This window comes from Cyphomyrmex costatus, unplaced genomic scaffold (genome assembly GCF_001594065.2).
Source record: "Cyphomyrmex costatus isolate MS0001 unplaced genomic scaffold, Ccosl1.0 scaffold69, whole genome shotgun sequence".
Taxonomy (NCBI): Eukaryota; Metazoa; Arthropoda; class Insecta; order Hymenoptera; family Formicidae; genus Cyphomyrmex; species Cyphomyrmex costatus.
This window is the reverse complement of record NW_017280255.1, coordinates 919,134-1,063,312: the sequence shown is the minus strand read 5'-3', so window position 1 is coordinate 1,063,312 and position 144,179 is coordinate 919,134. Positions and strand designations below refer to the sequence as shown.

General features: G+C 36.2%; 3 protein-coding genes across 3 annotated transcripts in view; 2 read left to right on the top strand and 1 right to left on the bottom strand.

Moving 5' to 3' along the window:
* The first annotated feature begins 60,967 nt into the window (after positions 1-60,967).
* On the top strand, positions 60,968-111,851 carry LOC108780290 (TWiK family of potassium channels protein 7). Its single transcript, XM_018547941.1, has 5 exons — positions 60,968-61,330; positions 62,455-62,740; positions 110,370-110,575; positions 110,992-111,280; positions 111,571-111,851. The coding sequence occupies exons 1-5, from the start codon at positions 60,968-60,970 to the stop codon at positions 111,849-111,851; spliced, it is 1,425 nt and encodes a 474-aa protein (XP_018403443.1).
* Positions 111,852-121,654: 9,803 nt separating this feature from the next.
* Ube2g1 (ubiquitin-conjugating enzyme E2G 1) lies at positions 121,655-125,312 on the top strand. Its single transcript, XM_018547885.1, has 4 exons — positions 121,655-121,799; positions 123,715-124,094; positions 124,182-124,304; positions 124,624-125,312. Exons 1-3 carry the CDS (start codon positions 121,754-121,756, stop codon positions 124,260-124,262), a joined length of 507 nt encoding a protein of 168 aa, XP_018403387.1. The 5' UTR covers positions 121,655-121,753; the 3' UTR covers positions 124,263-124,304; positions 124,624-125,312.
* Positions 125,313-132,610: 7,298 nt separating this feature from the next.
* cut (homeobox protein, cut) overlaps positions 132,611-144,179 on the bottom strand; it is a 127,503-nt gene continuing 115,934 nt past the window's right edge. The window contains exons 5-8 of the mRNA XM_018547997.1: positions 137,015-137,360; positions 135,934-136,570; positions 135,587-135,845; positions 132,611-135,256 (exon numbers count right to left, since the gene is read on the bottom strand). Coding sequence (XP_018403499.1) covers positions 133,566-135,256; positions 135,587-135,845; positions 135,934-136,570; positions 137,015-137,360 — 2,933 coding nt within the window. The 3' untranslated portion in view covers positions 132,611-133,565. The remainder of the gene's footprint in view (positions 135,257-135,586; positions 135,846-135,933; positions 136,571-137,014; positions 137,361-144,179) is intronic.

The window sequence follows — 144,179 nt, the reverse complement described above, 5'->3', positions numbered from 1 at the left end:
ATTAGATAAAACATAAAATATATTATTAACTTGTATACACGTTTACTGCCCACACATTCTTTGCATGTGGCATAACTCCAATACTCGTCATTGTAAATACATATATTCATACATATATTAAATATCCGTAGTGAGACGAGAGGTCGGTAAACAAAATAAGGATATTATAACATTGAAATACACGTTAGCGGTAATTTCGTGAATAATACCTAAAATATAGCGAGAGAGATTACGAATATATACATTATTTCTACTTTCTACCGCCCTCTACGTGTTCAAAGTTTTCATCAAAATTATTTCTCTATCGTTCTTCATTTATAATATATCAAAATCAAATAATGAGACCTTGATATAAAAATAGTTTTGCTGCTCTAAGAATAAATCAAATATAACTAAAATATAAGTAAAAGGCTTACATGAGTTACAGTATAAGGCGATAAGATATAAATTCACAAATAATTGAAATGTGCTTATCAATGAAGTTGTAAATATTTTGACTCTAAATTTGAGGCTTTCTTAGTACGGAAGTCAAGTGCAAATTGCAATGAAAGTGCAAGAGACACCGAATGTACACTGTTAAAAATAAAATGTTAATTTTGTTTTAAAGATAGAATAGATTTTCTGAAATCATTATAATTTTTGTGTTAATTTTAACATTTTTGCATATCTCAGAAAATCCACTATACGTCTTTTTAAGTTAAAATTAATATTTTATTTTTAACAGTGTACCGAAAGAAAAGATTAAGTACTGCAGCAGCCAATTTTTAGTTGCTTTAGTCTATCTGTAATATCAATACAGGTAGTATTAAAAGCTAATAAAAAATTAGCTGTTAACCGATTAAAAATTCAGCCAATTTTTTCTTTCAATGTGTACCTATATGTGTCCCCTTCCTTCCCGCGATCATAGATACACTCGTCACACGGACTAGATAAAAAAGATAGATGAAGAGAGAGAAGGAAAGGAAGGGAAGAAGGAATTCATATCAAAATGATGAATAAGATGAATTAGAACTTGTTGCAATCACAGTTACGGAGAACGCAGCTCTTCGACTTGCTCACATGGATTAAATTGTTGCTTGTTATCGCGGATGAATACACGGTTGACGAGGCATGTATTGAAGGAGATCATTTTTGAATCGCATTTACCACGACTCGTTCTTAATTCCGACTGTAAATGAGGCCTTTGGCCTCACGGGTATGCGCGAGAAAAAGAAGTTAAAAGATTAGCGCGAACGACAAGGAAAAACGCTGAGGGTGAAGGAAGTGGCTCAAACAAACGACGTTTCTGTGCCGCTGAGCGGCGCGGCGGCGTATACCGTCGCCTAGGGAGGATAGCCCGTGAGACTAATCAGGTCAGGCGAAGATCGCTCTCTCTCTCTCTCTCTCTCGTTTTTCGCTCCCGCGTAAACGCCTCATCCAGCATTCCAAGCATTAATTACTCTTACGTTCTCTTTACTCGACCCATCGCCGTTACTACCACTTGCTGCTGAGAAGCAGTCTTTCATCTGCACCCTCATCTCTCGTCTTGATTGGCACGACATAGTCTACGCCGCGTGCTGTAGTCTTGTGAATATTTCAGAAAATACACGTGCATGTTTAATACGACGCCGGAATTCGCGCGGAATTGATTACTTCAGACGCCTCAGCCACGATTTATTCGGGCGTGGCTATGCCCACTTCTCTTTGTGTCAGATTATTAGAACTTTATTAGTAACTCCTGGAATTCCTCTCTTTACTTCTATTCGTAACTTGGAGTATTACAAGAACAGTTTGTTTCGAATAACACGAAAGTTTTTTAACTGTGGCGGTCGGAGGAGCAAGCTTGAGGGAATTTTTGTTCTGTTATCTGATCGACCGAAATGTTGAACTGAAAAATATTCATCTAATGCGAGAGCAGAGGCGAAAGAGGAATCGCAGAAAATACATTCGGACAATTATTGATTTATTTATCAAATTTATACACTTTTCGCCATTGTAGATTCATTATTCCATGACTGAATGCGTATGTCATTTCGTTTGTATTCGCTGACAAATAGACGGGTTTTTACGGACAATAAATAAGCTACCTGACTGGCCACATTAATTCGGATGATAGTAGATGTTTATATGGTTGAAATAACATTATGTTGCGAAAATAACGCCTTTTATTTTATTCGTGTACATCACTATATTTTGTTATACGTGGACGTGCTTATAAACAGCACATAATTTTAATAGCGTTATTTTTTTTTACTGTGTTTTATATTTGCTGCAATTATGTAACCATCGTAAATAAGTAAATAAACGTAGAGATGCGTTTGTAGATATCTATCAATATATATGTGTGCGTGTGTGTAAAGAATTTAAGATATATTTTGTTAAAGAAGAACTTACTGAGATAAGAAAAAATCTTGTTTTTTTTTTTTATAAGAGAAAATGCATCTTAACTTACATTCTAGGAAATTCCGCAATGAAGACAGAAGCGACTCTCGTACTGCCAGTCTTCATCATTCTCTTCTTTCTACTTCCGTCTCTTCTTCTACTTCCGTTTACATTTTCCTCCCTTCTGCCCATTTTCCTCCTACAAGCACAAATGCTATCCTGCAGGGGCGTTGCAGCAGAAAGTTTTGCTGGCGCAGCCGGAACGGTTACCCGGGCGTTTATTTTTGGATCCGGCGTCCTTACCCTCTCTAACCCCATGCCCCGTCCTACCGTTTGCTAAATCCGTAATAACGATGCGCCCCGTTAGAAGTACTTACCATAGCCTATCCCAAATGGAACCATGGCGCAGTCGTGCTTGCCTGCCTCGCAGAAAAGGCGAATAAGGTTTCTTTGCAAACTTTCCAACTAACTTCTCGAAAAACACATTTATAAACTCGTGCCGACTCTACGGTCTGGTCACTGTTTTATCGTTTCGCCGCTACTGTTTCGACGTGATGTACGTCAAAACATTTACGGGTGAGAACGACTTTTGCGTATCACCTTCTATTATTCATTTTCATTCACGAATTGCTTTTCACGTCAATCTCCTTTTTTTATCAAGTTCGATTGTTTGCTTGAATTTTTGACGTCTGATTTTTGTATGCCATTTCTTTTGAAATTTTTTTATAAAAAAACTTGTGTGTGTGTGTGTGTGTGTGTGTGTGTGTGTGTGTGTGTGAGATACAAAAATTTTAATCATGAACGTGATAATATAATTTTGACAATACACAATTATTAATTTTTACATTCTAGGTGTATAAAAATTAATATTTTTTAAACGTGAATTTTAAGATTATTAATTAATTATTATTGCAACATGCTCGAACGTCTGTAATTATAGACTGTAATTATAATTGTCCGGAAGACTTAATTTTAGTCACTAAAATTTTTTAGCGTGAGAGTAAAATCATTGAAAACTAAATGCATGTAAATGTAGGACAAATGATGCGATCTCGTATTTAGGAAAACACGATGTCGTAGCGCGTAACGACCTGACGTGAACGAACGCCAGCGGATAGAGCACGAATTCCGCGGCTGATTAAAGGAATTATGCGGTGGCCCGGTCGGTTCTCCTCGTCCATTTAACCAGCCCGTGGCTGGAGATTCTGTCGCGTTGCTATTCATCGCCCCGATGGCCGAAGCTCCCGAGCTATTCCGGAAGCGACAGGTGCCGGTTGTTGGGTAAGCTTCGGAGACGGAACGGACCATAATTCTCGTGAGAGGGATGTTATCCCCTGGAATCCTTGCGCACTTCTGAGTCTCCTTTTGAGATATTCTCGAGAGTTTATCAGAGGCGCTGAACGTACAATCAGGACTTTATGATGAGTACGTGTCGATGCCATAAGATCATCGTATTCGGCATGGCGTGACATTATCTTATTCGGAGTCGCGACTACCGAACTATTTGGCGCATTCGAATGTAAAACCGGAATTACAGTTTCTGAGCGTCATCGTTGCAAAACGTTTTAAAGAGGTAACTTCCAACGTCTCTTTCACGATAGCCGTTGAATACGTTATTTGTCGAGCTTGGTCCTCCTTTCTCCCCTACCGTCGTGAATGCAGTTTGTAACGTGGTAGCTTGGGTTTCGCTTCGCTGGTTTAACTTGCTTTCGCGGTTCCAATGGTTGCACGAAATTAAATTGTTTACTCCGTGGTATTCTTAACATGATAACGTTGTAAACACGATATTATAAATTAAAAAGTGGAAGTATATATATATAATATTCGAAACAATAAACATAAATTCTTCGGCAGTCTTGTTCTAAATGCTATTAAAGATAACATTTTTACGTACTGATCACATTTTTAATCTAAAGTTTCTCCCTATAAATATTTGTTTAAAAATTATTAAGAAAAGAGTTCTCCTATCTAAGCAATATTAGAGGAATTAATATTTGATATTATAGCAATTTGTTTATGTGATTAATTTAGTATTCGCGTTTTATTTTAAAGAATCCTGTTGATTCGAATATTATTTTATGAACATAAATAAGCGAAGAAGACTATATTCCATCAAAATGGATGTTGGTACCTAATAATATTTTTGCATGAACCTTACAATTTCCAGTTCGAATAAACTACGCGATTGTTTTATAAAGCAGAAAATAAGATTGCATGTTTGTATTGAGTATTATATATACGTTTGTCCGAATTATTACATAATTTCTCTCAGATTCTTCTGATCTCTTTCAATAGCTGCAAAATAAGAATAGTAATCGTGTTTATAAACGAACAGTCTAAGCTTCAATCAACATTATCCAGACTTTGGCCTGGGCTCAACATCGCGCTTGTGATGAGAACGGTGCGGCGTCGTTTTGATCGTCTCTCCAACGTGTAACTTTTACCCTCCAGCGCTTACATCCGATGCACCCGCCGTTCAACGTAGATAATAGCATTTCGCGATACCATCGGTATGACTCGAATGTAATTACAGAGGAATCCTGTGCGCTACTCATGTGCACATAATATTAGAAAACGTGATTTCATCATATATTAACTGATGTCGGGTAAATTCGCCGAAATAAAATAAAAAGGAAATTAAAACTATCTTTACGCTTGGTTATGTAATTATAATTGTATATGCTATTAATTAATCTTATGAGTATTAACAATTTTCTCAGCTCTCTCCTAATATATATTACTTTCTGCTCTCTCTCCTCTCTTTCTCTGTACAGATTATATTATTCTATGTAAATAGATTTTGTTAAAATATTGTAGATAACGTTGTAAAATTTTTGCACGTTGCAATTTGAATATTTCTCTTGTAACTGAACATAATTATTTTCTTATAGCCTCTTTCACACAGCTGCTTTCGTATTTTACAAAGCATTTAACAGTTTCTAAAGGATTCTGAATTTGGATATTCGATATTATAATATTAACGTAAAATAATATCTTCTTTCTTTAGAGTACTTTAATTAATTACTCGTAGTTCATTTTTAGTCTGTAATTGCTGCATGTCGGACAATTTTGTGAAGTGTCATCCCTTTATCACATAATCTTCGTGTTTAGGTGCGACAGACTGGTTTAAGGTTTCGAAATATAAAACTGATAGAAGAGGCACTTATGCAAAAGGAAGTAAATCAAGCCAGTTAACTCTTCAGTTAACTCTTTCCTCAGGTAATAGGAGACCGAGTAAATACCGAAGATCAACACGTTATCCTACGCGTCGAATTACGGAACCGTTCAGCGGAAACATTGTTCCTTTACTCCATGGTCAATTTCTTCTGTAATCAAACCCCGAGAAAGGGCAGGCTATTACTTTGCGCACTCTACTTCGAAATCAACGAGGCTGAAAGAGAAAAGTAAGAATGGTACATAGTCTAAGGCGTACACACCAAGCGCAGACACACATTTGAGCAAAATTGCTTGAATCATTCGAACAGTTGCTACTTGACGTAGGTAATATACCATAGAATCGGAATTCGACGTAAGTTTTATTTTTATTTCAAAATTCATTTACCTCGTTTTTCATGCATTCGATAATCGAAAACTAAGTTATGTATATATATATATATCCGTATAATAGAACAATGATACTGAGCGTATTATTTCACACGAAGCGGCGCAGTCGCTCACTTGCAAGCAAGTTTCATCATTCTTTGAATTTATACTGTCCCAAGTTCGCGTGGCACAAGTTGTAAACTTCTTCCAAGAGCCACCAGAGAGTCAGTCACCGGCGAACGGTGTAAACGGAAGTGCGAAGATTTTCGTTTTATGAGACACAGTGTGCCAACTTCTAGCGTCAACCCCTATCAAACACTGACACCGGCTTCTCGTCCGAATGCACATCTCGATAAGTCGCGTCGACATTCATCCGCGCATATATTTGGATTCCGTAAAGTTTACAGCGTGATTTACGATAACGGATTCCTACGGAACTTCGAGTTTGTCATTAATTCGGTTGCTTAAATTTATAGCGATTGCGATTTCAGGCGCATTAAGCTGGTCTTTATCGTGATTTAATTAATCCTTTCCCAGTGAATTCTAAGAATTACGGATAACAAATCGAGAATAACTTTATGTGAATCCTAGAAATTACGTAAGATAAATCGAGTGTAATGCGATTTTACAGTAAACTTCTAATCAATTTTCCAATTATTATTGAAGAACTTTATAGAGATTGCAAATCATTTCTTACGGTGTTATTCTTATTGTATTTTATTTTTATTTTCCATTGTAAATCTTGTATAACATTTAAGTATAAAATGATACGTGGAAAATATTGGCAATATTATGAGAGATGCCTTTGACAAATTGTATCATATCGATAAATGTCCGCGAGTCGACTAAAAAGTGTCAAGTAGAAAAGCGATGTTTCACGAAGGTAAGTTTCTTCAGCAACACGTTCAGATAGTTCCTGAATACCATCGCAAAGTAAAAGCATGCTATTCAAATAAATCTTGTAGAAACGTATGTCATGGCAACTCCTATCTTGAGCAAAATGTGTCAGACAGTTTTCATCTTTGAAACTTTAGAAACTTTGCGACCTTTCTCGATACCATTCGTACCACATATGAGATTGCATATTATAAGAAGTTACGTCATGAAGTTGGTTATATTCAAAATAGTAATAAGTCACGATGTCATTTTCCGCAGTATGGGTCATAAAGTTGTTTTAAGTGTGTCACGCGTGATAGATCCGCGCAGAATTAAAATTCAAATTCAAATTAAGTAATTATCGCGCAGCTTTCCATCTTGAACTCTTATCTTTCAATTTTCAAAAATTTCACCTTCAGATTCTTTTGTAAGATGAGTTTGCCCGTTACGACTTTGAGAACAAAGTAATGTACAAAAAAAGGAGGGGGTCAAAGGACTATCGAGAGAAAAGATAGGATCACGCTGAAAAAAATTAAGGAAAGTTTCCAAGGTGAAACGCGTGAGGACATGCCGTAATTAGCGATCGACGCTCCAGGAAGGAAAAGTAATTACGCTCCGACTGATTCTAACAACGCGAGAGATGTCGTTGCTCAGTTGCACTATACAGTGCTACACAATTGGCGCCAAGGCATTCTTCTTTGCCTTTGCAATTTTTCGTCTACTCAGACACCTTCTATTTCTTGTTCGGCTCTCTACCTGTGTAAAGAGATGAAATAAAAAATTCAGTTCGCTATATATTTGCGGGATCGTTTGTTGAGAGTTGATAAAGTAGTCTTGGTGAACTAGCTTCGCTAGAGGCAAAAAGTCGTTCGGATAATTAACGCGAACCGTTGACTGTCTTAATGAGCGACAATTCTTTGTGCTATTTATATCTTTCTCGACTTTCCTGCGATCGGAGATGAAAAAGAAAAGTTAACGAAGGAAAGCCAGTTGAATTCTAAACACTTTTGCGAACGATTGAAGATCTATTGAAAACATGCGTAATACGTATAGGGATGCTTAAGTATTCTCCCAGAAAATTGAAAACCAAATCCAGCGTACTACTGGTTCCCCGTTAACTGAACAGTGCAAATTGCGTTCTGTAAATGTGGTTACACGAATCGTTACGGGGAATTGCTTTGTGAATTGATTAAAATAAATTAAAATAAATTACAGCTTTTAACAAATAATCTCATTGTATTCTAAAGTATAATTTAAATTGAGATTATTATGTATTATTAGGTATTAAAGAGAATGAAATTTATGTAATTTTGGAATAACAATTTTAACTTTTAATCGCATCATTAATTGTGTGAATTTTGTCAAAAGCTTAAATTTTATAAAATCATATGAAGAGACAATAGGATATCATAAATTTCTTTAAAACAATCATATTTCATCGTCGAATACTGAAATGCTAGGAACACAGGAATAGCCATTATTGTTGTATTGGCAATCTTCGTTTCGATGCGAGATTATTACATATCATGTCATGAGCATGTCTCTGTCGATTGCTCGAAAATTAGTCGGCCGCAGAGTATTACAGCTGAATCTACTGTCACAAGTGCCACCATCACTCTTCTCACACGAAGGGTGTTTCTGAAAGGTACATTTGTTGAAATGTACATCGACATACGATCGCGTCAATTTTTGGTCTGTGTTTGCCGGATGTGATGGACGTCTGTTTCCCGATTGACAAATTTATGATGATTAGCTTTCGATGAATGTGCAACTAATTATTCATACAACGGTCCACGGGAATATTAAATTTACTTGCATCAACGCTTCGTAAATCAATCTCTCCCCCCTTCCTAGATAATATGATTTATTCATCATGAATTTTATTTGCGATGATTAATAACCAATTACGTAATTTAATATTCTTTTCGATGTGGGGTGTATTTCCTCGCGAAAGCCATCAGGAAGACTAGATTGTCAGATTATAGCGGCGATGAGGTTTTCATGGAGCACAAAATTCAGTCCCTATCATTAATATCGTCAATGAAGCATTCTATCTGCAATTCTCGTGCACAATTGTATTTCAAATGTACATACTTCTCCTCGCTATGAGATACCAGCTTAATCCGTCGGTCTCGTCTTGATTTACAGTCGCACTGCGAAAGCGCAGCAGTTTATAGGATTTGTGCCCCGGGAAGATATTTTTGCGGAGATACTCGATACTTTTCTCGTTAGCTACATCAGGATTTCTCTATCGTCTCCGACGCAGGAAATGCCAGATACTTCTTCACGCCTGCCTCTGTACGGATTTTGGACCGAAGAAATTAATCGAGCTTTGACTAACCGAAAGCTCGCGGTAATGGCGAGCCGGAGTAGCTTGAGGTCAGATAAGTCGAAAAGTCGAAGGTGAGCTGGGTGAGAGAGTAGACGGCTGTAGACAGACAGACAGACGGAGAGGAATGGCGAGGAGGGTGGGAATGAGAAACGAAGGACGAACGAATATCGTGGCGGCGATCTTATTAGAGATCCTGTGCAGTGGTCTGCCAAACGAGTTATTTAAGTTGAATGAGAAAGAGAATTTAAAGAAGGATAGATAGAGGGAGAAAGAAAGAGACGAAGAGGGAAATTTCATAGAACGGAAACGAAATGAGGGAGCGAAAAGGAAATTCGGATCAAGTAAAGAGAGAAAATCTGCTCGTAAAGAACTTTGTATTATCGTTTTCACAGCTCAATATTTCCAGTGCCGCCGGTTTAATAAATATATTTATCAAGGGAAAACTATATAAGTTTTACATACAAATACACACAAATCATCAATATATATACAAGATTAGGATCAAATAAAACAAAAAAAAAATTTTACAGTATTTTTTGTATCATTATGTCAATTAATAATCTGTATATTTTAAACTTATTCGATATTAAAGCAAAATTGTTTTGCATTTAGACTACTACAACGAGAAACTTGAACCTCCTTATAAATTGTGTTCGCTTAACTGACTGAATGACCAACCAAACCGTAAGGTGAAGCTGCACGTAGCGCTTGTCCCTTTGATTAGGTATCCACCCTATTATCTGGTCTCTCAGTAATTAACTATTGGCGTAAAGTGTTATAGATCAAAGTCGGAGAGCAGCGGATAATATATCGAACTGAAAGTCCATCTCTCTCTCTCTATGCGTTCGACGTATCTTACGGCATTACACAGCGAAGTGAATCATCCAGTCTTAAGCGAATCGCGGTTGAAGAGGTCGTGGATGAGGTTAACCGAGAAAAGACAAACCGTCGGCGTCTCCGACAGGAGCGCCGAGAAATCCACAGCTTACGTCTCGCTTTCTGTCTCGTCTCGCTCTCGCCCGGCTCCTCCGATGCCATCCGGTATCGAGCGCGAGGTCCCTTATCCCTCGTGCTAATATTAGTGCAGCAAACTGTCTACCGCCGCAGAAGGAGATCCCGGTACGCCGGCGTCTGCTGCATCGTAACGTCTTCCTATCCTCCCCGCAGGATAACCTCCCCTCACTGCATCTGGTCGGTCGCTTCATGCAGCCTCATCGTCCCCGTCGTGCACTGTCTCTTGCGGAACTTGGACTAGCTAACCCCAGACCAGACCTCTCTTAAGTTCCGCAAAGTGAAATTTACAGCATGCCCGATGGCTCGCTCCTCTCGCTACGAGGTCGCCGAGGGATGTTAGAATCTTGCTTAATATTCCGTGGGCTCCCGAGGGGCCACCTCGGTTTCACGGAGGTCGACTGTTGTACAGCACGCCGCTATGCTAAAGGCATAGCTGCAGCCTTACGAAAAATCCTCGCTCTGCTTTGATCGCATTTGAACACATATTATGAGAATTTTAACGTTATGGGAAAATTGTTATGTATTATATACATAGATTTCTATAATAATTTATTAACTTTACGAACTATATGAATTAACTTCCATGTAATTTTGCTAACTTAATTTTTCTATTTTTTTTATTTATAATATGACAGTTTATTCGTATTACTTCAATTAAAAAGAAAATAATATTTAAAAGATTTAATAGCATTTTGAAAAGTAGAAAGATGAAAGTATCTTATCTGTACATATTAACGTAGCAAACGGTGAATCATTTACAAGAGAATTTTTTTGCGTAAATATAATGGAAGTCGGCTTTTTAATGGAAAATGCGAAAATATACGTCAAATATTTTAAAAAATAAGTTTTACGGAGGAAGTAATATTAAAATCGATTTAGAGCATATAAATGTAATTATGAATTGTGTATTTAAATGGTAGGTTGTTATAAAAAATAAATAACAAGAGGCTTGTAATCTTCAACGTTCTCTCTCTATTATATGAGTGATACAAATTTTAATAACAATATACTTAAAAATTCAAGTTTAGTTTAAATACATTTTGTAGAGAATTCATAAAAGCAACGAATGGACGAAAAAATGATTAAAATTTCTGCAATTATTATTTATATTTACTTTATTTACGACTTCATGCCAGGAATTACCTAATAAAATCTAACATTTAACAGCAATTCTCCTATTTAACCTCCGTAGGTTAATTCATAACGTTACTACAGAATTCCCAGTTCGAAATAAGCCCCGGTTATTAATCCCAAGAAACGATCATGGAGGGTAATAAATTGATAATTCGTCCCGGTGTGGAATGAAGCCGGTTTCACTGGCAATATACGGCCCATAATACGAACGATCCATTATAATTAATACTGTAGATCCGGCACGTGGATACTGGCCAAACGAGGTTACGTGCATACGATGTGTAACATCGACGAAAAGAAGAAAAAAATCCGATAGAGGCAAAGAGAAGCTTTTCCACGTTCAATCTTCTGATATGAAGGCCGATTTCCATAAAGCATTGAACGCGATGCATTCTTTCAGCTCTTTGGGAAACGCATCCGTAAGGCACGATGACAAAGAAAAGGGATTACGTTGAACTTTGAGAAGGAGGTAAAGTAGGATAGATAATGAAAGCGCGACAGGAGAAGGCTATTTTGTGCGTTTATATGTGTGTGTATACATTTGAATGCACGTGTATACGTATAAAGAAAAATGAGGATAGTCAACGACTTTTTATGCTAAGCAAGTAGAAGATGGAGAACCGAGAGAAGACCAGTCAAGAAAGTGCGAAGGCAATATCGGGCTTAGTTTGTAACGATCGACAGAGAGCGAGCAAGGGTGCAATTTTATAACTGCGCCGGATGCGAGTTAATCGCGAAGCTTATAGGGATGACTACGCGAATGATGTGCTTTCAGCATGCTGCTATAGCTTTTGTAAGCGATCGTAGGTGGCGTAGTAAGTGCGAAATGGGTTGCGAACGTAGCCGTTTCATCAGCACATTCCAAAACGAAAAAATTTTTATTGGTCACCATGTCGTGTGTAACGAACTTGTCTCGACCAAAGCTTGTAATTTTGATGAGTTCTTCAAAGTTCAAACGAAAGCTAACGTAACACCGAGTCGCCGAATGAGAACTCGGAATATTTTCTTTGTCATTTTATCAATACAATGTTATATTTTTCATTGAAATTTCCCATTAACTAGAAAATTCTTGCGTCAGATTTCACGGACGTTAAATGTTTCATTTAATATTTAATTGAAGGTAAACGTCCTTTTAAAACTTTTTAGAAGGGTATACTTTAGTTTAATTTACTAACACGATTACGCGTACATAATATCTATGTTAGAACAAAGTAAACCGATTAAAAGGATGCATCGATAAAAATGATAAAATTTTATAACGCTTGGATAAAGAGGCACACGAGCTTGTAAAATTGATTCTTTCATCAATACTTTGCAGCAATTTATCGTTTATTTATTTAAGAAATGCGCTGTTTGCTTTTTGAAACCGATTTCTTTTTCTATGCATCTTTCTCGGATATCATGCATCCTATAGAGGTGGATAGTCGTTGCGTTTAGCTATGCGTTGCTGTGCAATGCAACTTCGCGCGTTTCGACCAGGCATCGTAAATGGACCTTCAGGATACGTTTCCTTCAACGGTAGGAGCGCGAGTGTTCACGTACACGTATACACCGGGGAAACATTATACTCAGTATTGAGTAAATACACGGAGTCGTGGGGCGCCTTGCCCAATGTACGGCTCGTCGATGCACCGTCGGGAGTTATTATGTAACTCGTGTAAATGTACGTTGTATATGAACGTACGCGGGTGAGAGAGACAGAGGTAGAGATAGAGAGAGAGAGAGAGAGAGAGGCAGGGACCATCTCGCATTTGGAATTTGGAGCACTCGTGAATATGTCTCGCGTGCGTGCGTTTGTGCCTCGCGTCTAGGATAACGTAGCCGAAAGGAGATAAATAGAGGATGGAGATGAGCTCTGGAAAAAGGTAGTAATACGACTATTGCATAACACCATTGGTGCAGTAATACGTGCACGTACAATTTCAATTTTGCTTCGTACACGTTCCTGGTGCGCGCTTTAATGGCTGCATATCGGTTAAAGTAATAAATTGACTTTTCCTGCTAGATGTGTTCATTGTATATCCAATGATGTATGAAGAAATATAGTGGCATAATATATTGATGATATCTCCATTTACTTCTCCATAATGAGGAAATAAAGACAACAATGATACTTTATATTATACATATATATCTCTATTATTTTCGTAATGTGATATGTTATTACAAATTATGCGGACATTAACCACTAATACGACTTGACATCTATATGTTATCATTCAACTACAAATAGATTTTACAAAATCATTTTAAATTTGATTAGTAAATTTGATAAGTACATTGAAATGGAGCGGAATTTATAATAGCTTGAATATAACGTGTTTATGAGAATCATACGGTACAACTTGACTTCTAAAATCAATTTCTAATCATCTACCGATCCAGCTTTTATATGTCTACATTACTGAAAGGAGGAATTCTCGCACCTTTCAATGTTCTCAAAAGCGTAATCCAAGTCCTTTCACGATCTGATGTAATTACTTGGAAGCTCGCAGAATATGCTTGGATGTGCAGTGCCTACTATCGGCATGTGATTAGCCATTACGTGTAGATATTTCTACACGTATTTCAGTTAGTTCTGTGAATGCTAGAAATATGTAAAATAATATTCTAAATTTTTAAATATCGAAACACGTGTTAGAATTTTTTCGCTGATACATAATCTTTGAAAAAAATTACTGAAATTATTTTATACTTTCCATATAAAAATAAATATTATTTATATATGAAACAGAGATTAATAGTATCAATATTTAATAATACAATTTTTTAATTTAAATGAAATTTTTATGTAATTATTTTTTATGTTTACTTCTTATTGAAATAATTTTTGATCCAGCCATTAAATTGCAGTAAATCTTTTTACAAATGCAATATAGAAAAAATTTGAAACTTTTATAATTTTCTTATTTTGATACAAAATACGCGGTTTAAAAGCATTACGTTCAGTATATCCGTTGCATATATTAACAAAATAGAAAACTGTAATTAAAACAAATGATATAGTTAAAAAGTGACTTGTAAGAAAGATTTCTTTAGGATCATTTTATGTAGATACGGTGTTAATGATGTCTATTCGCCTACATAACTTTTCGGTGAGCCAATTACATACTTAGCGAAATTTTATGAAGATCGCAATTGAAGATTTATGTTTTTGACACGTTCTCTTCGGCCTAAGCTCAAATGAAAATGCATCGTAACGAACTTCTCGCGCGGTTGGACAAAACTTTCATTCAATTCGTGACGCGGGTCTCACTTCCACTCGAGGTTGATATCGGGAGTGAGATGAGAGAAGGGGTGAAAGCGTTCCTTTAAATCCGGGACCTCCTCGCGAACTCGACGGGGAAGGCGGTCGGGGATAAAAATAAAATCGATATGCTGCATCGCCGGCGTGGACCGTTCGTGGACAAGAGACTCCTTTGCCACACCCTCTGCCCTTCTTTCTTGCAGCGCTGAATCCCCGAAACCCTTCTAGCGGACATACGTACGACATCCAATGGGATGAATAGAGATAGCAAGAGAATTACGGGCGGATATGTGTTATGCTTTTTTCCCCTCTATTTTTCTTTTTTATTTTTTTATGGGTCAACGTGATGAGAATGAACGGCGAACAATCCTTTCGAAATCATGCACTCTCAGTGCCACTACCACTGTCTTCCCCGCGCGGACAACTGATAGTAGTTTATACGTGGCACATAACTGCGCATATAGCTGAATAGATTGCTTCGTTCTCTTTCCGATTGAAGATCGATGGTCTATCAAGCACGAGATTGTTCTTGCTGTTGCGATCAGTGTCGCTAGCATGCAATTCACACAAATGCAATTTTCTCTCCGACACAACTCCATTGAAAATACGAAGAATAACTCGATCTAGTTAGTATAATGTAACGCAATTGTATTTCTCGATTTTTTGGAAAGCACTGTATTATTACTATTATCTAATATTCACTTATTCGTACAATTGCTACTCTACTAGCATCTGATATTACTGTAAAAATCAGTCTGCGAGAATGTAATAATACAGAGGGTTTTCTTCATTTCCGCAACGATAATCGCGTATCACGGAATGCACATACGATAAATAGTTTCGCAGTGTTCCGCACGTCGTCATGAAAATTTTATGACCGAGAAGAAAAGCGGACGAAGTATCTGGACTGGAATTTATGCATTGCGTTTCCTTGTTCTGGGAAATTTCGTTATTTTCATAGCTGCAACACCAGCCGCAAACAGGCCCTAACAACAGAGGAGAAATTTGCTTGTCGAGACTGTCCTCGGGCAGGAAACGAAGTTAACTCCTGAAAGCTCGTAAATACAGAGCTTTGGATGAATCTACGGTGGTTTCGTGTATGTGTGTGCTTTGTTTATATCTTTATAATAAATTAAATAAAGGCAAAATCATGAAGCATTTACAACTAATATATTCTATTTTATTGTATAATCCGTTTATCTTCGCGGAATGTATAAAAGTTATTTCATTACAAATTATTATTTGATATTTTAATCGATTAGTCAATTGACAAATAACGATGAGATATTTTAAAGAGCATTGTCCTAAGTCGTTACCAATGGTAGAAGTCTCAAGAGTGGCATCGCTTGCGAGAGAACTCAAGCTCCAAGATCTACTCTTCAGCACGTATTCGTTTGAGTAGATTGACCTCGTGAGAAAAATCAAAAACCCGTCCGTGACTATTTCAATGATTTCCCCTTCACGCTTCTCGATTTCTTCCTCTGGATAAACAATCGCATTGTTTGCGTTCTGACTTTAGCAGGATAACTCGTTAGACAACTATAGAATTCATCTCTTAGATATATAATACGTCGTTAAAAATATGATCTGAATAAAATAATGCTGTGCGCGCGCACGAGCTCAAAGGTTGAAGGAATCTCTGTTGCGGTATCCAATCCACTTCGATACTCGACTCAAATTAGGCCGAGTCGCCTTACGAGACACGAAGCTGTGGTAGATTTTAGCGCTTACTTGAGCATTTTAAATCCTTGAATAGACAAGCACCTATTCGCTCTTTTATGTCTCCCCTAGCTTTTACCCTCGACTTGTTCATTCGCGCACTCGAGACTTCTTTGTGAAGTCTCGCGGGCTTGGCCCAGCTTCAGTGCTGTCTTTGAACGTTTAGTATTCTCTTCGTCGGAGCGTCTGCGGACGGTCTTTTTGCTAGCGCCTGGCTGACGGCAAGAGCTGAAATCCGGGTGTCCCTACTAATCGCTGCTGCGAAAGTAGGTAATGGATTCAAGGGTCGTGCCTTCGCGCGACGCTGATATGAATATTAAATTTGACATTACGACGGAATTTTCCACTTAAGGTTAAATCGAGGTAAAAGGCCGGATGGTTAATCCCATATTTGGCGTGAATCTCTCATGGGAATTCAGGGAAGCCGAAGACGGCCGTCGAGTACTTGAAAATTAATATGCTCTTGACGTGAGGTTGGGATCTTTGGGATTAGAGTAGTACAGATCTCGATTCCTTCTGACTAAATCTAAGCTAGGTTTAAATTGAGTTTAAACTTGTCCAAGTTTATCCAGTTTGTTTGAAATTATTAAAGAGGAAGGATTTATGACTTTCTTATATATATTCTTGTTATATGTATATATTGCTGTTGTATTTTTTGTAATTTTCTAAGATGTTAATTTGACGTATCTATGTAACTAATTTTAATTTTTCTCTCATTTTCAAGCATTTTATGCGTAATATATTAATGCACCGTATATTATTGCACCGTTCTAAATTTACCTAAATTATATAGGTATTTCTAAATAACTCGTTAATTTTTATCAATTTAGATATTTCTGCCAATTTTGATTAGTAATCGTGTGGTTATTAATCTAAATTATGTAAATTAACTTCTTGATATCTCGACCTAAATTCGCAAGAACTAAACCTAGCCATCTGAACTAATTCAAGTTTCAGCACTTCAATCATCAAATTATCGAACCAATTTTATCTACTCCATCGTCGAACGCGCGTGCAACACCCGTGTGTGTGTGTGTGTGTGTGTGTGTGTGTATGGCGGTCAAAGACCGCCGGTGTAACGCGTTGCACTATAAACGTCACTATGTGAACACTTAAGATTTGCCGGAATGGGCCGCGTGCCAGCGTCTTCGTAGCAGTTGCATTTGTCGCTTCGATCGTTTACGGGACCGTGGACTTATCTCATCGTTCTCGTTCGTTCCAAGTATCGTTAGCATCGTCACATCGATGGCACGTACGTCTCATACCCTTGGGCTTACTTTCCAAAGCATCTTGGGGATAGAACACGATCCGTACCGGGAACCACGTGCTTCTCTAGTTTGCCACGTCCTTCTCACGCCTCACTTTTGGCTGTCGAGGGAACTTCCACATTCGGACGCAAAAACTCATGAAACCATCGAGTTACGAATGCATTATTTACCGGGACGTGCCACACGAGTTCGAATGTGGTAGCTCTTCCGATTCTGCATCCGGCTTTTACGCGACGGTCAAGTCTGTGTACAAAACAAGCGTTTACACAATGCTAGTTTTGGTGCAAATGGTTAAAAGGATTGTGGAACGACTGCGGTGTGACGACTGCAGTTACACTCGGTCACAATTTTGAGCACAACATTGCCACCTTTGCTATTTTATGACATGTTCGTCATTTTTTATTTTGATTTTAAGTAAGAACTATATGCGAAAATCATCGTGTGAAAGTTAAAAGTATAAATTACTGATTATTTGAAATAAATATTTATAAACTTGAAAGTGTGAAGTGTAAAGAAAGGAAAGAGTTAAATATCTATTATTTTACTAATATATCTCGCTATGTGTGATTAAACGATTATGAATGCATTATTTAATAATCTTGAAATTTCTAAAGGTAGATCCCTCTTATTTGCTCGTTAGATTACATGAGGATTACATTCACAAATATAGTTTAGTTCAACGTCTTCTAAATGGAGAGATAAGGAGAATTCTTGTAATTAAAATGATTATTACAACGTTATTGATAAACCAATTTGAGAATTCCGATTTCATAATAGGAACATAAATTAATTATATCACATTTTTCAAGATACTTTTCACATAAAATATTATTTCTCTGTTGGATGAAGTTGTTTGTAATAAGTTTTATAAAAAGAAAGTGTCGTGTTCGAAAAAAGGGTGTCCCTTTAACAAAAGGTTCGTCTTATAGAAACGAATGAACTATATACATATTTTGTTTTCGTTCGACGAAGGGATTTTAAGCATTGGTGTGTTTTGTATCGAACGACATGAAGAACAGCGAGGAACACCGATGAACCAGCGTAAGCTCGCATCAGACAAGAAGTGCTCGGCAAGAAACTTCAACTACTAAGCTTCTTCGCTCAAAGTGCCTTCCTTCGAGCATCGAGATAAGCGCTCTTAGGTATTACGCGCGTCCCCAGAGACACGAAGGTCCAAGTATCTAAAGATATGTCTTCGGAGATAGCAGCCTTCGATTTGTCGAAGGCTGCAACCCCTTTGGGCATATTCGCTTTGAATCACTACCTTTATTATTACGGTCCGATTATTTATGAGCGTATACTGAGTAAACGCCATTTCCACGTCTAGACACTTTCCGGCTGGCAGCTGGAAGTGGAGTTCGTGCCTGGAAAAAGGTCGCTGCGGCTTTCCAGAAAATATAGATGCAATTTAACGGCCTTGCTGAATTAAGTATGAGCTCTCGCTTACACCAGCGCATACGCGTGTTGCGCAAGCTTGGGTGACATTTATTGATTGATCACGTTTAAGTGCGTCATTGGCGTTAATGTAAAAATGTAATACTGTAAACTTTCGTCTGATGAATTAGCGCGTTCCATCCTCACTTTTCACAATTTGGAAAGACATTAATTTATTTGACGTAGTTTACGTTTCGAGGAATCGAACTTTAAGAAAACGCGTCGCAGACATTACTGCGTAAATACGCCGCCGTCGTTTCCTCTTGCTCAATCGTATCCTCCATCTTGTCCCGGTTTGTTTGTCGCGGAGATGTTGGACCGCTTCGTAAACCACGTTGTTCGAATCGCTCGAATTATTCCTCGAAGCTGCGGGATAATTAAGGAAGTTTTGCCGGGGACAATCAGTCCTAGTTCCACGGAGATCCGCGTCTCCCGTTCGGGGGTGGCGGATGATCTGTCTGGACTGCACTGATCCGCACACCCGTTACCCGTGGCAAACTACCTTCATTTGATACGTCTTTACCTCTTCCCAGAAAGTACACAGGCAGTGCTGTTGTCAGGAGACACATGGTTTCGATTAACTGCAATATTTTATTTGCAAGTGGTGCGAGTAAAAGAAAAAAATTTCGGAAGAAATTCGTTTAATTAAAAAACATAACGAAGAAGAAAAGGAGTCTGCATTAAACAATTACAATGCAATTGAAATGACGCGTATTTAATCTGTATGTTTTAAGGAATTCTCTCTCTCTCTCTCTCTCTCTCAATTCTAGAACGCACAATAAATAATGACATCTATCTATCTCTCTTCATTTGTTTTTGAATCTTCCGACATTTTCGCAATTGCAATGTATCATGTTGGATTTAGCAGAAACTGCCAGAAAGATGTTGTGGTAACGCTGCGTAATTTATAGTTTGGTATTTTCCTAGATATTCTAAGTGTCCGGATGGGCACTCGCCGTATCCAATATGCCGGAACAAATAATTTAGTGATGCGCCATGGGATTTCGTCGAAACACTTGTCGCGTTAATGACACAATATTTTAGGTAATGCATTCCCGTAAGTCGTTACAGCATAATATTTTTTCTTGGTGTCGCAGTGTACGTAATATGAGCATTGGGAAAAATATTCTCCCATTACTACCGGCTGTATGAGTCCGCAATTTATGGTCTAAAGTATCTCCTCGTAAAGGATGGAGCTCGTAAATCGTCCCTTATAAATGTATTTCATAGAATTTAAACAAGATCAGGTGACAAATTCTTCTTACAACGCTTTATAGACCTGTCGCAACATTTCACATTCTCCACCTAATAACGGGCGTCGCGTCGCTCGCAGCGATATGTTCCACTTAATCTCCGAGGAAATTTAGCCTCGCTGCTCATCTGTAAGTAACGTTCTTTGTGTTGTAAAAAATAGTCATTTCTTTATCATTGTTGCGTGTTGAATGGAAACTATAATATGTCCTTAGAAATCAAATATTTTACGCATAATCTTTTGCGGTGCATATTTTATTACAAAATTTTAATTATAGTATTCAAGTGAGATTTTTTAAATGAAATATATCTTTATATTGATAAAAATTTAATACACAAAGTGAATAAGAATAATCTTTATTATTATAGAATAGATAGAGCAAGCTTATAGAAAAAACACGAGAAAAAGTCATGTGCTCACGAAAAATATTCAATTTGACGACGCGGATGCAACAAACCACTTTTAATTACAGAGGCCTATAAAAATTTAACTACTCTTCTCGTAAAAGCTTCTCTCGCCTCACAGATGGTAAAAATTAAAAACTCACCAAGCCACGTGTTACATTAAACGTCATCTCTAGTCATTAATTTCTCATCTAATGGTTCTTTCGTTATCTTGCGTTTTGGTATAAGCTGAAAGCTGCGGCATGTTGGGCAGTTGAAACATATAAATTATAAAGAATGTAATGGTAATGCTTGCTGTTGCATCAAAATGTGACCGAATTGACTTAACTTGTAGTCTCGTTTATGGTACAGCATCTTGGAACGATAGAGCGTGTTATATGATATAAGCACTTGGTGGAAAGGAGAAAATTTTATTTTGTATTCTTCTATATTTTTTCCTTGAGATTGTAGTCAAAATTTCGTGGGAAAACGAGAGAAAAAGAGAGAGAGAGAAGAGAGAGAGCTTATCGCTATTTAAAATTTATAGCATGTAAAATATAATAGTACATGTCGTTCCAATCGTAAAAATAGTCATAGAAGTAGCAGTTGAATCCCCATAAAAATATAGTTATAAATGAAAATTTTTTATTTTTTTACGACAATATATTTTCTTAACGTAAGCGGTTTTAACGCTTAACATGATGATTTATAATATATAATGTTATTATCAATAGATTCTTAGGTAAGCTTACATAATAATTATTCAAAAATAATTATATAATAATTTGATGAATTTTTGTGGTAGAGTCAAATATTCGGACAAAATTTATCTCTGAAAAATTATGATTTAATTTAAATGATCCGAGAAAATTAATTAATGAAATGATTGATTGTGATATGTATTTTATTCTTATTAATATTTTTATACTGTTAATAAATAGGTAAAACAGTAATCTTTACATTTTAATTTGATATTTTCTTGTTTAATATTTTTAAGGTATTATGTGAGTAACGAATAATATTAAGCAAAATTGCAGTATTGCCATATATAAACTATATTAAATCGCGGCAAATTATGCAGCACGAATATTAAATTAATGGTGTCTACATTAGACTACATCATGTTAGCAAAAATTTCAAACTAATGCGTTTATTATGCGTTACTCGGCTGGCAGCATATTAACCGACATATCATCTTTATATGTATGTAGAGGTTGCTTAAAAATATCAATATGGTAAAAAGTAAAGAGCTTATTTGCATATTTTATTAAATGTAATATAAAGTAGTTTGTTACACAAATGTAATTTAGTAATGTCTAATGCATGAAATTCTTTTCCTCTTTTTCGTAATAATAGATCTCGTAATAAATGATCTCTTTTTCTCCTATAAAACTCGGACGTAGTTTAATTGAACTATATAAACCATTGTTGACCTTAATATTTCGATATGTGTACCATTAACGCGGTCAAGAGAGAGAGAGAGAGAGAGAGAGAGAGGGAGAGAGAAAAAAGAGGAAATCAAGGATGCCGAATATTACTATTTTTCTCATTTTCTGTGGCACGTTTCTTTTCACGTTTAATCTTTCTTAGCAACTCCTTTAATAGAAAAAGGATTCACTGAGGGAAGCAGAACGGCAACAAAAAGATATGTATACCTTACTCATGGTGTTCCGAAATAAAATTCGTTTTCCTATTTTTTTTCGCACGTTTCCCAGATTTAGTACACAGATTGTTCTCTCTGAGAGAAAAACAGAGAGAAAGTGAGTGAGTGAGTGTACGAGAGAGAGGGAGATCGTGTATGCATTTTGATATCGCTACGAACAAATCGAGATTCAGATGATATCCTGTGATATTACAGGAAGTGCTATATTCATAAATTGTTGCGATTGACAACTTTTTTTTATACACGATACCTATATTGATATATCTATAGATAATATCTATAGATAATTGAGTGTTACGATCTTGAAGATGATAAATAATATAGAGAGCATCCCCTTATTCGAATCGTATTAAACATAGTTCGAGTAATGCCGGCTATATATTCCGAGGTAATTACGTTATAGAGTCTGATAAAGGCGGAGAAGTACGTCCATATTAAATTCTTATCGTTTCAGCCAGCCGACTCGCGCTCCTCGAAATCTGCCTCAATGGCGGTATGAAAGCCCTTGTCTTGACTTTCGTATCTGCCACCGGCATGCCGACTCCTGCATCTCCCCTCTCGCAGCTGCCATTCTTCTTCCATTTATCCTTTCTTTCGATTTCCTGTCTCAAATAGCGCGAAACTTCATGCCACCCTGCCTTCTCAGCTCTCTTACCGCCACCATCTCTGTTTGTTCTCTTTCTTACTCTTTACCTCATTTTCTGAATTTTCATTCTCTTTCCGTTCTCAGCTTTTCACCCGTTCCGCGTACCAGCAGCGTGGCCGAGTTATTCTCTGTGTTTTTATTGCGCGAGTTATTGCGTATATCAGGACCGAACTGGAGGACAACAAATTCCCCTCCATACTTATTCTCCTTGAAGATGAACGGGCAGAATAGAATCTTTCGAAAAATAACTTTGAACATAACGAGAATCGTAGCACTACGGTATTGCATTATCTTGGGAACCGCGGATATTTTTGAAATCTGCTTTTCTAGAAAGCACTGAGAAGCGAATCCAGGTTTAAAGTGTGTGAAGAAGAGCGTGGATTAATAAAATAATAGTAAGCCAATGTTATAGAAAAAGATAATAGGAGACAAATAATAATAAATTGGATGTATTCCAAATTGTTATATTTTACAAACAGTTTGTTATATTTTACAAACAGTTAATACATAAACTTTGTACATTCCGTAAAATGGACTAATTTTTGTTAAGCAATTCGGTAGATTGATCACAGGTTGTGTGACCGCTTATTGACTGTTGAAACAAAGTGAATCAGGTCTTTCCAAAGTGGGACAAGCTGTGCGCTGCACGCTTCGCAGAGTGGAATAAATTCGAGCCTTTTGTTCACCATAGAGCCGTTTATTTAGTCACTCAATCGTTAAGATGATCTTAAAAAACGTGTATTTTAGAATATTTCAGCTTCCAAATAATATTTTGCTCTCTCTCTCGAAAATGTGGAATAAACGCATAACGATCGGCAATTCCATCGTCCAAGAATTTCCCGTTTTCCTTCGATCTGGCGTTACGGTTGCGTTATAGAGACGCAAGTAAAATACCGGTGAAAAACATAGTTCCTTTATCGATGTTGTAGAAGCGCGTTTCTCTGAATATCGACAAACTGCTCCTAGTTGCAATACGCGCACCTACTCGCCCCGTTTTCTTCCACTTCCCGTTCGATATCTCCGAGTGAGTGTTGAAAATAGGAGCGCGCGAAATTCGACCGACAATTGAAGGTATTGTACGTGAACGAGCGGGGCGCAAACTGAATACTATTCTAATACGTACTCGAGATCCTGATACCTACCTACATGCATCCTGCAGGAATGCCGAATCGACTCGATAGATATTCATGGTCCCAGCCGGGGTAACCAAATGCGAGACTATTCTCTAGAACTGTTGCCTCCTACCCTCTTCTCCATCCTCTATACCGCTTTGACTCTTTGCTTCCTCGTTCGGGGTATGAGGGGCGGTTAGGCAAAGCAGGTAACAACTGGCCTCAAACTGTCTTTTTGGTTTGTCTGAGAGCATCTCCACGTGGTAGCAACTTTCCACGAGTTGCGAATAGTTGGCTATCGACTATCGATGTCTGCTTTTTCCACTCTGAGCACTTGAACCTGTCCGATCGAGTGGGACGTCGATTGCTATGTCGTGTATTCTTCTCCTGTATGTGTATTTTCCACTTTATATCTCCTGAAATATTTGAAAAAATATTATTTCGAGCGCATGAACCTCGTTCACATTTGTATCTGTATTTTGGAGATCCGTATTCACGAAAAACGTTTCTTCAAAAACATCATTTTTAGCAGCAATCGGAAATGTTTTTACAAATCGATTTTCGCACTGCACTTTCGCACAAAATGAGAAATCAGCATGGAGGTGTTTCAGTCATGAATCACTTTTATCTAACTGCAGTAATTACCATCATTCGAGGTGTGTAGCAATGAATGTTATTTGAACATGTGTGGTGTTAACTTAATTGCACCATGATTTACATCTCCCCATTGTAAATGAATGTTTGTACATTGCAGAGAACACATACCACTTCAGGTGATCACGCACTCAACGCATTGTCGGTTTTCAACTCCCTCCCCTCTTTTCCTCACTTGAACGTAGATACTACCGTCCAGCAAAGTTGCTAATTAGTTGCTCATCGTTGTTGCCCGCGAGTGCGACGGTAAACTAGACGCTGTCGTAATTATATGCATGCCGGGCACTGTAAACTGTTTTACTTCACATGTCGTTAATATTCCAACCGACGTACCGACACGTTAGCCCCGACTAGTAAGTTGCCAAATTACGCAGTTCAGTAGTTTGAAACAAAATATGCATACTTCCAGGAAACTATACTAATGACGTTTGATATTCAACTGTGATTTCGAACATTTAACTGTACTTTTGGATTTACAAAATCCGATCCATCCTCTATAATTATTCTTATTAATATTTCTTATGAAACAATTCAATTTGGCTCAATTAGTATTGCTAAACTAACATGTATATCGCCAATGAATTATTCTTCTAAGAATATTACGTTAATTAAATCTGAGATTTTAAGAAAACTCAATTTTATATTTTATATTACACTTGCGAATAAAATCTAAAACAGTGTTTTATCGTATTAGCATATTACAAAATTAGATACCGTAGGACGTAACTGTTTTACTCTGCTCTGCCCTACTTCTTGCTGATGAGCCATGATTAAAAAGTCTGACAATGAGTAACAGCAACGAAATTTTAATACACTACGCACAACTTGACATTTTTCTCTTTCTGCCACTTCGTTCTCGTCCACTGGAGAGATACCGGTCAGAGCGAGTAAAACCTGCCACGGCCTAACGAGGCGTGTCATTTTAATCAGCTCTTGCTGAAACACGCTAGTATAGCAGTCTGCGATGACACAAAGTATACTTTATTCATTTTTGTCACGCTCGGGACGAAGTACCGAAGCAAGAAAGACGAGAAGCGGGCGAGGGTGCAATTTCTACTAGACACGAAATTTATATATTCACGAGGAACGGCGGCCGCGCACTTGTGAGAAGCGACGATCGAGATTGGCGTAGCTTCGGGAACGAATAAAATTTCTTTGCCTTCCGTTTTGCCAGTTTTCCCTCGTACACGTCGTTTTTTCTCCGTTTTGCGTGAGAAACGCGAAAACAGACAAAACTGAGATACCCAGGTGCGGATACGGAAATGCACGGGTCGCTGCCACCACTGTTACAGTTCTCTGTATCATATGAATAATAATTCGCGTGTGTCTCGCTGGAAATACATCTGGAAGCACGCTGAGATAACTACTCACAAAAGGAATTCCGCCAACTTTTATGCTTGAAATTTTTACGCGATCGAATCAAACCGTATTTATCGACACGGTGACGCAAATCAAAATTATGGAATTTTTGAAAATTGAAATTCTGCGATATTATCGAGGCTTACCTATACAAGTAACGTCTCTGCAGCAATATTTTTTGAACAAGCATGCGGGCATAAAGAGTTGTCGATGTGTCCCTTTAGACCATGTATCGAAAGCCATGTTTGTACATAATATAAGCAAGCGAGCGTGGAACAAGTCGTTCATGAATCTTTCAGGATTACGCTCGATAAACTTTATCACGGCCGCGAAGAAAATTACGACGGTAACTGTGGCCGACAGCTATTTCGTGACTCATTCCCGACAAATTTCTCTTAACTTGCCGTGATCGCCTCTTCGTCTTCGTCCGCCTGAGTGCCCTTACCTCGCACGGTATTTGAATAATGCGTGCTGAATTTTCAACTCTGCCTGAAAGCGCCAGGCGTTCAGGCATTTCCAGTGAAGCTAGAGCTATTTACATAAACTGTAGTTCAAAAATAAAGCAAGTGTTTTTATGAAATACAAAAATTCTACTTGTTCTAAGAGCGCATTATTTCTTAATGGAACAAAACGAGTAAATACTGTACAATTTAATTATGATTACGTGCGAAATATATAACACTTATTATTTTAAAGTTATTTTACTGCGAACTGAACAAATCTAAAGAAAACAATTTAAAAAACTTTTCATGTGTAATAGTATTATATAGTTAATATAGAGATGTCTTATCTGTTAGCACGTACGTTTTACGTTCGGGATTAAAAAACGACCGTGTATGCAACCAGTAAATCTGGACAAATTAGAGCCGGTTGGTTAGGCAGTGCTGGATGGCTCAAAAGATTATTCCATGACGCTAATGCTAGGATTTGCTGAAGCTCGTCGGTTTCAGATATAGAACCATGTGTTAGAACTGTGATAAAATTACGGGCCAACGGCCAACTACAGGTTTCCGGTAGGATATTGGATCGGAAAAATAGTTTATCTAAATAGGAAATTACCATACAACGATTTGATAGCGGAATGAATATTTTAGTTACCATTTTAACGTGCTCTTGTTTGCGATTGATGTATATTTAATAAACAGACATGTATTATTATATCAGATATTGCAAACACGCGTTGTGCCGATTTAATGCTTTACATAATTCCCTAATGCATAATTGTTTACTCCATTTCGATTGCAGCGTTTGATATATGACTAGAACATTTTATTTATTTATAAGAGAATTTTAATTCGCTTAAAAATAAAAAAATCACCCAATTAGAATGTTTGTATAACTATCGTTACGTACATTTTAACAATTAATAACGGAACATTTATAATAAATATTATTAAGGCTACATTGAAATTAAATTACGAATAAATGAATATATTTAGGAAAATATTTTATTATGAAATTATGAAAAAAGATGTAAAATTAATTTGCACGTTCTCTCTCTCTCTCTCTCTCTCTCTCTCTTTTTCTATCTATCTATCTATGTCTATATAAAACATTCATTCTCTGCTATGCTACGCATGCGTCTTAAATGCAGCAAGTAAGTGGGATTACGTTATACCGCATTAACCCCGAAAATTAACAGGACATAATGCAAGGTGAAACATTATGCTCCAACATCGCACCAGTATACACACTTTCTTAAAGTAAAAACAACAGAAAATGATAATCTCTTAGTTATATATAAGTCGTCCGACGCAAATGTAGCTCACTTAGCGTTCTCGAGTTTACGTAGTGACGTTCTTACATAATTATTTATATTGCGAGCACCCTTGAGAGAAGAAAGAAAAAGGAAGCGCAAGAGAAAGTTGAAAGAGCTGCAAGATCATGGATTTTACTTATTGCAACAAAATAAGGAAACAGTTACTTTACGTAATTATAATACTTTTATTTATGCACTTATTATTAAATTACAGGCATCTTTACACTTGTTTAAAGTGAACGCAATAACACTAATGTAAAGTTCTTTTATTGAATCAGGAAAATAGAATGGGAAGATACATGTACGAAGAGTTTCACTTTCATTAAAAAATAGATTTGCATATACATGTACTTATATATGATATGTATCTATATGTTTGTGCGTGGAATATATTATACGTAAAATATGTGACGTGATTGTGGGTTCTACTTGTATTATGTAGAGTAATTGGTCTACTGCTTACGAAGTATGTACTTCAAACACAAGTCATTACTGTAGTTACATTTACCGCTGGGAGATGTCCTATTTCCATTCTTGTAATTGGTCAAACAATGCCCGTGGACATCCTTTGTCCCGTGTTGCCAGAGATATTATGGTGAAATGGTTGAAAATCATTCTGGATGCATATTACTGTCATGAAATTGCGTGACATCCCAAAGAGACCTATTATATTATTTGCATGAGCAAAGTGGAGATAGATACATCTTAATGGCGCCTTATATGATATTAAATGCAATGTTCTTATGAATCTTTTATAGTTGTAGTTGATTATTTAACGTGAAAAATATGCAAGTTTCCTCGCTTCAAAATATCTTTTCATTTGTATTGTTGCGTTGGATTTTCCGTCATAAGACCGTAACTATCCTGTAAATGGCCATTAATTAGTGCTCGACAACAAAGACCCGTCTTAGAATTCAGACCATGCATCTAGATACAATGTCAAGAATAGCATAATTTGACGTTTTGTTAAAATCTCATAGTTATGTTCACGAAAATTAATATAACAGAGTCGTCGAGTATTTTTTGTGTATTTGTGTTTGCACGTAGATATAATACCATTTCTATGATACTTGAGCTTTTATAGTGAAAGAAAAGATATTGATTTCACAGACTTCTATAAATGAATGCGATTTTAATGGCGTCCTCCTCGCTTTTTGCATCGCGTCTTTATGTCAAAAGCTCTCCAACTCCGCAGAAGTATTACGTGCCGACGCCTATAAGAAAAAATTGAGTTCGGTATTGCGATTCTTTTTTCCACGTCGCTCATTTTGCTGAAAGCAATCTTAATGACGACTGCGATAGAAAGGTGAATGCAATCACTTAAACATAAATTATCAATTTCTTATTGAGACAAAATACATCTAAAGAATTACATTTGCGTATTACGTGCGTTCTATCATATTTTTATACCTATTTCATACAAAATTAGAATATGTAGAAGTCAGAGTTCACAAAGACAGAGTTTTGATTACTTCATAAATAAAGGAATATCGAACACCATGTCAGGCAGTTAAGGTAACCCTTGTAAGACATCGTATGCCAGAGATAACCACCGTACCGTATCTCGCTATCACGCCCAATAAAAACTTTCTCGCGAAACCGCTCTCCATCTGCCGTATATAAGACCCATTTCATTTCACGTAAAAAGAATCCTCGTCTCTCGTCTCCAATCTCCGAACCCACCATCGTCCAGAAACTTTTTAATTCGTCCTCATACGAGAGAAAGTTTCCCACGTCGCTCTCTCTTTCATCCCGTTTCCGGTTGCAAAATGTAAGCTCTCATGTAATTCCATCAAGGTTCTAAAGATATAGCACAATCATATTGGATAATCTTTATGGATTTATATTTTCTGTCCACATTTTAACGAAGTATGTATGAGGTTTTCATACATACTTCGTTAAATTAAATATAGAGAGATGCAATGAAGTACCTTTGATGTAATTCTTAATAATCTTCGCGAAAGCTTTTATGTATATTTTCGCTTTCGGTCTTTCTAGGACCATCTTCAAGCGAGAAGGAGAACACCATTAAAACCGTATTCATTTACAGAAGTCTCTAGAATCAACGTCTTTTCTCTCTCTCTTTCTCTCTCCCTTTTAATAAAATCTCATGCATATCCCGTTCCCATATTTTGTGCTCCATGGTTCCTTTGCTTCTCGTCAATTCCCAATGTCGATTTTTTAGCTGTCTTTGTCTTTCATAAACTGAAGCGATGAATTTTATTGCGTCAATTTATTACAAGAAATGCTTTACTGACGTTTGGTATAGGTACTAATTTATATTATGCATGCTTTATGTTGAGATTCAAAATACGCTAGTAAATGTTTACTGGTGAGATGAATACGTTTTGCTCTCGAATACGAGACAATCTGCAGCGCATGCCAAAGCACGTGTCCCGTAAAAGCAGCAAGTTATTTCTCCATTGTACTTGGAGATCGGCATAAAGAAACGTGCGCCAAGTCGATGACAGTCCTGAAGCAGCTACGAAATGTCATCACGGCATTATGCAAGCAAAATGAAAAATGCACGTCTTATATTGCAGGATGATGTTTCTTTTAGCTGTATAAAAATGAAGACGTTGTACGATAGACATTGTATTCTATGGCTTCCTCACGCAGAAATGTTTGAAGAATAAAGAGGGAAAATTATTATACAAGGGAAAAAAATTTGCGCAGAATACAGCAGGAACATGAAACGATAACTGTAATCAGTTCCGTTGAGGCTTTATTTTTCAGATACTGAACAGAGAGAGATTTTCTCCTTTCATATGATCTTGAAAAGTAATTCGAGTTATTGGTCGATGCTTTGTTGCACCGCCCGCGATATGTACACACGCGTATTATGCCATACATGTACATATAATATAAGAGAATTGCGAATGGAGAAAGGGGTAGGGTTAATAGAAGGTTATAGGATACTACACGTATAGGTGCTATGCTATATCCATTATGATATCGGTTCTTGAGCAACCCTATAGATATAGAACAGAACTCCATCTGGATTATCTTCGTTGATTTAATTTATTACCGGGATATTGCCGACTGATATGGTCTGCAACTGAGTTATGGCTACTTAGTCTCACAAAGGGGCCACGAAATGTGAGCGACTTACTGGGAATACTTGAGATATGATAATCTGGTTTAGTCTCTAGCTTCTGATCGAACACTCTTATCTACGGCTTATCATGTGTGCTGAGTACAATTACAATGGCTATTAATATCGCTGGTTCTCTACTGAGTGAATATTCCGTAGCAATGTTGAGATGCCTTTAGCAGATGGATCGAACATTTATAATTTATATTTAATACAGCGCGTCAATTTTTTTAAATGTGTCTATTATGCAACACAATGATTGTCCGATACGATAATTTATCATAAAAAATTTCATTGTATTTTTGTAGCTTTATATATTTATTTCGTTCTTCTATTCAGAATATTTTTCTATATCCATCTCGTTCAAATACAAAAACTAAAAAATTTTCAATTTTTTGCATCAGGTTTACATGATGCTTTTTTGACGTATAGACTGTTTGCCTTCGCTGAATATATAGAAGATAGACATATAGATTTTTGTATCGAAAGCTACGAGTAATATTCTATTCTCATTATACGGAAGAACACGATACATATACATATTCGACTACGTCTAATATGAATATCAATAGTAATGTCCGAGATATCTGAATTACAAAAGCCCGGTATGAGCAATGTTCCAATAGTGGAGCATTCGAGTGTCAATGTAGGTGCCGCAGGCAAGCCGATCGTATTCTCAAGACTTCCACATAATATTCCGGGAAAACATTTAATCCGATGTATACCGATGGTCATGGTGCATACTCGATTGCACTTAATTGGACTCGCTTAGCGTCGTCTCAACGCGTACTTGCGGAATAGTAATGAGAGCTTGTCGCTTCAATGCCGTGCCGGTTGGTGTGGAAAGCTCCCTCATTGAGATTATTCGAGGCGATGACTGTTAAATTCGTACGAGTCTCGCCGTTGAATTTATTCATGGAGCTCAGTTCTCTAATTTGGTTCAGAAAGTAGTCGAGATTTAGCTATGAAATCTTTGAAGCCAATCGAAGCAATTCTGTCCACGATTTAATTTGCGAATCATTCTTATTGTCATTTCTTTGACTTTATAGCATTTCATGCTGTCTTATCCTTTCCAAAAAGATAAGCTTTTCTGTGTAATTAATAACTATCTAAATCTAATATTCCGACCTTTCTTTATTTATTTTAGTAAAGAGTTTTCTTTATTTAGAAAAAAGCAATAGGTACATATACTTAATTAAATTAATCCTTGAGTCTTATATCCAATATGATGTTTTATAATGTATGCGGGAATAAATTTAATTCCTATAATTGTATATTCTATTGATAACGCGTCTATTTGCTAACGCGAAACGCGCTTGTTTGTTTGTCACTAGGTGTGTACGTTGGTCACTTAACTGATACCGAAAACGCTCGATGCGATTGTCGCGCGAGTGTAGCGATTGTGCTCGAAAAAAATGGTGACAGGATAACATCCTACGGTGAATGGTAGGCGCACAAAGCATGGACATCCGATGTCCACGGTTTTCATCGTCGATTTTATTTACCAACGCTTAAGCCCGATAGCGACGAAAGTGGCAGATCGTAATTACGAGCTGCACGTATCTCGTACATCCCTATAGCACACTAACAGAAGCCGCCAGCGTTCCTCTCACCTCTCTACTATCCGCCCCTTGACTCTATGATCCACCTGGCATGATTCACCGAGCGGTCGCTTCTCCCCCGTGACCGTCAGAAACTTAATTAACTATTCCGCCCCTATAATCCCGCGCGTACCACCTCGCAATGGAACGATCAGCCAAGCGTATATTCGTTCGAGATTTGAACAGTCCGGCCGACAAGTATAATGCAAAATGCAGTTTTACTTGCTAAAAAGAAGAAACATAAAAGATACGGCGCGAAAGAGGAGAAATTTAGCTCAAATACTTTTATGTGGTCACAGCTCATATCGAGTGATGAAGCTAGATGATATGGTCAGCTATAAAGATAAATCTTTCTAATATTTAACATTATATATAGGTGAATGCATTATATATATGAGAATGCAAATGATTATGGAAAGATTTTGGAATATATAAATTGGATTTCTAAATCACACACATCTCTCTCTCTCTCTCTCTTTCTCTCTGTATACATATATATGTATATATATTTTTTTATTAAAAGTTATTATAAATTTCGGTATTTTACTTCAATATGTTTATAAATAATATATTATGTTATTAAATTCTGAAAAATTAGTGTGTTTTTGTTTTAAATGTAACAATAAAATATATGATGCAGCAAATATGACCAATTATTATCAGTGCAAATAATTGTTGATACTGAACACCATAACTTGACTTTAGTTTAATTAAGAAAATTATATTTTATAATTTTTATTTTTTTTATGTTATCACGCGTTATTTCCACGAGTTCTCATCAGCGCGATTTCTCGAATATCCACGAAAACTCGATCTTATTTTGATGTAAAATTGGTTCAAACGAAATTGGATAGAGTAAAGGAAAATATAGCAAAAATGACTCCTATTTAAACTTGTATACTGCAAGTATTTGTAGGGCCCGCGGCTGGAGGAATAACGCAATTTGCTCTTCGAGATCTCTCGTTGTCAGAGAGTGAGCGAAGTTGTGCAAAGCGGTACGACGAGTAAACAAGTATTTTGTGCTCATCTTGAAAAACGAGAGATGAGCTTCGTCAGTGAGTATGAAATTTAATCAAACGAAGAAAAACGTGGGGTACATAATGGCAAAAACGGACACGGTATATTCGTACATATATAGTTCGCGATATAGGTATGTTCAGACTGTGTAAAAGTTGTCAGAAAAAAATATCTCTGGAGTATGGGAAACAAATATCTACAGTATCGATTGCCAGTTATCGCGAACTGAAAAAGTTTCAACTACTACGAGTTTTATATAAAGTCGATATCGCACGAAGGTTACAATCCATAAACTTAATAGGAAACCGTCGGCAATGTGATTACAGATCAAGGGAGATGCCGGGCCCAGCAGGAAGTACCTGTCTGCAACGCCAGACACAATTTCCTGGTTAACCTAATCTATGTTTATCCGTAGATTACAACGCGTGAAATGCATCAGAATTTGATGTCAAGATAAATAAATCACTTATGCATTAGCAAGAAACAATAGACGCGACAAAGTATTTTATCCATTAGAAGATACAGTCAGCTGATATATGTCAACGTATTGAAAAATTCTTCAAGTTTCTCTGTTTATCTTTTATATATTTCATAATTTTAATCATACGTATACATGCATTATAATAGTATGCCTATTTTTATAATCTCGATATTAATTTCTACGTAACTTTTTACTCTTTTCTATATTTGAATTTGCTTGATCTACATACAGTGTGTCAAATTTGCAACTAAAGCTTTGCACAGATATATGGATTTCTCACGAGCTTGTTACAATGTCACTAAAATTCCATGGAGCTTACTTTCCCATTGTTACGAGCGCCTTGGCGAATCTTATAAACTTGTGTAACGTCCTGCAACGTCTTACGAGGTCTTCACATAATCTCGCTGCATCTTCATTTCTTGTGTCTCCTTTGCTAAAATTTATAGCGACGCGTTCTCGTTGGACGTTTGCGATTGTCGCGGGTTTAAAGTGAACAGCGATGTTCGCGAGAACAAATGCATTCTCGGGTTTGTTTGCTCGTTTACTTCAAAACGCGTCCATTAAGAGTGAGCTGAATAGCTGTGCCAAGAGACGAGGAACTTTCTCTGGGCAAATCGTTCGTCATAAATTTGTCTGCCTTTGCCTCGGTACCTTCGTAGCCGGCACACGATGCAGAAAACTTGAGGATAAGCTCGGCATATTAAAATTATTTTTGTTAGTTTTGACGAATCGAACAGAAACTAACGAGTATCCGCGCCGCTGTCTTCGAACTCCAGCACCATGTTCTACGATCATCTTATTTTTGTTTTAGCGACTCTTAAATCGTCAAGTACTGCAGTAAGAGCAGTTGTTCTTGTCAAAGACTTCAAAATCGTACCGGGATTTTATTCCGGCTGGAGAGATGCCCGACGATTTATCGCTGTCACCGAGAAAGAATCGCGACAAAAAGTTTGAGAGATTGTCTGGATTATTTGGAGGACGATGAGCGATATTCAAGGAGATAGTTGGAGAACGAGTGCGGCTGTTGAATTTTGTGGGAATTTTCTGCATGTGACTGATGGAGTTTTAAAAATCGTATGAGTAGGGAAGGTTCAATCGTTACTATTCTGCGTCACATTTCAATGATGCATTTATCTTCTTTTATTATCAATATTTTTCATGTGCATAGAAATTTCTGTGTAATATGATAATCAATAATGTAATGTTGGACATAATTTTTTATACTATAGCTTTGAAAATTGTTTAGTCTTCATATATTTGCTTTTAATACTTTTAAATTTTATTTTTTTACATAAAATTTTTAACATGTAACCGGTTTACGTTGTTTTTATTTGTTTTATTTTCTATGACCGTTCTCTCGCGGACTTTTTGTTGTCACTATTTACATACTATATTTTCAGATAACATGATAGAAATAATTAGAATACTAGCGCGCTTATCGCAATCTGAAAGCCATTGTCGGCCTCCATTCTCTAATTCTTAACACGAGTACACACAGAATAAAAGGATTAATCTGTAATGTCACTAGCACGTACCAAATTCAATTACACGGAGTTAGTCCACAAAAGCGTTCAAATATCTTGGAATCTTGAATTTGCTGTTCCCTGTATTGTCCAAATTCTTTGTCGTATCAATTTATCTTTTTTATTTCGGTAATTTCATTCTCTTTTTTTTTTGTTATAAACACAACTACAAAGTCGTACATGGGATTAACATATTTCTCTGCGGTGTTATCCTCTTAATTTATTTTCTATTAGCAATAAATTAATATTCCGACATAGCTGTGTCTATATTGTTTTAAACTTAGTAAAGTAAGTGTATGTAATAACGTTTTACTACTTTTTATTATTTTATATGTCGTTATTACATTTCTTTAGAAACCGCTGTGTTTAGTGATCATGTCTATAGAAGAAAAAGAAATCTTGTAGTTAGAACGATATCAAGTTGGCATGCGTAACATATTTCTTTTTTTTCCCATATCATAAATTTCTATTATTTTCTTCCATATATCGTTCTATGATTTTTTCTAAAATTTTACTGATCTCTATTCATTTTGTTTTGTAAAAATTGGAAGGATTTGTGGAAATATAACTCGATAAGGAGAAAAAAAACCGGGTAATGCGATTTAAAAGTGAATTAAATAATTGAAAATCCCGAATTTTTGTGATGAGATCTATCCGCAGGATGAGATTTCTGTTAGTGGTCGTCCATGAATGGTACTGCTGGTATTGGTCGTTATATGGACTTTTACGTGGAGGACCGATATGTGTCCCCGTAGTGAACATATACGTGTGGACGATTGTATGCGACCGTACGTGCTTGAACCTGGTCACCTCAAGGAAAATTACCTTCAGGAATTTACCACGATTTCCGTGTACGTTTCATGGCGATATACTCTATCGTAGACCTGCTGAACTTTTCCTAAGAGTGATCGAAATGGGATCTCTGGAGTCGTACCAATCTTCAGTACATCGAACTTCTTTGCCTATTGATAAAAACGTCTTTTACACTTCGTCGACAATGATTGCATAAAATTATTTTTTAATTAAAAATATTTACTCTTATCTAAGTCTATATTTTATACCTTTATATTAAATTTAATAAACTATTTATTATTAAACAAGATAATATTAACTTATATTTTAATTTAACTTAAATATTCGGATATTTTAATATGTTAAATATCATTTTATATATTTTTTTTCTGTACTAATAAAATATGAGCAAAAATTCAACATACATGAAATTAATATTTTTTTTATTAAATTCTTATTAAAATAAATTATTACGGCATTGATATAATTTTTTGTATATTTCATATACAAGTTTTTTCATATTGAAATTTTAATTATTATTGGTACGTAATTTTATGAAATTAACTTCATACGCGTATATGTATTGTTAAATTTAATAATCCTTCATCATACAATTTCTCATAAATATTGAATATATAGTGCAGAATAGAAGCCGTTTTATATGGATATTGTGGTTTCATCGAATATATACAAGATTCAAGTTGTATGTATATATTAAAGATAACGAAGTGCAATCGATCTTGAAAGCGGGGAAATGATTTAATAAATTCTCTACTTCTTATCTTGACTTTCTCGGTCCGTAACTCAGCTTGAAGATGCTCTTCTCCATGTGTGTGTCTTCCATATGTGCAAATGCTGGATATTTTGGGATAACAAGATCATAAGCCGCAGGCAATAACAAGATCCGTCGAAGTAGTGTGCCATATATCAAAAGATATCCTTCGTTATTTCAACCGCAAGGATGTTATTTTCCTAAGCAACAAAAGGAATCTCTGTTCTATAATTTATTTTGACAAGTCGACCAATTTTGACTTGGAAAATATAAGTTTCTATGATCAAAATATTTTTCTTATTAAATTATACTGAAATATTTGATAGAATTGTTATATTTTTGCATCAGCTATTAATATTTAATTTTGATTTTTAATTTTCCTTTCTCGCTCTTTTACTTCCCCTTTTGCTTATTTCTACGTTATTATACGTTTTCAGTATATATCTTTCATTATATGTTTTGACATACTAAATATATTATAAATATTATACATATATGTACATAATCGACGTGGTCACTTCTATTATGTTCCATTATAGAACAGTTCATAATTTCTGTTTTGCCTCTTTTGTTGCCGTTTATCACGGTTTTGTTCCACATCCTCATTCACGATCTCGTTTGTATTTCGGGATGGAGTTCGCAGCAAGTTATTATCGCCCTCGCTATCTGCTTACGACTATTCTCTACAAAAAGCGTACGATCAGGTGTGCGCAATTTGAAATCTGCGTGCTCACGGGAGACTGGTAACGCGCCGATAATCAAGAACCGAAGTACGTAATCCTCTCGGCGCAGCTCATGACGCGTACCAGCGGTCCACGAACAAAGCATAAATCACAATGCGACGAACATTCGTTATATGGCATATAGACCATGAAATATGCGGACACTGTCTGTCCGTCGGCAATAGGCGTATGATATGTATGTGTTTGTGTATAGCGTGCGCTAGGTACGTAGTTCAGTATACGCAATCTAGCGCACCGGCGAAGTATGCCTCGCATTGCGAGAGTTAAATTCATCCGATTGAATTCAGAATTATTCAGTGAAATGGGCGAGTATGTGTCTGGCGAACCAAGATTCGTCATGTGATCGTCCAGTATCAAGTTTTGGCGATTTGAAGCGTACCTTGCCGAGATAACGCGGGATACCCTTTGTCGTGGCCGTTTATCCCTCCATCACCTGTAGTTTCGTGTATCGAAATACCATGTGGCGGATCGTAATGCGAGCAATAGTGCTTCTGTCAGAGATGGAAAGGTTAAATGACAGTTGACATCTGTTCTAGAATTCCCAGTATACTTACGCAACAGCTTTTCTCCCCCCCCCCCCTCGAATTGTCGTACAATTGTATATAAATAAATAACATTATTTTATACATATTACATCAAAAGTAATGTATAAACTATAATAGTCTGAATCAAATCATTTTATCTACTAGAGTTTGTATGATATTTGTATAATATATAGGATGATACATGAAAAATGTCAGATTATTTCATTATCTTATTAAAACTTGTAGTGTATTAATTTTTTTTGAATATGTGAGCAAATTTTATACTTTGTGGAAATTCTGTTAGATGCGGCATCACGAATTGGAATTGAGTGGAGTTGAAGGCGCACATACCAGTTTATGAAATTAAAAAATAAAAGGTTAATTTAAAATGTTGAGTATAAAATAGAAGTTTTGTTGTTTTTCGCGGAAACAAAGTGTGGCAGAGACTCGGAGATATTTCGTTTATATCATGCAGTTGTGCCGTGCGTTATCTCAAGATTTGTATCGTAAAAGTAATCAAACACCATGTCTCCAAGAGGTTGTGAGATCATATAAATATCATTTATCGAAGACAATTTTTCCGGCTTTGAAAAAATTAATTTATGTCAGTTATATATCAATTTTATTAAAAATAAAATGTGAAACAAATTGAAGCAAATGGTATAACTTTTCATGTGCCAGCCTGCATTTCATAAACTGGTGTGTACGCCTTCACCTTCATTCAATTCTAACTCGAGATGCCATATCTGAGAGAATTTCCATAAAGTACAGAATTTTCTCACACATTTAAAAAAAACGATACTCTAAAAAATATAGTTTTAGTAAGATAATTAAATGGTATGACTTTTCTTTTGTCTGCGCTGGAAAAAGTAAGCTTGCATTAATTAAAATTCTGACGGAAAATGGACAACTCAGAGTTTTCTGATCTATTAGAATTCTAGTCAAGATAACTAGATGTCCAATTATGACGACCAGAATTTAATATAATCAAAATATACTGTTCGTTCATTTTCGACCAAAAATTTTTCTCTGCGTGTATGTGTCGTTTATAATCTCGACTTTGTAGTGCACGTACACGTTGTAGAAATTATAAATTTCTGTTGACAAGAAACACGAAAAGTACATTAAGGACCTGTAGTAAAATTATGAAGTATATGCGGTTCTTCAAAAATCTTGACGTTACTTTGATTTTATTTTCTTCTTCTATCACCACTTACATGCGACTTACGTTCTTTTCGAGGTTCACGGAAAAGTTTGTACGCAGAGGTTCTGACGCGCGGTTGAGAGGTCGGTCATAATGAGATTTTGGGTGAACAATAGCGTCGTCATTTCCCTAATGCAATTCGGCACTTAAATATTTTAATAAAATTCCCTCTCCTCTGGCGGGATCTTTACTTAATCCGCCCATTCCGTGTTCCCGCTTTCTTCTGCTTCTTTCTCAATTTTTATCCAATGACTTTTTACGCTACGCTAACTGGCAACAAGTTATCGGATTGACTAAAATTTTCAAGTTGGCTTGTACGAGATTTGCGGTATGTTCTGCGTTTTTAAATTGAAATAATTGTAACTTTCAGATTGGTAAAATTGGATGATGATAATAAAAGAATTGATTTATTACTCATATAATCAAGATAATTTCAAACGATAATGCAAGTAACGTACTTTAATAGACTTATATGTGCAACGTGATGTACAAACATTGAGAATATAATGTCGATATATGAAATTAATGAATCAGATTTAATGACAACGTATGAATATCTGTTGAACTAAATTGACATCTGTCTATAACTATTCAAATATTTATCGCTTCTAAATTATTTCCTATTTATGCATACATTTTTCAAGTCAAATCATATCTACATTCATGTTTTTCCAAAGACTTTTGTGCAATTCTAGGCTTTCTTTTGCTGACTATTCAGGCACAAACATAAAGTCGGTTACACATGGTACTTCTCCACTTTCATGCTAATTTTCCTACTCCTATCTGCATTTTCTTCTTTCAGACTGCCTCTAGCAATCCTTTTCTCCGTGTATTCCGCTCCCGGTTTCGTCTTCCTAGTCTTTCATACGCAACCTTTGCAAAGTATATTCCATACTTGGGCATCTATTCTTATTGGTCTAAAACGAAGTTTTCGCGACTTGCTGTGAAGTGAACTGCTTGCTCTGCGTATTTTCTGTTTAAGTTTGTAACAGTCGAGTGATTCATATCGAGTATGTTCACATTTGAGTGTACGTTTGAGATAAGTTTCGTAAAGATACAAGACCGTATTTGCCAGTGACATATTGGACACGTAGGATTTTATTATTTAATTTTCTTCCTTACGGTAGCAGTGAATATTACTTCCGAATGCAATATTTTAAGATCGAAGAATCGACAAAACATGACGAATAGAGAGTGAAGAGAGTCGACAGATTATAATTTTAATTAAAGACATAGTTTCTTAACATAAATTTGTCTAACTCGAAATACGTAATTTATTTTTTCATATTATTTCTACGCAAAAAATAGAAAATTTAATTAAATTTGATATATATTGTATTTAACGTAAGTATTTATCTACATTTTAAAGTGATTATGACGAGATCGCTGCGAATGGAACTTTTTCGAAATAAACAAAGACAGCATTCTGCTTGTAGATATATGTCGATAGCATCAGGCAACTAGCATAATGTGCAAATCGAGAGGTCATCGGTATACATATATCAACTAGGAAAGGGGTGAATTTTGTTTATCTATTTTCACGAAAACTTGCCCGAAAGCAAGAGAACCCGTTTGCAACCGTAAATAAATCAAAATACAAGTCGCAAAACTTTTAAGTGCCCGAAAGCTGTGTCCAGGCAAACCTCATATAGCGAACGTAACTCTTAAAAAAGCGGCGTCATAAACATTAACTTGGAGCACTTGAAACCGTAGTTCATAAAATATTTTATTAAAAAATTTTTTTATTATACGCGTTCAGGTTTATTTAACATACTCATTATCGTTGGCATATTATGACACCACGTCGTCTTTAATTTAACATAATTAATAATTACAAGAGATAATTATATGTTGCCTATAATTAAAATTCTGTCTTTGTCTTTTCTTGTCCCTCTTTTCTGTTCTCTCTTCCTGAATATGTATGTAGTACGCATTATATATTTACATTATATATTTCATGAATACATTGGACTCGTCGTTTGGTCAATTACGGCTTCAATCGTAAAATGTTGCACTCGGAAGTAATGTTCTCTGCTGCTGCAAGGAAGAAAATTAAATAGTAAAATCCTACTGACAGACCAGACATGGTTTAATTAGAATTTTAACAAAGCACATCGAAACGGGAAAATAAAATCCAAAGTAACGTCGACGTGCGCGCGCGGATTATACAGAGCGGAGTATGCGCGAGATCGATTAAAGCAGATATTACGTAGATTGATTCGACCAGCGGGACCGCGCCGAAGACACCCGGGGCAAAGGAAATTTGAAATTGAAATCTGGTTAAAATGTCAACGATGCCCCAGCTTGTTATCGCTTGAATTTTTCAAAGAGAACGGTTGGTCCGCGCGCAATCTAAATCTTTCTACTCTTTTTCCACCCTCCATCGATTTGACATTCTGACTAAGCATAATTAAGGATTTAGCATATTAAAGGAGGCGTGAGATGTTCAAATTACGATGAAATTGTCTAGAATCAACGAACTTCGTCCTTCTCTTTTCTTCCTTATTCTATTATTGACTAATTTTTTTTGTAAATTGATTTAATATTCTTCTCTTCTTTTTATTTTTAAATTTGAAATTGTTTCTTCTCAAATGACCACTTTTTTCTCTCTTCCAGTAGAAATATCTGACGGGGAATATGAAAGTGAGGAAAAAGATAAAAGAATGACAAGAACGGTTGGACACGATATTAGAAGTAACGGGTGCAGTCGTGCTATTCTTATTACTCGCCACGTATTTTAGCCGACATTATATTACACTCTTTTGTATGGCCGAGCGACGGTAACAGGTTACAATCCGACGATTTGGGTTCTCTTTCCCAACCATCTCGTTCCCCATTTATCTCTTTTCGTATTCATGGCCTTGTTGTGTATCCTTTTTTATTCGTATACACATTATTTATCATCTAAATTTGAAGATTATTAGTTTATATAGAGTAACATAAATATTAGTGAGAGGAGAATATAAAAAGTGATGCGTCCAAAATATTCGATTTATTAATTTGAAAATAACTATAAACTCGAAATTGAGTTTAATTAACAAGAAATTTATTAAAAAAATATATAAAAAAAAAAGAGAGAGAGAGAGAGAGAGAGAGAGAGAGAGAGAGAGAGAGAGAGAGGAGAGTTGATATTAAATTATATAGTTAGCAAAAACTTAATAACCGATTCGATTTAGGTGAAACGCATGTTCTTTTCATTTTTTGTCAAGAAAGGATAGCAGAAGCAAAAATCACAAGTTTTGATGTAGTTGGATAATTACTTTTAAGAACACTTTATTAGTTTCTCTCAGTAGGTAAGAAAAATTTATAGTGAAAAAGATATGTATGGCGTTTCCTACTTCTGTTCACTTTTGCTGAGTCAGTAACTTCAGAGGTCTACATTTTCGTGATGCATATCCTGACACTTCACAAATGTCCTTTTTCATTCTTGTCATCCTACAGTTCTATCTTCTTTCGAAATTGTACAATATCGAATTCCATCATGAAAGCAAACGAGTATCTTTATGCTGGTTGTAGAAGATAAAGACATATATTTGTGATAGGATGGAGTTAAAAAATAATAGATATAAGTATATATGAAAGTTATGGTAATATCAGCTACATATTTAATTTATATGCATTTTGTGAGTTCTTTTGTTATTCAATTGTACATTATCTTAATCAAATACATTTAAATTGCACGCAATGTTAGTATATTTTTAATAAGTTGTACAGAATAATATTAACAATTTATTTTACGATTTCTTTCCTCTATCTTTTTCTCTTATTCTTTTCCTTTTCTGTGACAGTTATAAGCTTTAAAATTGCATCTTTGTACGTGACATGGCATAACTTCCTTTACTTCTTTAAATCCATCGCCCTTGCCTGCCTTTTTCGCTTTTTTTTTTTATCTTATTATATTTCTCTCTCCCTCTCTTTCTTTCTATCTTTCTCTGCATTGTCTTTCAATCCCTTGCATCATCAAGCTTAAAGTCAGGATTAGGACGCACGAAAGTACACTCTGGCGTTAAAGAATGGAAACCGTTGATCCCGAGGATCAAGAGGATACGCCCTGTCCTATTAACGTTTTTGCGAGCGCGAACTCCATCTGCGATATACTTTTCTACCAAGGCTCGCGCAATTTCTCATTAGGGTAAATATTATAGGTCTCATTACGTAATGGTACTAGCCAGGAGAAAATAAATTCCAGCGAGACGACAGGAAGATGATTTGAAGATGGAAGCAAGAAGTTATAGGTATCTAAAGTGTTCGTGAAATTTCGTTAAAATCTTGCAAACGTAATCATCATGTTCTTATTAATATTTCCTTTTACACAACAAGTTTGAAACTTCCATCTTAAAGACTCTTGAAAAAGATCAACTAAAAAAAAATCGACAATTCGGCTTTATTCAGGCAAGTTACATTTTGCAGAGTTAAAGAACAGAATTATATTAACTTTTCCATAATGCCCTATTTGATAAAGAATAAAATCGTATTATTGCTTTACGAACAGTATGTAATATAAATATATTTTTTATATAAATATAATATTTACAAAACTAATATTTGTATTTTTTTCCTGAGTCGATGTTGAATCTGGAATGATATGATACGAAATTCTATTAAAAGGCAGCGTAAATTTTATCGCTGTGCATACATTCATAATAGGCTCTGCATTCATTTGTCTACTGTACACGTTATACGTTTTGATTAAATTTATATTTGTTTGTAAATATTCGCAGGCATTTATAGGCTGAATTTTACCATAATTGAATTTATCTAATATTTTTTTGATACTATATATAATACACGTATGTATAAATGTAATGTTTTATTTCTTAGGTTTTAATTTTAGTATAATTTTATCTTAAGTACACACGTAAAATGGAAGCAGTATTATGCTGGGAGATGGATATATACGTGAAGCCTTGTTACATGGAAGCATAGTGCCATGCGTAAGAAGTCACGTACTGGAAATAAAATATAATCTTGAGTAAGCTACCGAGACGCTACTTAAGAGGGAGCACACACAAAGTGCGGCGATTGAAACGGTTTAAGAAGTAATTATAAAGTTAGGAACAAAATTCTCCCTCAGAGTTGAATATATTTCATTCAACTGTAAGGTAGAATATCTCAAAATATTAAACGCGTACATTTAACAAGAAAGATTTTACACAACAGAAAATATTTAAAATATATATTATATATGTCTGTGATACATTATAATAATATAATCAGTTTAAATTTATTTGGCTAATTGCTGTGAGATACTAAGTATAGATTTATGCAGTATCAAGTTTGATTAATTCTATGTTCAGATATTAAATTTGGTGTCATACATTAATGTGACATTAATTACGAAATTCGTTTTATACTGTAGCAGTTAAACCATTAACATAATCGCATTACAACTTGATAATGTATATACAATTGAATTTCTCAATAATTTTATCGTATCGTTTTCACCTATTGACAGATTATTATCACTTTTGTTATTAATTTTTTATACATCGGAATACATTCCACACAGAATTAAATAGTTTAATATTGTGTGTGATGAAAATAAACATTCAACATTAATAAAAATAGAATACTAAAATGTAAATTGCACGAGGTATTTAAATAAACACTCTCTTTGCAACGCAACGGCATGAAGATTACATTACTTTTATAAATTTAATTATTTACAGTTCTTTTATTAATATCTTTCTAAGATAAGATGCTTATTAGTATAAAAATTATTAAATTGCTTATCAATTTAATATTATTAATTTAATTCTGTTTATGAGTGCGTTTTAAAACCGGAAAAATTTTCAGTGTGCGGTTTGCAGAATTGTATATGTATATAAATTAGCTCTGAAATATTTCAGCACTAATATTCGCTTTGATCGAAAGTAGGGGTTTATCTCTTTTAATTAATTCTCTCCTCCTCGTCAGTCTAAGATAAATGATAATTATTATATTACTTTTCTCAATGAGCTGTAAATGGTGATAAGATTCCTCGTCATTATTTTTTGCTTGATAAGAATTCCTCACCGATCGAAATAATCCATCGAGAGGTAATTGATTTTCTAGGTGATTCCGCATTAACGCTTGAATGGTTTCCCCTACGTAACATAATTCTTCGCAAGAATCGCTATGTTATTAACTGGTTGACGCATGACAAGAAATGAACAGAGCAAATGTCTGTGAAGGAAAAAAAGTGATGGCCCGAGTTCTTTGTCGCATAGAAATCTCCAGGATACTCTCTAGGAAAGTTAGTAATTATCTTTAGTTGGTAAAAGTGTAATTATTCTTGCAGTTCAGATATTCTTTTTTTTTCTTGTCTCTCTTATTCTCGCGGTCAAGAGTAATCGATGTATGTACGTACATGAATATAAAAAGTACGTAAATGAATATAATAAGCTATATGAGAAGATAGTTCGTGATTATTTTAAATTAATGCATAAAGAAGATTCTTATAAATAAATTGAAGATTTCAAGGACTTTTTTATATAATAATAATTAATACGTTAAACAGGGCGAATAAGAGTCAAATTACAATTTAAAATCTAAATCTGATAATTTATTCTAATATTATATATTGCGAAGAATATCACATAATTTTTGGCGTTTCGTCCCGGCTTCCACTACTGGACTCATCAGTAAGGCATTGTAGTGGAAGCCTACCTTATACGCCTTGGTAAGTTATTAAATCGAGATTCTATATAAAGAGATATACGCGTGTCTCAGCACTTACGAGAATTTGCGAATATCGATAGACCTCTGATGGCGAATCGACGTAGTGATATTCTTCGCAATATTTATCCAAAATAGGAAATAACGTTCTATTAATATATGTAGACTCCCCAAATTACGCGCCGAACAATTGTCGGTCTTACAACGCAACTCTAATAATCTGATTTTTAAATGTCCCCTCTCCCTAATTATTGCGATATATAATAAGATTCTTGTATATTCATATTTAAAAATAAATATAATAATAAGATTAAAAGAGTTGCAGAAAATATTACATTAGTCTTTAGTTTATACTGCTTCTGACTACGTAAAAAATATGTAAAATGAATAAATATTAATTTTACAAGCCGTGCAGAAATTTAATATTTTTGAGTTTCAGATTTTATATTTAAAACTTTTATTATAAATATACACTAAAATATATAATTTAGTTATCATATATTTTAACGTCTGAGTATACGTGTTAAAAATATATCTTATAAATAAATTATAAATTTTATAAATATGTATATATTTATGAGTATATGTATGTTTATGGCATATGTTTGTATGCATTTGTTTACTATTATTATCCACGATTAATCTCTATTATCAAACTTCATAAATTAATGATTCTGATTTCATAACAAATCTTGTACTTTCGATAGAAATTTAAAGGGCACTAGATCCATCAGAGCTAAACGGCGACTGTCACCATAGCAATAAACAATTTATGGTATTACGTTTGAGCGCGGCAGCTGCCAAATCTAGTTAGCTTTCTCTGTGCTACCTTTTTCCGTGATCCATGTTGTTCCTTTTTCGTGGTGCAACGATACGATATCTCTAAACTGTAAACCTGTATAAATGTTGTGATACAGGTACATGGTATCGATTACCTCAGAACGTATAACAATTCTATATACATGTTGCATATTATAAATATCTGAATAATGAAAATATTATTAATAATGCAAAAATAGTATTCTATGCATCATTAATCACGGATGTGAATTCGTAAATCAATGCGAATGCTATCTTGCCATAACGTGCACGAATTAGTACCTTTGAGTGGAAATTGGTATTCGACGTTACGAATCCTCAGAACGAGTTATACGTTTCTAGAAGCCATAGTATGCACTTGCCTTCTATCATTTGATCCTTTGTGCTAGTAACAGCGGCAACTACCAGCAGTTATCCTATTGTTCGTCGGATAACCGGATAATCAAATTATCGTGTTATTCACCATTTCGCTAAATGATGCCAAAATGGAATATGCGGATAACTATTTTTCCTTAATTAATATCTAGTTGAAGATTTTTTTATAAACTTTAGATTTCTATTAGATAATCAGACTTGTTTTGTTTGCAAACGGTTTTAATTATAATTTTAGTAAGTTGATTCGGCAGTTCACACGAATTTCCAACGAATTTATTCGTACAGGAATTTAAATTCTTTGCAATTTACGCAGATCGTGAATAGTTTTTCACCATTGATCGCTCTTGCTGTACGCAAGAGGATCGACGACGACGTTCAAATCCCGTTTATTTGATTACCCCTCGTTTAATCGAGGCATTCGGCCCAGAATGGGATTTCACTGGATCGTCCGTCGTTTGAAACCTGAGGAGTGCGTTTATATGCAGAAGAGCGAGATGCTATTAAACTAAAAAATCGACTCGATTGAAAGCCAAGTTTTTCTAGTCGACTAATATATGTACATATATAATGTAATGTCAATATTATTTTTCAAAACAGAGCAATCATATATTAAAACATTTATTAACTTCAGTTAAATTAGTAAACTTTCTAAATAAATAGAATAAATATAATATATCTTATTACATATCAAAATTTATTTAAATTGAGTTATATCTAAATTTATCAAACAAATATATTTTTAATAATAAAAAAATATATATAGTTTGTTAAAAACATAACGCCTAGATAAAACAAATTATCTATAATTTGAAAGATGGAAAACTTTAGCGTCCCACTCATTTTCTGTTTATTCTTTTTTGTATTTTTCCTATTTTATTCAAGGAGGCGATAAAGTGAAGAGAAGATTGGTTTTATTCTCTTAATTTTTTATTAGCGAAGCACTTAAGCTTGATCTAAAACGTTATTCACAAATTAAAGAATTATGCAGACAGTACAGATTTTAGAAAGATGATAAAATAAATAAATAACTTTTAATAAAATTAATATTTTTATCGTGCATTATGTAAATTAAATAATGATGTAAGAATTCTATGTCTATAAGAAGTAATTGTATAAATGTATTACTTTTTAAGGAAAATTACTAATTAAATTTTCAAACTTTGTACTTAATATTTATTCTAATTTTCAGTATTGTCATTATGATTTAATGCATTCTTATGTGAAAAACAAAATATGTAAATCTAAGAAAATATGGCACTGGTTTTGTAATTGGTTTGTGGATGAAGCGAGGAGATGAAAATAAGCGATGGAACAAGCAAGATTCCGCTGGAAAGTTCATGTTAAGAATGCTAACGAAGAGAAAAAGGTAAAAGAAGAACATTGCTATCTTTTACTTTGTATAGAAGTTCGTTGCTTTCATGCCAAAGTTCAAGATATTTTTAAAACGGAGTGTTATAATGTCGAAGGGCTTGTTTTGTGTGACCTTATTAAAAAACATGTATTCAGCAATAATTATAAGCTTCACATACTTCTTTTGTTGTTAATAGTGATTACAAAATGCAATTATCTGAAGCCATACATGCTATTATAAAGAACAATTACCTGTTTTTGTCTCAACATTAATTTGCAAACGTGACAATTTTCATGAACTCAATAAGTTACCAAAAGCTAACGGCAATCCGATAATATCTCGATTACAGGAACAATTTGTATTGGAAAAAGTGTAATCGAACTACGCGCGCAATCCAAATAAGCTTTATCCCGTTTGTACTCGTAGTTTCGTCTTTATTCATGTCTCGACGTGCAATGCTTTTTGGTAGATACGCCCGTCCGCGTAGGTGGAACGTAACAACGGTCGGACGAGATTAAATCCGCTATGAAGTCGATCGTTGCAGCACGGCATGGGCAAGGCAATAATTTTTAACGGTACCGCGACTTCGATTTTACCGCGAGCGCGAGTGCGCTGCGATATTTTATTACCACTTCGGCAAACAAGCTCGGCGCTACCGCTGTCGGCGCTGCTACATGAATGCACCGGGAGACTCGCGGGGCCACGGCTTTGTCGTGGCGAAAGTTTTGCCGATGTCAGAGAACTTTCGGCAAACTTTCCGTGCCGCTGTTGGATCGTGTTCCTAGATCGTCGAACCATCTAATAGACTTACATCTACACGCGCGCGCAAGCGAATGAGAAAGCGGGAGTAGTTTCGCCCAGGGTGCGGCACCTCGGCAAGACTGATGCTTAGGTAGTTCCTCGACGATAGGCAGGTACTTTCTGCGTCGTCATGTCATAAACGCGATACTATATAGATGGTAACGTAAGCATAGAATGGCAGAAGGTAGCGAAGCGTGTGGTGTTGATAGTACTTTATTGTGTACCGTGTATCTAATAAGCGCGTGCAGAACTCAAATGTGCGGATCTTAAGAGCGTCGCTGTATGTCTGAATAATTGGGACAATAGGTACATTTCCAAGAATCGCAAATGCGTTGCATGGACAAATAATGTTCTATTATATTCAATTTATTGAGACTAGCTGCAATTTAATTGTATATAGATTTTGATATAATGCTCTCTCTCTCTCTCTCTCTCTCTCTAATTCTTGTAAATATAATACTTTGTCACGGGTACCGCAGCGAATTTGCGTTCAGTATTATCGATCTTGGAACGTAGTGCAGTCCCAGCACAATTATAATACTGCTCGCGATGAAAATACAAACAAGATACGCGAGCGATGACATAGTACGACGTATAGTTGCGTTTTGGCATTGAACGTCGCCGAGGGGTAGGGCAGAGCCGTGAGTTAGCCACGCGATGTGTAAACGCGCGCACCCTCGAAATTTGCAAGTAAATGGCAATTAATCAGTGTCCGTATGAATGGCCCGCTGCCGTTAATTTGTCATTTCGTGCCGCGACAATTTGCATGCGACTGTCCACCGGCCATCGAATTTGCTGTTGCGCCACGCGTGCAGCAACAACCACCGGCTAGTTTCTGTTAAGCATCCTCGTATTTACGGGAAGCTCTTAATATTTGCGTGTATAGTGAAGAGGAATTCCGGTTACACATTTGCAGCGTATTCTTCGAACGTAAAAATTAAAGTGAGATCCTTCCATTTCGCATTCGTATAATACACCCGCTTTACATCGTCTTTCCTAGCTTTTTTTTTTTAATAAATTTACGGGCGTTTAAAAAAAAAAATTTTCCACGATTTTATTATTTATCTCTTTGAGAGATAAAAGTACAATTTTGTGCAATTTATTAAATTTGTTGGTTTATTTTTTGGTTTGTTTATTTAATTTTGCATATATTGAAATAATAATATTATTGTTACACACAAACTTGAATTGTGTGTGTGTTTGTGTGTGTGTAAAATTGAGAAAAAAATATGGCTAGAAAAATATAATGAAAAGTTTTATTCTTGTATATCGCGAGTTCCGTCTTCATCATTCGTCTTTGGAAAAGCTTCGATACTTTTTAGTTCAAAGGAGAGACTCTCTTTCCACACGCTACACATCGCAATCGCCATCCGCGTCGATGGTGAAGAAAATTTCGGAATACCTCGAAACTTTATCGGCGCTCTTTCCGTTAGTTCGAAGCGCGAAAAACGCTATCCGCGGCACATGAACGGTTTCCCTCGCTCGGAAACTTTTATTTCACCGTTCCGCCGACATAGACTACAGAAAAATCGACAAAAAAAATGTGCAATGAAGAAAAAAAAAGTAGGTACGTGCAGAGATTCGTCACTTTCAATGGCGAATACCTTCACAGGCAAACTCGGAGACGACACAATGTCTCCTCATGCGAAAATGCGCATGTGATACTTTTTTTTAAATGATTTATAGCTTTTGGTACTCCATGTAAATTACTTATTGTCTATTATTTCTCTCTCTTTTCCAGAAATAAACAAAACATTTCTAATTAAGGTTCTTATTTATTTTACATGTTTTCATATTAAATTTGAATTAGGTAAACACAGTATTAAATAAAAATTGATCAAAAATAGTATTTAAACACAAATAAGAGATAAATGACATTTTCAACCAAAGCGGGTACGATACCGTGTAATATTTATATCAATTCATACAAATATAATATAGTTCTCTATAGACAGTTTAATTGTGAGATTATTATTTCAGTTCATGACTGTGTCATACAAATTCGACAAACCGAATCGGTGTAATCTATAGAATTAATAATTGTAATATTCACATATAAATATTACTAAGCATCAAGATCCGCTTTGACGAAAAATAGCATTCTTCTCTCTTATTCGATTTAGATACCTAGTGTTTGCACACATAAATTTACGTCCAGAATTATCCGCTTCAAGTATTCGGAGGTGAATAAGTCAGAGTTTTCTGAATACACGTCAAGTTTGAGTGAAATATCTCTCATCTTCTCACAATATGTCTTCACATTCCGTCGTACTTACCTGAGTGCTTCGTACGCGGAAAGCGTACGACGTTACTTCCATGCCGCTTATTTTCTCTGCATTAAGCGCGAAATTTTCAATAAAATATCTGTGCGATTTCTTAAGTCCAGCGAAAAAAGGAGGGTGATATGGAAAACACACGATCTAGAACTACCCGATGAATCGGCGGGCTCGGTTTAGCGGACGAGAAGTGAATTTCTTCTTATTCCCGAGTATTCGACTGTCGTCCCATGGCGTATGCGCAAGATCGATTCCCGTCGTTTCCACTGTTGACTGCGAATGCATTCGATGTAAAATGCAGAAAACGATCAGCGCGGTATACCGTACGAATAGCAGAATGTCAGGGGCGGGAGAGGGGGAGATTTCAGGAGTTTGAGTTCGAGAATTTATGGAAATGTATTTTTCCGCGTTGCGAGTGTTGGTTTGCACTCTGTGGCGCGCATTTTTGCCGTGTTTCCTTACAATCACGAATATATTACCGGCTTTCTGTGAAATTGTTAAAGCAACGCTCGATTACATTCAGCTAGCAGTTTACTGTGAATCGAATCTTTTGATGCTTTGATTAAGTGTATTGCGTGATTTTTTTTTTTCCTATAAGCCATTGTTATATTTTGGTGGTTTAATACGGCGTTACTGAGTTTATTGTAGTCTGAAAATTTATTTTTTTTTTATTCAAAGGAACAACACAAAACTGTTATCATCATTTTCTATTTTTAATATGTTGGATAATCTGGCTGAAAATGTTGAAAATTTTCATTACTATATGTTACTTAAAAAGTTTCGCGTAAGGTTAATAAATTATCAAGTTAATTTCTAATTACTGTAAGTATTTGCGTGTTTGAACATTTTATATTCATTTTATCAGAATATTCACGCAATACATTTTCATAGTAAATTCTTTCAATTAAATTAAATTCTATTGTAACCTGCACGTTTTTTTACACAAAAAAGAAGTTAAATATTCGATTTAATCTTTTTTTAAATTAAATACTTTTTTTTTGTCATTTTAGAATCAATTTTTTTAAATTATTTTCTGAAACAAAATAATAAACAATTTTTGAGTGAACAAGGAAATATGCAGATTTATTAAATATAATATTTTCTAGTTGTAATTAATTTATGTGCATATATATTAATTTGAATAATCCATAATGTTGATACATTATACTGATTTGCATAAATGATTTACTTATTAATGCATTATCAATTACGATAACCTTTTGTTTGCATATGGATATGCGAATTAAATATTATGTTAATCTTGAAGGATGAATGCGCATGATGTGATTAATAGAAGCAGCATTGATATCTCCTTTTGCATTGAAACAATTTTGCACATCCATTGAATTCAAGCTATGCCATGAAATGTTCTCTCGTAAAGTCCGAGACTCTGTACCATAAATTATGACATAGTGAGACAGGGATTGGCGAAATAGCCTGGAGTTGTAACAGGATGTGCACTTTCTAACTTGATTATTGCCTTCATCCCGGTATGCCATCAGACGTTACAGTTTGAATCATCCGTATTTTTTGAGAGAAATTTTTATGATGAAAGGCGAATCAATTTTTATAGAAGCATCAATCCATTCTTGTTTTTTTATATTTGGAGTAATCAGCGAAAGTTTATAAATCTTACTTTTTCTTTTTTCTGTCTCTTTCGCGTTTACTCTATATAATATCCGGATTTGTTAAATATAATACTTTAATTCTCGATGGTCACGCAACTGTTATTCATTTTAACGCCGTTAATACTGCAGTGATAGTACATCTAGATGAATTAATATAATAAACACCTGCAGGTGTTCGGTCCATGATTATTTATGAATTTATGATATTACATCAGTCATGCTACAATCATCCAGGCGGATAATGTGGATAAAATCTACATGGGAATGTTAAAGCACGCAGCGATGCGCTCACGTGCGATCTCCACGTGCTATCGGTTTAATCGATGTCGCTTAATGCGCCCGTTACTTTCGACGATTTTGCGTTATATTAAATTAATTCCGTTATCGGCGATCAGAGGACGCGCGAGCACGGCAATCGTTGCACTCTATTTGCGTCGGCACGCATAATTCCAGTTTACTTCCGCTAATGAAGGAAGCCCTATACACGTGTACACGCTCGTCGATACCAATGTCGGTCTTCGAATAATATCAGTAACGTAACGTGGCGCGGCATCCTTTGGTGGATCGATCGAGTGTGCGAGGTGTGCGACACGATTTCATTCAGTCAATTCGCGCGCGACGGTGATTCGGCCACGGTCGGGGCACAAACTGGGGGCAAATTATTGTCTCGTACCGGTGATAATTGAGCACAGCCACCTAATAAACCGCGTTCGGATCGTCGACTCTTCGCGGGTAGCTTCGGGTCGAGGCAATTACAGCGGTGACTACCGCCGGGCAACGCCCCGCGTGTACTGCGGAAACGGCGCATCAGCCAGTTTGCAGTAACTGGTATAACATTTACGCTAGAAATTAATGCTGAACTCGAATGGAATCGTAGCCGCGCGCGGACAGGAAGTAATCGCATCGGGCAACGGCTAAGCCGGAAAGTTCATTCGATAATAACGTGGGTTCTCTCGCGACGAAGTGCTATTGCCAAAGTTAATTTATGGATCAGCGAAACGCGTTTAAAGCTTTATTGGAGGAACTTCGTTGCTTCGACGTTACGTCACTTACTCGATATAGTGCAGCTCGGGAATGAGGGTTGAACATGCGCGCATTCTGAACTTTGCAATACGTTGATATAATACGTGACACAAAATTGTATGCTTTACATAAACTTTTATGCGATATTTGAATACAAGAAAATTTTTTTTCACATATTTTTTTTTAAATTCCGTAAATTCTTCTTTGGATTTGATTAATTACACTACGTTGATGTAAAAAATTATACGGCAAATTTCATGTGAAAGTCCGACTTCTAATTCGTTCGACGACTTGCTCTCATTCGTAATTCATCGGCATGTTCCAATAGCTTCAACGAGATAACTTGTGCAAAGTATACAATGGCGTACTCGGGAGCTTCATACTTTGCAAGTCTACTGTAATTCGCAAATCAAATATTAAAGTAACGTAAACTTCATCCCCTTATATTCATGCTACTTAATTTGACAAGATTATAAGTCATTAATCCGTAAAGTTATGCAACGTAAGTATACAGTTCAAATCCAAGAGTGTCACGCAATTTCCAGCATCCGCATAAATATGATTACAGAAACTGTCAAGCTTAATCGTTGCGTAGCGGAAATCGGTGAAAACTTGTCCAATCTCCCGGATTGCTCGATGGCAAAAGGCGAAGACGCTTCAAAGTAAGGTGCTCACTCGTGCGGTGAGGTCGGAGATATTGAAGCGCAACATGACGATGTAGAGTTTATGCGAGAGTCGGATTGCAATCACGAGTGCGTTGCGGTTATCGACAAGTTGCTCATTTCGCATCTCAAGAAACCGGCCTGTCTTTAACGAGAAATTTCGCGAGAGGACGCGCGGATAGAAACACGCGCGACAAGTTTCCGCGACGAGAAACTCGAGTGTAGCGCAACAACCCTCTGGTACGCTCGGGAGCGACATCCGGAAAATCGAGACGCGCGCGTATCACCGGAGGCAGCCAAGACGCGCCGTGTGTTGTAATTTCTAACAGGCTGAATCGCGAAAGGACTCGTAGACTTTAAATGGCTTCTGCGACGCAAATTTGCATGTACACACACACGCCGACAATAGTACTCGCACATAAATTACAGACGAGAATCTCATCTCAAGAAATTCCAGGGTATCTGCCTTGTTTCGCGGCGTCGACGACATCACCAATGTTGAACACATCGAGACGCATAAGTAGTCGCGGTACTCATGGTCAGACCAAGCACGGCGCGGCTCGGCAGAAGTGAAGTTTACCGAACAGCTGTGCGAAAATGTATCGTCGTTATTTGTTCCCTGATAGTTTCTATCCGCGGTTAGGTTGTAGTCGCCTCGCTGCACACTCGGTGTGCTCAATTTGCGCAGATAAGACCGTGCGGCTAACCTGAACAGCCTTAAAGAAAAAGTTAGAAACACATAAGACTGTAATCCCACGTGGGACGCTAAGAGAAGTTACTAAACAGCAGGTTTTCTTTCTTGGCCAACTTTGCTGTTCTGACCGATCTGAGGAAACTTAACCATCTTAAATGTTTTACGAATCGAACGTGATGATCGATGCAGAAGTTAGAAATATCATTTAATCTTTTCCATTTGCGAAAACAAGAATTATTGGATGCTGCTGAAAGGATTAAATTCTGACGTATCTTGTGTGCGATTAAATGTTATAATTCTTTAAATTATTTGTATTTTTATTCAATAATATTTTTAATAATCTCTTTAAAACATCTCACAATTTTATATTACAAAAATGGTACTTTTTAAAATTTTGAATGCATTACCTTTTTAACACACACACACATTTATAAAATATTTGCCCTTCCTGATGATTAATTGACGCATGTATGCGCATAAAACCACATAGACTCATTTTTTGCGCGCGCAGTCTAGACGGTCATGTCAAATGTATTGTATCGTGATAGTAACTTCCATTTTCGATCGGTTCGCCGTCGATTCTCAATATCTATACGAACGGCTTAATGAAATTTTCGAGGGTTTCGACTCTGCCATAAATTTCTATCGCCGACAGCGATCTCGTTCGCTGATACACAAAACCGGACAAAGTCGACGCGGAGTCGAGAGAGAATACTCGTAACTTCATTCTCGACTCATCGTAATTCAGCCCGCATGTACGACCCTATTTTCGTCGCAATGATTAAGATCGCCCGATTTATTCTATGGATTTATATCCGCGAGAAATGCAATCGTACGTCGCTCGAGGAAAGCTTTCGAATGTTCTACGTGACTCACGATTTCTATACAATTCCTCGTGCAATTCCTACAATTTGTCTCCAAATTTCCATCATGCGATAAATCTCAAACATTACTTTAAACATCAATACAATCTGGGTCAACGTCATTCACCTGAAAATATGCAAACTTTTTTTTCCTGAAGCTGAAATGTATTTTTAATATCCTCATGTGACGTAGCTTCCCTAAAAGCATAGGAAAATGCGGTCTTACACACATCGTGAACTTATCCGATCGTTCTCGTTCCCTCTCTCGTCGCATCTTTGCGTCCAATACCCATCGTTCGCGGTGGTGCGAGAACTGTTCGAGCAAAAGCGACCGGGTAAATATCTTGCAGTGCCGGTAAACGAAATTGAATAAACATTTTTCAGCAAATAGAGCCCACAATGGTACGAATTTAAAAGTCGCTGAGACGAGCACAGGTGGTTCCCCTGTCGCTGGAAAAAGCGCCGAACGGAAAAATTGCATTTCGCCTCTCCCCTTGTCCCTCTACTCGTCACATTTCGTTTCTCCCTTACACATTTTCGATCCGCTGTCACTCTTCCCCTGCCTCTCCTCATCTCTCTTCTGTCTATCTATGCTTTTCCGCACTGCGAGAACCATCCCCATAAAGCTCTACCTTCGTGGACGACGAAGCCGTCGGTGATGTAATCGACTTTTGTGCTGGTTATCCTTCGATTCTCGTTGCGAATTGGTTATAAATGCTAATGTACGAGCCAGCTGCGATGCAATCTCTGAAATAACGTTTTAACATGAAACGTGCAGTTTTAATTTTGATGAAATTTCAACGAAATTCCATGAAGTGATAGTATATTCGGCACAATCTGGAAACCGGAGTACTATGGAACATGTACATTTTAATTTGTTTTTATTCAGTATAATTATTCCTGCGCGAGCTGTCTTCTTTTAAACTAAAGCTTATTAATACTTGGGATTTACAGTATAAATTACATATGTATATTACTGCGGACTTCATAGAATATTTTCTTTAAATATCCGATCGATAAATGTTTTTTTTTTTTATGAAAAAAAAATCGAGGTTAATTCTCTCGAAGCATGCTTTTATCATCTTTAGAATAATGAAGGCGGACGGCATTTGTTACACACCAGTGATCTCGCAGTCTTACAACGTCGTGTTCGCACGATATACAAGCTTAAAGGGGATATCGATAATTATTCGCAAAAAGTGATAAATAAAGATAGACAATAAGAATAGAATATCAATGGTTTTGAGAACACTCACGATGTCAGAAACGAAAGCTCGTAAATAAGTCGTAAAAAGGGGGAGAGGGGCCTGCAAATCGAGACGAAAGAAGGAGAGATCAGATCCGATTTACGATCAGCAGCCTGGCTTGGCAGTTTGTTCCGCGGTGGGATCGTTTCTTCGCCGCAGAGAACGGGAGCCGATCGAGCGCAACGATCGATCACGCCAAACGATAAATTAGCGTCGAGTTAGTATCCGACGTGCTTACTTCGACTGTATTCTCGCGAATGTGATTGTCGAAGTGGTCTCGTTATACAAGACTGTGTACATTGTGCATATTTAGACAACTATGAATGCGAATGACCAGTAGAGGGTGAATTTTGGGAGATGTTCGCTATTCTGCGAGCGAGCACCAAATCTGACTTTCCCTCGCTATTATTAAGCTCCACTTCTGGCGTTACTGTTATGGTCAGGTTGGAATTAATTTCGGGATATATAATTAGAGAATATTGTCTAATTACGGGAAAGACATTGTTTGCATTCGTTGAAACTACACCGGCGACGCGATATTATTTCGCGTATTTTAATATTGAAAATATTACGCTACATTTCTGCGGATCATCCACCACCGGCTTACGCATTATGCAAATTATTTTTCATGAAAGTTTCAAAACCGCCCGTATTCCCCGAGAGTTCTCGTCTTAAATCACAGTGAAGAATAAAGAGGACGGTGACGCGCGGATCGGTTGATCTTGCTATGCATTTATGGATGTCGAACGTACGAAGAAAGCAATATTTTCTGCGCGGAATCCATCGTCGTTCCTCTCGATCCGCGGACTTCTATCTCGCAGCCGTCTATTGCTCGTCTCTCGATTCATTCTCTGTTCTCCTTTTTCTGTACTTCCCATAATGGCAGAGTCTACCATGACCGTCGATTATTGTCCCCGTTGGAAAGCTCCAGGTGACCGAGTATACAGGAAAACACGTAGCTCGAAAGTTTCTCGCGATTTCCCCCAGGGCCCTCGAATAATTCTACGTCGAAAGTCCTTCTGGAATTCAACCGTCTTTCTTAGGACGTCGAAACAGTCACGGACGAGCAATGCCGATGTCGGGTTCTCACAAATTCCGGTTAGAAATAAAATTCGTCCGAGTGCATTGAATTCTCTATAATATTACGAAAGTACGAGTGTTTCTCGTGAAAAAAGTATGAGCGACGCATGGATATATAGTTCCGACAGTTGTGAGACAAGCATCAATCAATTATCGCGACACGGTCAATTAATGATCGAAAGTCTTAACATTAATTACTTGACGTTCTTTCGAGCAAAGTAATGTAAGTAATTGAATCTCTTTTTCTTTCAGGACCCAGCGAAGCACGAAAGTGGCAAGAATGTTGTTGAGTTTCAAGATAGACCGGGTCTGGAAGACAACACGCGATTTATTTACATGCGGCGAATGCGAGCGTACCTCTCGTGGCACATGAAAGATACAAGTAAATTACTGATTCGACTTCGGTTGTGCTAATCGGCTTTCCAACGTGCGGAAAGTCCAATTCTCTATAGAGAGAGCGCTCACGAGACAGCTCGACGGTGCATTAAAACGGCGCGGAAATTCGTCGAGGACGAAGAGATAAAATAAGGAAAAAGCTTCGCTAAAACATTCAGTGAGCGCGAATCAGCGCCCATGGACGTGCATCGGACTTGCTTATTACGGAAATCCAGTTTGTTGAAATGAGGCTTTGAAGTTTCCATCGCTTGCCGACGAACTGTGCTTCACCTTCTTCCGCTGCCATTCGTTTTTTGCACTCGAAGCCGACGGAAAGATGGGAGAGCGGAAAACTGAGCGGCTTCGTATTCAGACGGTAGGGAGAAAGTTTAAGTGACTCATGGAGACTCTTTCGAAAATTTCCTCCGTGCCTTTCTCTAAGTTTCTGTTTTCTCGATGAGAGTGAGAAATATAAAGGGTGAGAAGAAGGGAGAACAGATTAGCAGCCCCAGTTTCTTGAAGGCGTTATTTTTCATTAATTTTCTACGTACTACGTGGTAATGCATTAGTCGGCGCGCGAAGTAACGCTTGTATAGCGATTCGTTTACGAACTTAAATTAAGTCACATAACTCGAGCCGTTATCACCGCGCAAGTTGATGTCGCATTCAGGCGAATGAACGCGATGAACAATGAATAATTATTCATTTTATATTTACTCTCCTCTTTTTTACAAAATCTATGTTTTGAGTACTATACGTAATTATCTATCTCTTTCATAACGTTACTATTGTAAAGCTATATAATTGCAATAATGTTGAAATATTATAGAGCTAGCAAAAAGGTTGAATTTATAAATCGGTTCTTTAAAATATCTTCTCCTTTGCAAGAGAATATTTTTATAATATCAGCCATCAGTGTCCACAACAAAAGAGTTCTGAGAGGTAACTAATATCACAGAACATATTTCGTACATCGATTTTCTCTATAGAATTCCAATCCACATTCCAGCCAGGACGATCCTGCTATGGAAAAATGACGGAAGTGTCCACACTATGTACGATCGAGCGTCCCTTTGCTGTCAGAAGATCCTTCCAGGACATCATTCAGTCGAGCGATTTCAACCGCGCCTCGTAATAAGAAATCGACAGTGACGAAAATCATAGTGACGTCTGGCCGAATGACGCCAGCGAATTTGAGTGGTAGTTGAAAAAACGCGAAGAGAGATCCGTCCCCTAGATTATAACTCACGCGAAGCTCCAGTCATGCGGTTGTGGCGATTGAGTCTACGAGATTCGAGGACGCGTGTACGAAGAAAACCCTATTATAAAACTTCATTCCTGCCGAGAATCTTTGTTATCGTGAAGTATGATAATCCGAGATAATTCTATGTAAAATCATGACGAGACCGAATAAATGTAAGCAGTGGACAAATTAGCGCCCGAACAGAGTGCTAAATCTTTGACACTCTATGTGTCACAAAAGGCGTCACCATCACTAGAAATACGTGGTAGATGGCAAATGCGCGTGTACGACGACATATCCGGCGATAAACGCGAAACTGACGACGATAAGACTCGGTGATTTTGTAGATAGGACAAACAAGAGAGGATGGAGAAGGACAACGTCAGACATTATAGAGCTTACGAGGGCTTTAAGCCGGCGAATAACGGCAACACTTCGTCCCTAAAGAGATCGACGGAACGCTCGAAGACGCACTCATCTCGCCAAGTGAGATGTTTGTGCTTCGGCGGTGTGCCTGACAAAGCCAGCCAGCATTCTTTCTTGAAGGGGTTTATCATAAACATCGGAATATGCGCTCTTCTTGTGGCTTACACCCTATTGGGCAGCTTCATCTTCCTGGCTATCGAAAGTGGGACCATTGACGGTGTTGGCCTACAACAGAGGGCACTCGCCACGACGATAGCTGGAAATCAGCACACCAGGAGAAATACCAGCGCTTGGATAAAACAGGTGAGAGAATGAAATTCTTCTATAAATTTACCATATTTTGAGATTCTTTTTAGTAAAAATTTTACTTAGTAGTACGGTATTTTAGAGAGTATCGCACACTTATTTTTAACGTAAGTGAAAAATATTGGAGTATATATTTCAAATCAGGCACAATTTCCTTCAAGAAGTATCCTCGTTATGTTCAAGTATAGTTGTAAATCATAGACTATAAGAAGTTATGTGACCACTCAACAAAGATATATGACGAAACTGTTTTTCGAACGTAAAAAGTCGTAGATATATTTCTTAATAATTGTGTAGGATGTGTACATACGAGCAAGTACAATAAAAGTAAGAATAATAGATGGAGAGTAAACAGATTTGTCGATACACTATGAGTGCATGACAGTGTCGTTGCCGTTGTCGCGAACGTAAGCCACGAACTTGTTTTTGCTTCTCTTTCCCTTGAGGAGGAGCAAACAGTTCCGGCAGCAGCAGTTCTCGATTTATCGTCACGTCTTCGGTTTCATTCCGCTTTTCTACCTGAGATGACCTCAGTGAACCCGAAGTCAATCGAATTATCGGTGCGTTCTGGCGCGAACGCTCGTTTCAACGAAGTTTTATCGATCGTGCTTTCTTTCTGCTATCCTTACGCTTTACAGGAAAAGCGTATTCCCCGAGGACATCGGCACAAAGGCTGCTGTCTGTTGCTTCCGGCCAATAATAGCAACAACGAATTGTTCTCTCGATAGCAATCGCTCATCGGCAAACGATTGAATATTCGTGTTCTTTTTATAAATAATTCCTCTGACTTTATCGTACCGTTACTGGAAAAAACAATTTTCTGTTGCGTTTTATTAACTTGTTTTTTCTCTGTGCAAAACTTGTGAATTTTTCTGCTGTGCGGTTCAATAACGAAGCAATTAGAACACAGAGTTCACCATTTGTCACAAGATGTAAAGTACCAAACATGCTGCATTCAAATCCGCCTGACGTGTGTTAATTAACGAGCGCGCGCAAATTTAATTTAATCGACAGGATACGTCAATTATAATCTTAAGACGAACGTAGACGACGTAGTCCACAGTACCTGACGATATTTCAAACATCGCTTAATTAATAACTTTTGCTGTGTATGATGAAAGCTGAATCACGAAGCCCGGACGAAGACCGTGGAGAACATATGGATAATCACGGAGCATTTGAACGTTCTCTACCGTGAGAACTGGACAAAATTGGCCGACCAGGAGATCGCACGATTTCAGGAGCAACTAGTGAAAAGGATCACGGAGGACATGATGGCGACCCAGAATGCCGGGACGTATACCGGGAGTTCTACCAGTGAAACTGTAACGGACCGCCGTGTGCCGGATTACGAATGGAACTTTGCAAAGGCGTTTCTCTATTCTCTGACAGTACTCACCACAATCGGTAAGTTTCAGACGTAATTAATTAATTATAATGTCGCATGCACCCATTTTGTTCGCGCTTTAGTGCGACGCCTCGCGTCTCATTCTCTGTGAACGTAATGAGATTCCAACGAACCAGAACTATGTCAAAATGCGGTATCATATGTTAACTACAGAAACTAGAAATTACAAATTTATTGCCTATTCAATATATTCTTTAATATAATAATATATATTTTAACTTTTTCAATACCATTTTTAACTTCTCTTCGCGTACATATCTTATACGCAATATCGAATTTGGAAATTGCGCGCTGGTGAAAATCTTCGTGATTTAATGCAAAAACTAATCTCGATAATATAATAATAGTATCTAGAAATATAATTCGTAAATTGCAGTACGCCTTTGGCAATCACAGTAATAGTATGATAAACAACGACACACAATCAGTATCAGCAAGCATACGCGTCGAAACTACAAAGTGCATAGATGATGTTTGCTTCTCCACTTGAACTTGTGCGATTTCCCATCTGCGCAAGCAGTATACATGTGTACGAAGGCATAAGTTTACACAAAAGGAATTCTAGTGCATCAGAATATTTGTACGTAATTAGTAGGCTAGGTGGAAACAGAGACAAGCACGAAAAGACACTGACGCACAGGCGGATAATTAGTTGAATCAAATACTATGTCAATTAGTTTCGCGATGTTAGTTAGAGGAACAATGCTGGCGTTAATAGCACTGATAATTGCAGTTACATTGGAGTTTTACTTTATTCAAATAATTTATAAACTTAACTTTCTTACTTCATACGATAGAATTCAATATTTCTAGATAAGCTATTCATAAATTTTAGTTCTTTCTTGTTCGATCGGTTTTTCATTATTCGTAGGGAAAAATGCGATCAAGAAGTTTTATTGAAATTTCATAAAAATTCAATTGCATCACAAATCACGAGGAAACTAAAAAAATATTCCGTAATTAAACGAATCTCTTTGTTAAGGCAAAGTGATATTGATCGAGACACATTCTACTTTTTAATATTCGATTAAAAATTGTTGTTTACGAAACGAAAGTAGTAAATAAAGATAATATGGCGCATATTAATTCTTGGAGTAAACATAGTTCGACATTAATGCGTAATGGCTGCGCGATGCAAATGCAAATTTGTTGTCCATCTTAGAAATATCAGTTTCCTTCATTCTTCGACAATTTCATTGCGTCCGACTTAGTGGCACTGCAAGCGAGTGACGTCACGTCCAGTCGTTTACTTTAGTTATTACTGAAACAGATTGCTACTTCATGAGTCGGTAGATATTTAAAAAAGGAAGAAAGTAATGGTCGAGGATATCGAGCGGCTTATCGAATTATTGGTACGATATATATATATATATATATATTTATATCTTTTTTAATGCTTTTAACTACTTCGGTAGATTTCTCATAATAGTCTTCGATATTATCGATATATTTGCCATATTCGGGTTAATTTCTGATCATTGTTTTTTTCTTACTTCACACGAATTGTGTTCCGTAAAACTGTATTATATAGATGTTAAAATACATTCATATATATATTTTTACTGTAATTCTTTATCAATATTTGTTATTGCATAATTAAAATAATCTCTAGAATATTATATGATATATTTATAGCGTTAATTTCAATTTTAGCAGCATATTTATGTAACAAAAATTTTGCATAGAGAATATTTTATTTCAAATTTAAAAATTATCATTGAATATAGTTTTTATTTTTGTTTTATACAGTTATTTTTTTCCTTGTCCGCTGAATCAGCTCAACGTACCGTCCATTTCAAACTTCCTTTGAATTTTGTGCTTTGTGTGTACCTATGAAAAACATTCAATGATGGAACATTCAACTACGAAACTCTATGGACACTTTTTTTTACCAACGGTTTAATTATATGCTACGCTGCATGGAATTCTCGGAAATTAATATTTCATCATAACCTATGTCTGCTGCTGCGTAGAGTAAGAACTAGGCAATTGATCGTCAGTCGTGAAATGCGTAAAATCCCGAGGGCTGCGTGATATAGCATTCGCAATTTTCGCTGAGAGTGTATATAGAAGAGGCGTAATACGTGAATTTGCACACATAAATGTTATCGCGGCGAGAATCACGCGTGTGTCCTATGAATTTTAATATAAATTTCAACCGATATGTAGTTTTCGTCTATCGTCTATGGAAAATAAGATACCGATTATTGGGACGGCTCTCGTGATTACGAGAAAGAGTTTCATTACTTTGTATGGATAATTCGAAAATCATATTATTTCTGATATTAGAACCGAGCAATCTAATCAATCTTACTCGGATATCCAGGTGTTTCCTATCACAATTTGTTGCATAACTGTGACCTCGCGCGCAACACTATACCGACGACGACTTCCTACGCCACCATCGTCAGCAACAGGATCGATAATGGAGCAGTTCCCAACAGGAGAACGGCATAGAAAATTAATCTGTTCTGGCGAAGTTCGCTCCCATCTTGCCTGAAACTGACCATTTCTACTGCGCTCACATTGCATTGTTCTAAATAAAACAGTTGTCCCGCTATCGGCTTTTTTCAGCTTACAGACACAAATGTATGATTGCCTGTCGTTGGTTGTGGGATTTTTTGCTTTTTCCAGTATCGTATAGTGGTTAATTACGGGAAGTATCTCGGTACTTTTTATCGGCTTGTCCGGGTACGAAAATATTGTTCAGCGAGTCAACTACGTGCCGGCAGTCGAAAAACTTCGTACCAACATAATACTAAGCGGATGCTACCGTTCGTAACTTTCTGCGAGCAAAAAGTAAGCAGACATATCAGCCGGAGAAATGAGAGGAAAACTTTTTTGTCGCTACATATACGTGTCTATGCGTATTCGACCACGAGCCGTAAAATCAACTTGAATGAAGTTTTAATTGAAGTATATAATCGTTAAAATAAAGCTTTAGTGGACTAATTAACGTTTTTATATGTTCCGTATGTTCCGCGTAAAGCCAATTGGATCATTATATGTGACCTATTTACACTAATTACTTTTTACTAAACGGACTGTTTTTAAAATTAATTAGGAAAAATTGTTCAAATTTCATTTATGCTTATTGACAAAAGCTGATTTTGATTGTAAAAAGATTGTAAAATTTTTAGACGCGCTCGCTCCCTGTTGGAAAGGGCCGGGAAAGAAATTTTGGCAAAACAGTTGTTCTACCGAGAATGCGCAAACACATCATGCGGAGATGAGTAAACAACTCTCGGCACATAAACGGAATCGTCCACTTTTAGAACAACATTTTTCCCTTCTATCCGTCGCGTTTGCTTGGTTTATCGTTTAAATTAATTACGATTAAATCTTAACACGAAATTTCTACCAACCTTTATATCAATTTTGACGAATTGGATAAATACATATTTAAAAAAAGAAATTATGTCGTTGGGGTTACTGGCTCTTGCAAATCAGGTTAAAGTGATTTAATAGGAGTTAAAATAAAGCGCAAAGTTTTCAGGCAGAGAAAATTGGAAACGAGGAAACAATTATATACGTACGTATTTCATATTTCATTAGTTTTTATGGCTCTAATTGAAAGTTGCTGTAATTATTAATCGAAACAATACGTTGCGACGCGACGTTCCAATATTTTGAAAATTCTACACGCCAATTACAGCATTACAGTATTACAGTATTCCAATATCGCACCTCTAAATTTGGCACGAATGCGTGGAGAACTAATTTTACTCAAGAAACTTTTACCAAACTATCAGTAATATACTATAATCTTATACTTTGTACTTTAATTGTGCCGTAATAAAAAAGAATAATTTTATCAAGTCTTTCTTATGTGTAGATGCAAATTATATATTGCTATTATTATTGCTGCTTCAAACTTTTTTACTATGAAAATGATTTTTCAAATAAATGCTGCTTATACAAATCACAATGCGTATTATGATAAACACGACAAAGTGTTTACAAAGAGCAAGAAGAATCACTTAGATGAAATTTACGTTTGCGAGATGTTTCCGAAAGGCATAACTGCTCTGCGGAGGCAACAAAATTGTGCAGGCATTCAATGTTTTAAAACCTTAACTCTCTTTGATTTTATATTCTTCGAGTCTACGTTAGACGGCCCGTAAGGCTCCTTTGCTTTCTACTTTATTCGCTGTACACCTCTCGCTACAACTCTATCCTGCCTCAGTGGCGCATAATCCAGTTTACGTATCGCAAGAGACGAATCATCCGTTTGCATTTCACGATATGAGGTCGCATGAATATTTGGCCGCCTGCCTCTCCGCAGGCAAGAGTTACGTATTCAGAAAATAGTTGAAGCGCCATCGGGCTGGCCGGGGACCAAGAAATAACACGGCTCTCCAGGAACTGGACTATATCCTCTAAAGATACTCCTCGCTTCATCTACTTATGTATCCTAATCCGCGATATCCTCAATATGAATTTATTTATTGTATAGCCGTCTTTCTAGCGTATCGCTTGACTTGCGACGATGCCTGTCATTTATATGGCGAATCGATTCCTATTGTGAAAGCAGTAAGAAAACGTGTGTGTTTATCTGCTTCAATTCAAATCTTTGTGAGAGATATTTCCATTGATATATTATTTGGATCAACTGTACGAAATGAAATTTTAAGATAAAGTTGGATCGTACGCATCTCATACATAAATGGATATTTCATCTCTTTTTTTTTTTTGCTAACATATGTGTTAAAAACATATTTCTATTTCTTTGAGATTTTTAAAATTGCTCCAGCTGAAGCAATACAGATGATAGTTCCATTAATCATCTCGGATGATTACTTTCGCAGCATTCACCGATGTTTTCACGCTCACACCACGAGAGAGTACATATACTCGCTATATTTGTTACGGTACGCGAAACAGTAAGTTTCATTTCATAACGACACGAGCTCTCAGTGTTGCCAGTTTCACGCTGCTATCTTTTTCTCATGCATCCTCTTTATCTTCCTATTCGGAGTAGTCGCAACTTTGGGTGGACCGGGAAGAGCAGACACGATTTTGCGACCGTCTTAACGACGGTGGAATGAAGGAGGTGGTGAATTTTAATCAGAAGATCCCCGTCGCCCTAATGGATTGCCAGGCGCGAAGGGACGTCGACTAATCACAATTTGTCGCTCGTTTCGTCAGCACTGCCCACCAAATTGACGTAGCTTGTGCTCTGTTCATAGTCTACCTCGAATTAATTTTACATCGGTTTATCTTGTTTATCTATGTTGTTGTCTTATCGTCGTTAAATCGATCGGTTATTAAAATTGAATGAAAATATAAATAAAAGAAACATTATACGATCCATTGTTTTAATTCTAGTAAAACATCGTTTTGTATTGTTATAAATAGTATATAATTGAATATATCACATTCTCCGTTTATCAAAATTATTTATTTCTAATATTATTACTTTGCCGTGTTATATCAAAATGTAAGAAATTTGTAATTTTTTATAAGTTTGCTTGGAAGATTCTTCTGCTATTAAATATGAAAAAAAGAGGAATATTTTAAAATAATTTTAGTTTTAAATAATGCTTCTTCAAACTCGCCGCCATTATTACAAGCTCGAGCTTGTAAGTGTAAGGATTAATCGAAGCCGGGGATAAGAACAGACGAAGTGAAGAGGCGGAACGTGCGCGCTGAGTTCGAAAAAGTAGGAAGTAAGGAAGTCCCGGAGTGGCAAAGGGCGCACCTACCACCACGTCTTCGTATCGCACGAGATTCGAATCACGCCTGTCTCCTCCCTCGTTTTCTCTCGTATTTTTCTCCTTCTTGGTGCGCTACTCGTTTCGCCTTTCGTCTTTCGGGCACGTCAGCCTTCTTTCAGACATCTTCCATCGTCTTCTTTACCTCTTCCGCTACTACGCCGTGAAATTGCTATTTTCATTTTCTATTTTCACCAGCTTTCGCAAACGAACCGATCGAATCACGACCACATAGTGTTGACTGCCGTTCTATTCTGAGTCTGACTCGGTTTTAACTTGTACGTTTTATTTGATTAAGTAATTGCATTAATAAAACACACGCAGTATAGATAAACGTATGATATTTCTGATATGTATAATTTAATAATATTTATTGACAAGCTAAAAAAACAGAAATATCTTGAGTAAAAAGAAGATTAAACTCATCTCTATTCTATCTTACGTCACAAATATGCAATATTCTGTTGAAGTATAGCCCTTCTACACGTGTATTCTAATCATCACGATAGATACGCTCATAAAGGTGTTATATAATGTCATTGAATATGAAATTTTCTTGCTTCTTTGTTTTTATAATAATTTGTGTTTTAAAGCAATAGTTTCAATATGCTGAAGTGTCAACCGTGTTGAAGTGCCATTTCAATAGGAAATAGTAATTACCGCAAGAATTTCGATCTTCAACTTTTGTAAACTCAATAACCATTGTCGTAACTTAGTCTACTACTACTGACGCTTTCGCAAAGTTTCGATCTAGTTAGGTGTGCGATCATTAATATAGCAAACCGTCACGTCAATCGATTCTTCCTCAGTGGATATATATCCAGCTTGAATTTGCGTCCAAAAATACATACCATATACGAATTAAGCGACACGTCAGTTGAATCTTTGTAGATTTTACTGACACCGAGTTTGATTCCAATCTATATATTTTTTATGCAGTTTGAGAGATTCGGACAGTCCGAATATATGTAGCATACCTATGCAATTTCGAATTTAAATGTCTAGATTAAACGTCCGATATATTTCTTCTGAAACAGTGTTACTTTTGGCATTCTTGAAGTAGAAAACGAAACACACGGCGTTCTTCTAATCGAAGAAACCTTATTCGATGACTTTACGGAGTTTCTTTCCGATAGTGTAGAAGTTAACGAGAAACTTTTCTCACGAAAGAATGCGGATACCACGCGCTAGAGATCGACTCGTACAAAACTACAGCTCATTACTACGAATCCGATAGCCTGTCATTGGCGAGGTGAAAAGGGAAATAATGAGAGAAATAGTCTGGCCGGCGCGGCGCGGGCGCGGGAAACGTTGTCACTTTTATTTCCTATCGCATTCTCCCCGAGAGAAATAGTGACGGTTCCCTTACATAGCAATGGCAACGATAGTGTGTACCCGCAGACGTCGACGTCGAATGCCACGGGAAGATGGATATCCTCTTTTTCTCTTCGCGCACCAAACTCCACCGCGGAAATGGTAATATATACGAATGATCGATCGTCGCTGGAGTGGAATCGGGCACGCCTTTGGGATATATTTTTTAATTCCATTGTGGTCCACGACGTTTCTCTCTTTCTCTTCAGTCTGGCCGTAGATAACGTTTCGATTGTATTTACATCTTTTCTCGACGATTCATAAATTAGGAAGATATCCTGAAGCGAGATTATGTATGAGGAAGATTGTCTGAGGATATCCGAAGTAAATCTCAAGTTTTGCGTAATCATTTATTTCTTGATATTATTTATTTTCATTTATATTGCTCCGTATTACTTCCATAGAATGGCATAACGGAACTGCGCTATCAGTTGAAGATATTTTAAATTTCTTCCTCGCGTCTTTCTTCTATTTATGGCACGAATAAGGAAAGATAACTTTATAAATGATGCTCGTTCTTGTGTATACATTATGATATAATATACAAAAAAAAAGGATACGTGCGATCTACGTATCTTACATCTATTTAGTTTTCATGAAATGTATAAACAATTTTATGATTGATTCTTCGCGTGTGATTCACATTGGTTATTTTATAAAAGTTTTTTCTTTGAAGATGATTTTGTAAAAGTCAGAGAGACGCAATTATCAAATTATCCATTCTGACTTTAATGTATACACTGTGTTCGTGTAAAGAAGCGCCAAGAAATTCGCAAGAACGATAGAAAGAAAACGGAAAGCGAGAAAACTCGCGGCTGATTAATGCGTCACGCCTTTAACGGGAAAACAGAGAACCCACGCAGACGCAGTTTCCTTGTCCGTAGCTTCCTCTCCGGCGCGGCGAATATCTAATTACACTTGGAAATTATTTTTCCCCTCGAAAAGTAACGACCTAGTTACGCTGTTATTATTAATGTCTGAGTTGCACGGGCGAGAACGACTTTCGAGCTATCGCCCGGGCCCCGTAAGACGGCATTTGTTTTCAAGATTATACGCTCGTTTCTCGTCCTTTTTTTTTTTCGAATAATGTAGCCGGTTATATGAATGAAGAACTCGTGAATATCGTGTAATAAATTATGATTAACACTACAATACAGACTCCTTTTTTTCATCTCTCGGCACACGAATTTAGTTCAAAATTCGTAACTTAATAAATAAATTTGATAAATTAACTTTTCAATTTTGTAGCTTAATTATTTTAATTAAATTATTCTAATTTTAAAAGAGACATAATTATTTTTACGATAATGGCGCTTTTAGCAGCCTTTTATCAGTGAAACGTTTAAGCATGTACATATTTTTTAATATGTTCTTAATATAAAATTAGAAAAATTCATACACACATAAAGCACATGCCTTGCCCTAAAAATTCTAATCGCGTTTAAAGCGAGCATGCATATGCAGCCGGGAGCGTATTACGTATTCTTTTACTTGTTCCATATTTCGGAATAATCTTCTCAATAAAAACTTCAACGCGTAATCCTTCCTGTACCTCGCGTGAACGTATCTTGCAGCCTACGACGGTTCGTGTTAATCCTTTTTAAATCCATTTACAACGGCGCGGCCGCATAAATTCATAAATAATGAGGAAATACGTTAAGCGAGAGATAGGAACAGAGCGGAACGACAGAAAGCAGAAGCGCGAACCTAGCACGTGCCTGCATACGTTTCTCGTGGCACAGACATGGCTACCTGGCATCTATAAATCTAAAGCCGAGAGAGAGAGAGAGAGAGAGAGATAGCATGCATCGCGGACGAAAATTTCGGACATTAAGTAGCGGACAAAAATGGATTTTTCATGTTCTACCTGCTTCATGTTACGAGAATGAAAATATCAAGGATTTCCTTGTCGGGTATTTCGGTCATTTTCAAATTTAGTCGAAATTTATGCGTTAGATTGCATTATCAATCATATGAGATTTATTGTAGCAGTGATAATATATAAGTCATGTAACTTTGATTCACATTATTATTACATCAGTGATTTGATAACTGTTATCTATCTGTAGCGCGGCTGTAATTAAAGAGTAATATTAAAATGCCCATAAACATTAATAAAGAATATAGAATTATGTCCATTTGACGCAATGCTTCTTGTTTATTCATCGTTTGGTTAGTAATCGCTTTCAGCATAAATATTTTCTCGGGCAGCTTTTACGATGTAACACGCGTCTCTGGGTATTTTGAATTTGCATTCACGCTGCATACAACAACGTATCTACGATAATGTATAAGCATGGCCGTTCCACCTTATAACACACGTTAACGCGTCTCGACAATGCTAATTTTGCTGCTTGTCGCCTGCAGCACGGACCGTCAGACAATTTTAATTGCATGATTGTTGCCTTTAATTATCTAGTCTCCTCGTCACTCGGTTGCTGTAGCGGCAACTCGACGATGAGGATAGATTAAACCTCGCCGCGTTGCGAATAAATACGTTTACTCGGCGTTATCTTCATCGCGGTCAATCAAGACCCTTATCCGGACGTCGCAATCACTCGTCTTCTTGGCTGCCGCGGTACGTACGTCCGATTACGCTGGGCGAGGAAACTCCAAGAAACACACAGTTTGCTCTGCTTACTTGTCCCGAAGTCACTTTGAAAGCGATTTCAAACGTAGAGAGTGTACGAAACACAGTGACCTTTCGCGTGTTAGCTCTACCAACTCGTGGCGAGTCGTGGCGAGTGTCGCCTCTCGAAACTCTCACGAGTCCGAAGTTGAAACACGAGACAAGCATTCGAGTGACGACGGTCTCGTCGCCAAGCAGTTGAAAATAGAACGTACCTAGGAGTAATTAAACCCGCTAATGCAAATGGATAGCAGGCGACAGCAAACGGAGAGAGCGGAGGCAAAGAGAGAGAGAGAGAGAGAGAGAGAGAGAGAGAGAAAGAGAGAGAGAGAGAGCAAGGCGTCATCATTGCCTCTCTCGTGAACGTTGGCGCGCGCTCTTCGCGCGGCTGCGGCACTGCTGGAAATATAGGCGAAATATGCTAAGAGCTAACCGGGAGCGCTCGCGGTCTTAGCATAACAACGTCCTGACATTCGGCGCAAAACTTCTGAATATGCACGAGAGACGCTCGGAATTAAAACGAGATCCACCTTCGCGCTCCGAGCGAGCGGCGCGGCGCTCCTTCGAGGCCAACCTCGCGGTCTCGCAATCTCCATTTACCTCCGGGCGGTCGTGCCACCGCGCGAGTGATATCGACGAATATATCGGCGAGGGTATATCTCTCCTCTGGGGTTGTTAACAACTCGCTCTCGCATCCAATCTCGATGGACGGGCTCGAGGACTAAGAGCGAAGTCGTTAACGATCCGCATTGCGTGCGCGCCTCAAGCCCGCGAGTTTCCATTCATTTGTTGTTGGGATTTCGAACCGCGCAATGGTGAGGCGAGTTGGAGCTCGCTGTGCTCCGCGAATCGCTACGAAAAATGATGGGGCGGTGTGCACACCGACGGTAATGTTGTGGAAATGTTACCGTCGCGTCTGTGTACTACCGCTACTATCGCGTGTGTCTGTATTGTTCTTTTGTCACAACGAGTTGTGCTATATATCGGATACATTTGTCGAGGTTGACAAATGTACAAAGAACTACGTTACATCATTACTCACTTTATAACTGTTGTCATCTACAGTAGGAGCACGTAAAATTTTTGTGAAAAGACGTAAATTACGAGTAGTATAGCATCGCTACTGATCATCACATTTACCTCCTCAACTTTTTGTCGGTATAAGATCTTATTTTACGTATATGTATCATGATATGATATGATATGCTGTTCCTCTACATTCTACAAGAAGTTAACTTCTTGTGATAACAATCTCGAACAGTTTGCTATTACCCATCAAATTAGCACGTATCCCGTATTTGCATTCTGATTATCTTCGCTTCTCTTGACTCCGCAGACTTAGAAGAGATATGGATAAGGTGGTGAAATTATACGCGCCTTAATCTAGTCGAAGAAGCCAAAGAGGCTGTGGCTGTGTAACGTTGGGCTGTGGGCCATTAACATGGCAATGGCGGTTGTTACGGTGGTCCTGGTTGCACGGTCGAACGACAACTTTGTCCCTGACAACGAGTACGGCCGTCGAGAACGAAGAAGTTGTATACCCAGGAGAATACATTAAGCGTAATCTCTCTCTCTCCATCCTGGAAAATCACCCCGCCAGTAAGAGTGGCAGAGTTGACTACTTCCTAGTTTATAAACGAGATACGAGCGAGCCTTTTCGTGTACATCGATTGTGCACATATACTATGATTACGTCAGACAACAATACATTACTAACTGCCGTAAAACTGCGTCAAGCCTGACAATACAGCGTGTACAGTCGACATTATAAAATATTTATATATTGAAAATGGCATATTAATCCCTTCCGCAAATAACTTATTAATGAGACAAAAAGATGGTTAGAACGTGATAATTACTGCAAGAGGGGAAATACGCATACATAATATGTATATTAATAACGGTACACTTGTATCCAGTGAAATTAATTTTATCTTACTGCGTCGGGGTAAATTTTCGCGCGATATACGCGCAAATCCTCGTATCGATTATAGGCTGCAGGCTCAGCGTAAACCGAAAGAGAGTATATGGTCGTGTACATGCAATCAGCTTAAATAATCATAAAATTCTCAACACATAAAACGCGTCGCGTCGCAATTTGCCAGCTACGCGATAAAGCGGCGGAAGCGTAAAATACAGTTATTGCTCACAATAATGTATCGGTATATCTCTGTTAGAGCGCGATAATGAGATTGCATAAAGTTCATTGTTTCATTTCGAACCTATTATAATCGATATCGGATATAAGACAATGACGTGCTGTGTTGGTTCGCAACGCGCGTGTAACTCGTCGAGCGATTCAAGTTTTTTCTATGCCCCCGACCTCATCCTGTGTCACTATAAAACAAACCAAAAAAAAAAGACGAAAATGAACGATCGGGGTTGTAAAGCCTGGGTGCTTTCGCGCCGATGGAACTCGTCCACCGACGCGCATATTTTGCATCAGATCGAGAAATTATTATCGTCCATTCAATCTGCAATTTACCGTCAGCCCATGAAAACACGCGTTGGAGGCGAAACCATTGAAAGTTGTGGCGATAAAAATCGAATGACGTTGTTAAAAAAAATATATATACCTATTCGTTGGCATGGAATTTTATTTATATATGTGTGTGGGTGTGTGTATATGTATATAATATATTGTATATATTGTATACATGTATAGTATACGGAGCTCTTTCTCTATCCAATTGCAACCCACATGGAAATTGGTCGCGCGCGTTTGCGTAACCGTGCATCCACGCTACAAATGAACCAATCCACCAATGACACGACAATGTTGATGTACGACGAGCATAAAAAAAAATAATTAACGAGCCTCGGAAATGAGAAGTCATTCCTGTATTCCCCTACCGTGGGTCGTTCCGACGATTAAAAAGCACAGGTTTATCGGCGTTCCGCCGCCGGTTTACGCGCGCTCGTAGAGCGCACCTGACGGGAAGTGCATTACCGCCCGCGAGAGAGGGATGTCGGGGTCTGAAATAATTTCGCATTTTCGACGGCGCTCGCAGCATCGATAAAAATTTATTTTCCTTGCCGTGCCGGACGCGCTTCACAATCGACATGTCGATCCGACTGCATCTGGTTCATCGAGCATTTATACGCGGGATACTTTCAGGGTTTTCTCTACCAGCTCTGATTAATCGAGAGTTAATTCAATTATCACGATTGTCATCAATCTAGAAAACTATATGCCATTCTCATGTCATTGTCAGAAGAGAGACGTCGCGACGTTTTGATACATTAAACTGTTGGCACTTCGGCGAGTTGGCACTTCGGCGAGTTGGCACTTCGTCAACTAATTTAATCAAAAATTGGTGAAAGATGCCCTTATTAGTGTGGATTCATCAATGCGCAGTATCGTTTTATTGAAACATTTTTATACAATGCATTACGTGTAACTTTAGAAGGTTTGATATTATTGATATATCACTGAAACTTATATTATTATTAATTAAAATTAATAAGAACTTTGCAATTCCGCAAAGCTAATTATAATAAAAGTTAGAATATGAATTTGTCTTTTTAAAATACAGATTCAGTAATCGACTTACAAATAAATGAATTTTTTTGATATGATGTTAAAGCATAACGTTATTTATCTACAACTGGTCCATCCAATGATTAGCTAAACACATTTTTTTGTTCGAAAGATTCTGTTAAATACAATAATACAATTGTGAAACACGAGATATTGTACGAGACAACTTTTAAACGTTTTCATTGATCCCTCGCGGTTGATCGGACAGATATGGCTCGCGGCTTTCGCCACGCGCTGTGTTTACTCCCAATTCATTTCCTGGACCACAACAATCGACAGAAGTGTCAGGGCGACGCCGTCGATCGAGGGAAAATCGAATGCGGCCAGTGGACCCGATAAAGTTCCGCGTAACGCTTCCTTAATACGGAGGTACAGCGCCTGCTGGAAGTAATATCGGAGTCGGATTGAAAATAGACTCAACCCCTTTTTCACAAAGTCGCTGCAGTAGCCTCTGGATACCCTTTTTAATCCCTTGACCGTCATTTACACCCCTCGTGCTATAGCCAATATAGCCATATCACTTACGTGGCCGTTCTCGTTCACCAAATTCTACGGAATGGTTTGCCACAAATATAGGAATGGTGATGGTGCAGTCCTTCGATATGTGAAACGGGAGCCTGCATGAAAAGGTAAAGAAGAAAAGAAGCAAAGTACAAATGACATCGCAATGGTGTAAGGGAGAAAGCTTCGACGAGAAGATATGAGTTTCACAGATACGGACTTCATAGATGTACGATAATAATTCGAAGCACGTTTCACCGTTGGATTCGCATGGATAACTCGGATCTTGTAATTACCTGTCCAATACAAAATCGATGTCAAAGAAAGACTGGCAAGAGAGGAAACGTGATCGAAAAAAGCGACTGGACTGGCGCGTGTAGGGAAAACAGGGGGATGGAGCTGCGATTTATTATTCCGACACTCGCGCACGCTGCTTTTACGATTCACCATATTTCTTGTCGAGAAGATTACCGAAGTGTTGGATTCGAAAGATTGATAGTGCTAAGTGTTGTCTGGCGAAAACAGGGGCCGACCGATACTTTCGACGTGCGCACTACGCCAATAATCGTGTGTTTCGTCGACGGATAATTACTCTCTAAAACTCGCCCATGTTATTTCAATGTTCACCATTTAGATCTATGTATGTGTTGACTATAAGTACTCAAGGTGATATTCCAGAAAATCACTTTTTAAATAGGAACGAATAATTATAACTTCAAGTTCTTGCTTTTTCATAAATTCGCAAGTTCTGATTTCACATGAGAATAAAATAATAAAAATGCGATTGTAAAAACAATATATGTAATACAGCAAATGAAATAAATTGAAAATATACGAGCAATCGAATAACGATGGGATGTACAATTTCAAATGTACATTTCCTGAAGCAATGATCCTGGAAAAAGTACACGTTCGGAGGGAAAAGTTTTTCCGAAGTTTTAAAACGAATTTCACAATCAATTTAACCTTCTACTGATAGGGTTCTATCTAACATCGAAGATTGCACGTGATCGATAGTTTTGTTTTTTGAAGCTAAAATTATACAGAGATCTCTAAACGTATAAAAATAATTAATTTTGAAGTGATATAGAGATTGATAAAAAATTTCTAAAGATATAAATGTAGATATTTTTTTAAAATATATAGCTAATGTAATCTATACTGTCGAAATTGTTCGATAAATTTGTTCAAAATTTCTTCTCTTTTAATTAACTTGATAACTTTAATTTTCTGTGCTTCACGAAAAGTCAATTTTTTAATATTTTTGCAATTTGCAATATCATTATTTTTCTTGTTAACTTCTAATTTTTTTGGTTTTTCCCTATTTTGTATAAAAATGACATTTCACATAATTATATAACTTTGCCTCAAGTTTTAATATTGCCGATGATATTGATCTGTCCGATTTCTCATTAAATATTACTTCTCGATAACTTCTTTTTTTTATTTTTCAAAATACAACATTCGATTCTATTTTATAAAATTGTAATTTAACTTTTGATTATTTAGTATGTACCTAATGATCGGCATAATAAATATTTGTATTGATTTATTTTTATAATAATACAATATATTTTCCTATTTTTTTATTACATTTTAATATATTTTCATAAAAATGTTTTAAAAAAGTCTAATATTACTAATTGTAAAATTAATTCTTTAAATTTAATGCTCTATGACATTATGTTATTAAACAACGTTAATAAAAAAAGATAAACTTGAACAATGTTAATGAAGAAGAATCGACTAAATAAAAGCGTTAATAATTATTATATAAATATTATTAATATATGTATATGGAATTAGTATTTTTTAAATAAGGTATTCTTTTGTAATTTATCCCGATGTGTCGCTTGAACAAATGTAATTTAATATTATCGCACGTATTACTTTATATAAGATTTATATTTATATTATAGTAGGTCGGTAATAGTAGTAGAGTTGGATAATCAAAGGGACAGTCAGATAATTAGCAAGTTGTAATTTATTTTGAATAATTTTCAGGAAATATTATTGCAATTTATATCAACATGTATATAAATATGGGAATACGTAGTTTGAAATCAAATATCTCGACAAATGAGCTGCAGATTCGATTGATATTCGATATTTCATCCTGAGCGTGATAATTCTCTCATGAGTTCGTACGAGATGTATAGCCAATTTGTGCATACATCCGTACGTAACTTTATCTCTTTATTACAGTTTCTTTATAATAATAAATAATTTATGAGAAATGTTAATATAATTTTTTAGCTTGAAGATTGAAGATATAATGATCTCATTCCTTCTTCATTAGGAACCATTTGTAACGAAATATTGTATATATACAAGATGTTGCATAAGTCTGCCAAATACTACCATGAACAGTGCGAACATTCCTTGCATCGTCCTTCGAGGTTTAATAACGCTTGCTGAGCCTTGCCATTGCCATAAAGCCTCAGCTAGGAGACAGAGTGCCGAAAATCACCGTAGTTGCAGTTGCAATGGCATGTTTGCCGCGAGCAAATATCCTGGAAGTCCTTGGCGTGTCGTTATGTCGAAGGATTCTGTTGGGATATGGCGTAAAAGAGGGGCAAAGCCAAGCAGAGTGTTACCATCTTTATTTCGTGACACTCGAAAGCCGAATATTGTCGTTCGTACAATATACAAAAATGCGAAATATTTGTGGCGAATTTTTCCAAGAGACACATTTTGTGCATGTGAAATTACGTGAAATAACGTAGGTATTCTTCTGAAGCAATTTCAGCAAGAAATGTAAAATCAGTCCAAATAGAAAATCAAAATGGCAGATTGTTACCCTTTACTGTCAGCTATGTAAAAAAGATATCTTATATAAGAGAGAAAGGTTTACCTGTAAGCGCATATATCTTATGTAGAAAAATTCAATAATTTAGATAAAGGATAAAAATTAATAACTGTTATTTCGTTTTGTATTAACAAAAATATAAATCTGTCCATTACCTTTACGCGTATTGTGTACACAAGTTACATCATAATACTACGAATAAGTTTCCATTTCACTTTGTAATAAATAAACGGTGCCTCTAATTTCAATAATGCTACATTTACGTCTCTCATTTGGCGTTCTCCTGTTCACAGCGGAATGCGGAACAAGCGTTAACGAGCAAATCACTCGCGTGACAGTCGAGATAGATTCAGAAATAAAAATCACTCGTGCCGGTGGCACACGCGAGTAAAGAACCGTTAATTATCTTTGGTCCATTATCTCAACTTGCAAAGTTGTACGCGTTTCGTGGCTGGACCGCTTCCGTTTCCGACTTTTATTTACGGGGCTACCCACGCGACAGATAGAAAAACCGACGACCGCAAAACAAAAAGAGAGAGAGAGAGAGAGAGAGACCTTCATACGGGGCTAATTCGCGGACCTTTTCTTCGACGCCGCTTCCCGAATTTTCCCCTTTATTGCCGTAGGAAACAATGCAGCAACGATTAAAACGGTGGACTAGTTTGCATGTGTTGGGTGCATGTGTTTGCTATATGCGATGAGAGTACAACGCGTTCACGATCGAATGGGGATTAAATGTTCATGACAAAAACCAAGCCTTTTTAAGCGGATACGTCGCCATTTCATGATTATTTATGGCGCTAATATATTGCACGATAGATGATATCAGAATTGAAAAACTGATAGGAGTCCTTTGATAGATTACTAGCTAACCAGAAATAGCATAACGCTCGTAAACAAATTTTTGCGAAAATAAGTTTGCTTAAGTTGTTTATTTTAACTAGTTTCATTATTGATTGCGTTTATTAACTTGTTGTTGAACACTTTGCAGCGTAATGATTATAATTCTATCGTATTCGCGCAATAATTTTTTATCATTTGGCAATATTAGTGTGTGTGTGTGTTTTTTATTGCGTGAATTTTTATTTTAATTAATATAATTCATAAACGTATTAGCATTCTAGGTTGCGTTATGAATAATGCGTTTGTAGAAAACAATTTTATTTAAAAAAATGCGTTCTAAATAATTCTTTGAAAATAAAATGGTGTAAAATCTACAAATTACGATAGTTATAAATATTTTATAATAATATTATATAATTATAAAATATACAAGCCCATTTTAAACGTTCCAAAATTTATATCCGATTTTAGAATATAATTTTATTTTCATTTTTATATGTATATGCCGCACATAGTTTACATGATACGTATGCATATTTTAATATATATATATATATATATATGTGTTATATTTCTGTTTTTCAAATGTATTATGTAGCACGTAACTATGAACAGAATCGTATTCTGAATTCAGACACAAATAACAGGTTGTCTCAAGTGAGCTTCTATACTGTATACTCTCCGAAACAGAGTCACATACCATACAATTTCATTATATACCTAGATATATGTATACAAACAATTACAGTACAATATTGCTAGCGTAGCACTGCAATTATTGAGTTGAAACAAAAGTTTGTAGCTCTACAAACTTCAAAATTCAAGTAGCTGTAACTTTATTAAAAATTAACAAAATTTAAATTAAACAAAGGGTTTTAAAGCTTAAAATCTCTACTTGCGAAACATCACTATATCTTGTGAGTTTCTGTAAGTTTAATAATTTTTACATACAGAAAACTACGAGCTGAACAAAATGAGAAACTTTCTTTTCACTTTGTGGGCCTGTCATGTGTTAAAAAAGATGCCAAATTTTTTTACTTTTTAACGTGAAAGCTTAAAATTTTTTTCCTACAAAACCGTTTTTATAAAATGTTCCCAAGATTTTTCATTACTGAGTTATCGCAGATTAAACAAAAGGAGTATTTCGGCTTTGATTGCTCGTATCTCCGTTACGAATCATCGTACCATAATTTAACAGATCTGATTCTTAAAGCTAAAACTTTGTTTTATCAAATGGTATAATTGCCAAATTAAAAAAAATATAAACATAATACAAATGAAGTAGTGTAGGAACGTGTGTTTCAATCCGATTCTTTCACCGTTATTACTTATCATTACGTAATAATTCTTTTTAGTGCATCTGCGTATTGACAAGTGATCGATAAATTCTGCAAATATGCATCAACAATGAGAATTGCAATAAGTTACTCGTATTGTTGAATCCAGAGAATATGCGGTCATTACGAGATGTACGGACAACTGAAATGTATATTATACGTATATCATACAATTAAACCGTCCGCGTGCATGAGACATGGCAGGAGATGAGCAATAATTAATATATGCCGAATACTATTTGTAATAGTATTTGAAACCACCGCGAGCAAATGATTATACGCTTGCTGCGGTTATGTCCAGTATCTAAATAGACTAATCTAATCATTTACCTACGCCGCATTTCTCTGTATACTGTTTCTCAATAATACAATATAATTCAACGATAATGTTACATTTTATGTTACAGAATGTACATATATATTGATTAGAATATGTATAGTGATTAATAACATGATTTCTTTCTAAAAGTTAATTTATCATAATGGAAATTTAGTTTATTTTCAAATAACATAATTTTTTAGTTAAAAACGTCTGTTTTGCAGAAACAAAATAACGCAAAGAGTTGATCTTGTTCTTTACTCATTCTTTATTATTGCCTAAGAGTACTGATAGTAATGAAGATGTATTATGTTTATATTTTATTATGTCCATAAAAAGATAAAGACTTCTATATGTACGATGATTGCCTTCGTGAACTACGTCAAATTGTTTCCGATCGGATTTCTCCATCCAATCATCTTGATGTAGAATCTATTAAGAAATGGAAACGATCGACGTCGCTCGTCGACGATTTACCATTTCGATGAAATCGGGTAGAGTACCGACAAGAATTCTAGACGTTTGGGGAAGAAATACGAAAAGGCTATGCGTGTTCGATGAAAGATATTTGCGAATGCACGCCTTGAGAATTTTCCCCGTCAATTCCTTTGCTCCTTGCGAAAAATTGAAAATCGTCCCTAGGAAAGTAATTCTTTACACGCGCGCGACGGAAGTTATACAGATAGAGAGTATTCGTCAAACATATATGGCACTTGTGTGCCGTTATGAATATATACGAAAAAAATGTAAGAAGTTTTAACATAGATTTATGACATGGAGCAGCGATAAGAGGATAACCGTATGCCATGCAGAATCGCGTTGTGTCGTCAAAATATAAATCGTCCGATTCGAAATAGCATATGCTTAACACACTATCGCAATGACATAGTGCGTGACGATTAAAATTTCCATCTGAGAGCAGTAGATCACGGACCAATTTCCATACTACACGATCGCATCTTTTACAAACGCGTCGAGTGCCGATTGGATCACAAATCACATGCTGAATACGTTACGCGTTAATCATCGATCACACAAAGTACATTTTATCCCGTCATGCGGTGTGTGCACACTCAATATACGTTTATCTTATAAATTATTTCTTCCATCGATACGCACTCTAAATGACGGAGAAATACATTTTCAAATACAATTTCGCGTCGTCCAGCCATTTGTAAAAATTGACTTTTTCGTATCTGTAAAGGATTGGCGGAACATTCTGTACAACCAAGTAAATTCATGAAAATGCATGTGTAAATGCCTGATCAAACGAATTAATCTCGTTGAATTTTTTATTGCAGTATACAGCGTGAAGAATCAGAATTCGTTTGTTAATAACTCGTCGCTTGACCATACGTCGATTTTCAAGCCCCATCACGGGGGACATTGTTAGTGTACCAAAAAATAGAGAACCAATGACGTCATGGTCTGTCGAAAGATTACAGGCCAGTGTGCCAGGAAGCGGCAAAAACGCCCCAAAGCAGATTACAACCCCCGTTAGCATCGAGGGTAGCATATTCCACTTGTATCTGTATAGGAAAACCGTATTGTGTGTGCGTTCATGTTCATGTTGGCTGCGTTTGCATGTACGATCGTGAGTGTGTACGCGTTCGATATGTATCGAAGTGCCGGCGTATTGTCACGATCCTTTAGAAATACGCGCGTACATCCGCGCGTGTATACTCGCGGAGGTTACACGCGTGTGGTCGCTTATCGAACGCGCGAGATAGATACGCTCGTCTGTGTGCGTCTCGGATTTCTCTCTATATGAGGATTGCGTGTGCATATGTGGAAGCATGAGATGCGAGCAAAGTGGACTGTAACGTGGGATCATAGGCATACGTGAGTGGAAAATCTGGTGGGCCCAAGCGTAAAGGTAATCGTTCTGGAATTAAGCATAGCCCGTAAGGGATTAAGATGCATATATAGTCAGACAGTTTTAGCATTACGCGCTTTTGATGCAGTACTGCTCGACCATTGCACTTATGCTGTACGAGGCTACATCCGGTGAGACGAAGAAGATACTCTATCGTGATTTTGTCGGCATTCCCTAATGGTACCGCTATATGATACTTTGCGACTAACGATTTAACCCTCTGTGCAATCTGAATTTTTTTGAACTAGTGAAATTTATTATATATACATACTCTCAAATTTCTCCAAAATAAAGAAGTTGTTTCGCTCTCCTAAAATATCTTGTTAAAAAGCCTATTTGATAATGTAATAGAAGTGTTGAAAATATAACCTTGAATTTCTTTTTACACATTTTTAAAAAATATGGAATATTAAGAAAACTTTGACTGAACGAAAGGAGAAAAAATATAATTGTTGACGGGTTGAAATACATTCTATATTCGAACATGAGAATTTCTATAGTCGAGCGAGAATGGTTTGCAATGGAACGCTTTATTCTGACCTCAGTTATTGCATTAACATTGCGAGATTAATGTAGCATACATTTTTTGGAAATTGAACGACGAATATCTGACTGATGGCGCAAATAAGTTATGGAAAAAAATATTTAAACAAACAATAAAAGAGAAACAACAGCTCAATGCAAGCGAAAGACAGTCGAAGACAATTTTTCACGTGGATAGTTTGGTGTTTGGAGAGCTTTGTGTCAATCCCTGGAATAAAAGAGTTCGCGGGAATGGACGTAGGATTTTCGAATTGTTGGAGCGTAGGTATAGAGACAGCGTCATTTACTCCGTCTGTACCTGAAGCCACACGTATACCAACCATGTATCGTTCTTCAATAAAATACTCTCTAGCATGCAGCTGTGAAAAGTTGGAAAGTCTAGGTTTAGTTAAAAACAAGAAAATAGTAAAAAAAGGTTGATGAAAATATTTACCTGATTGCACAAAATGTACATATAAATATATATAAAATATATATAAAAATAGGCCAAATTTTTTATTCAGGTGCATTAAAGAAATGTCTATTTAAATTATTTTTAATTATACATTTTTAATTATACATAAATAATCGCAAATGATCATCTGCCTCAAAAACTGGATTGGACTATTGTGTGAATGCGTTGTATAAATTAATAGAGTTTTCTCATTAAGACATATTATAAAAGTGCGCGAATACGACCACAAAAAAGTTTTTCTTTATTCCTAGGAACAATAGAAATCTCATTGTTTCACGACGGCTTTAGCGAAGGGAAATAATTGAGTCTTGTTTTTCTCCTGTTGCGGAGACCATTTTGTCGCGTCTTTTATCGCCCATTTTTTATTGCGATGCCCTTCCCTTCTTTATGCAGCAATACTTACTCTTGTACTTTCGTCGGAGATAACACCACGTCGCCGGAAGGTAATTTCCGAGATAAGATTCTCGAACATTGTTTAACGTTTTGTGTGTAAATGGCACTTTATCGCAAAGAACATTTGAAACGCCTGCAGTTAATGTTTATTAAAATAAGTTGCATTATGTTTGGAATTGTGTTTCTAATGAATACCACCTATATTCTTTATACCATTTATTTGTAACATAATTTTTGTAACATCTAATGAAATGAAAATATCATGATGAAGTAAAGAGCGATAAAGTATATTTTTTTATTCAAATGTACAAATAAAATTCAATTAAATATGTATATTAACATGCTATTACTCTTTATTATCACGTTATATGTACTTGAATAAACATGCAGTTACCACATGAAGGATCTCTCCACTGAGAGATTTAAACGAGCGCGTCTTATATTCCCACGTGGCGAGTAACGATAACCCGTGATATTATATCGTAATATTATATGTTATTGATATTACAGAATTCAAGTAGAACACTTCCATTTTTTTTTTAGATTAAACTTCATGAAGATTTGAAACAACATTTACGAATAAGCAGCATTTATAATAAAGGAGTTTCATTAATCTAAAAAATCATGGTTTTTTTTTCATCAAGTATATGCAAGTAATATTAATTACTTTGATAAAATATTGTCAACAATAATGATAAAAGCAATGAACAATTATTGATAATAATTAGATATAAACAATTTAATGCACTATTTTCCCTCTTTGTTGCAATTATATACTTTTTTTCGAATAAAGGAAACGTTTTGATTAACGTAAAATGATTTAACGATCGTTAATTGATGAAAATCGTTCAGAACGAACTTCGTACACGCAGCAGAGTTATTATGGATCAACGGCCCTTTCTACACACGATGCTCTTCTCTCGCGCGTTAACATGTCACACGATTACTTACGTGCCCGGTGACGTGACGCGTTACAAGAGACGCGGCGATGCACGTTACCACTGCAAACATTATGCCTTTGAGCACGCGCGTCCACATATTTCGGCCGTGTAGAACGATATTCAAATAAACTGCATTAGAAAGATACGCCGGTGTAATGAATTACAGCTAGGCAAGAATAATTCGGTGTTGGTAATTTTTTATATTTCTGTCACACTTTTTGAACAATTCTGTGTACTCTGTATATATATAATATATATATAGGTGTATATGGTAATATGGTATATATTACGGTATTGAAGTTCACCTGGTACTCATGTGGTACTCGGAATAGTTCTTTGTTCCGATACGGAAAGTCACATTCGATTATGATAACAGCCATTTCAACGAGATTTAATATATTTGTATATCAAACACCAAATATATGCCGAATATATATACGCCTAAATATAAAATACGTATAGTGACTTTTGAAGTCAAATTTTTCAAACATTCTGTATATTACGCTGTGCATTTAATATTCGGAATGAGTTTGGGACACTGCTGCAACTAAAATTAATTCATGAGATGCGGAGAAAATGGCGGTTACATCTATGTAAGTTCAAAGGACTCGTTCTCGTTTCGTGTGATTGCACAGTCTTGCACCGTCGAGAATTAAAGCGAACGTAACACCTCGTCGAGGGGATAGCCGAAATGAGCCTCGCGAATTGACATTAATTTTCATGAAAATGCCGGGGCGTTACGGTGTGTAATATAGAAAAAAAAAAGTCAGTTGTATGCAGCGGATGCACTTACAACCACCGTAAAAATGCAGCCAGCAGCGTTTGCGGTGATTTGAATTTTATACCTGGTCTTTTTGGTTCTCGCTCTGTCGATTGGTCTGTATTTTCCATCTCGATATTACGCTTAGCGAATTGACATTACAAAAGCTATCATAAAAATAAATAAAGACCGTTTATTGGCATTTACAATTCAACTATTTCAGTATCTGTCGAATTTTATGATCATTCGGTATTATTCCGTAAATTCTGCGTTATTATCGCTATAAGTCATCGGAGTAGCGACAATGGCACATAAAAAAATATAAGCAGTAAGCGAATTGACCAATCACAATACGGAATATGTAAAGCAATAGTATAAGTATAGTACACGAAAAGAACAGTTTCGATAAAATATATAAAAATTTAGTTAGAGATACATTTCTGAAAATAAATTTTGTTGGACTATCAAAATAATTACGTAGGTCGTAGAACGTTCAAACTAGTTGCTAGAATGTCAAAACTTTTTGTAACATTGCTCATCATGCTTGAGTTTTCTACATAATTATTTCTCCAACAAAATTATTTTCAGACCTGTATTTATCTAAATTTTATATATTTCAGCAAAATCATTCTTTCCACGTAGCAAATAACAAATTTATGTGTTAGAGCTCTAAAGAGTTGCACCCACGTTATGATTGCCAAGTTAAGCAACGGATGAAAATTTAGAGGGCAACAAAACGCGCTAGTCGGCAAAAAAAGATGCGAAGCTTTCATCCCTAAACCAGGTAAAGCTGTCAGTCTGCGAGGCGTTTCCGGGCTTCGGGATATTGGATTGTCCTGTAACGTACCCGGCCTTCTATCCTCCGTTGGGCTTGACGTCGAGATTCTGAGCTTTACCTACCTACGACGTAGCCGCGACAAGACGTGAAGCGACATGCACCCGCGCGCCCCGTGTCTCTCGTCGATCGGCGAAACGATAGTCGGCACTGTCAGATTCGGAATTGCTTTGGGGATCCCATTCGAGGTGCTGACGTCCATCTCATGCTCACTTCTTCATCGCGATTTTTCCAAATATTCCTACATGAAAAATTGATTCACCTAGAAAGAATCTGCAGGATATCGTTCGTCTTAAGACAGATTTTTCTTATCGAATGATACATGAGTTATGCAAAGTATAACTTATGTGCGAACAACCATGTTTGTAATTAATTGTACCTCAATGCATTACCTAATCATTACAGAAATAACGATTTGCTGAAATATTTCAATATTTAGCCCGACATAGATTCGAAAATTTTGTTAATTATCAAAAAAATTATGCAAAACACTTAAATGTTGATAATAATGCTGGAAAAAGGTAAGAGATATAACATATCAGCAATCAGTTTCAGTGTTCTATATAATTATTTTTGATGGTTGAAATAAAATTATTTTCAGATCTGTTTCTAACTGAATTTTTAGATATTTCAATTTTTAAAGTAATTTTTAAAGTAGCTTTGCTCGCCAAATTGATATATTTATAATTTTTTTTATCAAACTAAATCATTCATTAATTATTATTCTTTTATATAATACTCTACGCGAAATGCAGATGATATACTGATTTAGTAATATCAGCAAAAAATCGTTTTTCATAACGTAGTCGATGTTACTATTAAGGGTTTATAAGATTATTTTTTAACACGATTGAAAAAATAACGACCTATGAACATTGCGAGTACAAAATGAAAATAATGCACAGTGTTGAATGATAAAATTTTTAACTGGCTATAAATTTGTTGAATGAATTATATAAATCTGTACCATGTTATTATGAACCACCTTTGAAAAAAATATGTTATCGTGTTCGCCCGTTTATAAACTTAGCGGTTGACGATAATCCTGATCGACGAAAAAAAATACGTCGGTGCACTCGATGCAACGAATTAAATAGCGATCCGAATGTACTGGTGCAGATTGGAAAATTCGGAATGTTCGCTGCACGTTTTTCAACCAATGCGAAATACCATCAGCATACATGGTGTATATGTGAGAGATAGTCGATAAAAAAACATTGTCAAAATCGAATATCTGAATCTACCGAAAAAGATTCGCGAGCAACGATGTTGCTTTTACATAGCTGCGCATACTTCTGTCAACTTCTTCTTTCTCCCATAGCAATTTTACCGCTCTGTGTAAATATGCGCGAACTATGCGGTCTATGTGAGAAAATTGCATAGAACTTTCGGAACACCTGAGCGCCTCGTGAAGAGTATATAGAAAGTACGCAACAACGTCATCGACAATGTACGCAAAAAATGCATACGTCGTAACGTTCTTATTCGATGTTTAGAAAAGCTAATTGAAATCCACCGGTTTGTAATCACCGTTGAAAATGATTTGCTTTTGTTGGATATAAATTGTATAACCATTATTACAAACAATATATCTTTCTCTCAATTATCGGATAATATGCGAATAATTTGGTTGCAGCGTTTACCTGATAATTTGCAGATGAGAGTAATTAGATCGGCACGTCGTTTGTGCTTCTCCTCTCATCAGCCGTTTTCCAGCATGTTCGCGAATTCGTGCTGACGTATATCGATATCGTTCGCCAATGCACAGTTCACGTTATAAATTTGATAGCATCCTTAATTAAATTCCGTTTATTTGTTTGAAGGCGTCGTGCATCGCGCCATTTGTACTCGGGTGACGGCCTTGCACAAATTCGATTTTGTCAAAATTCACGAGAATGAATTCGATGAATGACTTTGTTCATTTTATTAAATAAAATTAATTTCTATTTATATACGATAAAATGTAACTTTTTATGTATATTTAAAATTTAAGCGATAGTAGAAAATATTTTTTACTTTATTTTTCTTTTAACGATAAGGTATTGTACGTACACACTGCAGATATATAGTGTACACGCACTGCTCGTTGAATATTCTGTATGAGTACTCATGTTCAGTTATTGTTGTCGTTTACAGAATATTGATAAGATTGAGGGTAAATAAAAAGTGAAACGATGTCAAAACGACTCTTTTTTTCTATATATTTATAAAAATACTTGTTTTTTTTTTTTAGATGATATTTTAGTCAAGAAATGTTTTCGTTATCGTATTTTAATTGCATAATATAATAAATGTCTACAATTATAAATGTTTTTACAAATGACACTTGGCAGATAAGAGCAATTTATCAACGATAATTGAATATCGAAGATATGTATTTACAATGCAATCGACTGGAATAATGTATATAGTAGAGGTATAAAATAATGATAATACCTTTCTTAATACTCTTCGAAGAGAACGTTCAAAGGCAATAACGTTCACTGATCTCATTTATGCATGACTTCTTAAATGAAATTCTATCATAATAAAAGTCAGAATACGTAACTTGATCTACGCAGAAACCAGAAGGAACTTTGGACGCATTAGTCGTACTAGCTTTTGGTGAGCTTACAAAGAATGAATATACATGAGTACAAAGGGTTCTTTTAATATGTCTCGCCTCAGTAATTTTTTCCACTAGAGAAACTCGTAATGGATAATATTTTTATAGCGGCAGTTTCATATGGTATGATGTCTAGTATAATTCTCGAGCAAAGAGCCTTTTCCATAAAAAAAAGCTGCCGCTTGTCTTGCATCTACGAGCGAAGCATTAAGAGAGAGAGAGAGAGGCTAAGAATTCATCTTTCTTATGAAGATAAAACTGAAATACTTAATAGTCATTTATATACATAATTATATCAAATACGCAATTAAGCTCTGTATAAATAATGACAAAGATTTTTTTGAGAATCAGAGGCGATAATAAATAACGAATATTATTTGATTCTCTCTAATTTGATTGATAATAATTAAACAAAAAATTCTTTATCTAGTCATCATCTACAAATTATATGAATTAATTCATAAATACTAAAAATTGCAAAAAGTAAATGAATGAAAAGATTTTGTTCAATAACAAACTACTTATATACATGTATATATAGCTATGCATTTTTTAATTAATTACACCGTGTGAAGTCTATTACACACTTTTACAGGTCTTACAATTTTTATGTGAATAATTCAGTTTTAATTATTAGAATAACTATATTAATAAAAAATTAAATTTATTTATGTTATGCAATGCATTAATATTAATACGTTTAGATCACATATCATTATGTTGTTATATGATGTTGTAATCATATTATAATATATAGATAATTATATGTAATTACCATTTAATTATTAATTACGAGAGGCTCGTGTAGTCTGTGAGGCTAAATTTTATGCTGAGTTATTCATACAACTTGATTTGTCGCCAGCAAAAATTTAAATCCCTCAAATCCAAACTTGTTCTACTAGCGGCTCAATACTTTCCTCTTGGAACACGTTTCGATTTATCCCAGGAGAGCGGAAAGCCAGCAAACTTTGGGAGAAGAAGAAAGGCCGGCTGCCGCCACGTGATTCGACAAGGGGTTGAATAAAGGCGAGTTAGTTCTAGGAAAGCCGGAGGAGAATCTATCCATGTATCCGTATTATCCCTTAGCTGCCGACACTTCGACCAACTTTCACGTATCGATCTGCACCACATAGTTTACTTACGGTGTCCGTGTCATCCTATTATTGCAAAAACCTTTAAGAATCTCTTCCGGAACTAATTTAATTTTCACACTAAGCAGCGATTGTCAGAGCCAATAATGAATCTGTTTTAAATAATTATTAATTATCTCTGCGGAAGATGACGCGAATATCGTCAACCGCTATATGTGATAACAAAGTATATATAAAAAAAAATTTTTTTTTAGATATTTAAAGATGCATAAATGTAACAATAGCCTACGAACTTAACAAATATATATTAGGATACAAATATGGAAAAATCTAACAGATTCGAACGTCTGAAAATCTCAAAACAGTTAGATCACGGCATAATTAGACATGCGTTCTGAACATTGATATTGTATTTTACGCTCCATCTCTTAATTCAAGTGACGTTACTATTTTCCCAAGGGACGTCCAGAAATAAAATCCAGAGGATCATCTTGGTAGGGACATCGCGCGTAAACAGGGCGGTGGCGCCAATGTCGGGCTTTTCTGGATTTACGACTGGATATTATGCAGATGGTACTTGCATTAAATGCACCGACAGCGCAGTACGCTATGGATAGAAAAAAAGATGCTGAAAGCGCGTCGAGGGTGAACGACGGCTCACCCTGCGCGCGACCGACAGGCAAATTGTTTTCGTGTACCTGTTCTTTTGCGTGAAACACCCGGCGAGTGTAGGACGACCTGTGGGGCGTTAGATATCGAACGGGCGGGAATCTATGCAAAAAGCGACATAGCAATGCAAATTTGTAAATATGGAGATTCTGAAGCGATCCGCGATGCAAATTTCCCGCGCATCGAATTATGCGCGGGATGAGCGCGCTACACAAAATTATAAATTACCCTGATTCGTATGCATATTTAATTGATTTAAAACTGAATTTCAAACGGCGAATAATAATTAAATAATCGAATAATAATAAAAATAATTCGGCTAATCACGCCTGCTCGAATATTAAAGATACATATCGCTTATCGTTGGCGTGATTAAATATCTGCTCGATCCATAGCGAACGAGTGCGAATTTACACATATGCTACAAATTCTCTCTCATGATCGTTGTTTATTTTTTACAGAGAGACATACGCAATATCGCAATTAGTTTACCGCAGCACTAGCTGTAAATTCATCATTATGACTATATTATTAGCTCAAACCGTACGTATCATGAATTAAAACAAACTCGAGACCATTGATAATTCGATATATTATACATGTCTACTGTTTGTACACCAATTATTTCAATCCAGTATTGATCTCAATCATAGTAAAGTATTTTAGTTAAAATATTATACTTTTGTTCTCTGATTATCTATTACTGTACAGAATGTAAATGATGCATAGTGATTAGTAGAACAGTAGTATGGATGGATAAATGTAGATAAGAGTTATATTTGTAAATCAAGTCCCTTCTTGGCAACGTAAGCTAAAGTAATAAATATTCTATTCTTCCGTACATTGTCTGGCTGTTTCAATAAAAATGTGCTACGTACATTATGCAATAAATGCATAGATATATATACTGGATAGATTTAACTGAGGCAGAGAGTGATAGAAAGTGTAACGTTCGAAGGAAAAAAAGAGAAAAAGCGATACAGTGGATCATTAAAAAAAAAAAAACGCTTAATTTGCGAGCGTACGCGTATACAATCGTGATAGTTTTGCACGCCTGTAAGCGAAGGGTGCTTTTGCGAAGCGCATTTATGGCCGTACTCGAGCAATCCAACGTGGTATCAAATGCACAACAGCCACCGGCGCAAGGCGATTTCCGCATTTTCTACGCGAGCGCTTCCTATCGCCGTGATTTCGCGTTCCGCTGTTTTATTACGGCCGCACATTTGTACACAGACGTTATGTATACGGTCATATATGTACAAACTGAGGTACTTATGCGGGGTTTTTATCGTTCCCGTTTCCGGTATTAGAATATTTCAATCCAGAAAATGTTTGTTCAAAGATGGGAAAAAAATAGTTATGAAAGTACCTGCTTTTTTCGTTAATTTCGTAATATAACAGTGAGAAACGTTGCAAAGATAATACAAGAAACATGAAAACCAATTTAGTTGGTTGATTAGTTGAAATTATATTAGTTGAAATTAGCCAATTAGTTGAAATAATATAATAGATATTATATAACAAGCATAATCTGTAAACTTGTAAAGTGTTGAATTATATTAAATTATACAGAACTTTGTATAAATTTTTAGTCACATAAATAGATTACGTTAGAAAAGGATTAAAACAAATTGCAGCAACTTTTCATAGATGTGCCAATAAAATATACGTAATATATGAGCGACGCTAAATAACTTCTCTCGATAATTCCTAAATGACGACCGTTAGAGAAGGGATTCGAGGGTTAGAACGATTTGGATCGACGATTACCCACATTGGGATGTGTTTGGGGAGGATATTTATGGGCTTAGAAATCGCAGTAGGCCGACAAACGATCATTACCTCTCAGAGTGTATTTACTGCCATTGTAATGCACGAATTGCTAGTTGATGTGAAACGATCATTTAAAGCAGATTGCGATTTTGTCGAGGAAAATCGCCGTTAATTAATATATTATCTAAGATGAAATATTAGTTGATGTAGTTTATGCAAATTAATTATATTTGACATTATTGAATAAAAAACCATTGAAGGTCATATTTGATCAAATCATATTTTAATGTCTAATAATATTTACATATTTTTTGTAATTTTTAACAATTTCCAGCTCACACAGGCAAACTGTACGATTATTTATCGGTTTTGAAACACAATTTTAAGCTGAAGATGTAAATTGCGATTAAAAATTAAATTGACGTATAATTTAATATTACTGATATTAATGTGATAATATATTTAAAAAAAAACACTAATTGAAGTAAAGATTCAGTTAGAACTATGTTTTAAAAAAGACCGATAAATAATCAATATGCAGTTTGCCTAAATTGCTAATTATAAAAATTTTTATAAAAATAAATATTATTCAAGATTCATTTTAACCAAATATGGCTTGTTTCACTCATTTATGTTTAATATATTAGTTGATTGCCTTAATTGTTGGAAACAGTTTAATAAAAGATATTCTCTTTTCTATTTTTTGTATTCGTAGTATTTTAAAAGAATCAATCGCATTTGAATTAAGGTTGCTATGCTTGATAAAAAGTGCAACGACTAAAACGGATACAATGAATATTTTCTTGGTTTGTTTAAAGAATATATGTATTCTTCTTACAAATTGGCCAGCAGCATCGCGGGAAACTATGAGAGGTGCCAATGCCCGACTTTTGGAAGTTCCGTACTTTTAAGTGACAGCTAGTTGCCTTGCCGTTCCTCAGAACGATCCATCGTCAACTGACATCAGTTCTCCCGAAAGATAATCGAACAAGAATGTTATATACTTTTCTCGTGTGTGCGTACGGTAATGTTATCGACTCCTCACGCCGCGCGCTCATCCCCCCATCTCTACGATCTCGCAGGGCTCTTACTACGTCCGAAGAGTTTCTACTCGATTGTGTACACAGTCCCGATAACGAGGAGCTCGCGCATATACAGCGTTGAACACAAAGCAAATATTGAGCCTTTATCGACCTGACCTAACGTGATCTGCTGAAGAAAATCGCTATCCAAGATAAAGCTGAAGGCGCGGAAGAGATATACGTGAACTACTATTACAAGTACCTTATCGATCCTGTATATTGCGTCCTTGTTCGGCGACTAATGTAGTGGATACTATATAGTGTCGTCTATGTAGGTATAACGTGTACGTGTGCATACGTACACGTATGTCATTAACTGTGCTGCGCAATCCTGGATTATTCACACAGCTTCAAAGTTGCTTCAAAATTCTCTCAGATATATTGATATATAATTTAATATTTTTATTTCATGAAAGGTATTAGATTATATTGGTAATATTAATTTTGATATATTGAGAAATATGGATATATATTTTATTCTGTCGCATATTTTCCATCAGCTACATACATCGAGAGAGATATTGATTTTACTGCACTAAAGCAGTATCAAACGTGTGGTGCTCGCTACTAATTAACGATACGCTTGGTTGTAATTGCCAATTATACATTTTGTTACACAGAAATATAGTATTAGAAGGAAAAAATTGTAATATTTATATTTTAATTTGTTTTAATATATTTTATATTATATGATGTCTTAGTAAAGATTTCTAAAAAAAATTTTCAAGCTAAAACTATGTTGCATTTAATAATAATCAATCCCACAGAGCATACACGTAATGTTCATAATTTGGTAATATTCTTGATTATGTATTTTACACAGAAGCAATGTTGACTCAGCTACATTTTCAAATATAAAGGGTTGATAATATCGATACCCCTAGCACAGGTGCGGATAACTCTTGATGAAGACTAATGAATTACAGGAAAGAAGTGCGAAGCGAAAGGGTGATGAAGGAAGATAAAGGAGACGAGGGTTGACGTAAGCTTTAAATATCGAAAAGAGATAATGATGAAGGGCGGTGATGGCATTCGATGAGAAGAATATCATTGTAACGGTTTCAATTATTATTCTTAATGAAAGGCACTATTAAATTCCTGTCAAGAGTTTATGTCTTTATAATGATAAAGGTATAGCAAAATATATTATTCTCTAGGAGAGATAAACGACATTGCGCGATACAAGAACACTATTTATAATGTAATGAAACTTTATCAATGTTATATCTATTTTTCGACAAATTGCTAAATATGTTTTGCAAGCTGAATCGCGTTACCGTGCAGCGTTCTGCCATTTATGTATGAGACAGCAAAAATTTTCACACGTAGTAACATTAGTAATCCATTGTTCGCATAAACCACCGACGTCATAAATTCTACGTAAGGTCACAAATGAAAACATGAAACATTAATAAAGCGAGCCACGAAGAGATCAAATATGTAAATCTCTCATCCATGTCGGTTTTCAAGGTAGCAAATATAGTATAGCTGAAACAAGAGCTAGAGAAGGGCCGAGAATTATTTCTGTTCAGGGAAAATGGCGGAATCGTGGCACGATATTCAAGTTTCGTCTTTGCTACGTTACGAAAAAAATGCGAAAAAAAAATTAAAATCTCGTTAGAAAGAACGTAATTAAAAACTATAGTTTTGCGCAGTAAAACCCATAACATCCCGTCCTCCTAGTAGCAACTTTTCAAGCAGTTTTGCGCATAGCACGAGCTTGACCAGAGTGCAATGTTCTTTACCAGTTATAAACGTTAATGAAGCACATTGTGCAGTAGCATGTACGGCGATTTTCCTCTGCAAAAGCAATTAACTCTCCCAGTTCTAATGTTTCTCATAAAAGATGATTTTTCGTCACTTACATATCCTGTTTAATTTATAGACATTTGTCAAACATGTGTTACACATCAATTACCGCATGTTTTATTGTATTTGCATTCACGTACGTTTATATCTATTTTTATAATAGATTTTTAAATCTTCAAAAAATATTAATTTTAAAAGATTTTTTAAAGATTAGTATTTGTTTATTTTTTTTTTTTAATATACTTTATATATTTAAATAAATTTAACGTGATAAATTTAATAAATTCTTATTGAAAATATTTTCTTTTTATGCAATATATACTTACAAATATTTTCCGAGCAAAATTTTGAAATATTTTACATGCTGAAGCTTTTCACGTTGCTCATTCAGTCATGTTGTACTTTCAGAATTAAGAATTTATATTAGATTCGCGCAATTCTTCCGAGAATTATTACATAAAATATGTAAAAGTTATCTTTATACATATTTGATGTCAAATAATTCGAAGTAAGGATAAGAGAAAATTTACACGAAGATAAAGTGGGATAATTCATACACTCGGGAAAGACGACAAAAGTGGAGCGACAATAGTGTTTCTAAGAGCAAAGATGAAAGGTCTGAGGAGAGAAGTATTAGGCAGAGACTTATTGCTTCAGTAATTACTACTAATAGCCACCCTCTGAGTAGCGAGAGCAAAAGGAGGTGGTTCTATACTATCCCATACTGTCCGGGAGTACCTAAGAGAATTCCATGTTGGTAAACATCCGGACCATAAATTTTTCCAGGATTCCGTGGAATTTTCGTGCACTTTACGGGATCCTTGCCGGCGTTCTACATTGCTTCATACTGTGAGGCGTTAAAGCTAAGAGGAAATGTTATCGTGAGGGGATGATGGGCCAGGGGAGAAATAAGCTTCTTATGAAGACAAGAAAGGACAAATAACAACATTGTTTAGAATTTTACAGATGCACATGACTGTCCCGAGAGAGAGTTCAATATGTCAAAGTTTACTACACTCATATCGAACGGTGTTTGTTATTCGCGTCATATTTACTCATAACTTTGTTATCTATCTTTGCGCGGATAATAAAAAAGAATTGAATAAATAGAATTATATATGTTACCATTTTCTTGACAAATATTAAAATAATTTAATTACAGATAAAAGTCGATTGTTTATTTCGGTGCATTTATTCATGAAACACTGCTCTCCTCTCTCTCTCTCTCTCATGCTATGAGAGTCACTATATGATAACGATATCTCCCAGAGGTAGCATACAATATAGGCACGCCACATTGAATGGTTGGTGCGTGATTTATGATCCGTCTCTATCGCGTCCTTATTCCCTTACCTCGTTGTCCCCGTGTAACCAGTCGGCTTATGCTTCTATAACATAAATATAACTTGCATCTTCCTGCAGTGATTTCACGAAACTATCGACATAGCATTATCATACACACAGTTAAATGAAATATTTAAATTGATTTAAATATATTTCATATTTTTATACTTATATCACACATTTTATACTTTTATTTTATTATATATTGTTATACAATACAATATATTTAAATATTTTTAGTTCAATAGTAATTCCAGAATATTTTCAAAACTTATATGTACATGATACATCTACTGTTTTTAAAGCTACTTCAAACGTATCAGTTGCAGCAGAGGAAGAAAAAGAAGATACGTTACGCATGAAGGGCCTCTCGCTTAAACTCCCTGCCGCCTAAAACAGCCCGTTCTGCCCCTCGACAAAATCTGTGCGATAACGTTGAGTAGTACTAGCATACTCGTTGGACGGAATTGCGGGACGTAGCCAGACATCGAATAGCTCCCGTGTGATTTACAGTCTAGCCCTATCAACGTCCTGGCCTTTCGTCATGCTACCCTTCACATGCCCTGCTAAGCCGGAAGACGAGCGTTTCTATGAAATAGAAACATCTTGCTGGGTTTCGCGTGGCATAAGCCAACGCTTGAGATATATTTTATAGGGTAACATTTCCCTGACGGTGCCACCGCCGTGTAGAAACACCCGCGGAGGAGTATCCCATACATCAGGGTTACACCTTGTCTCTTAACGCAGCGACTCTCAATGGCGAGCGACGGCGTCTTTGAATAAGAAATACGTGTAATCTACGGAGAAGATAATACAGCACGGTTGATTATCTTAAATTATTCAGATATTTTTCGTAATGCGTTCTCGCGTTTTATTAAAAACAAATGAAAAGATTAAATGACATTGAAATTCTTCCATAATTTTAGCTTGAATATGCATCTCGTTTCCTTTAAACGACTCTCATAAAAAGATATATGAACTTTCATCTGTATCTCATAAAACTCTGTAATCTTTCAGCTAGTAAAAAAGGTTCCGACAGATAAAACTTGAGAGCCAATGCTTTCTTCCTCTTTCTTTCTCTCTATCTTAATACTTCCGTCCTTTAACGTTTTTTTTTTTATTTCTTTCGTTTAGTTATTTTTTTCTTCTTGTCTTGTTTCATTCACCCTAAACGTACCGTTCGTATTCTGACCTACTTTACTCTAGCAGACTCTTACCAAGTCTGTCGTCTTTGCGATTACTGTCACGCACGTCCTATATGTCTTGAGATACTTCCTCTATAGCTCCCCTTTATGAAAATGACTGCATTTTGTCATCAGAGGAGCTCGATTAAAACATTATGCCTCATTTTCTTTAACACAAATTAGTAAATTATTTTACTGATATCTTAATGATATTTATTGTTCTTTATATATCTTATTGATATTTTAACATCGTTTAAATATGTAGTTATTACTTGCAACCTTTCAACTTGATTCTCTTTTTCGCGCAAAATGTTTACTGGTTTATTATTTACATCTAAAATGCATTCCGTTGTCTTATACACGCCGCCTAATCATGTTTTTGATGAGCCGCGGGCAAGTTACGAATCAGAACGTAATACCTGTGCTTTCAACGCCCAAATTCGGAGAGCAGCTAAATAACATCTTCGACGCAGGCAGTACCAGTAGACGATACTGCGGCTGCTCCAGATCGTAATATCGCTTTAATTATGTGCGCCGTATTTGCGCCGGGTCGCGTTATTAATTTCGAGTCCTCACGCCGAGAGACTTACCGTTACGACCTCGGGGGTTATGTCGGATCCTGGGAACCCTCTAGCAGGAACGTCGTTGGGCATGGAGACGTACCGTCAGAGGATGGGTGTGCAACCCTCCCCGGAATACACGTCTGCACGTACGATGCATCCGCCCGGCGCAGCACACGGCTCATCTTCGAGATGTTATTGCGCGAGCGTAGCCCATCCCTCGTCCTACCGTATGTAAATTATTTCGGGCGCTAAATTAAACAGGTGAAACGGTGTTACGCGATAAGTTGGCGTGAACAGGATTGCTCGACGAAATATCTCCGTTTTAGGATGTTTACGACGGCTAGAGATTCAGTTTCGGGTTCGTGACGTTGACGTAGACGCGGGCAAGCTAGTTCAATTGCGAGTTTGGAATTACTGTTCTTTTTGCGCAATAAGAACAACAATATCCGAGATATTCGCTTCAATTTAAGTTGTCTTCACCGATGAAAGTTCTGACGTGACCGAAGTACTACGTGACAAAGAGCAATAAGTTTCAATGATGCTCAAGTTATGTAGAACGTTCGTATTTTCCATAAAAATATTAATGTCCGTAATACTTCGAAACTGCGAATTACAGAAAAAGAAATTAGATATTCTATAACGCTGTTTACTATATCAGTTAATTAATTTTACAACTTCTTTTTATTATTTATATAATATATAGGTAGTTAAATCATCATCCATGAATGATACCAACTGATCTTCTTCTTATCACGTTCGGATCATCCCGACATCGGTGCTATTTTCAATTACCAATTGTTTCTATCACTATCGGCGTCTCTTGGAACAGGTACATACATACCGCTTACAGCCTTCGACTGGAGCTAGATCGCACTTTATTATTTTTCGCCGATGTAATTTTTCCTCGTTTTCCAGACAGTTTGGTCGGGCGTCTCGCGGAAAATATCCCCGCGGATTGCGGTCGCCGTGCAAAATAAATAATCCCTCCGTCGCTTCCGTTTCTCGTTTCGTTCCGCTTCGCGTGTCACGTGTCTGTTCCATTTTTATTGCAACGAAGCCACCTCGTTACATCGACCGGCGCGGGCGTATCTATTTATTTTTTAAAAATTGTATGCGTTTTTATTTCGTCCATTTTTGAATGCATAATGCGGTGTGCAGAGATTTCATTAGACAGTAAAAATAATAATGTTCGTAATACTCCGAAACTGCGAATTAAGGATTGAAGGCAGTAGAAAAAGAAATCAGATATTCAATAATATGCACGATATCAGTTAATTCTACAACTTTTATAATTATTTATAATTATTTAAACGGAAGACCGTTTTTTAGCATACCGCAATGCTTTAATTTAAGACGCTTACGTTATTACAGTATGCTTCAAGACGGTAGTTCGAAGTTCTCGGATGAAGCAATTAACGAACAAATGCGAATAGAGTTGAAGTTTTGCCAATCGCTTTCTCTTACGTAACTCATTTTACTTGCCGAACTGTTATGGCTACTTAGAATGCATTATGAAGACGTAGCGATGCCGCATACTGCCGACTGCTGCGAACTTTACTTGTTGCAAGTATCTACGCTATATTAAAGTGTTGGCCACAAATAATGTCGACAGACACAATATTGACTTATATTCTTAGGACTCTGTCGATTGGAGTTCCATAAAGTATTATTCAATTACCTACTTATTATGTATATTCGTGCACTTCAACGTAAATTAATTAATTTGTTATTTAGTATTTTTAAAGAATAAAAAATACTTAAAGTTTACTTTCATAAAAAATTAACCGCGTGCGCGCCGTTTGCAAAAATCTAATTATAGTTATAATATAAGTCATTGTATTCATAAATTAGAACTGTAAATAAAAAAGTAGGAAAGAATTAATTTCCTGTATATGTATATTTATATCTGTAATTGTAAGGGTTGGAAGGAAGTAAAGATATAATTTAGGGAAATGCTTTGAGTGTCTTCCTAAAGTGCATAAACTTTCGAGTGTTCTAAGTTGCCATGTAATGAGAATTTACAAATGATTGTCATTTATTAGAAGACTGTCGATCTTAAACTTTGTGAAGCTCTCCTTGTCAATTTTACTAATAAAGAAAGTCTTAGACCTCAGATCTAACTGTGTCATGATAATTTAGAACAAAATTTCTATAAACCTTTTTATATATATATTTAACTTAACAAATAGATATAAAGTTCTTAAAATTTCTCTCTATTTCCACTTTTTGTTTTTTTACAAATTGCGCTAAGCAGATAGTTACATGTGTCATTTTTTGCAGTCTTAAATTATATAATCGACTTTGCACGCACAATATGCAATATTAAAAATTGTATGAGTCATTTAATGTGGTAAATTGTTTATTACAAATAAAGAATACTTAGAGTTAATTCTTTATTATAAAACACACACTTGTTTTATGAAACGTATCTGTATTTATATTCTGTTTCTTGTAAACTCAGGTCAAATTGCTTTAATTAAGGTCCTTCAATTAGGTTTTAATTATCGAATTTAAGTATCGAATTTTTTAAAATCCAGATAAATTTGGCATCGCGACTGCGCCTGCTCCAGTTTCCGTCACGTGCGGAAGTATCATCTGAATCTCCTTTTTAACCTTATCATTAACCTCTGGCTTTTTCAGTAAATATTTGAATAAACCCTTAACAAACTGTCCTTGTGTCTTATACTTCTCAAAATCAAAGTCTTCGTTGTCTTGAAGAAGATTAGGATTTTGAGAAAGGTATGTGATTATATCGTTATACGCTAATTTCTCCTTATACGACAATTCATTGAAGTTCACCGTCTCCTGGATCATATCGCCTAGTTGTACTTCAGCCTTAAATACGTACGTTTCGACCCACATCCACATGATGGGTAGAGCACCCATATCGGTGAATTCTATTTTGTCTTCGTAATACCTAAATGCTTTCAAAACACTTTTCTCGATACTTATTGTACCGGACAATGAACTCTGAATAATTTTAAGCAATAGTTCTCCGCGAGTCGTAGTTGATGGTGGTTTAGCTATGTTTAATTTTTCCAAAAGAGTTAGGTCATCGAGGTATTGCTCTATCTCCTCTATCATCATCGTTTCGGCATCGTTCTCAGCTGGTGGAAGAGCAGAAGTCAAACTTGTCAGTTCAGGTAGCCACTGACCTGTAGTTTCGGACATCATCTTCACGAAACTATCTTCAGATACCTGAGTGGTTGTCGATGGTATCTCAAAAGCTTGTATATAAAATTCAATTACGGATTTCAGTTTTATATTTGTTTGAATTATTGTACTTTCCTGTAGCTTGTGCAAGAGCGTTATCAGAAGTGTAATTTTATTTGGATATACCAATGGTTTAAAATCTGGTCCAAGTATTTCCATAATTTTGGCAGATGTCAAAATTATTTTGAGAGGTTGTATTGTTTTAGCAAATATGTCTCCTTCTTTCAAAGTAGGTAGCAGATCAACGTAAGGATTCGATGGGTTTATAGACTCCAATAATATCTTAGGATTGACGAGAGGTACAGTGACACTGTCGGCTAATGATTCATCAGGTGGACTTTCGCTAATTTTACTATGAGTTGAGTCATCCGGATTAAACGTAGAATATATGACATCTGATACCAATTTCTTCGACGAAACTACGACGGGTAATAATGTCGTTGGACTCACATATCTTATACTGACAATATATCGATTAATTACGCTCGTCAATTGCGAATTCTGTGTTACTTCCGGATAAGTGATAGCTTTTTGAAGTATTTCTGACAGTAATGCAACATTTGTAGGGTAAAGTTTTATATTCCCATTTTTCAGGATTTTCTTAACATAATTTTTGCCAAATATGGTAGACAATGGTTGTAACACTTGAGTTACTATTGGTGAATCGGTATTTTGCATAAGCTTATTTATATCTGGCGATTTTAGAAGTTCCTTAATATCTGGTAAAACAACTTCAGATTGCGTTGTGTTATGATGATCACTCGTTGTTGTCACAACCAGAACGTCATTGGTAGATAGTTGTACTCTAAGAGGCTGATCAGTTTCTATAGTCGGAGGTAAAACTATCGCACTTGAAGCGACGTTTTCGGAATGCACTTTCTTATCAATGCTGTCTGAAAGTTGTGATTTAGTATGTTGAATTGCCGTTGTCATTTTAGTGGATTTAGTCTTTGTCGTGACTTCTTTAGTTACTTCTTCCGACGGAGAAGTTTGATCTTCACTTTCCTTACTTGTACTCTGTGATACTTCTTCTTTTTCATCGTAAATTACTTTTGATGTCGGCACATATATATATTCCTTTACTTTGGTATTAGTATCTTCAACGATACGCTCTAACGGTATTGGTGTTGTGTATCGCGGTTGTCCTTTTCGTGGTTTCTGCGTCGGACGATAAGTTCCTAAAGAAGGAACATTAGATATTGATGTTGTTAACAACGGTTTCAAAGTTAACGGTCGATCCGACGTACGTTCTTGAGTAGGTACATGTTCAGTGATGTGTGGCTGAATGACTTTTGGTTTGGTAACTTTCGATTCGGTCATTGTTGCTTTGGTAACTTTTGTCTCTGTGATATGCGCTTGATCTATTGTTGGCGATACTATCTTTGTTTCCGTAGAGTCGATTTCTGCAGCAATTCCAGTTTCCCATCCTAAAGTTCCAGCTGGCAATTCATTTTGTACAGCGGGACCAGTTTTACCAACATATTTATCTATGTTCCATACGTACGAAACTCCGTTTATTCCACTTGAAGGCACATTACTTGTATACATATTATCTGTCTTAATTGCTACTGCTATTGAATTCTCCCGGTCTTGGTCTCGATCCAGATAAAGATTTACATCCACTGGTTTTATGGAATATTGCGTGGTATGGCTTTCTTTCTGTTGCTGAGATTGTGGAGTTGACTTCAGAATATACGCTACGTTTTGAATTTTTGTTGTTAAAGTCAAAGGTATGTTATTTTGTAATTTGTGTACTTGCTGGAATGTATTCACCAAACACTGTTTGGGTGCCTGACATTTTTCTTTTTCCGTTGGTATTAAGGTACTCAGAAGCACAGATATTTTTGGCTGTGCAATTAACTCAAGTTTTATGGAATCTATGGTTGACTGAAGTACTTCATCCACATCAGAGACCTGTACAGATTCCAAAAGTATCTGTACATCAATTTCGGGTGATACAAACGGTGTGAAAGTTTTAGAATACTTTTTCATGAATACAGCTGATAACAGAGCTGAAGCCGGCTGTTGTAGTGAATTAGTATTCGGAGAGCTTGGGACGCGAGTTATAAGTCTTGTTAGGAATGCCAAGAGAAGATCTGACGGTTCATTGTAGGCAAATTTGTTGAATCCTTTAAGAATTTTATTCATATCCTCGTTTTTATAATTGCGCATGAAGTAAGTTAGTAGACGGTCTTTCATGCGAATCGTATCTTCATCAAACTCCTGAGGAATAACGGCTGAGAGCAGCATTCCTATATCTATATCTTTTTCAAGCAGATGATGCATATACTTTAAGTTCGAATCAAGGTAAGTTGGAACCGTTATAATCTTCAAGTGATGGTATATGTAAGACGTAGAACCCTTTACGACCATTTGTACGTCTGAATTCAGAATCTTGGTTAAGACAGAAAAGACAAGTGTATAAGCGTCATTGCCAACGGGATCTTTCCCAATTGAATCCCAATTGTTACTGTCGATAATATTATTTCTTGTTAAATCATACAGATATCTGATGTCTTCTTCCAATACAGGATCCTCACTAAGATTTGGTAAATTTATCAATATCAAACCAAATAGTTCTTGCGACAAAGGTAGTTTTTTTGTTTGTAAAGTATAAATAAGCTTTACAAACACCGGACCAAGAGCTTTCTGGGTGATATTCGAATCTTCATCGTATCCTATCATTTCTTCGTTTCTAATTTTACTTGTTGAGAGCGTGTTTAAATCAATGTCGGCGAGATAATTAAACGTCTCAGATTCTGTTGATTTTAGTAAAGTATTTAAATCGATTCTGTTTGATTCTAACTCATTGACTAAGTATTTAGCCGTACATTGAATATAAGATGGTAGATTTTTTATCAACGATGACAGTACAATACTTGTCTGTTGATTCTTATCTGTGATGTCTAATTTAGGTAAAATAGGTAATAAATTGTACATATAAACCATCTTCTTCTTAAGAAATTCATAAAGCGTTTCCAAAGACGTATGTTGTTCTTCCGTCAAATTATTTTCACGACCGTAAAGCAAGTATGAGAAGATGTAGAGTATGTTATCACGGAATGTCACTGACAGTTTTAAATTCTCTATCACTGCAGTCTTCTTACTTTTGACATTTGAAGGATTTTGATTATTTGTTAGTTGATACTCATAGCTATAGCTATATTGTCCGAACGTCATCGGATTCAAAGATCTTCGTACGACGCCGAAGTCCGAAAGAGAACGTAGTAGAACATCGTTATTACTCGATTTGTGCCGAATTGCCTTAAATCAAAAACATTATTATACTAAATTACGATTTATAATAGAAATAGATAATTATATTATACAAATAAAACTCATGTATACAATTTTATTATTATCCCATTTTAAGATTATTTTATTATTTTGATTATTCTCACTTACTTCTTTTTTTAATTTTGTACGGTGCTTGCTCTGAAAATAAAAGAAGTTAAATTATTACTACATATTATTTTACTTAATAAAATATAATATATAATTTGTTTTTAAAATTTTTAACAATTTTAACAGTTCTCTCTGTTTTAGTCTTTTATACGGATTATCGAAATTATGATATATATGTATATAAAAAATAATTGTTAAATATTGTTTCTAGTATTGATATTTTTGCTCAAATGTTAAAAATCTGTGTTGACATAATAAACTTACTGCCGCAAATGCACATCGCATGAATGCTGTTCCAATTATGAAGACGAAAATAATAGTTGTTACATGGTTCACTATCATTTTGCAGAAATTTATGGCCGAATCGGGCCAAATGGAATTGTATAAAATATTCGATTGTTATTTATACGTGTAAAACGTTTCACATTACACAATATTTCATTAGATTTTAAAATTGCTGCGTCTCGCAGCGCATCACGAAGACTAAGGTAAGTTTTAACGGGGGCGGTGCCTTTATATGGAACAACAATTGAATTGACATGGTTAGAATTATATAGGTGCGTGTACACGACCGCCTGCTGAGAATGAGTAACTCAGCAAGCGCATGTTATTGCTAACTGATAATTAAATTTTATTGTTCCATACGTTGGTATTCCCCTCCCACTAGTTCCTTCGATTTGGTTGGTCTGAGCTGTTGCATCGAGTGAGATGAGATACGGTTATTTGATTTATTATTCTTGATACCATCTTTAAACGACCCTGATGTTGTATTACTTTTATATTACAAAGAGATTATTCTACTACTGAATTTCTATCGCAGAATTTAATCCTCGGATTGTCATTCGATTTAGTTGTACAAAATATATACTTTTCAAAAACTGGATCGCAATACATTGTGACAGATAGTATTTAGTAACCACACATGATTAGCCGCACATTTTTTATCACCAAATCATATGTCGTTGCTGATGTTGTATTACGTATAAAAAATGTATCGATTCAAAGTTCGACCATTCAATAGTTTAAAAATTAATTATTGTACGATTGTAGAAACAATATAAATATTTCATGTAGGGAAATATAGACAGAATAAATACGAATGCTGGAAAAATACAAAAAAAATTGGATCAGTTCGTTTAAAAAATTCGCTCATCAAAAAAAATCACGCTTTGCGGGTATTGTCATTGGTGCGTCAAAATTTCGTTGGTTTCATTGTTATCTCACGGATTGTTTTCAATATCTTTTTGAAACGATTGCTTCCCCGTGCTTTGATTCTATGCAAGAGCTGGCGTACTAAAAATTGTTTATTAAAAATAATAAAAATGGTTTCAAGATCGCAGAAAGAGAACTAGTTTCTAGTTTCTACGTCATCCTTTGAGCAAATTTCTCTCAGATATTTATGCGTACATGAACATTCGTGTAAATCAATTTTTTAATATAACGTTATACAAAGTTCTTACTATCGCAATAATTGTGATTAACTCTGGTATATCCAAATTAATAATCATCGTCGTATAAGTTATTATTATAATCATGAAAACGTATAAGATAACGCAAACAAACGCTCATATAAATGCAACATTTAACATGCGACACCTTATAGCCTTATTTACATGTACAATCCATTTCATATCTTTTTTATAGACGTAGACATATAGTTTGAAACAAGATACTCCTATAGCTGATACACGCGACAAAGCTCACCGCCGCTCTCCTCTGATTGAGCGCGGTATATTTTTACTCGACTGGCCAATAAAACCGAAGCTGACAATCTACTATGTCCTCTAACAAATGACAACAGATAACGCGCGACCGAAAGGGTCACACCGTCGTGAACGATAAGGTGGCAGGACAATGACGAATAGGCCTTCGCTGGATGGTTCGCGGAGTTTCCGTGGCTGCAATTCCATCGACGATGCAGCCGGTTGCCACTATCATATACGTACCAGGGGCAATTCCGATAGGTGATCCATTATCTTAAGCGGCATCGAGCAATCGATTCGTGCTGCATCTCGGCCGAGCGCTTTTTCAGGTCCCGCCGGACTTTCGCGCACTGCAACGGCTCTCTTCCACTCTCTTCCTATTGCCGTCTCTTTTATTCTCCGTGTATACGTAATTTTTTTGGATTGACTTGCGAAACGCGCGCACAACTGCATATTGCGCTTCTATGCTGCTTCCATCGCTCGTCCATAAGGTCGATCTGCCGGGATTGGGATTGAACGATGCGCAAATACGGCAGCTCCGCGAGAGAGCTAAAAGCTCACGCGTTTTTGGAAAGGTATCGTTTTTCTCGCATTTCCGCGGAAAAATGAGCTTCTATTTATCCTGCGGAGATTAATGACGCTGTTTGTCGGCGATAAAATAGCTTCACAATACTTAACGTATTATTCTGTTTGGAAAATAGGGATCGTGTATAATCAGGATTTTACGTAAAATATAGAGTTTTAAAGCTGCTGCTGCTGTTTTACTTCCGTAAAACTTTCGCGTCATGATAGTAAAATTAATCGATGTAACAATTTAGACATACGAACATACGTTAACATTTTATTAAAAGCTTTTGGCCGTACATCTGCCGATGTATAAAAGTGACGTTTTTTTACTCTTGTACAATAAAAGATATTTTATGAGAAAAATGCTTCGGAAAATATATGAAGTCTTATGATTCTGAAATGGTACACCCTCTCTTTTAGCAAAATCGCATTTTACTAAAAGATATGAATGGGTATTTATATTATCGCACACACATACACGCGATATAAATGTACTAGACTATAATATAATATGTATTTATATTTTTGTGAGAGTAATATTTTTTATGACAGAAAGTGCATCATCCGTTTTGATAATTTGTTTCATGAGAAATTTTCAATTAGCAGTATCATAAAAATTTTTTTATAACAAAATAACTGAGGTAATGCTAGATGTCAAAAGTATTGACATTCCTCTCTGGCAATATATTGTATAAATATCGCTGTTTATTTCTGCAAACTTGTCGAGATAATGATTAACTGTCATCAGATAAATTTTACATTATAAATCAGCAACAGGAAAAATAGTTTTTTTTTACCATAATATATGTAGCTTGTCTCTCTTCCTGCATCGCAGCGATACGGGTCAAAATTTATTAAAGCTTCGTATCTTGATCAAATAACGCTTTTGATTGTTTTGCGAAATTGAAGAAAAACTCTAGTTAGATTTTTTACCGTAGATATTTTTATTCATCCCGGGATAGCAACCCGATTGGACGCTTCTGCTGTACTATAAATTCCACTGCTCGATTGCGAGAATCGCTTGTGGAGATTACGATTGATCGACGTTTGCCGAAACTTAAGCTTTTACGATACCGAAGAAATTCTACGAATTTTTACAAACGCTTTATGTTCCAACTTTCTGAGCGTGGGCTTTGCGTTGACCTAGATATCGATTTTATAAAACTTAATCAATTTTGATTCGGGATATGAATTATAATAAGAAAACTTATGCCACAGAATTATTTCTGAGCGAAATCATTGGAACGATAATAAATTTGATCTTTTTTATTCAAGATTTTAAACTTACCCGCTGACAGAAATAATCGCTGAAAAAGGGAATCTTTTCCGTATTGTATTCTACATAAACTCACCTTAGGCGCGCTTAATTCGCCCATACACGAATTATACATATGTGCACACACGCGTCTGTGGTCGCGTCTTGTGCACACATTTACATGCACAAATCAATTTACTCATGATTCCACATTACACAAAGTTCTTATTACCACAGCGGTTAATTAGCGTAAGTAAACCACCGCGAATATTATCCCTTAAATATCCAGCAAGCTAACATTGCGAGAAATTAACTACTGCGAGTTTATCGCTGTTCTTTTCCATCGTAATATCGCTACGGTATCGTATGCTAGAACGACTCTGTTCAAAAGAATTAAATGCCGCGGAAAATGACCACGACAGTATACTTCCTGTACCGATTATATCTTATCGATTTCTCGATAAACCTAAATTTCTTTTCTATTCTGTGTTCACAGGTTGCGGAAGTATCACGCCGAAATCTACTTGGGGCAAAGTTGCTACAATGGGTTACGCCTGTCTTGGGATACCCTTGACCTTGGTCTACCTGTCTAGTGCGGGAGGTCTCTTGTCGAGATGCGCCAGAGGCGTTTTCACGCGAGCTCTCTGTTGCTGTCTCTGCTCGAATTGCGGCTATTGTTGTTACGACGAGAGGCGGATGCAGGTTAGCGATGACATGCTTCGTTGAAAATTTTTCATCGTTAGACGATAAAAAATTTAATCGCGGATGTCAGTGATACGATCTTTCTCCCTTTGAATAAACTGGGTATGCGTGATGGCAAATGCATATGTCGCATCGTCTGTGTCGGCAGGATACGCGTGTCCTGTTGACGATCGATAAGGATTAATCGTTGCCGTACCATTGATTGGTTATTGTTAGAGCGCTATTCAAATAAAATTGGATCAGCCTTCGAAATCCCCGGCACTCGAAACACAAGAGTGTAAACGATGTTGGCGTTCACTCGAAAGTGTTGCGACGCAACACGAATGTAATTGGTACACATGTAGAATGGTCATTCTCGTGTGTTGACATGCAGATATGAACGGATTTTCCATTTTTGGGTATTTTCTCTTATGTAGGAGAAAGAGCGACGGATGAAAAAGAAGCGACAGCAGGAGGAGCTCGCGCAACAGCAACAGCAACAGTTACAGCTGCAGGAGCCCTTTTACGTTCGCGCGAATGCATCGACGTTCAATAGCACCGTGGAAATCAAAGCTAGCCCGAAGGATGAAGTTTCGAGTCTTGGCTCCGGCGACAGACCGAACGTTACCATACTCGCGCCAATCAGTATCTGCCTTGGTGCGATGCTGTGTTACATCATCGCCGGAGCATTCACTCTGCATAAATTGGACGGTTGGTCATTCATAGGTAAGTTCCCCATTTATGTCGGTAAAAAAACTTCATAAATTTAGTGTTTAGTGTTGCGTTACTTCTCAACGTGAATTCCAATAGTTTTTCATATAAACGTATATATTCGATAAGAGTCTCAAAGCATTTAAAAAAAAAAAATAAAATGATCGTTTTCCTGTATTTGTATCAGATTGGCATAAATTCTGCGACGTATAATATATGCAGTTTATGTAAACATGGTATATGTACTAGATATATAAAGTTTATACTCTCTAAAAGCTAACGGCTAGCGCTTCTTCTACATTTAGATGCGAGCTATTTCTGCTTCATGAGCCTGAGCACTATCGGTTTCGGCGACATGGTGCCCGGTTCTTATCCTCGCCACACCCTCGCCACCTCGAGAAACGTGACGGTCTGGTTTTGCTCCTGCTATATAATGTCAGGAATGGCCTTGACGGCGATGTGTTTCAACATCCTCCACGACGAGATTGTCCATCGGCTGAGTCACCAAACAGACAAACCGGAGCCGGTGAAGCCGAGCTCGTCCGTAGATGAGCTATCGACGGATCCGTTCGCTCTGACCTCGTGACAATTTCCGTCGGGCAATCTGTGCCACAGGAACGGCACCGACGAGAACAATATATGTGGCACGGAACCACCCACCAATATATTCGCGCACGAGAATGAGATCAACATCCTAAAAGACACCTTCAATCAGGTAGACGTTACCAGAGATTGCAAACCGATCCTGAAGCTTGAGGATCATGTCCCTCCGATCTCTGCTGTCTATATGTTGCCCAAGGTCGACGAGGAGGCCGAGGAAAATACGGAAATGTGAAACTTAGATGCGGATTTCCGGAGAATGACAGTCTGGCGACCTGCAGGTTCAATCAATTGGAGATTATCTAGCAGCGTTTTTATGGCTCGTAATCCAGATGGATAGGTATATATAACATGTTATATATGCTAAAATCGTGTCAGATTGCGACGGAAAAAAGGTTTTGTTGAATCTATTATTAACGTTGAATTCATAGTTAAGACACGCTAACTTTAACGAAGTCACGAAAGTAACGGTGCTCAAATTTTATATTTTTGTTTGATTTATTAGAAATATAGATATAGTGTTATAAAATTATTTAGACATGAATTTAAAAAATTTAATTATTATTTAATTTCATTGCTGAAGTTACTTACTAATGTCGTTTTTTTGTTCGTGATAGACGCGATTGTATATATAATGTTTTTTACACTATCTTAATATATGTATTATACTATTTGACATGTCTAAATTCAACGATTAATGATAGAATCATTAATACGTTTCCATTAGTAATAATACTAATGAGCGTATGCAGAGCGTTATCTGGAACACATTCGAAAAATTGAAAAATGATAAGCGCTTAAACCGTTAATGCAAGTAGGACATCCTCCTTGAAATCGACGTAAAATAGATTTCGTTTTCGCTCGTACATAATAAGAATAATAAATTAATGTAAAAGTAAATTCAATATTTTAATATTTTTTGATACCAATTGTTTGATTATAATTATTTTCTCTTCATCTCGAAACTTATATCACGATAATTGAAATAAAATTGTGACAGCGTGATTCAATATTGAAATTTTCGACTTTTATATTAGTGATATTAATTTTTATGATAATATTTTTATAATTATGCGTCTTGTTTTTGTATCTTACATGAGTTCTAAATAAGAGGCATCTAAAATAGACAAAATCTCTCAAATTTATGTGGTAGAAATGTCTTGAACTTCCATAAATATTGCTATGTTAATTTTGAAACGTCTTTAATAAATATTTGCTGGATATTCCTAAAGTATGAAGTTACTACTTTTACAAAAGGATGTATGTACCAAAAAGATAAAATGCAAATGGTGTTGCCAAAATTTTACTTTACGCAGACTTTATGCTAAAGATACAAATTAAAAATACATAACGTTCCAAGATACAGACGTACTATTTAAAATCGGTACTCGTAAATGCAGTCACTTTGCGTCGTGTAGCTTAAACTAATACGGATTAATTAAAGAAATCACGAAGAGTATAAAATTTCAGAAGCCATGAGTAATTATCTATTACTAGTCAGACATTTGCGTACCGACATTAATGACAGGAAATTACGTTTACGTCGTCGATAAAATGAATAGAGTAAATGACCGGCATAAAATAATTTCCCAAGGGGCAATGGTGCATTTCATTCGCAACTGGTACGCTGTTCGTGCACGGGAATGTTGAAACTCCTCTTTTATTTCCCTATCTTCTTTATTCGCGTCACGTATACCGTTGCTGTTTCCTAAGAAAGCCGTGGAATCGGCTGAAAAATTGATATTTCTTCAATATAAATAACATCTTAAAAAAACACAGTGTCTTAAAGAATGTTTTAGATACTTCATACAAAAACAAGATACTAATATAAAATTTTGAAAATGTTTTAACATAAATATAAATAAAAAAGATGAACACATTAAATGTATGCATGTATGCATTTCTAAACGTAAATTTTGAATATTTTAGATTAGATCTTCTCATATTTGTGTTGTGGAAGTACTTTTACCATTTCGTTTTACGATCCACTTTTGCGGAAGTCTGACTTATAGTAAAACAACAGATCCGGCAACGACCTTTGACGAATTAACATATTTTCTGAATAATAACATCATAATTCATGTAACTTTTAAAGAAAATCACGACAAAATTTTTCTTTTTTACGAAATTAATTTCAGGATTTTTTTTTATTATAAATTAATTTCCGATAATGATTCAGTTTACTCTTGATATTGATTTTTTAGTGAACATGGAGCAAACTCGTTTGATTATGAGCGATCTAAGTGTTCCCACGGATTTGAGCATAGCTCACCCGTTTAATATTCAATGAGATTTCGAGGACGTCCTGGCTTGCGAACGGCGACCGACTTAATGTTTCTACACGCCTACTTAGATAGGGACATGTAAGAATTTTTTATATTTCCGTATTTAAGCGTTCACAAAGTAAACGCGTTCTTGTCTGTAATATAACTAAGCTATCGATCCTTGCGTCTAGCTCAGACAGATTGAAGGTACGCGGTTACTCGCGCGCGTACCAGTTTATCGATCGATCTGTCACTTTTCCTACGTCCTCGCAATTCTACCGAACTGTAATTTCAATCACACTGCCGTACGTGGAAAGCTGCGAAGATAGCAGCCCGATTGTCGGTGAACAAAGATTACATTTCCGGAGAATGGTATGATAATTGAAAGAATGTCGCATTCAATGGAATGAAGGAATTATTTAAAGATATTGACTATTTGAATACGCAGAAAGAATCTATTAATTGTAATGTTTTAATTGTAATGTTAACTCAGCGTGTTAAAGAATGATCATTTGTTCAGCGACAATTGTATAGTGAGTCTTGTAATATTGTAATAATAATTAGCAATGTGTTATTTGTTATACTGCCATCTGGCTGGACGCTAGAATCTATGAATGAATGAAATCAAATTCTGTGCTCAAGAACAATAACTAAGGTACTTACGGATAGGCATTAATCCCTAAGGATATTGCGTTTAGGACGACACACTATCTCTGTTCTTTCATATTAATACTCGAATAGTCTACGAGAAAAATGCGTAAGCAAAGCATAACTGTGAATTAGCTGTAAATGATTATTTTTGCTGCGTATGGGGCGACCTATGTGCGTGGCGATTAATATTATGAGCACGCCTATGTTGCCACACATTATGAATATTCTTTACATATCCTTACGCGGATATAGATTATATATAATTTAAAATCTATAATATAAAGATAGAATAAAATTCATGTTAAATTAAATTTAACTTGTATTTTTTTATACTAGATAAACTTTCTTTGCGAGTATGATGTGAAAACTGCGCCGAACTGACGCGAAACCTTGTCACGCACGACGCAGAGGAATGAAATGGTTCCAGAGCGATTTAAAAAAGTGTCCCTTCTTCTGTTTCCTGTAACATATCATACAGTATAAGGGATTTTGTCGGCCGTCTCTTCACTTACGAGCGATCGTACGTACATCAGCTCGATATTAAAAGCGCCAAGTGAATCGCTGAGAAGGCTGTAGGGCCCCGTCGCGCCGTGCAGCTTGCAGGCGAGAGAATTTCGTACGGTGTCTAATGACAATCGATACTGGCTTGAGCAGTTGCTAGAGTTATCGTTATCACTCCGTCGGTGATTCGATGGAGGGTCGTGGCCGGTAGCCAAGACAAACTTTACTTTGGTGCTCGTACCAGGCCATCCAGCCATCGATCCAACCCGCTCGTACAAACTTCCTCACACTCGAGTTCGAGTCGAAGCGGGCGCTTGCTCCAAGCTGGCGCTGCGGCGATTTGTTGCGAGAATCTATTTACAACTTTCCATATACGTCCCCGTGTACGCGAGGAGTCGTGCAATAACCGCCGGCGTGTCACGATTGCGAATGCCGAAAGAAATGCTTAAAAGTTGGCCGCCGCATTTCTTGGTTAAAGATAAGGTACTTCGAAAAAAAAGAGAAAAAAAAAGAATGATACCGCGCGATTGATATTTTGCATAACGCTCTGATTAAAGTTATATTAATCGATATTCTTGTATGGTACTTAGGACTTACGGTTTTTTTTAGTCGTGCTATTTTAGATCACTTTTAATTCTTTCGAAGTTTCCTCTCGAGATAATAGACTCATTTACGAGGTGAACTTGTGAAGCGAATTAAAGTTTGACGTAACTTTTCACTGCAGATATTGAATTCGTTAAATGTAAGTGAATTTGGCTACATCAAAATAGCATATATGTATCGTATCGTATCATCATTTTGCTACTCGAGACGAAGAAAAATTTAAAATAATAAATATGCGCAATCTTGCATTTTTCAAAATGATTTAATTGATGTTAACTTATTATCTAGAGAGAGAGAGAGAAAGAGTTCTTAGTATTATCTCGATATTACATGATATTCTATGCCATTTCATAGAAATATTGTATCATTTTCAATAAGAAGAAAAATCTTTTATTTCTTTTTTTTATTCTTTTATTCTCCCATTATTATTTCTCTTTATCATTCTTTGATTTATTTGATTTACATACAGTTTTCTAACAGATTGTGAAATAAGAATGCATTATCTCACAAGCATTGTGGTGAAAGAAAGCATCCTTATTTTCTTCAATTAGCATAATTACTTCATTACAAAATATATAGCAGATTGTGGTTAGTAATTTTTTACGTTCATATATAACGCTGTCTATGAGTCTAGAACGAGGTCCCAGCGCGGCAAAAGTCCAGACTGGATTCTCTCCTTTCACCGGATTTTCTTTCCTATGTAGCTCCTCATCTTTCGCCCTTACGTTCCGGTTTCCTCTGTCGTACTCCAGGGAAATATAACCGAGTTCAAAGCTCTCGATGGTCGACACGAAACTTTAGCGCGACAATTTTGCACGAGAAATATCCAATGAAAGTCAAACTCCACGGGATTCAGCCTCATTGGTGCGTTTCAACCTTGGAAAAAAAAAAGAGTGAAAGAAAGCAAAGCCAGCCCGACCTTCCAACAACCGACTTAATGGAATTAATGGTTTTCTGCTGTCGCCTTACATATTCATTCTGCGCGCGAATCAGCCTGTGAGCCCGTCGAGTTTTCGAAAACTTCGGAAAGTCGAATCTATGTCTCTTGATACTCAATTGCGCTTTTACCGAGGGCAATTAGTGTTCTTGCTACTTCTGGCTACTGTCATTTCAAAGGACCTGAGTAAAGTACTACTAAATTACAGCAAACTCACTTTGCATAAAGTTGGCAATATTTGATCAATGTGCTTATTTGTAATTTATTCATCTTGTTTTCTTTGTTCTCATCTTTTATAGCTCCGATATCTTTCAAGTGACAAATTATTAAATGCTATTTCTTTATTAGAATAAAATAATTGTTTATACATTTTGATTTAAGGCAAACATTAAATAGATAAGTGTTTGCTACCCGAAGAAATCATTAGCGTTACTGCTGAAGTCGGAAGAGAAATTGTAAGAGAGGAAATCTCGAAGAGATATTCCAGAAATGAAATTTCTTTTACAAATGTCTGAGTTGCAACAATATTCTGACGACAATTCAACTTCTATAATTAATGAAGTAACGAGATTTGCTTCTGCCGTCCTTCTATAGTCTTATACAAAAGTGTGCCGTGTCTCAGTAATGTAATATTTTAGCACAAACTGATATTAAATCCAATCAAGTGTATCTCTGATTCATATTTTCGTCCCATCTCATTACAACAAACTTGTAATTGTTTATTACGTTACTGTTATGCCAAAGTAGCGAATATTTAAAGTAAATATTAAAGTAAATATTTTTATTTACGCCTTTATAATATTGCGCTATTTTTTAATGAAATAATGCATAAATTAATTGAATCTTCGAGCCTTTGTTTGTAAACCGAGTAAATCGATATATACTGCTGACATTAATGAAATATTACTTGTACATAGCATTAATATGTCACTGTACGATAATATTATATTAGAATTTATTGTTAGAATGCGTCAAAATCCAGTTATTTCGAATCGTATTCGTCATGACTCGCTTATCGATCGCTTTCACTGAAACTCACGGTTGTAAATATGATACTGTCCTAGAATGTAATAGACGTAAATGTGGAAAACTCTTGTTATTATAGATCTTGTTATTAAACAACAAAAATAACTTGAGAAATTTTCCATTATTGTAATACCAATTTATTTATTTTGTTAATGTGAGAGAGGAAATTAAATGTTGCAAATATGCAAGAAATGTCCATGCTGGATTTGGATTTATTTTATTCATGTGATTAAGATTATAATGTTTATAGAACTTAAAGAATATTCATTCTTGCTTTATGTTAAAAAAATGTACAAAAATTTTGTATAAGATACATTTTTATTTTCTACATAGAGCGTACATATATCAGAAAGTATAAAGCCGAGTTTGTCTATAGATATTGCAATAAATAATTGTTTTCTCGCAAAATTAATGGCGTTATCTCTGATTTACAAAAAGCTTTAAATGAGTAAATAGTTTTGAAATTTCTAAACTATTATATTAGATTTTGGAAGAGAGAAATATAAGATGTTTGTTAAGTAACGTACAATGCGACAGTCTAATCCTTTTCGTGTTTCGCTCATAAATCATCTCAATAATTCTTTACGCGAGCAGAGGAAATCTTAATAAATGTCTGATTCTCTAAACTTCGCGCGCGTCGTCGATCAAAACAAAGTTTTCTATACGCTTATAGCGACCTGCTGTGTCCGCGAATTAATCATAGTTAAAGTTTTCCAAGGTTCGCTTATAAACTCATTTTTTCCGACGATCATGCATTCCTGAAAGATACACAAGCATCTGGAACGAAGTTCTGGAACGAAGTTTAATATCTTCATCTTGATAAGGTCTGACGATGCCAGAAATAACGCACAATTTTACCATGTTAAAAATTTTTTCAACGGAACAGATTATTTAATAAATATCCAAGATGTAAAGAACCAAAATGTCAGAAAGGCACATATAGGCGTACACACGGCGGACATACTATCGTCTCTCTCAAATTTCACATTGTATACCAAAACTAAACTTGTATTCTGTAAATAGCTGTGAGGGCGAGTAAGGTGCGGAGTATTGGCCGACGAAATTGTAAAATACAAAGCGAACGATTTGCTGGGTATTGTACGTCTGTATAATCATTTGTCAAGCAATGTATCCTACGATAGGAGATAATAAAGAGGACTTATCAAAAATTTCAGTGAATTTTTATCAATATACTGTCGCGTATTTTAATTTTCTTTTGTATACGCAATGTATGCAGTTACATCGTAGATAACTTTCTTTAAGAATACTGATGTTCAGTAGTTCGTATTTAAGGTAACTTTTATACGTATATTTTATATTCATATATATGTATACATATATTTTATATATATGTATATATACATATATAATATATATTGACCTTGATGAAAATTTGTCTGATTAATTTTTATGTTGTATATAACAATAAAATAATCAACCTTTTCATCTTCGGTAATATTATACGTTGGTGTAACGATCTGTGTCTAATCGTTAATCTTTATTCGTTTCATTCGTTTCACTCGTTTCACTCGTACATAATTTATCTTACCACCAATGTAATATTAGTAACTCTTATCGTAAATATACTGCCAAGAAGAAGTAAAAAATTTTAACTCTTGGAGATCAAAGAAAAGGTATTGTATGAAAGCGGTAAGAATAAAGAATTTGGAAGTATAGACGTTGATCATCGATCATTTCAAACATAAAAATCGTAAATTTTATTTTATATATTCGTATATGTGTTACATTTATTAAGATATACGAAAAAATTATTCATCTTGACACAAAGGTGATTTCTCCGAGCAATACATCTCGCTCGCGAATACAATTTGCAGTGCAGGCGGTACTGAATTTATAAAGCCAATATGCTTCAGACCTATCGATCCAGTGATACAACGGGATTGAAAATGATTTCCATCTTTTATCGCCGTAATGCTGTATAATTCGATATGAGGCCTAATCACGCGATGAATACTAATGTCGTTCGGAGTAATTAAGAAGCAACGATAATAGTAATAGAAATATTCTCGTCAGTGAAAGATATCATATGATAATAATGCATATATATCGTGATTGATATATGACACAGTAAATTAAATTACCATTCTACTAAGAAGAAGAAGAAGAAAAAGAAGACACGACTTCATAATTAATGCAATAGAATGTTCTCAATTTAAAACGAGAGCATTAAACTCTGTCAATTCGTGTTCTATCAAATGAAATAATAAAGAAGTTATATATAAGTATCAAAGATTTTTATTTGGTTAAATAACGATGGAAAGAATAACAAAAAGAGATAATAATTTTGCTTAATTTTAATGAAAATGCTAACAAAATTGTTTCAAAAATTAATTTATTATATTGTTAATAATGATTAACTATGAAGAAATATGCATTAAAGAATGTATTAATATATAGAGCTCTTGTTTACATGTTTGGAATTTTCTTTTTCGATATATCACAATATTTGTTAGTATTCATGAATATTTCAATCTAATGTCAATTTATGGGGAACCGTCTGAATTTCGCATTGCGTGATCATCTCCATTTCACCGTCTCATCTCAATAGCACAATAGATAAATCTGGATGATAGCATCGAAGCGATACAAACCTGCATGGACGTAACATCAGCCCGTGCACATATTCTGGATGCCAATAAGTAAACAAACCGCGGCGCGAAATGGAATCGAAATCGGGCCATAAATCTCGAATGTAACCGTGCGAAATTGCCGAGAAGGCAAAGATACATAACCGTCGATCCTCTTTTTATTTCTATTCTTTATTCCTTTTTTCTCATATTGGGCAGATTCTTTCTCGCTGTAGTGATGAGCAGTATGAGTTTCTTTTCTTTCTTTCTGCTAGAAACTAGAGTGCATACTCGAATCTTATCACCCGTCATAATAATTCCCGAGAAAACATTTTACATTTACTACGTGAATCTCATTTATAGTATTTCTTTTATTTTCCATAAAATTATTGCAATTGTGTTACAACACAGATTTCAAAATTTTACTATTATTTTAATTCGATTTTTAATTAAATTAGTAATTAAATGTAATTAAAAATCATAATAAGACATGATTTTTTTATTCTTATCAATATTTTACTGATTTTTTTCATTAAAATAACATTTCGCGTTATTGCTTGTTAAGCAATATTAACATTTTATTTTATATATTCTTCTATTTAAATAAATTAGACATTTATAATTTTGATTATATAATAATAAATTAAGAAATATAGGAAATAATTAAATAATTATAATATATATTTATTATATTACGCACATTTTTGTAAATTATATTTAGTAATTAAATAAAAATATTATTTATATAAATTCTATTCGTTACAAGTTCTGTTTAAGCAAAATAAAATAATTTAGGATTATAATTTTATTTTAGTTTAAAAAAAATCACAACACGTGTTTATTATTTAGTTCTTGTGTCAATTTTAATAATAAAATTCATTATTCTAATTAACATAATATATATAATACATACACATTATATTGTTTTGCACGCCTCAAACCTGCACTCTACAGTGCAAGCTCGAATTATATTTTGCAAGTATTCATAATCGATCATTATAGATTTGAATATTTTTATCGTTTGTCGGTACAGTTGGAATTTTACAATTCGCTTCACGATCACTTTTTTACCAACGTCAATCTGTTTTATTCACGGATTGCCCGAGTGTTTCGTTTTAGTCAAAGCTTCGGCCGATTATCGCTCGGTGCAGCACCGCCAACGCGATGCACAGGCCGGCGCAGAGCTCGGGACGGAAGAACATATGTTTAGCCAGTGGCGCATGCGTGGTCACCGCTTCCGCGACGTACCTAGCCATCTTTCCAGTCAAGCAAAAGTGATTGTTTTCAGTCTTAGTCTTATTTAACTGAACTTTTATTAATGTCAGAGCCACAGTCCGCGCTGTTATTACGGAAACAATTAGCAGGTACAATGTGAGCGCGGTGCGAGTGTTAAGTGCGTTTGACGGAAGCGCGAAGCGCGACTGAACGGGGAATCCAAGTCGTGTGACTCGCGATTTCCGAAGGACTCGCTGCCGTCGTGCCTGGCAGGCCTGACGTGCCTCCACTGACGGCCTCGCGCTCGTCCTCGTCGGAAACCGTCGTGCTGTGAAACCCACGGCCGCATTCGCCGCTCGGCACATCGTCCTCGTCGCCGGCTCGCTACGACCGCGCGCACGGGGCGTGAAAATCAATACGTTCACCCGCGGAGAGTCGTGTGTATGCTGCGCCGTGAATAACGTTAACCTAAGCGGCGGCGTAACGTCGCCCCCTCGTCCGTCGTCCACGGCATGCCGCAATAATCTTACAACTTCGACTTGTTCTCCCTCTTCCCCTCCGCTCCGTTTCCCCCGTCGCCGACGAGTCGATCGGTTCGTCGCGTGCGATGTTCCTTACACGGCCGCGACGACGAGGACGAGGAGGACGAGGACGACGTCGGTGTCGAGAGAGAGAGAGCGAAGGCCGATCTCGTCTCGTGCCCGAAAATAATTGCAAGCCTCGTTATTTATAGCGTATGCGCGTCACTGCCGTCGCGCACATTTCTCCTCATGAGCGACGGAAAAAAACATCGAGTGGAGAAGCGCGAGCGACAGAAAATAAAATAAAAATAAAAAAAAAAGTAGGAGACACACACACAGTACAGAGATAGGGACGAGCACGAGAGCGAGCGAGGGAATGAGAGAGAAAGAGAGAAAGAGGGAGAGAGAGAGAGAGAGAGAGACAGAACCGGAGAGAGTGCGAGAGAAAGAAAGAGAAAGAAGGAGGGAAAGAAGGAGCAAGCAAAAGCGCGCCGTGCAACGACCATCGAAGGTCAGCCGCCTTCGGGCCATGCTCCCCTGTTCCAGACGAGATCGACGCCACGAAAAATGCTTCTCGGAGTTTCGCCTCTCTTTGTGCGACGTAGGACGGAGTCGAACTGCGTGCGCGCGCGAGAGAGAGAGAGAGCACCGTCGCGTCAGTAACCTCGTGCTTCATCTCCTTCGCGCGGAGCACGTCGGGCTGACTCACCGCACCGCGCGCGGTTCTCTTGTGGCGGCGATCTCGCACACGGGCGAACTTAACCTATACGCCGCGCGTCCCATCCTGGACACGCCGCACTGGCTGCTCGACGCGTCCCGTGCATCCCGGGATTCGCAGAAGCGTAAACATCCGCGCGTGCACGTGCACGCGCGATTGCGATCACAGATCACTCGCTCGGAGATGCTGCTTTTTCCCCCTTTTTTTTTTTATGCTTCACAGAATCGATTGGGGAACATAACCTAGACGCTCTAACGTTCTCTTCTGTAATCTGTCATTGCGTTTGCGTCATATTTATTTGGAACTTTTATCACGGTCTTGATTATTTATCTGAAAACACTGCTCTTTTTGTATTTTTTTCTCGCTTTCGAACAAATTTTAAGTAATAATAAGTTTAGAGAATGATGCTGTCAAGGAAGATTGACCTATGACATTTAAACGGAATCTATTGTTGTTCTGAAGTGTCTAGTGTAGCTCAATACACACAACACACATAGACACAGTGTGAAATGTACTTGTAGAGGATAATTTTGTAGATCTTTTTTGGAGCAAATGTTCTAATATGTCTCGCTTGATTTATAATCTTTCATATGTATATGATTATATAGATATTATATAATATTAGTTTTTTGCTTAGTTATTTTTTTTCTTAATTATTATATTATTTGTTAAATTCTTTGGTAGAACTTAAAAGTTTCTTTATATTTCAATTTAAAGTTTTTTTGATTTCTTTAGAACATAAAATATCTTGGATTATTACAAAGCACAATTTACAATTGATACTTGTTAACATTATATAGTAATATTTTTCATTCTCTCTTACAGAATTAAATAAAAACCCAGTAGAAGGGTTTTCTGCAGGCCTCATAGACGACAATGACATATATCGGTGGGAAGTACTCATTATTGGACCTCCGGATACATTATACGAAGGCGGTTTCTTCAAAGCACATTTACAGTTTCCAAAAGAATACCCACTTAGGCCACCAAGAATGAAATTTATAACCGAAATATGGCATCCAAATATCGACAAAAATGGAGATGTTTGTATATCTATATTACATGAACCCGGTGATGACAAATGGGGATACGAGAAAGCTTCCGAGCGGTGGTTACCAGTTCACACAGTCGAAACTATTCTGATAAGTGTTATTAGCATGCTTGCAGATCCTAATGATGAAAGCCCTGCTAATGTGGATGCCGCCGTAAGTATCTGAATATATTAGAAAATATATTACATGTATTTTTTTTTGGTATAAATAACTTAATTTATTCTTTTTCTCTTACTGTAGAAAGAGTGGAGAGAAAGTTACACGGAATTTAAGCGAAAGGTGGCGAGGTGCGTGAGAAAGAGCCAAGAGGAGTGTTTGTAGGGGATGAACAAATATTCAAATGGAAAGACTTATTTAATTCTGGTAAGTTTTATCAAAATAATTATTAAACAAATGATTTTATACCTATTATTTACGATGCGAGTAATATTAGTAATGTTAAACAATAAGAATATCATATTGGATTGTACATGTAAAAACACAATCAATAGGAAATAGAAAAATGATTACAAATGTAATATATATGTATGTATATACATGTATAGTATATACAAAATCACATCGAATTATTTAAACGTTAAAGGTTTAGCTTTGACCGTTCTGGGCTTTTATTTCTTCTTTCCTATTAGCAATGTTGTGGTGGATAATTTATATAACGTATGTATGTGATGTATTAATGCAGGGAAGCCGTAAGCACTGTAAGAAAGATACCGACGCTCAGCATAAAGCTAACGGATAACAGTGCCACTAAAAACGGAAAAAGCCTGACCTATCCTTATGCAGAGAGAGAAAGAGAGAGAGCAAGACAGAGTGTGTGTACGAGAGAAAAACTCATGCCGCTCTATCATGTTTATTAAATCGCCGCCACCAACGTACGATCCGAATTCATTGAGATGGAGAAAAGAGATACACACGCAATTCACCTTTTACATAATAAACAGCTAAAAAAAAATTAATTTACACGTATACATAAAAATATCATCTCTGTATGATTATTACCTTAATATTAATAGTTCTTATAAAAACTTAACTCTCCCCTGCCCCTCCTATGCTCAAGAATGATCCTGAGCCCCTTTGGAAGGAACCTTGTAATTTAAAATATGTTTACGTTTATCTCAATAATAATTCCTTAGTGTGTCGTTTCGTATTTTCTTACTTTCATAAATATATATATGTATAAATAAATTTTTTTATAAAACCGAAGACGGGACACATGTAACAATCTTGTAAAATGTTTATTGAGAATGGACTACATACAACACATGGTATGACATTGCGGTGAGAATAATTAAAGCCGTGCGTACATGCGGTAAATGTAAAATATATATTAAATTTTCATCGAACCGTAAGTTGCCAAAATAATTAATTCTAATTCAAGTGATAATAATGATAATATTATTGTTAATGTATCAATAATTACAGTTAGTGCTCGTAACGTAACATATATGTATATGATATGGTATTCACTCTTAAACTCGTGTGCAGAGTAACGGCGCTTTCCTTACGAAGTAAACTTGCGGTTCTTTATCATCATTACAATGAAATTAAAATAATTCTTTCCTCTTAGGAAATTCGTTCAACTTAGTTGAAATTTCTCGTATAATTCTTTGATCTGGTTATACATTATTTTATATTGTCAATTAAATCTTCAGACATTGAAACAACGTCTATGTTACATTACACCTGCTCTTTTCTCATCCATTTTATTAATTATTTTTTACATATTTTCTTCTCAGAACATATAATGGCTGTATTCAAGCTACTAACACTGTTCGTCGAGTCACTGAATATGATTGATCGGATCTATGATATTAAATATGAATTCAATCGTATTCAATTGCTTAACGAAGAAGCTAGTTGCTTTGTCAGCTTGAACACGTTCACTAACACAAGTAAATTGTATGTAGATTATTCTATTACATTACATCTTTATTTCTCCATTATTCTTATTTATATTTATTTACAATAACTTTCACTACATAGAAAAAAACATTTTTACAAAATTGTTAACTTTCTGCCGTTTTTAGATTATAATAAGTATAACATATTTATGTGATATGAGTAATAATAATATATTTTTTATTTATATTTACTAGATTTTAATGAATTTTTTACTAAATTGAATAGAAAATTATCGTTAATAATCATAGTGCGTTGAGCAGCGTGTAAAAAATATCGTAATCTCCCTAATCATTTATATCTCAAATAGTTAAGACCTGTGCGCAATAGAACAAATATTAGAAACAATTAAGAATAAATGGTAAAATTTCAATTTATCAGATACTAGTTATATCGAAATACACGATTTTTGATAGGTTGAAATCTAAAAATTTATTCCCATTTCTAATATCTTCTCCATTGTGCGCAGGAGTTGCTTACGCAAATTCAAATATTCGAGGTTGCGCGCCGGCGCGTTGTCGCGCGCTTTAGTGGACGCCATGACAGTTTCGGTGGCGCATTGCCGCGCATTCAGTTCGACGGCGCGGAGTGTTAATCGCGATCGTTTCGCAATTATTCGTGAATTTTATCCATTAAATGTGCCTGAGTAGTGTATCTTTTGTCGAAAATGCCGGTTAAAGTGACGAGCGATTGTCGGGACGTGTCGGTTTTCGTAAATTTTTGCTATCGTCGCCATTTCGTCAACCGAATGATCGGAGCTGCATCGAAGTTTGAAATCGTAGTCTAGTGAGTATAAATTTCGATGTCGTAATCACGCGAAAATGATCTTTAGGTTTTCTCGAGGTAAAGTACGCGTTTCATGTATCTTTCATTGGACGTAGCATGTTCACAATTTAATATTTATTGATAATTATGTCGTGCACGTATACTATAAAAGTATACTGTTAATAAGTACAATATATATTTTGCATTTCGGTGAATAAACTACGAATGTGCCGTAAATCCGTTTTAGATGAAATCTATCGCATAATCATAGCATTAATGATTCATTAATTGTGACGCGTTAATTGCGTCAACAAGACATCAAGTAAATTTCGTCAAGTAACTTCTTGTAAAAATAAAGATTGGATCGCGTAAGTCGATTGTAAGGAGAGATTAATGATAGAAGCGTACAGTAAACGAAGTTTCTAGGAGGCGAAAGTTTTAAGGTAATGAAACGTAAAAGCGTCAATTCTCGTCGCTTCAATTTTCGTCTCCGGAAGCTTCGTTTGTCTCTGTTACTCTTTCCTCACATTTGACTTACACTACAATTTTTATTTTCGGCAGAAACTCCAGCGACTCACAAGATAATGTGAAATCTTTTATATCGCGTCGATACTGCAGTATCGACGCGACAAAAGTGCGACTGTAGTAATAGTAGGTACATATCTCGCGTTGATAATGCAGTACGCCGACAAATATAATTCTATAAAATAAATTTACCACCGATTGTAGTTTTATTAACAATAAATCTTTTACAAATTGAATATATATGCACGAGTTAATTAAAATATGCAGTACTTTTACGTAATTGACGATATTTATATATTGTAATTAATAATATTTGTAATTTTTTAGTAGTGATTGTCATTATTTTTTACTTTACTTGCAATTAGCTTATGATTATTTTACAAACTAGAATCGTTGTAGATCGTTAAGTTTATAAAATTATATACACGAAATAATTAAATATGTATAGTAAATGGTAATATTTAAATTATAATTAATGCTGTCGTCACTACGATTATAATTAATGTATCTTTTTTTTTAATTGTATTTATATAATAAGTACATATAATTAATCAGTGTCGGATTTTGATATTTTAAGATTTTGAATTTGGAAATCTACAATATCTCGAAAGAGATACGTACTTGCTACGTCCAATGAAAAATCCGCTATCATAGGCATAGTTAAAATAATAATTGATTGCAATTATGTGCGCAAACACATCGCAGAACAAAGTGCATTCTATCTTTGCGGTTTGCGTGTCATAACACGGTGGATTCGTGTTTTACTTTTTTGAAAGTAAAATACAAAATGCGTGTTAATTTGCGTCGTCCGTTCGATAATGTGCGTAATTAAGTGTTCCGTTTCTGCAATTCATCATTTCCGCGATAATCTGGAGCAGGATATTCCAGGACTTCACAACGGCAATGTCTTAACCGGTGAGTAAATTTATGTCTATTTGTTATTTAAATATATATATGTATAATATTGTATCTATATGCTATCGTAATAGACATGTGTATCGTATATATAATTGCGACTATTTATTAACTTATAAGGGGGAATAATTGAGAACCGAGAAATGCAAAAATCCAATTCCATTAATACCAAAAATGACAAAATATTTAATAATTAAATAATTATTTATAAATTTATTACGTATAGCATAAGTTGAAATAATAAAATGATATGTGAGAATCTATATGTATGTATATATCTATATAATAAAATAAAATTTATATTAATTACAACATATTAATTTCTGTAGGTACAGCTAAAGGCATGCTTAACGAGGACACAACGACTGGTGAGTGAACTCATTTATTACGTTTGTGTATATGTATATATTAATCAATAACAATAACAATATTATCCGCCGCTCTTTTTTATTTGCTGCTATTTATTATGTAATTATTAAAGGTTGCGCTTTGATCGTATTCTCGTTTATAGTTGAAATTTTTGCAAATATATAATTAAATAATAAAATTAAAATTTTTTCTTTTTTTTATAATAGAATTAATTGAAATTTTATATTGAGGGAATTTAAATGTTGAATATAAAGATCATAATATGTTTTTATCATAGATATAAATAAAATTTATATTTGCAATTGAAGATAACTGTGCTGCAATATTATACGTTTCTTTCTTTATCTACAAGATGTCGTTGCAGCGCCGTATAATAAAAAATTAAAAGATTGATATTAAAAGACTTAACATTTCAAACAAAACAATTTCGAAATAATATAAGACATTTTGAGATTCAATTTTGTCGTTTCTTTACAGCTCTGCTACAAAATGTAATATCGTATTGTATAATAAATTAGACTAAACGAATACAAAATTAATAAAAATTAATAAAGGACTAAACCAATTTTTTGTTACTTGTTTTTTAACATGTGTGTGATATTCAAGAATAATTAAAAGAATATTCAATTTAATTGTTGGTCGAGAAAATTTTTATTAGTTGTTTTAACAACTTTATCCATGTCAAAAGTTTAAAATTGATTAAAATTATGTTAAGACAAAATCAATACGGAAGAAAAGGGAAAAGATAGGTGATTATAATAATTGGCAGCATAATATTTAATATATAGATTTTTAATTTAGAAATTCTTGAAAGGAGACATTGATATAAATAATAATATATTTGTATATATAATGAAGATAATCTTCTATTTCTCGTGATTAAATTATTGCGTGTTTGAAAAGTACTACGAATTTTAGATGATAAGAATGTAAAATTCTTTTCACGAACGAGAATAACAAGAATATTCAATATAATACTCGTAATATTATACCTAAGACAGTTCGAGTCTCTTCATGTATATTTTTACAATTATATACTTTAGTTACATATTTTTCCAGTATTTAATTACAAAGAAAAATATGTAATAGATATGTAATAAATATATAATTTATAACAAAAAATGTATAAATTTATTTTTGTTGTTTCTCCACGTTTTATATTCTATATAAAAGTAAATATAAAAAATCGTATATTATGAAATATATTGTTTATCTGAAAAGGATTTCTAAATAAAAAAAATCTCTTTTCATCTACCATAAAAGTGATGATTATGCATGCATATATTAAATTAACTAAGAAGATAGCAGCCAAAATTTGAAGTGCTCAAAGAACATTTCAAAGCGGATAAGGATGTTCTCTCAATGTCTCCAAGGCGATAATAATTGTTATTGTTATTAATTTAGCAATTAGGTTTATTTTAAAATTTTCACGGAGAAGAGACGCGGTCTCTAAGGGAGATATTAAAGTTCCTTAACAGTTAAGATCGTCAATAAATCTCTCGTGTATCTTCAATATTTTGTATACCTTATTTATTTCTTTTTTATCTTCGTATAATAATCGTAAACGTACAATTTAAAACAATAGTGCTCGTGTGTTTATGCAATGTACAGGATACTCTTTAAAGCTATAATACAGTTCGAAATGAAATACAAATCAATAGACTATTACTTTAGGTAAACCTTCTTGTTTTTTAATACATTATTTTCACTACTGGATGACAGTGTCCTTCGTGGTTCTTCTTTTTTGATCGTATGCCCGCGCACGTGCGATTCGATACACGCGCGCGTCTCTCCCTCGCGCGTCCTGGGGGCCTCAACAGCTTTTGAATGTCTATCTACAGTTACCTTTTGTTGTAAAATATTATTAGGTTTTACGATATGATTTCCCTCCTTCTCTCCGTTGTCGATAACGCTAACGCATCCGCACGCAATTACGCACTTGTGTATTCGTTATAATACATGTCCGCCATATACCATAGACGGTCGTCGATCTTTGCTCTCGACACAAAAGCTGTACTGTTTAAATAATTAAAGCTATCGGCTATCTACCGGCTATCCAGTATCTACAAAGGATTTATACGTTACACTTGTCCGCTGCGAACGAAGAACAGGGAAACAATCTTAAATATGTATACATATAACAAATCGTAAGGCGTCTATCCGTCGAGTTATCGGACGCTTTGGTCGCGAGATTGCGACTAAAATCCGATCTTCTCATCAACACGAGTCGCATTATTGTTGTACCTGGTAATAAATTCTAAGAAACGAGCTCACATTCGATCTCGGTCGTGAGAATCGACGATTATCTACGGGTTCGCGTTTGGCGGATGCCACGTCAGTCGTATAGTTAACCCAAATCGACAAATCGTAAAGATGAATATTAGACTAATGCTCGAGTGAAATAATTTAGTTTGGTATTCGAAGATGTGTGAGATCGTACGCGTTTGTTCTTTTCCTCCCTACTTCATCGTAACCTGTTCGCATCCGGAGCTTTTACTATCGTAACCCAATCGATGTGTTATTCGATGTAGACGATCGACGAAATATGGATGTTTTCATTGTGATATCGTCTTCGCTTTATATATTGCATTCTCGTCGATCGTCTCGCTACTCAGTAAGACTCAGGATCATTCGTTAGCAGGCGGAATCAGCGTCATTAAGTTACGAGATTTAATCGCACGAGTATAGTAATATGTACATTCGATAATCGACGGATAATGTACGTCCGATCGACTTCCGTTGTGACGATTCATGAAAAACTTAAAAAAAAATCAAGGGTTGAGGAACGGGGAAAAAACAGAATCAATCGATCACTGGTCTCTCGTTTAGCAATGCCCTTCTAAAGCGATCGTCTCGCACGAATTTCTTGCATCTCTCTGCCTCGTACAATATCATTCACGTTTGTTTCGTTTTTTTTTTTACTTTTAACTGCGGACTAGAATTTAATTGAAGATTAAAATTTATTCTGGTAAATACTATAGTTTGATTCGTAATAATTCGAGGACTGTCTTTCTTTTTCTCTCTTTCTCTCTTTTACGAAGTTCATCACGCGCACACACACACACACACACACACGCGCGTTTGCTCATTCGCTCGTCCTTCCGCTCTTAATGTCTCGCTGAATCGCCTCGAAGTGTCTTCTGCACATTTTTCCTTCTCTCTAGGCATCGATTAATTTACGGCAAATTCTCATAATTACGTGTTTCCTTTTGCGCCGCTTATAGTAGCCTGGACGCTGCATTTTCACGGGTCGCAACGAGTGGTCATTGAAACACACGGCTCTTTCTTCTCTTACTTCATCGTTCGTTACTGATTACGCGATTTCATTTTTACGGTGTGCAATGCCGACTGCGACAAGTGAAAATTCAGCGTGCAGTCGCTCAGTATGTACCGCTGTTAGTCTGCCTGGATATATTCGTACGCTATTAGATAGTTAAGTGTGGTAAGTAAGTAAATATACAAGATCGTATGTGTATATGCGTGCGTGTATCTGGGTGTGTACATGTGTGTGTGTGTATATGCATGTATGTAGTCCTTTGTTTTTGTATTCCGAAGTTTCTTCCATTCTTTTCCTTTGTACAGATATTTACACATTGCTAGAAATTGCACGAATTCGCGCAATCTTTCGCTTCGTTCAGTGAAATCGGCATGCTTGTTCATCTTTTGCTCGCACGCCTTTTCTTTTTATGTATCATCGCGATATAAGCTCTATCACATTGGCTTTACAAGCCATATTGTTGTCACGACAATGATTCTAATAATAATAAAATAATGATTACTGATATAATAATGAGAATAATAATAATATAATAATAATAATAATAATAATAATGATAACATAAAAATAATAATACAATGATATAAATATAATACAATAATAATAATCAAAGAATATTAAATAATAATCATTAAAAATATAATTATTTTCATCACCAATGATTTTAGCGCAGCTAATAGTTCCTAACAAATAGAAAAAGGCAATTTAAATAATCATCTCGTGGAACGAATAAATTTACTTCTTTTTTGGTATTTTACATTCTGCAACGCCGTTCAACATATCAACGTAAAAATAGTAATCAATGACAGTGCTCTTGACAACTGAGATTATTTAATAATGATAATTATATAATAATAATATTAATAATTTTTGTAATTATATATAATAGCAGTGATAATAATAACATTGGTAACGGTCTTAAGTGATCATTCTCGCAATTGTATAAATAGATGGATAAGCAAGAAGTAGGAAAAAGAGAAAGGGGAAACGCGTCGAGTCTTAACCGAAAGAGATAAAAAGATACGTAACTGGAGATAGAGAGAGAAGTATACAACATTAACAGCTTAATCGCTATGGAGGATACAGGGAGGCGAGTATAAACAATAACATGAATCACAATTATGCAATAATTATTAATCGGCCGTTCCGTCGCGCGAAATTGTCGTTAAAAATTAATAATAATTCGATCTAACAATTAGTTATTGGGAGATTGCACTGTGGCGAACCCGGACCACCTCCGTTTTCCGTGCATTATCTAGTCCGCTCCTAGTCTCCCCTCCTCTGTGGAATGATACCCAATCGATCATTCATCAACGGGAGGGGTGTCATCCGAAAGCGAAAGCGGCCGGGGTTCTCTCGAATTTCGAGCGAATTGCAACGAGAGCCCGTCGTCCTTCCACAGCCGGCCCCGTTGTACTTCACAGTCCTCTAAATGATACGATCTCGCCGTTGACCCGCGCGCACCGACACTAATTTCGTAACACTTGCCGCATAGAAAACGTCACAATGTGAGTCCTTTTGATTGAGCTCCGTTCAGTTTTGATCGTTTTGTTCTCCTGGCGCTCGTCCATCGACCAAGATATCTTCTCGTTTCCTTTCCGATGACATCTTTTTAGATTCTTCGCGTTCGCCTCACTATGATAATGCCCTCGTCGTAGGCAGGACTCGCACGATCGAGTCCTATAGCTGGTTTTGTCATTTAAAACTTAACTAGACCTCGCGGAACGTCTTTTCTTACAAAGCGTCGTTTTGGCATATTTCAACAATACGACCTTGGAAACATGTCGGACACTCCACTCGAGTTTCGACTTTGTCCGAAGAAGAAACATCGAGCTCGCGGATAATCCCATGGAATTTTATGCCTCGAATTCTCTTTAGTAATCCCACGTTTCCTCCGGTTCGTGTTTCACCACGTCCTTCGGACTTTCCTCCGTGGACTGTTGCGTCTGTTGCGCCGACGGCGGTCTGAGCGACGTCGCTGGACTGTTTTGACCAGATTTTGGACTGGGAAGCGGACTATCCCGATCGGCCCCATTGTTGCCAGACACGGAAGAGACATCGCTCTGAGCATCTTCTTCATATCGATCTTGCACGGGTGTCGGTTCAACTCTTATGGTCTCCTCGGCCTCTCTTTTTACTCCATAATCGTCCGTCTGCATCACACAAACTCCATTGATGATAACTTCGTCGCCTGTTCTCGCTGGTTCTTGCCATTCCGGATTCACCCATTGCGGTGCCGCGGGTTTTCTTCTGTTGGACCTGACCGTCGTAGGTGCCGTCGGTGTTTCTGTAGGTTCTCTCTTTATACTGCTGGCCGAGCCTTCCGAGTCCTCACTACCTAGATTGCTCATCGCATCGTCGACATCTTCGTCTTCGAATTCTTGATTGGGCTCTCTCTTTAGTGCATTCATCGAGAGGTCCAGACCAGAGCATTGTTCTTTCAGTGCATTACCTACGAGGGCCGCGAGGTTAGGATTGAAGTACGGAGAGTAAGGTAAAGGTACATTTCCTAGACCCAGTCTCTCTTTTTGAATCTCCAGCAGTCTTTGGTTTAACAGTAATCTGAATTGAACAGGATCGAACGGTTGACCAGGTTCTCGCGGCGACTGCGGTTCTGGTTGGCCGTGCGGTGTTTGTTGTTTCAGTCTCATTCGATGATTGTGAAACCAGTTTGTTATCGTTCTCGACGACAGGGCCAGTTCACTGGCGAGGAATTCGATGGTAGCCACATTGGGATAAGGGTCTAAGGCGAAAGCGAGTCTGAGGGCTTCCTTCTGTTCTTCTGAGAAAAGAACGCGCTGCTTCTTTCCGGTAGTAGGCCCTGGACCGGGTGATGCCGCGTGATAGAATTCGGCTGTGTCGTTGCTCGAGGTGTCAGAGCTATTATCGTGACCAGGACCACTGCTACGTCGTCTTTTGTTTGCCTCTCGTCGTTCATTCTTCAACGCCTGCAGTCGATCAACGTTGTGTGCATCTGACAGCCAAAGCTGCATTCTAATGAAAGGCTCTCGGCCTTTTATACTAAGCATATGCCACGGTTTCGGTTTGCTCAGTAACTCACTGACAGAGCCCTGTGATAGACCAAGAACTGCTTCACCGAAAATCTTCTGGCCAATGTTGTTAGCTAATAACGCTTCTTTGATCTTTGTTGTGATTGTCTGTGTGTCGAGATCCTGCGTAAGGGCGGCCATCTCGTATACGCTTGGTGAAATGTGAGGATGAAGACTTCGAAGAGGCGATGGAGCCATCTGATGATGTGGCGAGTGTAGTGACATTTGTTGTTGCTGTTGTTGTTGTTGTTTCTTTTGGAGTTCTTGCATGCTGAGCTGAGTATGAGGATGATGAGGTCCGGGTGGGGTTAACATCATCGGTGGTGGCGGCTGTGGATGCTGCGGATGCTGAGGACTTTGTTGTGGTGGGCCGAGTTGCATCTGATTTTCCTGCTGATGCTGTTGGGCTGCTGCTTGTGCAGCTGCTTGAGCGGCGGCCTGCGCCTTCGCTGCGTTCTGAAGCTGTTCTTGGACGAGTTTTGTTGGTGGCATAGGTTTCATAGGTGTTCCACAAGCTGTAACAATAAAAAAATCTGATTAAAGAAATTTAGCAAGTATAAAAGAAAATTTGATAGTCCGAAAGCTCATCTTCTACGGACGTCAAACAATGCAGTTCTTTTACTTCTATCGAATATCATATAAATACAATTTTCAAGTCATTCTATAATAAATTAAAGTTGCATTTCTATGTTACAAAAATGTCATGCTTATTTAAAATCGCTTTTTATCACAACAAGATACACGACAACTTATCATGATGTCGTGCTTGACAAACATACCAGAGCTCCCGAACTACGTTTATAATAAAGTAACAAAACATCTATATTGACCTGAGTTAAACTTACGAGGCAGGCCGCCGTAGCCGCCGGTCCTCATTAGCTTCTCCGGTGCGATCTTGTATTGGCTGGCGACGAGTTTGTGCACCGCGTTGTCATCTTCGAGGAACATTTTCATCCGGATAAAGGGTTCACGACCTTTTTGAGTTAGCATGTGCCACGGTTTTGGACGCGCGAGAAGGTCTGATACTGATCCCTGAGATAGACCCAATACTGATTCGCCGAATAGCCGCTGCGAAATTGAATACTGAGACAGCTGTTCCTTCACCTGTACATTAATAATAGGACAAAAATTCGAAATTAGATACAATACAAACAATAAATTATACAATCAATACTCGTACCGTGGCCCTTACCCTTTTCACAATATCTTCTGTATTAAGATTATTGTACAGGTCGAACTGCTGCTGTGTGATCGGAGGAAGCACAGCTTTCAGTGGTCTTTGATTGGCCGAATGATGAGTTGGGGTGGACGGTTGACTTATCAGACTGTTCGTGATGGAGGCCATTCTCTGAAGAGGACTGGCTGCCGCCGCACTGGAGAACTCTTCGTTAGGTGTCATCGCAGGGGGAAGTATGGAATTGCCAAGCGGTGAACTCGCGCTAGAACCGCCAGGCGTCGATTGAGGACCTGTCGATTCTTGCTTTGGCCTCACCAAAGAGAATGCACTTCCGGCGTGTCTCATCGCCTCTTCCATCTTCTCTTTTTCTTCTTCCGACACACCGTTTATCATTTTATTGCGCGGATCCACTTTACCTAAACTCAAGTCCTGAACACCACCACCGCCGTTCGCGGCTAGATGATGTTGTTGAAGAGCTTGTTGCTGAAGTGCCAACAAACCTGGTAATCCAGGCAATCCTGGCAGTCCGGTCATCGAGGGATTCTGACCTGGAGCTGCATTCAATTTTTGGAGCTCACGGTGATAAGCGTCCAATGCCAATCGAATGTCTTCCTGGGTGCGCTCGATGCCTTGAAGACTGCTCTGCGTACCGCTGAAAAAATGTGGAAACATCGCGCTACGATCAATCGAGGTCATGTGCTGTCCTCAATAATGATCAATCACAGTAAACGTAATCGCACATAAACATTGTATTATCAAAACCGTCAATTTCAAATTACATTTCACATAGAAAAATCTTTTTTTTAAATTATAGATACAATGTATAATCGAATATGTACATCATATTCAAATGCATTGAGCATTTTTATTTGAGCTACGTAACGTAGAAAATTGCACCACTCAAATAAGGTTTTCTTAGCACGAAACGATGATTTGCTCTTGACATTTCGTGTCATATCTGAGCATAGGATATTAATTCGGTCGTGTATGTTATCCATTTAGTTATCATCATGCATTGGCAGATATTGTGTATCATTTGAATGGGCTGCGATATAAACATCGTAAGAAAATCCACGTCATTAATCGTCGATCTTACCTAGGGAACTCTCGCGGACGAAGATTCTCCACTCTCGTGCCCATCAGCTTAGCCAATTCTTCTTGGTAAATCCTTACTACCTTCTCCTGGGGAATGTCGTCGTTTTCGTACTTCTTCAGTCTCCTATTTTGGCTGTCCAGTCTGTCTTTGTTGAACGGACTCGGGCAACCGATTCTGTTCGGACTCTTGCTGTCAGCATCGTTCGATATCTCGTGTTCACCTCTCATTTGCATATGGCCTGATTCCAGAATATGTGCCAATCTTTCATCACTCATTTCTTGCGGACCACTATCCTGTGGTCCACGTGCGAATGCTGGCATTCCTTGCTCCTTGCCTGAAACATACTCTACGGGTGAGGCACAATTTGTGGTGTATTCTTACTCAGTTTGGTTGGTCTTAGAAATATAATCAGATATATATATATATAAACATAAATGTAAATGAAAAACATAAATAATTCGCGACGCGGTGTTTAGTTGATTTTTGGTAGCAGTGCTACCAAATTTACTATTTTCGCTCATTTTTCTCTGCTGAAAATTCTATGTCTTAAAAAAATGATGTTACTTTTTGACATCATATAATTTATATATGAATATATGTATTGTTGTAAAATCTTAAATTGATCTTACAAATTACATATATTTTCTAACGAAAAATGTTTATTCGAAAATAGTAATCTGTGTAATTAATAATGATCAATCATATTTGGAGGATTTTACGTTCCTAAGCAATTAATAATGCGCGCAATCGATAACTGCGTGCTGAACCCAAAGGCAAAGTATACTCAACGACGATAATTAAAATATCCTCTTTTGGACCTTCTCCCTTGCGGTCTTTCCCTTGCACGTCGGCAGGAGTGTAGTCCTCCTACGTGTTTCCCGTCTAATTGACCAATCAGCTGCAAGATTCAGACGAACGAACTACCGATCATGTCTTTGATTGCTCTCGCGAGCATTGCACGCGAATCGACGAGAGAAAGTGGCTTGACAAGCGGCGTAAGAATCCCGTACGTATTTTGACGGTGAAGAAGAAGAAATAATCTTCGAGCGATTTGTCCATCAAGATATGATGTTCCTTACTTGAACGTGCATAGAATCCACAGTATTTCCACAATTGCGAGTGTAGTGAACGATTCTTGCCAGACGCGATTCGAGAGCTATACGTTTTGTATCATTATCTTGTATCATTTGTGTTGCGTAGATATGATTACTTCTAATCCTAATAAGCAATCGCAAAGTCCTTAGGCGAGTGCCACATTAAGAAGAAGAATGTCTCTTTTTTATCGTTTCTCTGATTAGAGTATCACATAGCATACATTCTCCACGAGAAATTTACCTCCCCTTGCAATAATACATGTAAGTCGCATTCCATCATATTATACGCTCTAACGCTGATAGATAATGGTACCTTCGTTAGAAGAAATCGACAGGCTTGCCGATTAAGATAACGATAGCGAAATGTTCATGCAATTGACAATCAGGTGGGTGGTGCGAAGCATTCAAGTGAAATCGAGAAAGGAGAGAATGATGACGTATTATGCATATCCGCACGATCGCGCATTGTCGCAACTTTTGAATTCCTGCCAACAAGCTCGTGCTTCTGCTCTCTTCATGCGCCTATGACTATACGTACAGAACTAATAAATGTTCTTTCGTAGAACAGATTCTGGATTTGTTAAGATCAGCTGCTATTAATGACGCGATTTCAAAAATAAGAAATTGTAGATATCGTGATGACCGATATAAAATAATCCTCTTGGCAAACGTAATTGGAAATGTGTCAAAAAGATTGCTCATAAACAAATGTTGTAAATTTTTATCATATTATAAATACACATTGTTATATACCGGCAATTTTATCGCTGAATTCGGAGAAGCGTGTGTAACGATTATGTTACTTACAGGGAATGTTTGCGGGGGTATACCGAGATAAAAGAAATGAGGTCACTATTACACCTTTTCTATATGGGTGGGCCATCTGCGATGCCAAAATCAGCGCTATCATCATCGAACGGAATATATCCTTTGAATTGCGGTAACACAGTAGCTTCATTCGAGGAATCACATTAAACTGTAATCACATAATGATTGTCGATTGGATTACGATTATGATTGGCAATTGGCTGAAAAATAATCGCCAATCACAATCGTGTAACTCAATTGGCAACCGGTAGTACGATTACGGTTTTACATATAGGTTTAATTAATTCAAAATGAATATGAAAATGAACGAATTTTATTGCCGACTCACGCACACAACTTTGCTGCTGTATCTAAACGCTTGTTGATTGCTATTATTGAAGATAATTAATTTTGATATATAGCACTTTGAAATTCTATACTATTATCGTTCAAACCAAATGCTGCCACATGACAGAGTAGCTCAATCTTGCTGGAAACTGACGGTGAGAGATTAGTTACTTGCGTCACTAACATCTTCCTTTCCGTACTTCGACGGCATCACGTGGGAAACCTTACGCGCATCGTACGGAATCGTGAGCGCCAGTTGATTATTACGCTCGAGAACCAACATCCTTTAGCAACTTTCTCATAGGAAATCTACAAATAAGTAGTCGGGCAACAAATATTATCGGACGAACGCGATCGTGGGCGATACTTTACGACGACGCGTCCAACATACAACGACGATGAGCGCAATTCTTTACTTGTCACATATATCCGCAGACGTTCTCATTAGCCCGGATACAATGAATAGTATCGCCGCAATTTCACAATGTTTCTCTCAATTAAGAAATATTTTTCCACAAGTTTGCTTAATCACGAATCAACTTGTGTGCTACTTTTCAGGCGGCGAGTATAGCGTGTGTATTGCGGTAGGTTTTAATGAAATTAGATTTAGGAGTATTTCATCAAGTTCTGAAGGATGTTACATTATGACGGGAAAGGCGTTAAAATCAGACTTTGAAAAATAAGCGTGAGTGCATTGTACATTCTCAACAGTTGGATGATAAAAGATTTTCATCTCATCGCTGCTTCGATCGCTCACACATGCGTCAATTTCTCACGGTTTGAAAAACCTCGATGACGGGATAAAGTCGCTTGGAAAATGGCCCGGTTGTTTACGCAACCGTCGCGGCATGTCCCGCATTGTTACGAGCTTTGCGCACTAAATCCATACTTTTCTCAGCGATTGCGCGCCCGCCGCTGGCACCTTCGTCTCACCTGCGGATGGCGAAACGTCACGGTCGACGTGCGTCCCGATCGCGTCGCGGCATCAAAGACCGGTTACGGAGAATCGACGAAAGAGAGAACAATCGCGTCCGTCCACGCTACACAATAGGCACGACGGCGACGCGCGAAGGAAATGTTCGCGTACGCGTACGCGTACTCGTGCGTGTTTCGCCGGAAAGGAAACCATACTGTATACCGGCGGCAATTATATTCGCGCCGTAAAATTGTCTCGACGCATGCACGTGCACGCGACGCGACCCGCGCACACACGAGCGCGCACGCGGCGCGAAATAAGAGAGAAACGTCGACAATGGACCTGATTACAAAATCTGGAACGATTTCGTGGGAGTTCGCCGGTAACGGTGACTTAAGAAATTCACCCGATTGTTGCCGGAGTTATGGGTTACGATGCTTCCGAGCCGCTATACGCGTTGCGACTCGCGATCGCACGCGGGATTTGTGCATGCGCCGTGTATGGAAGTCTACGATCTTCGCGTCAACTCGACTTTTTTCGTAAAATATGGACGTTAATTCGGAGAAAATCATGTATATTCTGTTATATGATATTTAAACAACGTAACTCGAGATAAATACATCCAATAATTTTATTATCTCGATGCTGCTCGTTAAAAGAGAAATGAATATTTTGTGAGTCGTCCACGATATGCTAATTCGCTGAACGATCAATACTTCAGAGGAAATATGTTTACCATAATGATGTCATTTTAGAGATAAGCAGAACAAGTGCACACATATTTGTTCGTATATTTTACCATGCGGAGCGGGAGGGCATTCCAATCACTTCGTACAGTGCATCTAAATGCAAATTTAAATACCTCATCAGAATGTGGATCGAACAATTATTAAGTAATTTAATTAGCGACACCGCGAAATGCTGAAAATATAAAATAAGTAACAAAATGCTAGTCTCTTCGAATACCGAGTTTAAAGTATCAATCCCGTGGGGAATCTAGATGTTATCGGTGAGCATACGATTGCACGCACATCGGATCCTCGTTTGCATCATCGTTAAGAACCCAGACGCATTTGCACCCGAAAATTCTGAGTAGGTCGTGCGCACATAACGTGTCTCGTCGCGGCGAGGCGTCAAGATGTGGAAGGATACGAGCGGTACATGAGATCCGATAAAATCGGCGCGCAAGGCGGAGCTAATGAACGAAACTTGTTCGCGCGGGATACAGTTGAGAGCGTTGCGCTCTGCAGCCGTTTGCGTGCACCTGTGCGTGCACCTGTATATAAGAAGTATTTTCCTCGTTACTTTTGCGGGTGGATGTGTGTTGTATACAACAGCTTGTTCAACTAACGGTGAGATATACGACGTCCGTAGAACCGCAAGGCATCGTCGTGTCACGTCGATTCTTTTTCCGGACAATTAAAGAATAATCGAGCACGTAACAAAAAATCGTTTTGAATTATAAATTGAACCATTTCGATCTTAGAGATTTTCAGTGACTTACAATGAATTAATTTCTATTTATATGGACAGATAATTTTGAGGATATATTATGTGTTACATTTCGAAGTATTAACAAAAATATTAACATTTTATAGATTCTGTTCTATTATTACGTCTAGAGTATCTAGAGTATCTAAAATTGGAGCACTGTCTTATTCATGGTTTAAAAATTATTTAATATTCTTGATTTTTATGTAAATCACGTTTTGTAGTATTTATTTAATTATTATAAATTTATTAAGATCGTAGTATTATGAATTAAATTAAATTTTATGTATATATGTAATTCTAATATTTGTACAGAAGTTTATTTGGCTCCACTTACTCGTTTAAAAATTATTTATCTCAAATTGCAGTAAAATATGGTCATTTTGCTGCACATAAAGCTATTACAAGCAAAACGGTTTGTTTTATTTTTTTCGGTTTCAGGGTATATTTATGATACATTTTTTTAAGATAATGATATTAGCTGATATTGACTTTTGAACTGATACTTTTAGTTGATATTGCATAGGACTCTTAAGAATCGTAGAGAATTTCGCGACACTCTGATTTCAGTATAATTTATCTTTTTTTTTTTTCAGATTCAGATAATACTATTTTGTAATTAAAAACTGTTTAAAAAACTATTTCAACTATCTTTGTAAATAATAATTAATTTTTCCATAAAAACTATAATATAAAGATCTAATTCTTCGAACGATGACAATCAGTTGGTCTTCTTATGACCTCTGTAATTTTTATTTAACCTATATGTGAATATATAGATACATATATATGTAGCTCAATTGATATTGTCACTCGTAAATATTACATGAGTTTTGAAATCGTTGTCACATTTCGATAATGTTATCTCTCTTTCGGATCGGGTCAATGTACGCAGATGAAATACTTTTATAATCGCAATCGTTGGGTGAACACTTTTCTGGGTTCGACACTATTCTCTATGTATACTTAGTCGTTTCTTTTGAAACACCGCTAATTATAAAGTGAGAATAATAAAAAACCTATATTCATGCTCTTCCATAAAATGCAATAATTATATCAGTTATAAAAGTATAAACGTCCTGTCGTTCGTAACGAAAATCATAGTCATATGACTGTGAGCATGGCTCGTAACATTTCTCGCTGCGGTTACAAATCATCGTAACTATGATTTTCATCCGTGACGGTCGTCGCGAAAAGTCTCCGGGAGACTCCGGCGGATCGCACGTGTGCGACTCACCGCTGCAGGAAACAAAATTTTGCAATAAACTGACTTGGAGCTAAACCAACTATGTTTATTACGGTAATCTCGCGTTGTTCTTGGTTGCGCTTAGATCAATTGTGTTGTAGCGCTCCGCGCAAGCAATAATACACCACTCAGACGTGCCGTGCTGAATAGTGGGCCAAGATCCAGATACGTTTGTCGTAGGATTAGTAGTTTCCACGAATGCGCGATTTTTGCGGCTTATCTTAAGCGACTGACTGAAAGCTATCTACGTAATTTATATAGCCGTTATTTAGATCATTGGAAGACCCGAGAACTCTGAGCTACATTAACTGGATCCAAATCGTGTCACTCTGAACTACACGTGAATAAATTCATTGTCAGCACTTGACATAGCAACCTTGACGCGAGTAAATTTTCGTGAAAATTAACACGTTCATAAATAAGTATGAGTGTAAAGATTGAAGAATATCGCGTGAAGCAGACTGTGAAGACTAATATAATAGAGCTTTCGCTTGGTACACGATAATTATGCGCACGATTTACGTGATATCGAAGGATAAACTTTGTAATATTGTCATAACAAAAATTGTGAATCAATACAGAATCATTTCATCTCAAAATCAGTAGCCTATTATTGTTATCATTATTATGTAATGATAACAATTTTTAAACGCACGAATGATAAATAAGATGATCAGAAAGGGGATTCACAAATCACAATAAAGCTTTCAGTGACAGGTGGATATCGCGCCTGTGCTTGTCTATATAGCACGCGATGAGTCGTTAGATCAGGTATTTAGCCCGACGCAAACTTATCTCAACCGACACCTCCACCAAAGCTAGGCGGCGCCTTTCAGGCTTTATAAAGTCACTGATTTTTGCCCATAAATCACGTCTGATTATAGAAGTTTCGGACATTACTCCAAGTATATTTATGCTATTGAATCACGGTGGATTCTCGTTACGACCACAAAGGGCTTATGACCATGATTCATACGAACAAACGATCACAGTGAACGATTAATCCGATAACTAGAGAAACGTATTGACGATAGTGCGCTATATTTTTAACACAGATTTGAATTACCCAATTGATTATAATTATTTTTGAATGTTAAAAAAGGAACACGATTTGTAACATCCATTAATTATTTATGCAAATAACACGACTCAGAAGAAAAATTGAGAACTAAAATAAAATCCTGAAATAATATTATTATTTCAGCGTATTAACAATAATCATCAATATTTTTTTATTAAAATTTTTTTTTCCTTTCACGCCTT

Excerpts from the sequence above, each read along its gene's own strand:
- LOC108780290 (XM_018547941.1), top strand. The coding sequence starts at position 60,968 with ATGGAGAAGGACAACGTCAGACATTATAGAGCTTACGAGGGCTTTAAG. Across the intron at positions 110,576-110,991 it reads ACGACGAGAGGCGGATGCAG|GAGAAAGAGCGACGGATGAA; the intron begins GTTAGCGATGAC and ends TCTCTTATGTAG. Across the intron at positions 111,281-111,570 it reads GGACGGTTGGTCATTCATAG|ATGCGAGCTATTTCTGCTTC; the intron begins GTAAGTTCCCCA and ends TTCTACATTTAG.
- Ube2g1 (XM_018547885.1), top strand. The coding sequence starts at position 121,754 with ATGTCAGAGCCACAGTCCGCGCTGTTATTACGGAAACAATTAGCAG. Across the intron at positions 121,800-123,714 it reads ATTACGGAAACAATTAGCAG|AATTAAATAAAAACCCAGTA; the intron begins GTACAATGTGAG and ends TCTCTCTTACAG. Across the intron at positions 124,095-124,181 it reads CTGCTAATGTGGATGCCGCC|AAAGAGTGGAGAGAAAGTTA; the intron begins GTAAGTATCTGA and ends CTCTTACTGTAG.